Below are 144,179 nucleotides of genomic sequence, written 5' to 3'. Positions count from 1 at the left end.
AAAATCCAGTTTTACAGTGTATCTAATATATGAATCATAAAACCAGCTTTTTTTTTTTTTTTTTTTTTTAATAAAGCATGTAATTGACCAAAGGGTTTAAGTGTAGGGGTTTTTTTTTTATATATGCACCAACACAGGGACTGATTATTCAGAAAACCCCAGAGGAAAGGTCAGCATTCAGGACCACCTTGGACAAGAAGAACACAGGGATGGGATTACAGAAATGCCTTAAAATCTTTCTGGGTCTCTACAGGACAAGGCTTGATTTAGACTGGGGCAACTAAGGCTAGAGTCAGGGCCCTTAGGCTATGAAGCAGGTGCCTACTAGAGCTTTGGGGCCCAGGTCTATGCTCTGATTGTCTGGGTAAGAGATGTAACGAGAGAGTAGCAGAGGTCCTCAATGGTCCATCTTTCTGAGTCCTACCCTGTGGAAATTGCTATTTTAGCAGGCAGGTCTTGCTTTGAGATGTGCACAGGACCAGGTTTACTAATTCTTCCTTTCAAAATCTTGCCTTCAGGTAGAGAGAACAACAGAAATGCTCTGACACAAGTCATCTTTGGTTCCACTCACAAACTGGATTGGGATTGTAAATGCTGTGATGAGGCTAAATGTGTAGTAATTATAATCTGGGACTTGAGATCAAAGGCTGTGTCGCCTTTCTGACAGAAATACTGATCTGGGGAGGAAGGAAAATGGTTGGTGTTAATGTACCACGTCAGGTGTGACTTGCTGCAATGCAGGGCTTTGGTCTTCTTAGGGTTCCCTATCCAAAACAAATGCCAGGATGAAGACCAAAACAAAAAAAACTTTTTCTTCCTCAAGTGAATTTCCTGCAATAAAGGTATGGACAAAGTTTTCTCAAGACCTGGGCTGAGTTGTAGAATTAAATTCCCCGGGAATTAATAAACATCACAAAACTCACTGTCTTCTGCTGAAATGCAAGACATTTACCCCTGAGCTGTCTCCTCTAACACAGGATAATCATCAAGCACTTAAAAAAATTTCTTGGGAAAGCAAAACCCACTATTGCACACACTTGTCTCCTGGGGAAAGCATGAGAAAGAGCAGACAGCAGATGACAAATGCCAGTCATGTCTCTCAGTGGGCTACTAGAAGGCGGTCACACGTTATGGTGGGGAGCCCAACATACAAACATACCAACATACCAACATACTGTCAGCCCATCATCAGACAAACTTCATACCAAAGCCAGGAGGGGATTTTGCCTCAGTAACATAATGCCTCTTATTCACAGCCTCAGCATTTATTACTTTAAAATTGTAGCAGTTTTTTGTTCAGTTGTGGCATTCAACTTTTTCCAGTAAGTTTTAAAGGAAAAAAAAATATACAAGAAATTCCTTCCTTTTAACAATGCTGTCTCCTTTTTTAGATTTGCAGCTGAGGAAGGGTGTGTTCAAGGAAGAGAATGCCAGTTTCTTAGGAAAGCTTTTATTTAACAACAACAACCAAAAAAACCCCAAAAAACAAAAAAACCCACAGGAAAACAGTCCAACACAACAAATCAGAAACTAAACAGTAATGTCAGTCAAACCAAAAAAAGGATCATCAGATTCTTAAGTAAAAGCTACAGATAGAGCAAGCCAGACGCCAAACTGATTTTATTATGCCTCCACTTTAGCATAAATAGGCAACTGTCAAAATACAGCATCTTGTCATTCGACAAAGTGAAATTCTACTAAATTGAATCAAGTTGAACACAGAGACGACTGTAGTTTAGACAGGCTCTCCCTCCCCTTCTGACATTGTGGGCCTGTTTGGCAGAGTGCTCAGGTTTCAAATGAAAGAAATGTGTTGGAATAGAGCAAGTGATGAAAAAAATGTCCTTAACAGGAACTTCATTAATTAAAACCCAAGAGGCTGACAAGCCTTGAGCTAATATCTTGCAGTGTTGGGGTGAGTGGTATATATTACTCAGAGCTACAAGCCAGGTTTATCCCCCACCCCTATTATCAGGACTGGTGGAAGTTTCTTCTGTAATTTAAACAGTATTCACTGTTGGAAAAGAAAAGAAAAGGAACACAACATCAATAAAACAGAGCATATCACACTTCTGCTAACCTTAGGGCAGCATGCAGCTCTCATCATTTATAAGAATCTAGGCTATCAATTTTAGGGTGTTATACTAGTGCCCATCACCAGAGTATCTCTCAAAACACTTGAAGTAGATTAGCCCCAGACTGGCTTCACAGCAGTTTTCATGGACATGGTGACTTCTGGCATATGAAAACCCACCTTGGATAAGATAGTGTCTTGGTCTGTCATGAGTTTTGAGCTTTTCTTAGTTTTCTACAACTAGATTTGACTTTAGGATGGCCAAGAAGGTAGGTAGAGGGAGACTGACTGGGGGCTTTTGAGCAACTTGGTTGCAGTAGCAGAAGAGATGATAAAGAAGAAGGGGTACCACATTTCCTGAAGATCAGATGTACTTTACCTTCTGTAAGGCCTATAAAGCAGATTTTAACTTCAGGTTTTCAAAGTTGTTCTGCCTGCCTTAATGCTGCACAATATTTTTCATTGTAGGACACTGTGTTCATTTGCCTCTCTCTGAAGGTTTTTCTGAATTTTCTGAAGCTTGATTTCTCTTGAACTGTCATCAAAATGCTTCATCCCTTTGTCAGCAGAGAGCCCAGAAAAAATACTTCTGTCATACAAGACATGAATAGAATAAGTTGAGGGGAGTTAAGACCAGACAAGGAGCTAGATGTTCGGTGAAAAATAAAACCAGGAGTAGTTAAAATAGGAGCTCTGGGGTAAAATGACTTAGATCGTATCCTGATGGAGCATGAAAGCAAGGAGATAGAAGAGATATTGATGGAAAGTCACATTCCTGGGCATTATTTAGCTACATGAACCAGGCCACATGTCTCCCTTTGCAGCCTTCATCACCTTTTATCTAATTTCAGCATGTGGTGATAATGAATTTTTGTGATAATGAAGCAGGGACAGCCCTCTTTTCAATCAGGGAGTACTTATTCATTCCAATGATTGCCTGTCCTGTACACTGACAGAGGCAATGATCCAAAAGCAGAGAAATACCACATCTGATTAGGAAATATGAAATGGAGGGTTTTCCATGAGGACAACGGAAAGGAGAGGGCAGGAATTAGGATAACCACCTAGCTCGCTGTACACAAAGCAAATGAAAAGATTAATAGACCTTGCTATGAATCTCCTGTTCACCTGAGCATCTGTGGGATTAACACAAGCCAGAGAAAGAAGAAAAGAAAGATTAAAAATTGCAATATTGAAAAGGAGATTATAAAAGAAATTGGTCTGTTATCTTTCTTTTTTCACCTTGGTTTTAAATTAAGGTATTTCACACATAGGAGGGAGCATATTTTCAAACAAAACCCTCAACATCTGGTATTTTTATTTTTTCATCACGGACTAGACAGACCTTCTTTTCTTTCCTTCTACTGGTCAGTCCCAGCCAAAAGCCGGAGTCCAACATCCATGCCCAATAAAGTATACAGAATAAAACATTGCACATGCTACGCTACCAAACAACTGGTAGTAATCAGGTTATTGATATCAGGGGAGTAAAAGAAAAGGAGTTTGTCCCATTTTCCAAAGCAATAAGAAAATGTATCCAAGGCTATTGTAAAAAGAAGAAAAAAACGCAATGAAAAAAAATTATTTCGCTAAACAGAAATTGCTTACTAATATCAAACTCTCTTCAGGTCAAAGGAAACAGCCAGATGTCTCACTCAGGCTAATAGCACTTTTGCAGACATATTTATCTCATAGACTTTCACCTTCAGCTGTATGGCAGCTCAAGAAGTCTTAATGCAAGTGGACTGGCCATCAAATATCTCCAAGTAACTTCCCTATGCATTAGTTCAGGCCATAAGAAGGTTTGCATCCAAATCTAAATAACAGCTTATAGCCTATGCCTATCTCTATTTGAAACTCTCTTTGGTAGCAGAGAGCAAAACAGATTTTTTTTTTCATTATTAGAAACCAGATAAGTCTCCAATTTTGTCTGACAGGTGAAGTGAATGGCTTCTGTGTGGGATTAGGTCAACAAAACTCTCATTAAGTCAGTCCCCCTTTTTCCACAGACCTTTCACACAAGGATTAACTTCATGTCTCAAATTTAATATATGTAAATGCAAAAACATCCCCCTAGGATCAAAGGTCTGTCCTAGAATCAGACTCAGGCACTCTCTTCTTGAAAGCAATGACTCAGAAATGTTGTTACTTCACATCAACTCCCAACAAAACAGTATTGGATAAGGACAAACTTGAAATACCAATGGAAAGGTGGTAAGCAGGAAGGCAATTTTATACAAGTATTGGTGAGACAAACGCTGGCATATTTTATACATGCATTCTTAGTGACTCTGTATTTAAAGAAGTTTTGGGAAACTGGAAAGCAAATCTCAAATTACTGGAAATGGCTTTCAATGAGAAAGTCAACCACAGTCAAAATTGCTCAGTCCATGGAATTTATCAGGAAGATAATTGAGCAGTGATGCAATTAGAGTCTGTGAAAATGTTCTCAAGGAGGCAAGACCCAGCATATAATGGGTCTTTAATCAATCAGAGAATGGGATATTGGGAGTAGAAGCCCTAAAAACTGCAAATAGAAATATGACAATGGAAGTGATTAATCATTATCACAAACCACAAGGGAAGCAATGAAATATTCACCTGTGGAACTTTTCAAGAGGCTATAAAAATGTCAAAGGTATATTTTAGCCAATACAAAATTATGGCTTTATCAAAAAAAAATTATTGGAGTCTATAGCCAGGTTACTGTGGATTATCCGATAGGTGCATCACCATAATAAATGTCTTTTCATTGCCTTCTGGCCTTAAATTCACTGACTCAGTTAACATACTATGGTGTTCCCATTCCAGCCTTGAGCATCTATGAAGCCACTGATCGAATCTTTGCACAATGAGCATGTGGTTGTGGTGCTTTGGCACAGTCGAGGGATTATGGTGTCAATATTGGAAATGAGTTGCATGGATCTAGTTTAAAAGTCAGTGCAGGCTATGTATAGCTTGTGTATGTAATGCTGTAAATGAGCTGAAAGGGTTTTCAACTACTCTAGGAAGAGGCTGTTAATGCTGTCAGCCTGTGCAGATCTTCTCTCCTAACTGAAACATGCAGAGCAAACTGCTATTTATCAGCACAAAAGTGCTGCCAAGGAAGGAATGAAGATCTTCCCAGTCTCTCACACAGAGCCTTTGAATTCAGGCTGTCTTCATAGAAATAATATTAAGTGATCTGAGGAGACTGCCTTATAGTCATTCCCAGGCTTCTTGGTGGAGTAGCTGGCAGAAAAGATGGGAGGGAAACAGCAGAGAAAGGTGAAAGATAAAAGGAAAAGTTTGAAGTGAAATGTTTCACTTATTTAGCTGACTAAAGTTCACCATCTGTGTAGAGCTGTGTTGAGAGCCAAGGAATTTGCATGTTACAGTGAACCATTTATGAAACACACAAATATGTATATAAATATATTATACTAAGTTTTCTTGTAGTTGGGGTTTTTTTACCAGTAAAAGACCCTAATTACACTAGTGTTCATAACTTTACATAAATCACTTGCCATAAGGAATCAATAGATTTCTAAAAATTCTTGAGATTTCATAGACAGTTTTTCAGGATTACATGTAACATACTCTTCAGCATTTACTTGAAGTTTACATTTCACTTCCAAAATGGCGATGCTTCCCCCCCACCCCCAACCCCCCTTCAAATACTCCCATCAGCATTTTTATTGGACTGTACAATGTATAGTAGTATCAGACCAGGAAGAATATCATAGATGAAAACTTTTCACTTTATAATACAAAGTGACCTCTTTAATCCAGCCAAACCTTTCTAACACAAAAAAAAAAAACAAAATTCCTTGGAGTGCCAGGGCACATTGACAACTCTGTGCATTTTAGTGAAGAAACTTGTTTTCCAGTTTAACTTTGTATGTGTGAAAGGCTTTGGATTTGCAGCTCTGGAGACAAGAAGCTGGAGGTTCAGATGCTGTAATCTAGTAGAGATTTGCACAAGATGAAGTTCTGGACCCATCTGGTCACTTAATGGCAGTGTGTGTAGATAGAGAGAGAAACAAGAGAAGTTGCCTAGACCTATCTTGTTCATGTGCCTTTTTTTGCAGTATTTGTCAGTCCATCAGCATGTACAGTTGTAAGTTATCTTGCACCCTGAACACCCACTCCAATCCTCAGCTAAACATGTTGCATTTCTTTGAGGAGATCATGATGGTCATTCAATGTTATTGAACTCAGTTTTCCTACCTCCTCCCTGAAAATCAAGCTCAGGTTTTAAATAAAACATATGGAGGGATGTGCCCTGGTCTGGCTCTTTCAGTATTTTCACAAATGACTTTCATGATGCACAGCATAAATGTAAAAGTATCAACAGCATGGGAGAGGCTGCATGCATGCTGCAAGAATAGATTGGGATCAGGATGAGCTGAACAAAGTGGAGAAATGGCCTGTAAAAATAGGGTGTAATCTAATAACAGCCCATGCAAAAGTCCAGATTGAAGTTGGAATAATCAACTGCACAGACTGGCAGTTTTGTTGAAAAAGGTCAAGGCATTATAGTGGATCAGAAATTGAGTGAACGTACGTCGACACAGCCATGTTATCAGAAAAAAATTATGTACACAACAAAGATCAGGGTAGTCCACAAGACCATGAAGCATCCCTCCTGCTCTAGTATTAGTATGTCCTCTGCTGAGATACAGCATCCAGTTCTGGCACCTCTCTTAAGGTAGAGTATACACTGACCAGAGAGAAGCTAGAGGACAGCAGTGAAACACACGAAGTGAAAGAATGGGTAGAAAAGCTGGCCTGGGAAGAAAACCTGAAAGAGCAATTCTTAAGAAGACAATAAACCTGCAACAGCTCCTGGAGGTGTCTTCTATATATACCTGTTGGCATGCAGTGTCCATACATTACCCTCTGTCCCCTGTCAGGGATGATCCCCAGGCATCTACAAAGAATCCTGGGTCTCCTCACTTGGACTCCTCCAAATTTGGGATCAACCTTCTCATCTCAAGCCTTTAGACAGCTCCAAACCTGTCAGCCAGCAGGCTGGAGCTCTCCGCAGGCAGCTGCCTTAGAGCTTCTGGATGAGGAGTTGGCGGCTCCCTGGCCACTGTGTACAAAATAATCTGGGTTTAGGCATCAACATGTAGACGATTTCTTCCCTCTGTGTAGCAGTGTCTTCCGATCTAAATTACAAGAGCTCTTATTTGCCTTAAGATAGCAGGAAGGTATTAAGCTGTGAGCTATAAATGCTTATCCATTGCCTGTTTATCTCCAAGAAGTGGCAACTGCTCATCTTTAGGGACATAAAATTAACTATAATAAAACATATACTTTCCTAAAAGTGGTTGAGTAGATAGAAGAGCTGAAATAACATCTGTCTGAAAACACAAAAGCACAGGTACTGGGACCCAGTCTCTGCCACAGGTGTATCATTTGAATTAGATCAGACATTGATACTCACTGGCTATTATTAGTATCTGTGATTTACAGAATTTCCTCTGCACTGTGCAGGGTAAAACAGGTGAAGGTTGCAGAACTATGTGCACTTCCATTTCACCACTTTCTGTTGTACTAAGCAAAGGCAGTAATCATAAAAGCTAAAACAATAATAAAAATATGCATTTTTATAGCAGAATATTTGATTTAGCAAAAAGCTTCTGAAGCTTCAGTCAGATCTCTGACAAAGCAGGAATGTCATAGGTTGTAAAAATATTTGATTGAGGCATTATTTAGAATCATCATTAGAAACACACATGAAACCACACATGCACACTCAAAGAAATGGGCACTTCATGTAAATAAGACTTGAGCAAACAGAATTTATATTCTCACAGTATTCATGCATGTATACATTCCATCTACAGATGAAAATCTTTTTTACTTGTGTTCAGTATATTTTTTATTAATCAAAAACTTTTTAGCAAAAAAAATCCCCAGCATTGTTGGGCATTTTCTCCAGTGTCATGAATTACAAGGCTTCTAAGAGTTTTCAAAGAAAATGGTGTGCATCATCAGCTATGAGTATTCGTAGCTGCATCCATTGTGCAAATAACTTTGTAAATTGTGGACACTCCCATTTAAAAACCGATTCATGACTGACCAGTGAGTTCAGAATCATTTGAAAAAAATATTTAAAAGGTAGTCATGAATATGGAATATGGAATAAATTCAAGGGAATCATGGAATCCAAAAATTGAGATAGGACTTACTGGTTAGAATTTTTTTGTGAATTATAGCCTACAGTCTGCCCGTAAGCATGTATATCTTATAAAATAAACTAATTTTCCTAGTAAAGAAGTTTTAAGACAGACTTGATGTTCAGTGAACCTTACAGCTGTTCAAACTGATTATATCTCTATGAAAATAATACAAGCCTCTGTTTATTTATTTTTTAACTTATACTCAGTTACCTCTGAGCCGTGACTCTAGGTGTCATCTATGTGTACCCATTTAACAATAGATTATTGACATTCCAGTCCTCTTAGTCTTTAGGCAATATCTCCAATGGAAAACTTCTCTTTGAGGTGAATGAATATTAGATGAGACCCTTAGTTTGTTGTGGTCGTGATCGATCCATGCAATGAAGACAAAATCAAAGGAATTGTTTTTAAAAATATCTTGAATGAATCATCTGAGGGCAGTGCAAAAACTGAATAAAGGTGAAATTTGGAGAAGAAAATACATTGCCCTGTCTCAAATGCATGAAGCATATTCATCAATCCACTTTATGGGTAGATGTGCGCATCTACACATGCACATACATGCATACACAGAGACAGACACAGGCACACATAGATCTACATGCATAGAAATAGTTTTATGGCAGGTGCCTGCAAATGGCAGCATTCCCACAGAATCTCCATTTCTGTTTCTTGGCATGCAAGCAGATTTTTCTGCCGTGTAAAGGCATGTTGTTACACGGTTATGAGTTTTAATTTTCTGGCTAATTGTTGACAGAAGATCATGAAATCTCAGGGCACCAAGTCAACCTTGAGAACCTAGACACACTTAGGAGCTCTTAATAACTTGTTGAATCTGAACTTTTGTCAACTCTGGCCTTTATCTTTTTCCTGAATCTGTGATTGGAACGGTTTTCCATGTTGAGAGATCTTGGGAGCCAACAACCAGAATGAAAGGAAGGATTGCTCTGCCCATCCTTGTAATCCCCTCTCTACAGGAGAGGTGCAGACATCTAAATAAAGCAAACTGCACTTTGTATGTCACCAGACTCCTCATCCATCATGCTGCTTAGTCAAAATGTGTGTATATATGCCTTCAGTGAGCTACCTATGGTGGAATACATGCAAGAACAGGAGAGATTGTTTTTAAGAAAGCAATGGACTTCCAGTCTAGCAAACGAAAGGGTTCAGATTAGAACACCACAGCTCTTTCTGATTCATTGTCTTGGAGAAGTAAGAGCAGCTTTGGCATATACCCCTGTTATTGTGTGCCAGCTATGAGAGAAGCCACACTGAGAAGCCTGGGGCCTTACACCATAAGCAAAAAAAAAAAAAAAAAATCCACCGCAGTAATTGCTTCTTGTTAGTGCAGCTCAAACCCACAGAATGCAAAAGGTTAAGCTTCTGGTATAAAACCTAAATAGAGTTTGTCATGTTGGTCCCATGTAAATACAGTACTCTACTGTTTAGTTTGTTGTTTAAATCCTCCTCTTGCCAGTGCCTGGGCCTTCTGCAGATGTCTGAACATGGGAGAAGCTTTCTGGTGTCAAATTCATTTTGAGACTAAACACTTATTTTGTTGTGTTTTGTTTGTTTTGTTTTGTTATTGCTTTTTTTAAAAAAAATCTTATTCTGTTCACTGGAACCAGCCTTCTATGTTTGACATGCAGAAACACATGCACACACGTGTTCACAAAACAGCATTGTGGCCACTTGCCAAGGAAAAGGGTCAGGTCCTCAGGTCATGAGCCGATGGGTTTGCATACGTGCACTTGTCTGCAGTGTGAACACATTCACCATGGGAGCACACCTGAAAGTGCTATAACAGCTCTGGGCTCTCACCAGGGTTGCCATGGAGAAGCCATAACCCCAGCATTGCCTGGGCTTTGAAATGAAAGCAGATTTCTGAAGCATTTCTAAAACCTTCTCAAAAGCCTTTATGCACAATTAACTTGGGGAACTCATCGCCAATAGATAGAATTGAAACCAAGGTTACTCTAATATTCAAAATATGGATGCTGAAGCACACCACAAAATCATGCAGAAGTACCTTAGCTTGTATAAAAATATGTGCATAGGGAAAGCAGCACTGAATTTACATTCTTACAGGCAAATATCTGTGGTTTATACTCATTAACAAATTTCCTTAAAAGGCAGTGAAACGGTTAATCCAGACTACAGCTCCCTGCAGAAACTGTGCATAAAAATGTAAAAATGTTGTTTTCTTTCTCTGTATCAGCTTGCGTCCCAATGAACTGCTATAAATTATTCTGCAATACAGATTCTGAGTAGTACAGTTAAGCTCATCTCAGATAAGAAAGGTTTGTTGTTTGCAAAGATGTCATGGTTATATCCACAGTAATAATATATCCCTAGACACAGGAATCTCAGCCTGCTTGTGTGAATCCCTGTGACTTGCTACAGTGGGAAAATATCGGAGATAAAGATGGGTCAGAAGACGTCAAGTTAGTGAACAACAATGCAGTCTCCTGAACTAACCTCTGGAAACCATTGTACCAAACTCAGAGGTGAAACAAAAGTTCATCCTGAGACATTTCAGCACAACCTAAACTAGCACAGTTGTATGAGCTGTACACACAGCGGGAAAGTATTTCATAGCAATTTCTGTAATTAAAAGGTATTTTCATTTAACAAACTTTAAACAGATTCCATTTCCCAATGACAATTTTTGTGAAGCAGTATGACAATCAGGATATAAACCTAGCTTGGGAGTGAATGATATCTTTAAAAGTAATTATTACACTAATGGTTAAGACAAAAATTTCCCTAATCATTTTAATTAAAAATATGTTGTAAAAAGTCAAATAAAACTAATAATATTGGCAATTGTGTACCCACAAAAATGTATCAGACAATTTGCCCTTCTTTAAAGTAAGCAATTTAAAGAAATTTGTTCACCTGCTCTATTCTTTTGCTTGAAGCTATTAAACATTCAGTTACACTGATTTGAGATTGCGATCATGTATTGCGTGATGAAAGAAGAAAATGTGTTAGATTAGATTTACTCTGACTGTGGAGCCTGGATCACAACTGCTTCCTATTCACTTTAGAATGAATCTGAAATAATGTAATTAAAAATCCTTTTATGAACCTCAAACCTCATTCAAGTCTCATTTATAGTGCTTTTTACAAAGGTATATCTCCATATCTACCTGCTGTCCTGATATCCCTTGCCAGATTCATGGCTTACCACCTCTCCTGCTCTGCCAACCATCTGCCTGTTAGACTTGGTTTCATCAAGCACGGCCCATACTCTCTCTAGTATCTCTGTTGCTGGTCTCTGCTTTAGTGGTGGGTTCTGCCCCTACTTCCTCTCTCCTACCCTGCCCTTTGGTGTCTCCTCCTCCTTGTAAGGTCTGCCCTGCCTCCCACGTATGACGCTCATCCCCAGCTTCTTCTCACTCACCCCTGTTGGGTGCAGAAACTCTTGTGGCAAGCCCAAGACTTGGCTGATTTCCCTCTTACCCAGTACATCTTCCTGTAACTTTGCTGACCTTCTAGCTAAATATTTTTTAGCTATTTCCAGACAAATCTACATCGTAATACTACCAAACCCTTCAGTGGAGTTTTTTTCCCACCTCACATTTGCCTCACCATCATCCCTTTTGTCTCCCTTTCTTCTTGAACTTTCCCCAAGTCAGATCTCACCAGTGCTTTCAAAGTTGCAACATAACTTTCCTCATTTCCTTGGTGCCATTTCTCTTGCTCCCTTTCTATCTCACAGTACTCTCCTTCCTTCCTCCTGATATAAACAGGGACATTTGTGTTCCTCCTTTAACATTGGTAGCCCTACCACACATGACGTCTTTGCAGATCCTGTCCCTCATTTCTCTGAATTTTTCACTTTCTTTTCATTTTTACTGCATTTTCCTCTTTCATGCACCTCCTCAAAACATTGTTCTCCCATTGCACCTCCAAAGATACTGGTCAGGATTTGGGGTGTCAGCATACTTTGGCTACTAATTGCCACAAAGAGTAGCAGTTGTCTCCTTCCCTTGCCATTGCTGTCCACAGCAATCTGTTGTTTCTTGGTTCATGCCTACTGCTGTGGTACCAGATCTCATTACCAACACTTGGAGACTCACCAGGACCCACTGAGCCCTCGGCAAACACAATGTAAGACAGCTTAGGTGGTAACTTTATTAACACAGGATCTGTATTTATACAGCTCCTTGTTGGGGACCTGACCTTAGAGTTCAGGTCTCCCAGGGGCTAAGATACTATGACTAATAATAATACTAATCCCACGAATATCAGCAAGGGAATGTTTTTGATTACAATACAGATGCTGATGTTTGAACACAGGGTTTCAAAATCTGCTTGCATTGTAATTTAAAAGAAATGGTTGTGCTGTGGAAAGCCCTTTGACCCATCTATACTTGCTCCCACAGTGATGTGAAACTCATCCCCTGCAGAAAGGCAGTGCAATGAGCCAATTAGACCCCCAAGACCCACAAAGGGTGAGTTATGTCCAAAGAGCACCTACATGTTATGAAAGTATACTGCTGAAAAAAAGGACCCTGACTCTGTAACAGTCTCTTTGAACACAATATAAATGCTACTGTGGACTACAGGGGTTAATCCATTACAACAAGGCAATTAGATTTAGTGACTGTTTGGAAGATAAAAGCAGCAAGTCATAATCAATCCTGAGGACCTAGACATGATAAATTTCTATAATTTCCTCTTACTTCATAGATCTGAGCATGACAAAGCGAGTTAGGGTGGAGTGGTTACAGTCCCATGTCAGAAATGCAAGAGGAATTTTATTTTTATTAAACAAGTTACATGCGAAAAAGGAGTCTTTCTCTTGCTCTCTTTCTGGCAATCCTATTCCAGATGGTGATATGTTTAGCCCCCAAGCATTTTGTAGATGCCTCTTGCTAAGCTTTGAATGTCAGCTTCTGGAGGGAGATGGGAGCAAAGGGGTTTTTTCCTGATTCTGCTACAGCCAGAAGTCTTCAAATTGAAGGTCTCATTCCTCATGTTCTGGCTAACTCCTGTCCAGGATAGTTATGCTCTGTTTATAGCTTGTTTCACCCACAGTGGCTGGTGGGAAAGTACGTTTTCAGTCTTGTCGAGAGGTGGTATGTAGCGTCATGCACAGACAGATACTTCACAAGCCAAATTTCAGTAGTGGACCAAATGATTTCTGCAGCAGAGAGTAGCAAGTCCCCTGGTCATTAACCACTAGGCTGTCTACAGAGCTAAAACCCCAGGCCAGCACTAAAAAGAAAGTCACTGCAGTAGTTTGAATTGTGTATGCATTGGTCCACTCTAGCACAAGCCATCTAACCTGGCTGGAGGAAGATCCTGGCTCGCTGACAATGTCCTCCAGCAACCTGTGTGTTGGCATAAATTAGATACGTGAGGTTGGATGCTTGCTTGGCGTAACGCCACTTATCTCACTACATTGTGATATGCCTACAAAGCAAACGATCTTGTTCTCATAGGATATGAGTATCAAGGCAATGCCCTTGAAGCACTGATCTCTGTCCAGAGTCACTGCTCTGAATTTCCCTGGAGGGTTGAGTTAAGGAAACAGCAATGCAAGCGCAAGACACTGTCATCCCATGCAGCATGGCTTCTTTTGGCACATCCTAGCTGGAACCTGAGAGCTGATGGGGGGCTGAGATTCAATCACAGATAGTAGGACTTCTCTTACCTAATTTTGTCCTCCAAAAATTAGTGACCAAACCTAGGAAAGTCATTGAGATTTCTTCTTCAGTCAAGAGGAAAAGATCCAGGAGAGATGAGCATCAGGAGTAGGAAGAGGTTACCAACGGTTAAATTATCCCTAAATAGGGGAGATTAATGCCCTCTGAAGGTGCTAACCATACAGAATCATACAATTTGTTTAGACAAGAAGCTTAGCTTTTAAAGAGCTAGAGTTAAGCAAGGTAAATGCAATTATTGAAATCTGTACCAAGCTAAAGGCAAAAAAATAAGTTCAGGTACCTGAAATTGTGTAAATACCCCTATTGCTAATTAGCCCCTGCTCCCCTTTTTCCCTTTTTCCAAGAGAAAGCCCAAATTGAGCAGGTTAGCAGCATCCAGGCATTGTCCTGGCCCTTTGTAGAGATATAAATTCAGAAACACCACACAGGAATTCTCAGGAAGAAAAATTGTCCCTGGTGGGACAACCCTACCTTTTCCTAGGAGAATACTGGCGAGTTATCTTCTTCAGTGAGTCCAAGCTCAGTGTCGCAGGAGTAGAGGGCCAACCAAAAAGGTGACCCAACTCTAAGAGTAAACAATCTGCCCCCTTCTTCTTTCCCCACCCACTCATCACACCCAGCGATGAGCGTCTGCTGGTGGCGTTTGTGTCAGGAGAACTGGGCTTGAGCCACCTCGCTGGCTGTGCTGTTATTCAGTGCCTTAAGTGACACATAATCCCCCATTTGACAACTGGCCTGCACATCTATGGTGACATGACCAGCTAACTGCAGTCCAAGCATTCCTCCTCTGTGTGTAGTTTATTAGGGCTTTCAGCATTTTTTCTTATTAATATAAGAATATGTGAGAAGGAAGAACATGGTAGCAATTAAGCACAGCCATGAATTTTATGAACAATTTGCTGGAAACCACATTAATGACTTCATCAGGGCTAAGTGCACACATCAGCCAGCAATATTTACTTTTAAAAATAAATTTAGTGCTCAGGAAAGATACCCAGCTGACAGCCCTGAAGACTGAAGACCTCTCCTAGCCACAGAAAGGATACAGTGAAAGCAGTAGTGGTATACCTCACCGTATTGTCATGTACATGCAGGCCTCAAGCCTGTTTCAGAAGGGTCACCTCTAGACTGGCAGAATAATTCAATATTACATCCTTCCCTGCTTATCTGTATTTGGAAGAGGTTTCCGTTTACGCCAGCAGTAAAAGTATCTTTAGTGCTACAGTAACCAGAGCCTGGATTCTCTTCCAAATTGCAGCTGAAGAAATCAAATTACAGCTCTCCAAGAGTCAGCATCATTTCGATGCATCCCTTTGCCTGGTAGGAACTAGAGGTTCTGAGCTGCCTGTGAAGTTAATCTTTGTTGTCTATTTGTGGGGTTTTTTTTCTGATATACACCTTCACGCCTTTTTTCCAGTCTGCCCCTTGACTTTGGAAGAGGTTTCCCATAAATATTTATAAACCTACCCTATTTTCATTATGTTGGTTCCCTTCTTAAACATCTCCTTTGGCATACTGCCTAAAGATGACCAATTTATTAAAAAAAAAAAAAAAATCTTATCCCAGTCCCTAACATACTGACCAGCAAGAGCTCGGTGGCTTTTACTCCGGGGCCATCTGTTGGCTTATTCTTATCCAACTGGTGGCTCATGGTCAGCTCTATCCTGCTGCATGATTTATTCCAGCCCCAGACACCAGACATCCCCCACTGCACTGGTACACCTAAGAGGTGGACAGTTTCAGACTACTCTGATGAATGGTTGGCTTTTGAATGCAGAAAAGTTAATTTTTTAAACTGTTGGCTTTTTAATGGAAGAAGCCACTTTTAATGCAGTTTATGTAGAGAGCACAGTGAGGTCCAGGTCTCCTGCAACAACAACAAATATTTCAGACAACCCCAACCACAAAATTCATATCCAATTCAGGATCTGAACACCCATAAATTTTGTTCTTGGTTATGAAATTCAGCTCGGATTCTCATTACAAATGATTTCTAAGGCCAGTGTCATAACTGGACCCAGGCCATTCTCCGCTAGGAACTGAATCACTGCACATAGAAAACTGGAAAATTCTCAAGTGAAAAGAAAAATACTGAAAAAAAATGTTAATAGACAACCCTTTCAGCAAAAGGCTATTACCTGGGTACTCCAGTCATAGTACTTAAGGCTGATTCACTCTATTTTTTCACACTTTTATTCCATTGCTAGTGAAATTTATCACATGCTGGTTTTGCATAGGTACTATTTAATGAGAAGATATTTGAGATAAAAGGCAAAACCAAGTTTTCTTATTTCCTCCCCCTTATACTGTAAGAACTAATAGAATAAAGACAATGGAAACAAAGCTTTTTCAAACACATGAGAGGAAAGAACTTTTTAACACACTGGATAGTGATCCTGTGAAATTCATTACTTTTAGATAAGATTACCAAATACACCTGAGGACCTAAATCGAATAATTGATTTGAAAGCAACCTTATGTATGACTGGACTAGGGTTTTAACTTCTGGAACAAAGGCTATAATTTCATTTCTTTACAAATTTTTATGGGTTTTTATATGGGTTTTTATGAAGCTAAGCAAATGAGGAAATCATTCATCAGATAAGTCCAAATAATTGTGTTCTCTTGAACAGAGTTGCAAAATCACAGAATCACTGAATCTGGAAGGCACCTCTGGAGATCACCTAATCCAAGCCCCTGCTCAGAGCAGGGTCACCTACAGCGGGTTGCTCAGGGCTGTGTCCAGCTGGATTTTGAGTATGTCCAAGGATGGAGACTCCACAACCTCCCTGGGCAAGCTGTTCTAATGTCTGACAACTCACCCAGTGAAAAAATTTTTTCTTATGTTTAAGTGGAATTCGCTGTATTTCAGTTTGGGCCCACTGCCTTTTCTTCTGTTACTGGATTCCACTGAGAAGAGTGTGACTCTATCTTCTTTCTCCCTACCCTCTCCAACCAAGTATATATACACAGTGATAAGATCCCCCTGAGCCTTCTCTTCCTCAGGCTGAGCAATCCCAGGTCTCTCAGCCTCTCCTTCTGTGACAGATCCTGCAGCATGTCCATGCCCAGCACTGGGACACAACACTCCAAGTGTGGCCTCACCAGTGCAGAGAGGGAGGATCACCTCCCTTGACCAACTGGCAATGTTTTTCCCTAATGTATCCAGGGTGCTGTTGAATGCAAAGGCACATTTCTGACATGTTCTACACAGTGTCCACCAGGACCCCAGATCTGCATAGCTGCTTTCCACCCAGGCAGCCCCTGGGGCAGGACTTGGCATTTCCCTTTGCTGTACTTCATGAGGTCACTGTTGGCTCATTTTTCCAGTCTGTTGCCTCTCCGATCACCAGCACATCCGTCTGGTCTATCAGTCACCCGTCCTGGTGTTGTACCATCTGCAGACTTGCTGAGGGTCCACTTTGTTCCATCAACCAGGTCACTAGCAAAGATGTTAAACACTGTTGGCCCCAGTATAAACCCCTGGTGTAAACTGCTAGTGAGTGGCCTCCAGCTGTATTTCATGGCATTGATCACAACCATTTAAGTCTGACATATTGCATATACATTATTCTTTTCTCACCTAGATTCTATATCACATGATCCTGCAAACACACACACACACATATATATATATGCACAAGTATGTGCCTGGCTTTAAAACAGCATATATAGTCCTGATCCTTTTAGAGTTACTCTTGTATGCAAGCCTGTACAGGATCAGAACTTTTAAAATAACCTGTTTGGATCCAAATAAAAAATATGCATCTGACCTCAGAATGCTGGGCATCTCACAAACATAGCTGAGAATTATGTATGTCAGGAAACTTACGGGGAGAAAGATTAGAAATGGAAAATATGAATATTTAAGTGTCTCCTTGGGTTTTTTTAATGTAAATTTCACTGAGGCCAATCTCTTCAGTCCATGTTTTTTTTAAACATTTCCATACCTCTCAAAGTATCTGAGGTATGTTAATAGCCAGCTTTTATGCAACGCAAGCGAAACTACACCGTTTCAAGTTATCAGAGTTCCTGCTTTGCAAAAATGTCACCTTCCCAAGGTTTTGCACTTATTTTTGTTGAGAAGCAAGGTCTCTTCCTGCCCCTTTTCTGAATTAAAAAAGGGAGGGCAAAGGTGGGTGATGAAACGTGCTGTGAAACATAGTTATATATGAGGAACCATGCATGTAATGTGTATTTTCATAACATTCCCAGCAGCAGCCAAACTTCCACTTCAGAAGAGCTAGCCTTTCACATTTCTTTTTTTCTAAGGGAGGGAAGATTTCCAGCACTTCTGTGTTTAGTTTCCATATCATGCTTTTGCTGGAAATGTCCTCTTTCCATATAGTACCTCTGAGTCATGGCTCAATGGGAACACTGACTATAATCTCCTCTTGACATTAAGATGTTGCTGAGCGACTAGAGGATATTTCAAGCAGTGGAATTCATGTTCAGCCACATGTTTGGGCTGACAACCAGTTAAACCTTGCTAGAGCAATATTTTTCTATGCCGTTAGTTTTTATACCAAACAAGGTCTGTAGTAACTGGATGCCCCGATTGAGCAAAACTGTTTACAAGAAATAAATCACTCCTGGCATTAAGAAAACACAAGGCCTATGACTCGCAAGCACAGCATCATTCAGACCTTTATTTCTCATAAACCTAAGCCTCAAACGTGTGTATTCTCATACACTGTGACTTGTTCTTTGAGTTGTGGTCAGCGCATTTCCATAGCCCTTTATTATCATGCTTACCTAATCTTGTAACCATATTTAGCTGTAAATGCATAAGACACCACTTCACTGTTCAAAAAGGAAAAAAAAAAAAATGCAGCTGAAGGCCTGACACAAGGTAGGCATTTTATTTGCTTAACACCAAACCTTAATTCTAATGCAAAACTCCCAGTGATGCATGAGGACCAAAATTTGGCCCTGAAAATGGTGTGTGGCTTGTGCAAGCCACCGGTGAGCCTGAGTTTCAGGTCCTCTTTCTACCGACCCGCAGCGGATGTGAGTTATTACAACTTTTAGCTTGGCTTTCCGGTCAGGAGGTTCCCGAGTTGCACCATGACGTGTCAGGTAAGCAGGACTCGTCTACCACTTGCGAGGCTGTCAGACATCGGTGCTGCAGACAAGCTTCCTCTGAGCGGAGGAGGAGTGCAATCCCCAGGTGACTTGGAGCTTGGGTTTTCAGATAGATTTCAGATCAGAAGTTGGTTGTTCCATTTCATTTATGGAGCAGCACCCTCTGCTTCGCAAGCCCCAGAGGGCAGCTGCTGAAAGCAGAGAGCACTGAGCAAACCGTTTGGAAGAAAAAAAAGGAAATGGAGCCCAGCACCTTGCTTGCTTCCCTCTCCGTCACAGAGAGATGCCAGCAGAGTGATGGATCAGAACTGGCTGTTGACCTCAAAGCCACAAGGTGACATCCTTGCCAGTGTCTGTTTTTGCATCAAACCATGCAAGCTACAGTGATGAGATACAATCGCAAGGACCTCTACATCCCTCTACCTTGCAATACAAGATCAGACCCTGGTGGAGAGGCTACAGAGACTGACACTCTTTGGAACAGACTTTTTTCCAAGCTGCAAGTTTCTCATCTCAGATAAAATTGATTTTCAGTCCTCTATGTGATGCATGTAGTTGCTACTTCCTCTTTTATAACATAAGGAAAACAGTACTTGCATTTTAATGCCCATAATCTCATCTCTCCAGACAGTTATCTTTTAGCACCAGAGCCTGCTTCTTCCTCTCTTTCTGTACAACGTGCAGTGTAAGACCTTGATTTTTGACTCAGATCTCTCATTTCCTCACTGTAGAAAAGAAAAAAAACCCACGTTATTTTGAGACTTTAATTAAGTTCCCACACTACAGAACTTCATTTTTTTTTCTCATATAGGTATTAAAATGGTATCAAAAGCAGATAGTTACTGCTCAGACATAAAGTGTTTTACTTAAATTACATGTGTTACATGGTTCATTGTTTTATGCGCATTGCCTCTGTTTTGAAATATTTTGTCAAATGTCCTAGTGGTTCTCAGCCCATTTTACTAACCCTGTGGATAACCATTGAAATCAACAAAAATATTTTTTCTTAGCTTTTAACAAAAATAATTATGAAAATTCTTACCTCTTCAGACCAATTAACAAAAACATTTGTCAGTCCATCTGTGCAGAAATTTTGGTTACTATAGGGAAGGTTATTAACTAGATTTTAACTGTGATACTTCTCATTCTAAAAGCATGGCTTACATCCATGAGGGAGGCTGCTGGGGAGGGAGGTGGGTAACACAATTTTTTGTATAATTTTCAGTTCCTTAGTTAATTTTAAACTATTTGTAATTTTCCCATTCTGGAAATGGCTCTTTAAAGATGTATGTTACCAGAGAGGCCAAAGGATCCTGCTTGGTACAGGTACATTTATAAAAAGAAATTAAACTGGCTCAGGCCCCTTTCTGTGGTCCTGAGGGCAAATGGCACAGCACAGACCATGTCCATGTCTTCTTCTCCCTCATTCCCAAAAACCCCAATGTGTCATTGTCTGTGCTGCTTACCAGGATCACCATGCACTAGCTGGCCAGTACAGTCCAGTTGAGTGCTTATTGGCATCCATCAAAAACATGCCAGAGAGAACTTCTGATCATACGATCCTATGCCTGATGGGGTGAAGTTTAAATAAGCCTCATGATATTAATGACCTTGTTTTCTCAACTTAATAATACTTTTTATGGACAGAATTTTAAGGAAGAGTTGCTCCATTATACTTCCACTAACCTGTGTTTATCTTTTTTTAATAAATTACTAATGTGATTTAATATTTACAGTAACGTACACCTGACGAGGCTGACGTTGAGCACAGGAGCTGGACTCCTTGTGTGGGTGCAGGTTTCAGCTCGGTGGGCAGATTTCCAGGCTCAGATGTGAGTACAGCAGGTAGATCTTGTGAAATTCATGACAGGAAACACTACGGCTATCAAGTGCTTTAATATGTCTTTGAAGTCTCAGCTGTGAATAATCATAACATTTCCACAAAACTGACACAAATTCTATGGTAATTATACTCTGTTCACCTTAACTGTGGAGCCAGAGGTATAAAGGTGTGGCACCGAGTGGCAAGTGTGCTCGTGAAATTGGAGAGCCCACACTGTAATTTGTAAAACTGGAGCACGTGTTTGGCCATTGGATAAAATTGGAACAGCTTAACTTTGTGTCATCAGTCCTAATAATATTAATAACACTTTTTTTCCTAGATGGTCATTTTTGCCAATGATCCTCAAAGTGTTTTACAAAGCTGACAAGTATAATTAACTCTAGTTTATAGGATAATAATTTGAGGCATAGAGAAGTGAAATTTCTGGTATTAGGACTCAGTCTGAGTTTTGCATGCCCTACACACCAGGCTCCTTTCTTGGCGATGTTAAATCAACATTTTGGACCAGCAGATTCTGAATTCATATCTTTTTTCTACCCCAATGCCCTTTCAATACTGTATGTATGATATCTGCCTATAAAGGACTTAGGTTGGTTGCTAAAGAAACTAATTTGTTGTTATTGGAATATTGTTTTACTTCCAAAGCCTTGTGAGAAAAGAAAACAAGTGAAAAGAGAACAGGACAGCTTTTTGAATGCAGCAATATCACTTGTGAGGTCAATTTGCCTTTTCTAAATTGTCCAACTGTCCCAAGAAGTGTTTCTCTTTAGAGATAGTGAATAGGAAAACACAACACATTGGCATAAACCCCTTAGACAGATAAATTAACAAAAGCAATTAGCAGGTATGAAGCACTCAACCAGCTCTACTCTTCCTCTAAGCTCAAGTGTTGCCTTCACCATCTCACATAGCAGTAAGTAGAAACAGAGCCAAATGTACTGGGTTTAAAGGTTCAAACACTTCCTCCTCCCCTGCCCAACAAAGAAGAGAGACATCCAAAATATTTCCAAAGCAAATTATAATGGAGCCAACCACAAGAATATCCTGCCATTTCACAGTGGCTTGTACCAAGCCAGTCTCACTGTTTTCCCAGTGGAGCAGAGCAGAAGAGTCGAAATGTGCTGCACTTCGACCTCAGCCCTGTCAGCCCTTTCCAGCCTCAGGAATCTCAGGGTAATTTATGACCAGCTGCCCTCTGTCTCTGTGGCCATCTAGGTAATTAGCAGTGTACTGGAGGGGGCTTGCTAAAGGGTGAGATCCATGCCCTTTGGATCACCCTCCATCACGCGTGCACGGATTTCTTGGCGTACTTCATGCTGAGTTTGCGGGTGGACATGTCATCTGCATGGCACTGCTCCATCTTTGAAATGCACTACTAGAAATCCAGGAGGACTACAGCAGTGTTTATTCTTCTTTTTTGACAGCTTGACTTTCTCTAGAGTTTTTCAAGACCTTTCTTGGCTTTGTTAAAAGTGGTTTCCAGTTCAAATGTCCCATTTTTAACAATATCCTTCATTGCACAGCTGTTGGGGGATTACTGGAGATCAAACAGGAAGGGCAAGAGCCACAAAAGGTCTTGGGTGCTTAATTTGTCCTCACTATCCCTTTAAGCTCCTATGAAATCCAAATCCCTGCCTTACCTCCCACCTAACCTTGGAGATGCCTTCAAGGCACCACCAGCTGTATTCCCTAGGTTTGCCACAAATCCTTGCTCCTGGCACTGCTAAATAGCAAACAGCCTAACCCGTGCTGCATCTCTAAATCCTTCCAATCCTCTTCTAAGTGTATGTCTGTATCTACCCAGGAATACACTTGCCAGTGGGAAGGAGAGGAGATTAAGGAAACTCTAGCCTTCCTTTAACACCACTTGGTGTGGCACATACTCTGTGAGAGCACTGAGAGGAAGCTGGCAGGAGCACAGATCCTCACCTGCAGAAGAAATGCACGAGACCTTAGCTCTATACCACTGTTTATAGGACATTGTCCTATAGCAAATACATGGCTTTCATATCCTGGCCTGTAGTAAAGGAAACCTGTACTTCCTCTCACTGTGACACTCTTTTTATAGCTCTTCATAACTTTGTAAATTTAACCATTTGGGCTGAAATTTTACAAATGTGGCTCACCTGTTTCCAAAACAGAGGCCAAGAAAAAAAATCCGTTGTTTTACAGTATAAAACACACCAAAACCCAAATAGGTGTTTCATTAAAAAATTCTACTATCCCTCTTCGCTGGAGCAGGGATTTGGAATTCAGCAAGGGGTTTACCCTACTGTCAGAGACATGCCTTTTCCTGCGAAAACCTTCTCCGGTGAAATTACCCGGTGAAATTATCCTATGAAATGAGCCTTTGGGAACTCTGAGGTCGCACACACTCCACAGAGACTTTTTTTCAAGTTTAACAGCTTTGGAGTTTCCTCCAGCCCTGAGCCAAATATGAGTTTCCAGATAATTTGCTGCTCTTGGCTGTGGAAGGGGTGCTGGTAATGCTGGGGGAGCCGGGAGCTGGGGGACGCCTCTCGTGTGCTCCCATTGCTCCTCCTGCTGGAGTCAAGCAGCATGAGGGAGGCTGCTGGGCAGGGAGGTGGGTAACACGGCAGTCGGGTGGGAGACAGGTATAAGCAGGGCAAGGGAAAAGACAGACCCTCAGATATGGGTTTTGACCCAGTCATTGCTGCTGGGGTTGTCTATTAAGGCTTTTCCCACAATATAGCTTTTAAATGAAAAACAAACTTTCCATGCAAGCTTTATGTGCTGTCAGCTGGAAGAAAAGAAATAATTTTAATTACCAGGGGAGATATAAGTGTTCTCAGCACCAAAAGCAGGAATCACAGCAAGAAAGCAGATGGGGCCTCTTACACCACTGTTTTCTCCCCTGTAGTCCCCTACTCCATTTTTCCACATCCTCACATGAGATATGACAGTATGCCATATGGCAGATCCTGGGTCTCTATGCTTCTTGTTCACCCCTGAGACTACTGATCCTGAGCACTGGAGGAGATTGAGATTGTTTGGAAGAGATAGGAAGTGATCATTTCATTTGAGACATTATCATGGACCTTCTGTACATGGAACGAGAACTGAGGTTGCAAAGGCTACCTAAACTGTGGGTTTTCCTAATTTCTTTCTTGCCTTTGTGACCTAAAGCTATTGAAGCATAGAAGGATGTGTGCATGCATATGTATGTAATATACATTTTTTTCCCAGCTAATTTGTGTCTGGGTTAACACAGACATCAGACTGTCTAGTGTGAAAATATACAATATACTAGGTAAAAATGCAGTCAGAAACTGCTATTTTGCTATGGGTTGCAAAGCTGAGACACCACAAATAGGATAACAAGGAGAGTTTCATGAATCCAGTTGCTCAATAACCTATTGCAGCTTTTTCAAAGCCTCAGTGGTGGATTCCTGTCTCCAGGCTCTCTTGTGGTCAAGGAAGAGTGAGGAGCCACAAATGACAGCATGTTCTTGGCAGCAGTATGCCAGCTTTGCAAGTCTTGTAGGACTCTGGTACTTCAGGACCTTAGGTTTTTATTCGCTGCAGAAGTAAAACAGGCATGTACCTGATTTTTTTTTATATATTTTTCTGTCTCCTGCACTTCATGCACACCCTCTGGATTGCATGTGTGTGAGTATGAGAATGAAAGGAATCAGGAATACATGAGGAAACTGGTGTATTTATCTATTTCATATCACTTTTCAGTAATGTTATTAGATGAAAAATGAAAAAAATGAAAACCCATCAGCGATAGAAAAGCATTTTTAGAAATGCAGATGGCAGACAGAACTGAAAACAGCTGTCTGAGATGGCATCAAATTTGGTATGGACATATTTGAAATTTCTCAGCAAATATGGAAAAGAACACAATTATTGTATGTAGTTGTGACAGAAGGTGGTAGGCAGCTGGATATTCATTTTGCTTTCACTACAGTGGTTTTCTAGGTAAGTATCTCTCACCACAAGTACTCAATGTCTGAAGTCATTTCTAATTGTAAAGACAAAGGCTTTTATTTTGGTCACTATGTAAGAAAGACTTGCTTGTTGAGATCCTTGATGAAACATGGTGTTCAGAAATTACTCATGGTAAATGGGAGAGGACTAAAGCACTGTTCCCTCATCACAAGAACAACTCTTCACTTTGCTGTGGGTGGCTGCTCTTTGAGATGCTGGGGAGGATGAGATCCTCCAGAGCTAGAGAATACCAGAGCTTCCTCTGGAGCTGGCTTAAATCAAGAAACCAGGTTAAAAAACCATTAATACTTGAAGATCAGAGTGAAAATCCTATTCCTTTATCCGTGTCTTCCTAGACAGTAATACATAACTGAAGTTAAAATTTTCTTTGGGAGAGAGAAGGATTCAAAACTGCTTTGAACAGTTCAGCATTTTTATGGGCTTAGACACACAAGGTGCACACAAAGAGCAAAGGAAGATAAACAAGGAGTAATGAGCTTAAAATTCAACAAGAGCTATTTAGGTTTGACAAGAGGACAAACTTTTTAAAGCTGAGACAACATATTGCTTGGGAATTTGAGTTTGTCATTGCAGGGTGCTTTTTAGAACAGGCAAACATGTCCAGAACAACATGGATAACATTCAGCCTTGTCTTCAATGTCTTCTTGAAGTCTTTTCCAGACTTCCAGACTTATATTCCTCTAATTCTGAGGTACCACACACACACATGTAAAACTACATCAGAAAGACTACAAAGCAGGCTTCAAAATGTTCATAAAAACTAGACTTCATGATTCTCTGTGTAATTTTCCTATCTTTAGGCCCCTGCACACACACATGAAGAGATAGCCAGCAGCATTTTTATTGCCTGTCTGCCATTTTCAGTACTTGCAGTAGCATCGGGGATGGTTTGTACCCAGATCTTTCACCTCTTTTTTCCATCCTTTAATCATATTCATCAAACAGACTTACAATGAAGGACTCAGCTTGTCCTGAATGTCCATATTTTAGCCTCAGGCATCCTCCTGTGGCAAGCAGGCCTGCTCAGACACCCCAACATCACCCGTCCCAGCAGTGTGTCCAACACAGAGGAGAACTATCAGGAGGACTTCGAAGTTGGAGAGGCTGCTGCAAGATACAGCCTGAGCTTTTCTATACAGAACTAAAAAATCACACCCAGAATCTGGTGTAGGTAACAGTGGTGGAAATATCCAAGTGTTTGATAATACGTGAGTGTCTGAAATTCAGATCCACACAGGTAGAGGAGGAACTACAATAGCACAGTGTACAGACATGGGGGCTAAATACCAGCTACTTTCTACTCCAGACCTAAGTGATGATCAAAGGGTAAAGTGACCTTTGCAATGCATTGTCAATGACTAGCCTGGATCTGTTACCGAAACAGATTAATTTGTCCATCAGTCTCAGTCTTGTTCTGGTAGACATTACAGTGGGATGGATTTAAGACCAGTTTTGGAGTAGAAACAAATGTAATCATGTTTCACCTCCTTGCTGCTAATGGTGAGATTAATGGTGTTTGAATGATACAAAGAGAATGAAGAGATGCTGTAGCCCTTTTGCTGAAGGGATCTTTGATTTGGGTCTCCTTCTGCAGAGCTTGGACAAAGACCATCAGTTCTACCATGAATGTTTTTGCCTTGTGACAGGTCAAGAAGACCACAAATGTTCATAACTTTTATGTGTAAGCACATAGCTTTGCTTGATTGTCTGTAACAAAAATGCTCTCTGAAATTGAATAACTTTTAATTGCCTTTTCTACCAGCAAGAGAGGAATGAATGAGATTACAGAAACCAACAGGACTGCCCAGTTTGCTGGGCAAAATCTTTGAAAGATTTAATCATACATCAGTATTGTTTCAGTCAAAATAGCAAAGGTGCAACAGCAATTCTGGTATGTCTCTATACATTTTTTTTAAATTTGTATGGGTGTGAAGATTGTATCTATGGTTTCACAACCAGCTAGAATCTAAAATGCCTCAGAGGAACCACTTTGTCAAAGTGATGACTGCTTAGATGATTGGTTATAATCTAAGTCAACACTTCCCCAGATACAGAGATGGAGACACTACAATAATTGTCAAAAATTTATGATCTTAAAATTAGTGGTTTAACTCCCCTTTTGCAGCTATTACCTCCTTTTTTTCAGCTTCATTTTACACTGAGCTCTGCTTCATTTGATGCAAACTTAATAGGCAACTCCTCTCTTTCTTTTTCTGCTCCTCATTGTTACATGTGTATTAATAGAGACAGGAGCCTTGAGGAAAAAACTGTATGTGATGAGATAACTAAAGACTGTATCATAATTTACAATGCCAGAAGGCAGTATTTTGGAGTTGATTGACATCCTTAATTCTGGCATTTATCAGCTTTTAAGAGCTTGATTCTACAACTATAAAATATTCTTTCAGGTTTGTTGGATTATTTATTTTTAAATGTAACATACTAGGTCTCAAAAACACCCCCTTCTCCCCCCTCCGTGGTTCCTTAGGTGCCATCATGTTGACTTTCACCTGCCTTGGGGAAAGGACTGGGCTTTATTGATACAGACTATGGACCAACCACTATTAAAGCTAAAAGAGAAAGCAGCAGTGGGAGTTAACTGTCATATTCTACCAGAGCTATGTAGAGGTGAGAAAACTTCACCTGCAATTTTCACAGACATTTACTGACTTCAAAGGAATAATGAGCAATAGAAATGCTGGGAGTTATCCAGACTGTAATGGGCACAACACCAGGGCTCATCCCCTCTTCCCCTTCCTCTCTGACTCTTTCCTACTTCTGACACTTTACCTAGTCCCATCCTGCTCCCCTAGAGAGTCTCAAATGCAGCTGCTTAACACACAGCAGAAAAATATCTGGTGTCAAATTATGCATGTGGGCATTTAATCATTCCCTGCATGGACAGACTGAAGAACAGCAAGACAGACAGACAAATAGGTAAAAGCCCTTAAATAGGGGGACCAGCACAGGCAGAGGTATGATTTTCTTTGACCTGCTATATATCTGATAACAGATTTCATATTCTCACTGGGTTCAGCAACTGCATTAAAAATATTTAGGGACATGTTTTACTAAATTTACAAAATCTAGAGTCAGCACTTGTTCACACACATCAAAGCCCCATATAAACATGGGCACATTTGATTCCATAGTACAGATGCTAATGACTTTTTTTCTGTTGAGGTTTTCTTTTTGGTCACTCATGTGGTGGAGAAGATAATTTTCAAGAAGCACAGTAAGTAAATTCAGTAAGGCCCACGGAAGTGGGTATTGTCATCTGTTAACTACCATGTTGAGCTTTGAAGTTAGGAAAAGCCACAGTGCTCACCACACCGCCATGGTCAATTTTTGAGTGGTAATGTCTTCCTCCAGATGTCATTATGTCAACCACTGTAATAATGTGCTCTCTCTCTAGCTTTGAAGGTTTTTTTCCGATCAGTGTCTAGGATTTTATCGGAAGAGTCATGGACCTTAGGGGAATAACTGCCAAAAACTCATTGTGAAATTTTGCAGGATCAGATTACTGTGGTGGAGAGAGGGTGAGAGTCCAAGACAACTATAGACAAATCTGTCTAACTCAGTTTATTTGATACAGGTTGTCTGATTGCACAAAGCCTTATTTCCCTGTCAATAAGAAAAAATTGTTTCTTAATAGCAAGACAATTATATGGCTGTATTCCAACTCAACAGAATGGAACTTGTAGCAAAATCATTTTGTTCTCTTAAGATAGTAATTTTCTATTAATATGAAGGTACAGTGTAAAAAAAATCTTTGTGAGAATGATGCCTTATGAATGACTAACTGTTCATCAACTATTTACTACCCAGATATCATGTACTGAAAAGACATCATTGCTTGTGCTCTAACGGTTTTTAACCTTTATCTCTTTAACCTCTTTATCCTTTGAAATGGCTGTGAAGTGAAAATTAGCTTGCTTATATCCTCATTGTCTCAACTAAAATATGATCCAGAGCTAGTCAAAACCCCTGTGTAGCATCGATTAGTATATTACCCTTACAGTGTTACTTACCCATGGTCAAACAGGAAGACTGTGAGTTGACCAGAAACTGAGTATATGTATACTATACCCAGCTCCAGTGCCTTGACCACAACCCCATCCTTCTCAGTCGCATTTGGTTTTGGTTATCCAAAATCTCATTGATGAGGTTTTGCACAAGCAGAGAAGTGACAACACTGGGCAAAAAGTAGCTGCAGCTGGACTATGCCAATCCTAATGGCTTCTCTGGGCTTGAATTGGTATTAATGAGGGCAGGATTTGCCCTCCTATTACTTGGCCTACAAAAGGATTTCAGTATGCAATGCTTGGGATGTATGAATAATGGAAGAGAAATGGTCAAGTTATGGATTTATGCAAGTCAGCTACCTGGTCTTTTTGTTCAGGTTTTTTTCAGGTGGTAAAATCACATGGTCAGTCATTCCTAAAATATATTGATCATTCATTTACTTTTTTCAGGATAAGAAGTGCTGCATATTGTTAACAATTCATAGTATAATACTATAGTATTTGGTCTACAAAAGGATTTCAGTATGCAATGCTTGGGAGGTATGAATAACGGAAGAGAAATGGTCAAGTTATGGATTTGTGCAAGTCAGCTACCTGGTCTTTTTGTTCAGGTTTTTTTCAGGTGGTAAAATCACATGGTCAGTCATTCCTAAAATATATTGATCATTCATTTACTTTTTTCAGGATAAGAAGTGCTGCATATTGTTAACAATTCATAGTATAATACTATAGTATTTGGTCTACAAAAGGATTTCAGTATGCAATGCTTGGGAGGTATGAATAACGGAAGAGAAATGGTCAAGTTATGGATTTGTGCAAGTCAGCTACCTGGTCTTTTTGTTCAGGTTTTTTTCAGGTGGTAAAATCACATGGTCAGTCATTCCTCAAATATATTGTTATAAATTATACTATAATACTATAGTAAATTATAGTATGTTTCAGTCAAGGCTTGTATGAAGACCATATAAAGAGGTTGTCCTTGAACTCAGGTGACTGTGGTCTGTAGGTGGGGAGAGAGTTTGGCTTCCAGCCTAACTGCCTTCAGGAAACATACTGTGGCAATCTGTGAGGAATGAACAATTTTTAATTTAACAAATCTTGGTAACTTGCACCTAAGAACTACCTGAAAGAGATTTTGGTGAATTGATACCTATTTTTAATAACCTTAGAAACCATGAGAATACCAAAAGATCAAAACTGATGGGCAAGTTTTCAAGGCAGAAGAGTGAGATGATGTAGATAGCTAACCAGATAGCTAAGACTGATATGATTTCAATTCATGGCAAAATTAAGGAAAACAGAAAAGTGATCCAATAAGAAAATAATTTAGAAATAAGGTGCAATAGGGGCCACTCAGTAAGTTCAAATTGATGTGATTCTCTTTTGAAACAGCACGTTTGGTCTTTAATAATATCTTCTGAGATATATGAATTGTATAGGTTTTTGTAAGGTCAATTGACTGTGCCACCATTCTCTTTCAAACATAAGCATTGCACAATCTCAATAGCACATGTGTGAAATGGATTAAGAAATTATTAGCTAGCAGAATTCAGAAATAGGAATGTCAATAGGAAATTTATTTTGAATATGGTGCATCTACTGGTATCCTACAGGGATTGGTGTAATGTGTCATGTCATTCAGTACTTTGGTCACTGCTCTGAAAACAAGTATAAAAGTTGCTGGTCATAAAATTTTCAGATTACACAAAGTTTTTCAGTTAGCTAAATAATAAACAAAGACAGAGCCTCAATACCGAGTGGTTTGGGTCATTCAGTAACCTCATCCCAATCAAGCAAAAGATGGTTTAGCAGATACAGATGTAAGTGCAGATCTACAAATAAATAGTGCAGACTGTGAACAAGATCTTCAGACCAGCAACAGGTGCTTTTCTGGAAAATATGGGTAGTTACATGAAAGTTATGCTTTTACTAGGCAAGATGCAACCCAGGACAGGCGTAATGAAGTAAGCTGTAACAGTCTGTTATGTACAGTGGGTAAGATCACTTTATTTCAAAGTCTTCAGTTTTAGACCACAAGGACCAAGTTCACCTGACCACAGGTATACACTTAAAATATAGACCTCTGCATAGAAATAGTTACTCTGGACTCTATAGTACACAAAATCATAGAATCGTAGAACCGTGGAAAGGTTTGGTTTGGAAGGGACCTTCAGACATCATCCAGACCAATCCCCCTGACTTTGTTTGGTCAAAGCCCCATCCAGCCTGATCTTGAACGCTTCCAATGATGGAGCATCCACAACTTCTCTGAGCAACCTGTTCCAGTGCTTCACCACCCTCCTCATAAAAATTTTTTCCTTTATGTCCAATCTAAATCTACCCTCTTTCAGTTTAAACCATTGACCCTTGCCTTGTCACTGCAGGCCCTGGTAAATAGTCTTTCTCCACCTTTTTTATACGCCCTTTTTATATATTTAAAGGCCACAATAAGGTCTCCCTGGAGTCTTCTCTTTTTTTGTCTGAACAACCCCGACTCTCTCAATAGTCAATAAGGAGAAATACATTTTAAAGTCATGACATATCTCTTCCAAATACAGATAACAAAAATAAGCTAGACGAAGCAGTCCCCAAGAGATCCTATTTCTTTCCTTTGTTTATAGAAGATGCCTGGGGTAACTATCCTAGATGTAGATATCCTCACTGTAGGTTTGTAAAGTTATACAAGGTGAATCCCAGCTCAAGTGGCAACAAAGGAAATAAATTCCCTTGAAGTCAGGAGACATTAACATATCTCTTACTAAATTGTGCCTTCAGAACAGCGCATGTCAGGAATAACTCAATTCACTGTTAAAGAGTCTCAAATTCAACTATCAGCTTATTTTGGAAGACAGTCTGAGAAATATCAGCTTATTTTGGAAGACAGTCTGAGAAATGATGAAAGTGCACAGTTTTCAGAAACAGTTTGTCCCCATTTCACAGTGCACTTTTTGAATCACAGAACATGTACCCCTCAGGTGAGGTTTACTTAATCAGTAGCCACCTTCAAAGTCTCGTATTTCACTTATGCCATGATATTGCAGATTGAGTAAAAAGGTGTTTTCGTGGTATTAATGCCATTAGTTTTCTATTAAAATCCATTCTTCAGAGAGAAATTCAACAATAACGTCAATGCATTCTGATTGGTGGAGACTTCAGGGTGTCTTTATCACAAACTCACCCACATCTGTGCTTCAAGCAAGTCTACTGACATTTCCAATGACGAGGAAGGGAGAATGGCAGGCCTGTTCACCCCTACATGTCTGGCTTGCCTCCCTGACATGACATCATTTCTCATGCCCTACTCCAGCATAATCGAGCAGGTCAGTGGTTATTCCAAGCTTCACCCATTCCAGATTCCACCCTTAACCCTCCAAAATGAGTCTTTTATAGTTAAATTATTCACTTATTAGGTAAAATAAACATAAAAATAATGTCAAATTAAAATAAAGCAAAGTAGCATGAAGTTAAATTCAGACTGACACTGAGCAAACAGTCTGGCTGGAATCATTATACTCTTTTGGAAACAGGCACGGATATCGGAGCATGGATCCAATTAGTTTCAGCTGGGAGGACCCTTCCTGTTCCTGGCTCCCTGAGCTTAAATCTCACAGTTTAGATGTTAATTTAGAGTTAGGGACAACTCTCCTGCAGTTGCCATCTACAGGAACTCAAGAAACCTGCAAACTGTGTTCTGAGGCCAAGACAAAAAAAAAAGGTATTGAAAAATATGTAATTTATCATTTGCAAAGATCTTTAAGACCTTGGTCATGTAAATGCTCAACAGGCCTTGGCTCCTATGATATCTTGGAGAGAGAGCCAAATCCAAGCCAGGTTCATCAAGTCCAAGCACTGGTCTTCATATCTGGAGCCAACAGACAGGCCAATGTACACAGACAAAAAATGAGAGGAAAGGGATGTGCAAGGGCTGCTCTGCAACTGCAGAGAAGTGCTAGACTACTCTTTCAGGGTTGCTACTATTATCTGGGGTCCACAAGTGATTTAGTTAGATGCACTACCAGACCAGTGCTACAACCACTCATTGTCTTTCTTGCTATTGCCCCTTACCTCAGTCCAGCAGATACAAAACTATATGCAAAGTGGTATGAAAGAGCAAATAAGCAGCACGGACTAAGATTTGAGCGTAGGCAACTCCTTACAGACATAAGCTACCTTCTTGAAGTTGTGGTATCACGTAGGGAAAACACAAAACCACAAAATTAACCTGGTGATGCCCCTTCAGTATCCAGTTGGACACAGGAACCATCACTGGGCACAGCTACTATTGGTGCCACCCAAATACAAACCCCAAAAGAGGATGGAAGTACATTTTCCAGCTAAGATAAGCTTGGCTGAGCCCAGTGAGGAGAAGACATCTATGAGGCTCACTTGGAAAAACAATTCTCAGCAGCACTTGTAGATTTTAAACCACTATTGCAACCATTTCCAAGGTGTGTATAATACGAGATACAGCCCTACTGGTTTGCAAACATACCACCATCCTGAGAACTGGCAGTGCTCTTCAGCTGTATCACAAGGGGTGACATTTTAATATCCTGACCTGGCAGACCTCAGGAACGTCTCAGCAACTACCTGTCATGAGGCAACTATGAGCACCACAGATCAGATTTGGGCAGTTCTTGATTTTGCACACAGTGAGAATCAAGAAGAGTGTCAGGATGTTATTTGAAATACTTGCGTTTTTATTTATATTTTGAGGGGAATATATGGGCATTAAATACTTTTTTCTTTCAATTTCTTTGAAAAACCTCAAAGCAAATGGAGTCATAGTATTTTTGTTGGTACATCCATACTTCATTTGGTGGCAAGCAGTTTTCATCTCACTCTCTCTTCTACACCTTAAATCATTAACGTGCATCAGGGTATTATGCATATACTTGAACTCCCTTTCAGTCCAATGAAAACCATACATATATTTTTAATTATCAAATTGTTGACTTTAAAAATTGGGCAACAGTGATTAAAAAAAAAAAAATCAAAGCTGATATCACCATCTCTGCCAAGTGAGAGTGATCCAATCAAAACTTGGCATAATCAAGTGGTATGAATTCTTCCAAGCATTCATTACAATCTTTAAAACAATCCTTCATCCAAAAGGCTGATACAGCATCAGTCATCACTCCAAGGAAGCTTTAGCAAAATAGGTAAAAGAAAAAGCAAAACCAAAAATCTCTTATTAAAAGTAATATAAATCAGGCAAGGTATGTCTTAATTTCGTTTTTATTATACTTGCTTCTCAAATATGGCAGCCCATGTTGTCTACTTTTGCATGTCATCTGTGTAGGTTGAGTATTATTTGGATGGGGACATCAACTTTTCTGCAGAACACTTTACATCCTGGCAGTGTGTCACAGGGTTATAGCCACACAAAAAAAATGGCCATATCTACATTATTCTTGAGAAAATAAAACCAACAAGATGGCAACTCTGTAGAATTTCTCCCTTACTACCCCAGGGAGGCTGAAGATCCCTGCCAGCATCTGGTAGCTCCAGGCCAAAACCACAAGCACAAATGAAAAAAGGTGGAAGTTATCCTTGGCTGGAGAGAGCCTCTGCAGCCTCCACCACTATGAGGGAAAGGCATCTTCAGTGCCAGCCGCATCCTCCCAACACTCCTTTCTGCAAGACCAGCTACCTTCCCAGCATGCCCTTTGGTGGCAACTTCACCCTGTGGTTAATATGGCCACTGCTGCCAACAGAAAAGTGAGTCTTGACCCACCACACACCCCAAGTGGAGCCATCAGCCTGGGTCTTCTCCCAGAACACAAATGGCCACTTGCATCTTCCTTGCTTTCTCCAAGACATATTTCTTCTCCCGTACCAGTCTGTTATGATGGTTCAGCCCCGGCACAATCCACTGGGATCCCCCTGTCCTCTCTCCACAGTCTTCAAGGACCAAAACACCCATTATCAAGAAGGCATTGTACCAACATAGCCTGTTGGAGTATTTCTGCTCTGGAAAGATTGCCAATAAACCAATGGCAAATGCCCGCCTAAGTACTAAAAGAAGTGTTTTTGTGGGTTTATGGACATAATAATCTTGTTTACTTTACTAGGAAAGAGAGATGGTCAGAGTGGACTATGGGCCCCAGAAACCTTGCTGTTGATGACTAGAGCCAAAGCATTACATCCAAGACTGCCCTCTGACTCCAGTTTGATCCACTCACATCTTCAAAACCAGGAAGTGAGGCACAGAATTAGAGGCCAACTGCTGCTTTAGGACATCTCTGCCCCATTCACTATCACTGCCATCTGAATGAAACCTGCAGAGCTTGACCTCTTGGAATTTCATGGGAGTAACCACTTGTTCTTCTACATGATCCACATCTTCCAACCAAGTCCACAGATTGGAAGCACAACTGTGAAAAATTATCAATGTCCCTCACCAGTCAAGGTGAGACCACTATTTGTCCCCTGTGGAACTACAAATCTTTCTATGATTCTCTTACTTTTACCCTTAAAAATACAGAAAAGAGGCTGCAAAGAGCACCCAACTTTTACTAGTATGTAAGAGCATGTAGAATTATTTATAAATTGATGGGCTCAGGGAAGTGGTACTGTAATGCAGATAAAGTATCACAGAGTAGTAGCAGCTAGCATAGTGCTGGCTCCCAGACCCATGTCTCAGAACCTTTTGGACTCAGCAGGTGTGAAGCATAAAGTAATAAATCCTTGGAGAGATGTTGAAACACTAAGAGAAAGTATTTTCTAATCACAAGCTTAATGCCACCATTTTATTAGATTTCAGATGAGAAACTTGGGAATATTGTATGAAGCAGAAGATTCAGCATCTCAGCACAAGATTAAAATCCTACTAAAAGCAGGATGTTAAACAGAAGTTATTTAGCAAGAAAACACCTGATGATTGAAGGGATTGCATTCATGGTCCCTTAATAATGGTCTAAGGACATTCATCCTAGGAGCTGATGGTCAAGTCTGTAGTCTGGCTCCTATCAAGCCAGACGTACGTGTTTATATAAGCAAACCAATATGCCTCTGCATGATCCTTTTCCTCCATTTTTATCTCACAACAATGTTGGAGCAACTTCAGAGAGCTTCTTTTTTTCAGCACAAATATTATCAGTCACTGTTTCATACAATACAGCATTTCATCCATTTTAGTACTAAGAATGTCTTAGAATTAAACACATAAGACCTGTTTTCAGTGTTAAGATATTGCAAGTTAGTTGAAGAGACGATACAGAAGTAGATGGTAATGCTCTCATTGAGCTCACAGAAATCAGAGAAAGACTAATAAGAAATGGTTCTGGAAACACTATATTGAAGACACCCATGAAGAAAAAAGTGTTCATCTTGATCTCAGTAATGCATTTCCATAGCTTGCCCTGGTGCAAGGGAAAAGGCACAAATCATAGTACCACCTGATGTCTGCTGTAAAACACGAGATTGTGGCCACTCTGACTCCTTGAATTTTATAAACACTGCAGTCCCAGCACACTGGCTACTGTTTTGTATATTAAATTGTTGGGTAGGTGGTATCAATAAACAGCTGCGCAGTCAAATTAGTACTGTTTACTGTCAAATTAACAAGGAAAGCGATACTTTCTGCTCTTTGTTTATAACTCTGCACAGTTGGCCCTGGCACCAGAAAAACTAAATGAAAATGGACAGCTCCCAATGGTAGATGCTCTCCTAGATCAAACAGAAGGGAAATTTTGTTTGTCTTATAAAATAAACAGTATCTTTTCAGGTTCATGTGCTCAGAATAACAGCTATTCAGTTGCACCAGCTGTTTTTTATTTCACTGCTAATTGTATGTCTCATTCCTCAACCAACTTGCAGGTCATTGTTTGCTTGCTGATGTTCACTCAGGGGAAAGGAACAGGAGTCCAGTGCACATGTGTGTGCATGAAATAGAGGAGTGGGGAGATGTTTAAATTGCTGGATGAAAATTGTGTACATTTGTAGGCGTGTGTTGTAGTGAGCTTTAAAAGATACACTCTGGCCTTTCAGCACGCTCCCTGAGCTTTGTTCTTAGAGAGATGGTATGAAAGGGATGCCAAACACTTGCTTGCAATGGTTACACAATACTGCGCCCACACTGAGGGTGTTTTACCCCCCAAATTGCCTCCAAATCTACAAAGACTCTTTGAGTATAAAGAAATCTTCTGAGCTCTCCAGTCAAAATATAAATTTTGAACAGAACTGAATTACTTCTTTTATTAAAATGTCTGATTTAATAGGGAAAACTTAAATTATTCCAACTGAGCCTCATTTTTATGAGTATTCTAGGCTACTTGTACCAGGAAAATATTATCTCTGCACACTGTGCATCTTGTCATTCAGTTAATCTTCTGACTTCTTCCTTCAGCTCTCCATTCATTAAAGTTTCCCTTACAATCACTTATTTTCTAAAATCCCACACACTCAGACAGAAATATAGAAAGTCTGATACCACACAACAAAATAATAAAAAAATTGGTCATGCAAACTGTGCACAACAAACGCACAATGTTGCGTATGACAGATTTTCCCTTAATTTTACATGAGTTGCATTATTGTCACCTCAAGACAGGTTTTTACAAGACACATGATGTTGGTGTATCTTTCTCCTTGAATCTAACAAAAATTTTACTATGTATTTACAAGAGTATAGTTAGGAGAGCTGTGTGGAGAGATTTCTAGAGCTATATTTCTTATCAGAGAAAGCAAAAATTGGAGAAAGTAAATACAGACTATCATAGTTCACTGAGCATTGTTAAATGCTCAGAAACTATGTGAATAGGGGTGGCATAAATGCTTGGGTGCATCAAAACCAAAAGACTGCTCTTCTCTGTCTCCAGTTAAAAGGCTTTTGTGGTGATATGAACTTTGAAATGTTTCTTTCTTATGTTGATAAGAACTTTGAAATGTTATAAATAGGTAGATATGATCTCTAAAGAATGTGTCTGAGGTCATTCTAACTCATCTATCTCAAGAAAAAATTCACTGCAGGCAATTTTTGCAGATTACATAAAGTTTAGTAGACAGCTATAACAGTGAGAGTTGGTCATTCACCAGAGTGACTTGGTAGCTTACAGATTAGTATTACAGTTGGGAGTCCTCACCTGAATGGTTTATTTATAAGTCAGACATGAAGGGTGGGATGAATCATGCGCAAAGTGCTTTCAGGACACGTTTTCATGTGTGCTGGGCATCCAGATCACTGTTTTAGTCAGTGGAGGTTTAATCCCAACAGTCAGTGACATCTAGACTGAGGTTCATCTTGCTATAGACACCTACATCTGGTCAGATGATCTTTGCCCAAGGTTCTACTAACCTACCAATAAGTTTTTAACTATAACTTGAGTCAAGACAGCTGGTTCACAGGTAGATATCTACATCTATAAACACCTGAAGTTATGAATTAAGATGACATATAAGTTACTTGCCTATGTTCCCTGTATAAATGTTGGAGAGGAGTGGGAACCCTCACAGTATTCCTTATTCTATCCTGAGAGACAACTGTAAAATAATGGGTGGGATATCATATTCCAGTAGCTCCTAAGGAAGCCTAGATGAGAGATGCAAGCTACCAGCTTTAGAGGACTGCAATTCAATGAGAGAAGAGAAAAGAGAAAGGCGGGGGGTGAGGTGGGGTGGGGAGAAAAGAAAAAAAGAAAAGAAAAGAAAAGAAAAAAAAGAAAAGAAAAGAAAAGAAAAGAAAAGAAAAGAAAAGAAAAGAAAAGAAAAGAAAAGAAAAGAAAAGAAAAGAAAAGAAAAGAAAAGAAAAGAAAAGAAAAGAAAAGAAAAGAAAAGAAAAGAAAAGAAAAGAAAAGAAAAGAAAAGAAAAGAAAAGAAAAGAAAAGAAAAGAAAAGAAAAGAAAAAGAAAGAAGGAAAGAAGGAAAGAAGGAAAGAAGGAAAGAAGGAAAGAAGGAAAGAAAGAAAAAAAAGAAAAGAAAAGAAAAGAAAAGAAAAGAAAAGAAAAGAAAAGAAAAGAAAAGAAAAGAAAAGAAAAGAAAAGAAAAGAAAAGAAAAGAAAAGAAAAGAAAAGAAAAGAAAAGAAAAGAAAAGAAAAGAAAAGAAAAGAAAAGAAAAGAAAAAGAAAGAAGGAAAGAAGGAAAGAAGGAAAGAAGGAAAGAAGGAAAGAAGGAAAGAAGGAAAGAAAGAAAGAAAGAAAGAAAGAAAGAAAGAAAGAAAGAAAGAAAGAAAGAAAGAAAGAAAGAAAGAAAAAGAAAAGAAAAGAAAAGAAAAGAAAAGAAAAGAAAAGAAAAGAAAAGAAAAGAAAAGAAAAGAAAAGAAAAGAAAAGAAAAGAAAAGAAAAGAAAAGAAAAGAAAAGAAAAGAAAAGAAAAGAAAAGAAAAGAAAAGAAAAGAAAAGAAAAGAAAAGAAAAGAAAAGAAAAGAAAAGAAAAGAAAAGAAAAGAAAAGAAAAAGAAAAGAAAAGGAGTGATTTCTCTTTTTTGTTAGACAATAGCATCATGTATTGAGAAATTATATGGTCATCTTTCCTGGCATTTTTAAAGAACAAATCCTGACTTGATATAAAGCAAGATATCAAATCAAGATCATACTAACTGAAATTTTCCCTGTGCTTTCATCTGGATATTTAATGATATGCTTCTGATTCAAAAGCCTCTGTAATATTATTCCTTCACACTTCACAAATGACTAAACTTCGGAGATAAGTGAAGCTATTTCTGAACCCTTCTGGACATTTACAGACTGAGGAAAATTACATCAGAATAACAAAACAGCAAAAGGTGCCCAAGTAATATATGACATAGCTCTGCTAAACCCTAAACATGGTGGCTACTTTATTTAACTCTAATAGCATTTCTGTTGTGTGATGCCAACTAATGCAGGGCAATTCTAAGGCCAAAGAGGGTAAAAGAAATCACTTTTTTGCAAATTTGTGCCAGACCCTTTCAAGAGACAACTAGGAATGTAGCAAAAGTGATCAAAGGCAAAAGAGCCTGCCAGGCTTTATTTAGTCTCTACTCTCTGTCTGTTGGGGATTGACATTTTTTATATTTTTATTTCTTTTTTTAAAAACAATAGTTTAGACAAATGTGTCTAGACTGATGGTAGAGCAAATGTGACATTAATTATGGATTCCTACACAGTGGCTCAGTGTATGTGGGCAGTTGCCAGTTCCCAGCGAAACAAAAATTGCCAGGCTGCCAAACTGGAAATAGCCGCTCATCCTACCATGGTCACGTCTCCGAGGATGACTGGTATCAGATGCTTCAGAAGAGGTTGTTGGCACACTGAAGGGGACAACTCCAGGGTAGCAGCACTGGAAAGGTGCTGCTGCATTTTTAGCAAAAGGTGTTAATGGAGAGGAGCCTACAAGGAGATTTGTTTTCACAGCTCTGCAGGAGGTACTTCAGGTCCAGTCACATACCAGGTGAAAGCTAATTTGGCTTGAAGAAAGTTTTCTGCAAATGTGGTGAGGCTGTTTCTGCACCCCAACCTAGCCCATTTAGTGGTAACCCTTAGTCTGCTCTCACGGGGTTGATTTGCTCAGGCTTGACCACACGACAATGGATACCCACAAAGTAGGAAATATCGCAGATCTTTTACAACAGTGTTAAAACATTTTCCTTGCTGGGAACATCTTCCATCCTGGGAAGATTTTTGTGTTGTTTTGGTTCCATTACCTTGGTGGCCCTGAATAAATGTGTTATCAGCCAACAAACTAATGCCTTTCCCACCTTGGTTGTTTCCAGTTGATGGACAAAAATTGCCATTAGTAATTCTAAATTGAAATCACTGTATCATGTTCTGTTGAATATCATCCTATTTCTGCTTTTCTCACCCTCAGGACATCAGTTCTCCCTGCAAGATACTCCAGTCTTTCTCTTTGTGTCATCAGCAAATCTCAACAGCCTTTTGTGTTAAAGTGACGAATGACCATATTAAATATGCTCATTCTTAAGAAATGGTTAATGACATGCATAATTCTTCAAAAAAATGATCTAGTAACCTCCTTCCAGGCAAAGACATCATTTCTTTCATCACATGCATTTTTGCTTTCTATTGGGCTGATTCCTTACATATCTTCCAGCTAATTCATATTTGATCACTGATGGGCTACCACATATATTCTGATATCTTGTGGGGCTTTTGGAGACCAGAGCAAGATATAAATACACTATAATAACAGGGCAATGTCACTTAGTGTAGAACATACTGCTCACCATACCCTTCTCAGTTTATCATACCTTTCTCAGTTTATACATTAAAGTCTGTATTGTACTAGTGTTCCAGACTGGGTTGTCAGCTTCTGCACAAGTTTGTAGGTAACATCTTTAGCAAGAAAAGTACTTTTTAGTATTTGGGCCCATGGCTGAACCTAAAACAATTTTTTAAATAACTTACACAAAAAAAGAAAAGTAGGCAAAATGGTTTTGTCTTTTAATAAAGACTCTGCCGTATAATTTTTAGAACTTGCCAGTGACACAACCCGTTATTGGTTTGTCCATATTAAAAACTTCCTGGCTTTATTTTTAATTAAAAATAGCTCTGACTGGCAGAAGTGCTGAAGGCTGTAACCTTCTGGTTATCCACAAAACTAGAATAACAAGGGCAACGGGGCAACCTCTCCTCACCCTGACTCTTCACGCTGTCTCTGTTCTCCCAGAGGGTCTAACTCTTCCCACTCAGTCTAGGGCTGTTTTGCTGAGTCTGACACCAAAACTGTGGAGCTGAATTTCCTGTAGGGATGCCAGGGACAAAACCAGAGTCAATGTGTAGCCACAAAAAAATCCCTTAAAGCTTAAGACTCAGAAAAATGACTCAGACTAGTTGAGGAAGCCAATTCATACAGATAACTACTCTCTGTAGCATTCAGGCTAGGGTGAAAGAGGTGGGTGAAGACTCCTGCCCTGTTATTAAAAAAGCAATTTCCCTGAATTCTTCCTGAATTGAATACTCCATTGCCTTGAGTGATCTGCTGGTGAAAGTAAGGCAGTCATCTCCACTCGTGCCAGAACCACAGGCGCTAGGCATTGCTAGAGCATTGTGCGTTCTCTCTGGAGGCAACGCACCTCCCAAAACTTTTAGTTCCCCACTTTTTTGAGGGGTGTGAATATGAAGCCACTGAGAGTAGAGCGGGTGGGGATGGGCTGTATGTTTCTCTGTTGCGCCTGATCCATCAAGGATCTAAGCTAAATTGTTATGGCATATATGTAGATAGCTTTAATGCTCCATTTAATGGCCAAGAGTCAATCAGCATATTTGCATGTAGTGTGGCTGTCTTCCTGAGCTGAATTAATGATTTGGGCATGTTTTGACTCTTTTCACTGGTGCAAGTGGGCAAGACAGGTAGAGAGAGCTGGAAAACTAAGGCTCCAAGAGACATGCCAGTGGGAATGCCACCTCCTGTGGTCAATATCATCTCCACCTTAGCCTTCACCCAGAAGCTAGTGTCCAATGAACCTTCTGCCTCCTCAGCTCTAGCACATCCCCATGTATGATCTGATGCTGTTGGTGTTTGTGTGAAGACACCAGACTGTGAATAGAAGGACAGGGCAGTGACCCCCAAAAGAGAGGCATGATGGGCAGCTGGGAATGATCACACCTGGACCCATCATTGCCAAATCCACCAGCGCTGTTTGTCAAACTCCTGCCTCCCTGTGCTGCCCCCTTTTATATGTGGTTTGGCTTCTGAGGCAGAACATGTTTACTCAAATCAACTCTCTAATACCAGGAAGGTGAAAAAAATATACCTTTTAACTCAGACCTTCCCAATGAAATGTTTCCTTTCTACAAGAAGAAAGAAGTCCTTGAAAGAACTGCTCCCAGCAAAGAGGTACCCTGAAGAGAAACTTTGATGGATACAATATACAGAAGAAACTGGAAAGCCCTTGAAATTGTATATCAAGAAGGGGTTTCTAAAAGACTATTCAAAATGAGGATTTATTTTACCCAAACCAGTCCAAGGAACATTACTGTACCTGCCAAAGTAAGTGACCACACATGGGAACAGCAACAGGAACAGAGGAGAGGGGACAAGGTAGCTTACAGGACTGGGGCATTTGTTCCTGGTATGAACATCAATTCATGGTTCGTGTTCTCCTCAAAACAACAAAAATCAAGATGTACAACCTTCCTTTGGAGGGCCCATGGTATAAAGGCACTAAGTTTACTAAAATATTTCATTTCATAAAAAACATGTTTTTTTCATAAAAACATTCCTGGTGTGGTAGGAACTATCAACCTGGGTAGAATAAGATCTTACCAAGTGACAACGAAAGACACTGAATGACATTTTGTGCTTTTCTAAGCCACCAAGTCCCCTTAAGCTTTTTCTCCACATTTGGACTGGCTGACACCTTTGACATTGTCTACATTTCAATTGTATTTAAAATATCTAGAAGAGTATTAATTTTCTCTTAAATCTTGGGCAAAGAAAAATACCTTTATTTTCAACTGAATCCATAAGTGACAACAACACATGGATTATGGAAACAAATTAACTGCTTTGCCGTTCCCACTGTGCACATTTGTACTAGTTTACTTAAACTTGTTCAGCTTCTGCCAGTGGTCAGATCCTTAACACCAGAGCACAACAGGAAACCAGTGAATTTCAATCTACTTTCATTTACAAGACGTATCTTTAAAGAAAGTCTAAATTTCAGTAGGTGGCATTGTCCCATGGATAACTCATCAGCAAAGAAGCTGAAGATATACTCTAGATATTCTGTATTCTAGTACTTGTCTTATTAATATCTTTCTGTGCCTCAGTTACCTTACCATTAAAAGAGCACTAATATATCCTGAAGTACTAATGATACAAGGTAGTACAGTAAAACTAACCAGTCCTGTTTATTTAGGAAATTCTAAACCAGAAGTGATATACAATTTTAATAAATATGCATGTAAGTCTAATTTTCATTTTCAAGAATGCCCCAAAAAAGTAGAGCTCTGCAAAGTAGTTGACTGGGAGTTGCTTGAAAGGGAATTAAAGGAAATTATTTTATTCTTTTTCCTTTGATTTTTAACCATCTTCTTCCAGCCTTTTTTAATTTTCTAGTGATTTTCCCAGTTTTATTCATTCCTATTTTTTTGTGTTGAGTAACACCTATGTGTTGGGCTGACTTGTTTTGTTTTGTTTTTCCCTTTCTAGTATTTTTCTTGAATTGGTCACTTATGGAAAGCACTGATCTTTCTCTATCCTCATTGTGACAAGAAATGCCTACAAGACTACTGAAAATAGTCATTTTTCCTATCTTTTTTCATAATTGGACTTTTAGAACAAAAAATCCCTTAAAGCAACTTGCATGCAACCTCAGAATAGGTTTTTTTGTATTGTACTAAAACTTGATTTTTTCATGTGGGCTAGTCTGAGGCTGTTGCAATGAATTATATGTTCCCAGCATACAAAGATTTTGAACGCTCACTGTCAAGTGCCAGGAGTTACTATTAATAGTAAGCTTTTGACTACGCCCTGCCCCATAAATGACTGTTTCTGATACAAAATGGACTCCTACTTGGCATGAGCAGCACATGTGCAAGACTGCACATTCATGAACTACACGTGTTCCCTATGAAAACACAGGTCGAGATGAAATAGAGGAGAGAAAGGGAAGATGGGAATACTTTGTAGGCCATGAGAGGGAAGAAAAAAGGCAATACACAACAAAACAAACCAGCTAAATGGGGAGTCCCAGGTGAGGAAGGTGTGTAAGCCCGTGTGAGGGATCTCATCAGCATCAGTGGGATATTCATGGCCCAGGCTCAAGTCCCACTGGGACCGTTGGAGATCTCTCCCATTACCTTTTGTGGTGCCGGATCCCTGGTCCCTCTCCTTCTGCCCCAGCCTTGCAGCTCTTGCCCCACCCCTTCTTTGTTGACCCTTTGCTGAGCTAAATCAGCTCAATAAAGTAACAAAAGATGTATCAAACAAATGTGAAAGTGCATCATTTCCTGTTATTTTACAGAGGTGCCTCAGCTCACATAGGGGTTAGACATGCAGTAGAGCCAGCCCAGTGGAGGGGTATGACTGCAGGATCCTGGTGTTCAGTGGTCCAATGAATTCCCACCCTGACACCTTCCAGAAATCTACTGCTATTTGTTTATGATGGGTATAGATTTAAATATTTTACTTTATTTTTAATATAAACACACAGACTGCATCATTAAACATAGGAGCAACACTTCACTGGATGTCCATGTCCACACTACTAAATATTCTCCCAAAAGTGGACAGATGCATCCGAACCTCTACCGGGAATGGTCCCCATTCTCTGCTAGCTCCCAGCTTGCAACTGGGACCTGCTGGGATCAGGCCAGAAGCATGCTGGGGAAAATTGAGGACATTTAACAGCAGAGACAACCAACTGGCTGCACCTTCCCCCATCTCCTCTTCTCTGTCTCAAATGATGACCCTGTCATAAAAAAGTTTCCCAAACACGCCCAACATGTGGACCTCAAGTTGTCACTTCTTCAGAACAGGGCTCAGGACTAATTTTTAATGCATATTCAGGGAGTGGGGGAAGGAGAGAGGAGGGGAAACACACAGAGTGTATTTATTTCTTTTTTTGCACTAGAACAAATCCAGATTAATTCCAGTTGTGCTGATGAAAGAGAAATTTGTCTTTGTGCTGCTCAGCAGGGATATTCTAAGCTATAGAATATTCCCCTCCTTGGTTGTAGACCAACACAACCTTACGGTGCACAGGGCTCTCTCTTTACAGCCTTCATCTGGCTCAATCCTGATTTGCAGAAATGTCAATAAGAGCTTTCCTCTGGCTCCAGTGGGGAATGTCTATGGCTCTTGCCTGGTTTTCTTCATACTCATCACATTTTGTTGGCAGCTACCTCTACTGTTGGAGGGACAAATGTGTTCTCAGTTATATATCTCCTAATTGCTGACCTATGGCACTGCAATGAGAGGAGCCTTTCTGGGCCTGGAGCAGAATTTGTCACTTTCAGAGGGGTGGTTCAATGAATGTAGCTGCAGATAATGAGGGATTGGTTATAGCAGCTGCTGATTGCCAAATCTAGCAGTGTGCAAGCCCAGTGCTTCAGTTCAGGCCACCCATAGTCCCATTCATCTCCACATGAGATTATTGTCACTTGACTTCACACATCATAAAACAAAATGTGTAGTCTGAGATGGTCCTCTGGAGAAGAAGGTGGTTCCTCCCATGCTAAGAAGTGTCTACAACCAGCATGGTAAACAGCTTTGTAGAGGTGCTCTTCTCACATCACTGATGGCAGATACACCTTGGTTTGAGGTAGCCAGTGTTTGATGAGGACAAGCCCACCTGAAGGGTTTGGTGTGAGTCCCCAACTTAGCAGGGTCACACCAAGGTTCACTGGGCTCTGCAGAGACAACACACAGCCCTTACCAATACAGCAGTTCCTGAAGATAAATAAAAATCTCAGGTCCTTTCCCTGCCACATCACCATCAGTTAATTGATCCTCATGGTTCAGAGTAATATAAATAAATAAGCAGACCTGTGATTCACAGCAGCCACGTTTCTAAGAGGGTATAATGTCTTTGTGACTTAAGCTTTTTGCAGAATGGGGTACCAGTGTCCCAGTGGGAGACACTCAGTGCTACTGGTTGAATTCATTGGAAAATCTGACCCAGCCTGTAGACACCAAATGGGAAGAAATCCAGCAGCTGGCTCTTTAGAAAACCTGGCCCCTTGCATTTCAAACTGTTTCTTGTTTATCTCCTCCACAGCTGTCACCTCTTGCAGTCCTACAAGGAGTCAGAAGCAATTCAGTGCTAGAAAACAATAAAGAAAGAAATACAGAGAATTGCAAAGAGAGTGCCAGAAGGCCTGATTTACAGAGCTCATCTTCACAGGTACTGAAGACATGGCATGAATTTGCAGTTGTCTGGGACCCAACACTTGCTATTCACAAAGGTGGCGCAACCACCTGTTCCCCCCAACCACTACATGTGTGTAACCTACGTGCCCGGGAGGTTTTTATTACAAACTGCAATCACTCCTGGTTTGTGCAACTCCAGGCTGTCCTCCTGTGAGAAGTCACACAACTCCTCACAATGCTCCCAATGCAGTGATGGCAAACACCAGGAAGGGGTTGACCACCCGGGTGCCACCACCAAGCCACAGATCAGCTGGAGAGGCAGCTGAGAAAACCGGCTTCAGCTCAGGTGGGGTTGGACACGCGAGGTCAGATGTCCGGTCTGAACCAGGACTTTGGTTTCTTTCTGCCTAGAGAGCATGTGGGCATGGACCACATTTGAGTGACTGAGCAGATGCTTAAAATAAGGAGAAAACGCTTTGAAAATGTCATCTCCTCCACTGCCTCCAGTGCCCACAACTATGTTTGCACAAATATATCAGGGGTATCAAGAATTTTATAATGATACTCCCTCACCCATGGTTCCAGTTAAAACCGCTGTAATAAACAAAACATACAGAGCACATCACTGGCACCAGAGACTATAATTTTCTCTGAGCAGAAATATTACCAAAAAAAAATAGAAAAAAAAAATAAAGGAAAGAAAAAAGGCAGGATTTCATCCAATTTAGGAAGAAATTTATGCAGATCTTTCCTTTCATTAAACTTCTCAACTATTATTAAAGGAAAGTCAGTAGCCAAAAATTCTTTGATGATGACATTGAATCATTTGATGATAGAGTGTTTTGGGAAAGGCTACAGATGCAGATCACTGGTAAAAACCTTGTGTCCCAGGAAGAATAATCTTTCAAATGTCACAATACTTTCTCTTTTGTGGGGGAACACTTCTAACCCTCTTTTTCAAGTGAGCTCTACATTTTCTCTTAAATACTTTGGTTTTGCAGCTATGAGGAAAATAATATACTGTGACTTTTCTTCTGAAGCTGCAGAAGATTTTGATTGATGGCAAAAAAAAAAAAAAGCAAAATACCAAGGCAAGATATCTTGGTACTGCAGAATATGAAACATCCAGTACTCAAGAATAATGGGAGAAAAGGTGTTTATTTTCTTATTTTCCTGCTTAAGACATTTCATAAAACCACAACGAAAACACGGGTTACATAGTGAACAATTCATCACTGCATAACTCCTTGTTATTCCAAATTCTCTTGTGTACATATCATTATGTTTCAGATATCTCTAATGATCTATTTTTCACTAGTTTTTAGTGCCTGGCTGTGGGCACTTTAAAGAAGAACTGACTTTTAAAGGTGCTGATCAGTGCTGTTCAGAGGACAGAGCTATCCGAAGGTGCTTCTCTTGCGGTGTCACCCCCATCCAGTGACACTGACCTTCTCTCTTGTTTGTTTGGGGTTTTTTTAATCAATTACTTTATCTTTAAACTCTGTGGAAATGCTTCCATTCAATAAACCAAATGAACAGGTCTTCAAGCATACACTAAACTGTATCCCCGATCAACAGACCATGTAATCCCCTTGACTTCAACCCTGGATTTAAGGATAAGTATGTGACCATGCATTTTTTCGAATGGGAGTCAAAGAAACAAAAGATCACATCCCAGCTGCATCTGGCCAGCCTTGAGTACCTGCAAAAAGAAGCTGGGGGCTGCCTGCGCCCACTCCTCTGAGATCCAGGCAGAGATAATTTAATCCTCCTCTTCATTCCTATTTCATTAGTAGTAAATTGCCATGGTACACACAAATGAAAATGTTCACCCAGCCCATGTGTCAGAGGACAGCAAATGAGTAAAGCAAGCAGGGGGAGCACAAGGTGACAATGACTGTCAGTTGAAAATAGCCATTTTTGGTGCACTGGAAGGAACAATTCCTTTCAAGCTGCCATCTTACTTAAAAATGTAATTTCATTTCCAAATACTGACTTTAGATGAGTTATTTAACTTTTGTATCCTGGTTAGTAAATGAAGATTAATTGTTTTGGTAGGGGGTTGAGTGTGTGTTCAAACCAGCAATTTTATGTGGAAAATTTTGACACAATTACATTTTTTAATAAGAATTTCCTTCTGGCTGGAAAATATTTTTCATCTGGGATGGACATTGCACAGAAGGTCCTCTAACTGAGTAGTCAGACACAGAAGATCTATGAGCTGTGCATTCAAATTTTCCAAAGCTGATGATAAAAATGAGCTGTACCCCCGGGACCCCCAAGTCACAAGTGCAGCAAGAGGATCCCGGCTGGATCTCTACAGGTGTTGAGTCACTCTCACGGCTCTCACCGCAATCTCTTTCTCTGGGAGACATCAGGATTTCACTGGCCTCACTACGGAGTAGATAAAGGCAGGAGATGAGCAGATCTGTGATGTCCATTCCTTTGGCTGCTATAGTGATGCTGGCACTGAGGAGATACGGGGTTGCCTGTCAGTATTATTTATCAATTGCATTATTTAGCCCCAGTGCTAAGGATGGTGAATCTCAACACTCTACATGAGACGGGAGGTCAAGAGCTAGCACGGAGCATGGTACAGATAGGTGTGGCAAAGAAAACAGGGAGAAAGAAATTGCAGTGACATTGTCATGGTTGTTCAGTGTCTGGTGTCCTATATGGTCCCAGAAATAAGTGGAAGACAGGGACACTTGGGGACTCAGAGAGGAGCTTTTCAGAGCATGGTCTGGCTAAACATTTTTGTAGAACCAGCAGATGGCAAAAAGGCCCTAAGGGAGCACCATTCCTTCTTGGTTTCAGCTTTCTCTCCCTAACTAACTCATGGTCTCTAAGTTTCTCTTGCAATTCACCACCACCCTTTTCCTCTCCCCTTCCTTTCCATGGAGGAGAAAACCCTCCTGAAAGCCCTTCTATTTATGCCAGGAATGGGAAGGCACTGATGATCCTGTGCTTCATACATTAATGTCCAGCAGATGAGGACTGAACTATTAACCTGGTCATTTGAGTGATGAGTGAACATCTCTAGACAATCATGTCTCTGCAAATGGAGGCTCCAGTAAGACATCTTTATCCCATTTGGATTGCAAACTCATGGGAGTAGCACAGTCACTTCAAGAACTTATATTATTGACATAGAGTGTCATATTTTCATTATTAGATTGCTACACTACTATAATAGGATGTCAGGCTCTGTGGAAAACCTCTTTCAAAACTTGCTGTGCCAGATGATGCCGCTGTTACCCATTCACTATTTGTCACCATCCTTTATGCTTCCCTGTAGCTTTTCCAGAGGAAGAGTTTAACCAAGTGCTCTCCCATCACCTCCTGACAGAGCCAGGCAGCTTGTGCACAAACATCCTCATTGCTCATTCAAACTACTCCAGATAAACACTGTCATTGACTTAAGGAGTTCTCAGGCAATCCCTCATCCATGGACAGAGTTGTGGAGGTTCTAGAAAACACCTGGGACAAGGACATTTTCCAGCAGCTCAGCAGTTTGCCTAGGAAACCACTGTCCATGGAGTTAGTTACAGCACCCAGGTGCCATGTAGATAAAACAAGTCTGGTGTACTGGGCAGAGAAAGGAGGATTTGTGAAGGAGGACCTCAGCCCTCTGTTCTGCCTGAGGTGGTTGGTGCCATGGTCTCACTTGGGCACTGTGGCTTGTGGCTACTGGGAGGTGCAGTCAATTTAAATCAGGTTGTGTCTCTCCCTGAAAAGCAAATGGTAAAATCACATTAAAATGTGACTTGTTGAATGGCAACCAACAGAACAAAACTCCCCAGACAGCTGCTTTACCAAGCGTTCCCTTTTCGACAGGCAGCTGGAACTGATAAAGCCATAATTGCTCCTTCCACTTCAGAGAGCATCGTGGGGAGGGGTGCACAGAAAGCAGCCTCTGTCCTACCTGGTCGGCACAAGACTTGAGTGGAAATGGTGCAAGGATGTAGAGAAAACTTTTTTTTTTTTTTTTTTTTTTTACCATCAGCAATTATCACTGCACCTTCCCAGCCCTGGTCCTGGTGGTCATGCCTGTAGAGCCCTGGTACAGGGGAGAAAGCAGAGCCCCATGTTGATCCTCCGTGCATGGCACAGATGCTCAGCAGCCAGTGGTTTGGCTGCCACAGGAGCCCCAGAATCAGGCTAGTTTCGTAGGAAACAATGGCATTGTTGCCACTGACATAAACATCCTGGTGGCCCATTTGTATTTATCTGGTATTTCCATTCTCTGCTGATTAACCCAGCCAAGCGGGGTCTTCATGTGGTAATTACAGCACAGCTCATTTGTGTGTGTTTTACAATGGTGTTGATATAATCCCACTAGAGCACCCCAAGCATGTGCAAGGAGTTCCCACCAGAAATCTAAATAACGCCCCAGTGCTGCTGACAGCTTAATAACATGACAAAGTTCAGTCTCGCTGGATGTCAGGGACAGGAATGCAGCTCAGGCTGCTCTGACCTGGAGCTTTCAAAATACCGTACAGTTGAGGCTGAGCGTTTGACAAATAACCTTTTCTTTGCCTGTTCGAATCCATCAGACGTTACCAGGTGCCATGGAGAGGCCACATGCCACTGTTAAAATGTTAAATTGAGTGGCACGGCCATCGAAAGCTCTGGGGAGGGACATTTATCTTTATTATTATTGTTATTAATAATGCAGATATTGCTGTGCGTTGCATTCCAAGGTATTTTTGCAGCACTAAATCATCCAAACGCCCATCGACGGCCCTGATAAATCACACAATAAACCAAAATTCAATACAGCTGTCAGCCCAGACCCCAAGCAAAATCTCAGTGAGCTTAATTGTAAAGTTCAGGCAGGGACTGAGCCTGTTTGTGAGGGGACAAGCAGCAGCATGGCACTGCCATTTCAGGCTCTCGGGCAAGGCTGTATCAGCCTCTCCTCCCGCTCCTCAGTATCAGCGCTGCCACAAGCAGCGGGATGGGGACAGCTGCTCATAACAACATTTCTCATTGTTTTCCTCTTTCTGCTTTTTGACACTGTTTCTTTACTTCTTCCTATTTAAAGCTGCTTATCTCCATTTTTATTATTTCTACTTCTCCTTTTGCTCCTCTCTTTTCCTCACATTCTTTCCCTCTCCCCCCATCACTTGCCTTCTATCTCACCATCCCTTTTTTACTCTTTCCCTCTTCTTCCCCTCCCAATCCCCCCCATCAAAGCAAGGAAAGCGTAACCCAAAGGAAGAACAAGAATTGAACCTGTGCCAATGCAATGGGCCAAGAGGCTACATATGGAACCAGCAAATCACAGAGCCATGAAGGATGTTAGTGATTTAAAGTTATGTATATTGAAGTCTGGATCTTAAAATGAATCCATAATGGTAGAGGTAACTAATGGAGAGACTTAACTGACAGCAAGCAGAGTTTTTTCTTTAACATTGTTATGTTCCCACAAACTCCTCTTTTCCAGTCCCCACCCTTCCCCTGCTCCCCTTTCTGATTATTAGTTCAGCATCCACGTTGACAGTGAAAAGCTAAAGCTGCTGCTTTATGAATAAAGTTTTAAGCCCATACACCATAAATATGAGTGCTACTCCAGCTGGATGCAGAGCAAGGCATCCAACTGGCTCTGACAGCCACAGGGCTCACCCTGGGGAATCGTGCCCCACAGCAAGGGGTAGTGAATTTTCCTGGCCAAACGGGCATGGCAGCACAACTCTCACTGCAGTGTGATAAACAACCTCCCTAGGACTCAGGCTTCAAGAGAGACACAGTACTAAAGCCAGCCAGTCCCCTGTGATGGCTCAAAGACCAGCTGCACTGATTTTCTGTGATTATTACCGATACCCTGAATTAAAATGCCACTCGGAGGGAAGGATGCCACCATACATGTATACACACACACGTACAAATAGATGTACATATGTGAGTATGCATACATATGCACACACACACAAAACATTATACAAAGAAAAGCTACACTAAAACATTATGATACTTGCAAAGCCAAACACTCTGAACTGAGGAAAGACCAAATACTGCTCAACTGAGCCGAATTTGCTGCTTTTTATGGTGGCACTGGGAGCTGAGGTGGCAATAGTTGAAGTGCAGGAACTCTGAGCACTCCCAGCTGCACCTGAAAGGAGTGGGAACCTAACCCAAATATCTGTCTTTACTACTTAGTATATATACATATATATACACCATGCATATATATATATATATATATGTATGTATGTCTAGACTGTGAGAGCCCTCTTGGGTCAGGCACCTCGCACCCTCCCAAACTAATCTGTCCCCAGCATTGTTTGGAAGTTTATTTGTCCAGAGTCTGTTTCTAATACGCAGTTTGCAGGCAGCCATCCAGTTTAGGAGGGTAAAACCAGTATGGACAAGAGCCATTTTGTGCCAGTTTGTCCTAGAGACTGGGAGTTTTCCCAGCACATTGAATTTATTGGTACAGCAGTACCCAGAAATTGCTGTGCAGTGCAACGTACTGTGAAAAATCATGTCTTAAATAGGTGAAACCGAGCAGCCAAAGTGAAGAGAAAACTCGTATCTGAAATTCTCACGCTGTGAAACATCATCCTGTCCCCCTTAGGGATACACAGAGTGATCTAATGAATGTTTGTGAAGCAGTTACAAATGTCACTGTTGCAGGAAGCACATGATACCACGGCTATTTTAAAGAGCTTCCTAACAAACTGAGTAATAAGGAATAAAGAAGGCCCAGCACCACCCATTGCCAAAAAACCAAATTGCATCACCCATTCAGGGCACCGAACAGGGCAGGACCTGCACAGGATGTGGTACACGAGCTGATGAAAGCTGGTACCACAACCCACTCACATGAGGAGGTGAACGAGGAATTCATGGGTGACCTGAACTCCAGCAGGTTCTGAAAAGTCTTTCCCTTGGCACCAGTAATGCTCTTTAATGTTGTTTTAACAAAGGGTTGAGGGAAGGGAGACTTCTTGCAATACGTTCTTTCTCACACTTCTCAGTGAATATACTTCCATCCAGTTTTTCCCCAACCTGTGGCTTTCAATGCAAGGGAACTAGAAGAAATCTCCCATATTATCTCTGCCTTAGAAATCAGGAGCATAAGGGTTACTTAAGCACTAAAGAAAACACCCTTTCTTTTTGTTTTTGGCAATTTAGGCTTTCCAGACTGCTGCACCTTCTTCCCTATGGCATGAAATTCCCCTTCAAATTCCACAATGCTGATTTAAGGAGAAAACCAGATTAAAGCCCCTGGAGTGTACACACAACACACAAGAGAGAAGGGCTGTGTTTCCATCTAGCTGCTGAACAACAGGGCAGATTGGAGACTGGCCACCAGCTCCTGGCATTGCCACATTCAGCCCTGGGATGATGGTGCTGGAGGAGCCAGTTTCAGTCCTGCTGCGGAGCAACTAGACTGCGGGTTTTTCCTTTTCCTCCAGGCTTCACCAGAGAAAGGCTAGATACTGTTAGCGGTGGCTGAATATTGGCCAGATTATGGGGCATGTGGGTATAGCCTATATTTATTTTTTTAAGTATATATTTGTTTGATGTTTTGCAAGCATCTGCTTAAGATTTCTGTGCTTATCTAACGGGAGGAAAGAGCCCATTCTTCCCAAAGCCAATTCAGTGCAAGAAAATGTCATAACACTGCTGGGCCCCTTTGTTTCATCCTTCGCCAGAGGGACTCCATAGTTCCTCTGCTACTTCTTGGAAAGCCAAGAGCAGTGGCTGGCAATTAAAGGCATCTGCTGGGCTCATGAAAGGAAAGGCATGCACGAGATATGAAGGATGGATGACACCTGAAATGTCTAAACTCTTGCCTGGCGCAGACTGGACTGATTGCAGCATGTCTAGCAGGATGTGTAGAGTGTTACAGCAGGTATTGAGATAAAAAAGAAAAACCAAACTAAACCCTCCTTGACAAAGTTTCCCCCCACCCCATCCCTGAAGGAAGAGGTGCCAGCAGCTCCGTGGAGCCTGCTAAGGACTTTATTTTTTACATGGCAAGCAAGGAGAGACAGCAGTACAAATCCCCACCAGATAGAGCGATTAGCTGGGTAGAAGCGATCCTTCAGAGACCAAATGACCAAAAAAATGACCAGCAGCATAAAGACACGGCTGTGGAAAGGGGAAAGCTTTGGATTGTTCAGAGCAGATGCATAAGGAATGATAAAATAAAGACAGGAAAAATGATGAGTGATCCAAGTTGTTACTCACCCCATTTTTCACCATTCAGGTCTGCAATCACAATCACTCATGCACAGAAACCTCTTTTTTGACACAGTGCCTAATGGATCTGATGCATTTGCTACCATAAAATATCACCTAGACCAGTGTCTGGAGAGCTTGAGACCAGCGTCAGGTTTGTTTGTACAATGAGAGAAGCCGGAGCTATAGGTAACTATTTTTAATGAAATAAACACTAAAAAGGCAACACCAGTGTGGAACATCTTTTGTGTGTGGTCAGTATGTTAAACCCCAAGGGCTGGGGCTCCTGGCACTACCCTTTGAAGCATTCAGTACCGGCCACTCTCAGAGATGCTCATCAGGATGGCATGATCTCCTACGTGTGGTTCTGGCAACGCAGGGACATGATGGAGCTGTGCAAGGCGCAGGTTTCTACGAGAAAATGCACGGCAATGTTACCGGTCAGCCACAGCAGTGCTGGCCATGGCCAGCCCTCATGCAGCTGAGTGACCAAACAGCAAAGGTTTGTTTGTTTGCTCACCAAAATTTCAGGACTGGTTACAAATTAGGCAAAAAAAAAAAAAAAAAAAAAAAAAAAAGATTGTATTACCTTATTTATTCGTTCTTTGATATGTCCAATGGTGAGTTTTGCAGATGCCCTTGTTTTCCTCCATGCTGCCATGATAAAAGAGAAAGGGAGAGACCGTGTCTGCTACGAAGGTGCACCTGGGTGCTTGTGCATTGAGAGCTTAGTCCAAAAGCAATCAGCCGAGGCCCTGGACAACTGAATAGTTACTTCAGCACTGGTTAAAGCAGAAACATTAGGCTGACACTTACCAGCTTAGGTTTGAAGTATTTGATACAAATTCTCATTTTTATATCTCACCTCACATCAAGAGAGATGTGGTACTAGAGCGATGTGGCCCAAAGGGTGCAGTCTTTGGTGACATGTAAACTGGGAGAAATCCTACTTGTTCCTCTCCAGTTGCAGCTGTTGAATGATGAACTCGTGTTATTTGAGATGGACGGTGATTCCCTGTCATTTGCTGTGAGAGGGACTCTGAGACTCTGTCTCTAATGCCTCTCTGGAAGAGGTTTGTTTTGGGGAAGTTAAATTCAAAGAGTTTTTTGGAATAAGATTTACAATACTTCACATTTGTGTATCATAATATCAGAAAGGCCATTCTGGAGTGAGACCACCCAGCCCTACCTCAGCTGTGTCTAACCTCTCGCAGAAACAAGGCAAGTGGAAACCTACTTCTTACTGGACCCTCTCCCAGCCCTGGTATTTAGGGACCTCTTGACCTGGAAATTGCATCCAAACTTTCATGTTTAACATTAATGGATCTGTTCTTCATGGCGTTATCATATCCATATTTGAGCCCCATATTCATTTTGATCTGCACAGCATCCTCTCGTAAAGGGCTCCAAACTTTAATTATATACTGTGTAAAAAGGCAGTTCTTTCTGTTTGACTTAAACTTGCTGCTTGATTATTTCATTAGGAACACGTAACCTGTGATATGAGCAATACTGATTCTTTTATAGAGCTGTTTTATAACCCCAACAGCTCTCAGGTCCTGTGTGCTGTCCTTGGACGCTGCCTTGGAGAGTGCTCTCTGGTCCAGGCCAGCAGAGTACCACCAGCTGCATTAACTACACGGTACCAATCCCTGGGGGACAGCGCATGAGTTATACCCTGGCCATGTTTCTTCTTCTAGCACAGATGTAGCTTACTTGTCCTTGCTGTCTTTCCCTTTATTTCTATTAAATCGATTTTCAGATCCAGTGATGAGTATAGCTGTATTCAGCTATGAGCACACATTTTTTCTTGCAGCCAAGGGAATGTTGCCTGTTTAAAAAAAAAAACAATTAAAAAATTAAACAAAATTAAGGAATAACCCAATGAGAAAATAAACCACTTTTATTCAAATTATCAGGTGTTAATCACTCTTGGAATATAAGTTTATAAACATCTCCAATTCGGGAAGATGGATTTCTACATTTAACACATACTCATTTGAAGGATACAAAAGAAATTTTTGCTCATTTATCCAAAAGCCTGAAATGAAACAATAAGCTACATTTTAATAAGATAAGATACATTTTTGCTTTTAAAAATTAAACTGTTTCTTCAATAATAAAATATACTACCTGTTATACAAAAAGGACATTAATTTTATTCACAGTTGACAGAGTACAGCCACACAATCATAATATTACAGGTGAACTGCAATGACATTTTAATTATACTATTCCTATTATTATATATTATGAAGGTTAGAGCAGCACACAAAGGCTCTAATCAGGCTTCTGTTGTGTTAGGAGCTGCACATACAGAGAAGAAATATTTAGTTCCTACCCCGAAAGGTTACAGTCTAATCTAAAATTACCCACTAACAGAGGATGTGCCTCAACTGAAAATCACAAGTATGTGAAGGGATTTATCCTGTCTGTCTTTCTTATCTGATGGATACCCCTGGATACACAGTTACTTTTCACTGTCAACCACTATAAAATAGTTGTTTACAAATAAATGACGTTTCTTTGAAGTTTACCAGGTCCAAGTTTAAAGGTCATTCCTGCTTTCTCCTTAAGAGTTTCTGATTTTGATTTTACCCCAGCAGCTCAGGTGGTGATAATTCAAACAGCCATTAGATATTTCTGAGGTTAATGACATTTTGGAGGAGAAAATCCAGTCTTGAACTTGGGTCTGGGCCAGTACCTAAAAATTTGAGTGTCCTTTCAAATGAAGAGGTATCGTGCCTGATCATCATGTCATTGTTCACATCCCAAATTTTGCTTTTTAATGTCATTGCTATTTTTAAGCCACTGTGGGTCATCTTAGGGCCATTCAGGTCTCTGTACAGGTTGCTTTCACATTGAAGATGGGAAACTTGTCCATGTAGGACTTAGGACTTTCAGACTGGTTCCTGCTATCCTCAACCTCACACCTACCTCAAGGTAACCAGGATTGTGCCCCAAATCAGTCAGGATCTGACAATGCATGGGTTTTGAGGGAAAAAAGCATTTCCTTTCACTCCTAAGTCTCACTATGCAACTTGGTTTTGATCTTCAGGCTTTAGAACTGAGAACAGTCAGACTATAAAAATAGATCTATTGATCGTTAGTTCATAAGTTTCTAGGCAATACAGAGCAGGACTCTTCAATTTTTTTAAAAAAAGAGAAAAAAAAAGGGGGGGGGGGGTGTACCATCAGAGCTCTGAGGATTTGCACAGAAGAGGATCCATTTTCCAGAAACCGAAGTGAGTAGCTACAGGGAATGTATTCACATCCTCCGAAAATAGAGTCATGTGCATGTGCAGTCAGTTTTGCACTAGGAAAGAGTGTTGGGTTGGGGCTTGGGGTGGGTTTTTCACCCCAATTTCTTATGGTTAATAATGCCCAGTAATTTCCAGCACTAAACAATGCAATATACTCCTGGTTTATTTGAAACCCAAGGCTTGGACACAAAATGGCATTGGAAACGAGAAGTGAGGCAGCGTGGCAGCTCAGCACACTTAAGGGAACATTTTTAAGCCATTTAGCAGGAGTTTATTGCTTCAGCTCAAAGTCTTTGAGCATTCAAGCACGACAGGGTGTGCATTGTTGTGCCAGAATTGCCCGCCTTGGGTGTGTGTGGTGTGCGGCAAGGGGCCAAAGGCTGTGTTTAAACGCACCCGCACGAGAAATGCGATTTAGGCAGAACAAAGCCCACTCCTGTTGTGCCTCCCCGTGATTATAAAATAGATCTGTGTCGTTATAAATAGAAAATGACTGGTGACAAAGATGCTGCTTTGACTCACTTCTGAGGCCAAGCTCTTACGCTGCGGTTCCTGATGTCAGACCAATTTAGCGGCTGCGCTGCAGGCAAATGTGTCTGGTTCAGGGTTAGCCAGTCCACGTCTCATGATGGCTTAATCTCATTTTATAACAGCAGGGGATTCACTGTGGTCCTTCACAAGCAACGCTATCCGTTCACCCAAGGACGGTCCTGGACGCCTTCCGAAACACACTGTGCGCACTGCAAGACTCAGATTGCTAAACAGCAAATTACCCCATCCTCCAAGGAGACTGTGAAACTATCTGGACCTGTGAAGCTGAGATCCTGCTTCTACACGAGTAAATGGTGCAGCTCTTGTTTATTCCAGTGGGAACAAAATCAAAGACACAGAAATAATAGTGCTGTTTCAAGAGTCTACGTTTTCCTCTTTACGTCACCTTCTATCCCAACACAGCATTATTGAATTAAATAAAGCAGTTAAATAAGGTGAATATATATACATATAGTTTCTATGTCGTACAATCAGTAATTAAAAAAAAAAAAAAAAAAAAAAAAGGAGATTGGAACTGAATCTTAAATCCCTATTGCAATTATTGGAGTATTCTGTTTGTTTTGTCCAAAGCATGCTCCTTAAAATAAACTGTAATCTTCTTGCTTAAATTATTTAATCAGAATCACATTTCTCTATATATTTTATACCATAGTTTATTCCCAAAGCTGGGGATAACCTCTCATTTCCTGAAAGCTCTTAAAAACTTCCTTAATGAAAAAGTAGAGAAATCTGCTGTTTGCAAATTCTGTTTACTTATCGCTTACTTCCAAACTAAAGTAGTTAATTTAATGAAGGGGGGGAAAAAAAGTGAAAAAGAAAAAGATTAATGTGGTGCCCGTAGCCATTTCCCAAATTCTTCAGAGTTTATAGACCTAGGGAGACAGGGAAAGAGCAACTTCTCAGCAGTGTAGCAGAACAGGCTGGAATGACCCTGTGAAACCCAAGTGATTCTGGGAATTAAAGGATGTTCACTCCTGCTATGGTTCTACACGGCAAACTGCTTTTAGGGCTCCCAGTAGTACCCATTAGCAATAGCCAAGCTTTTCTGTTTTAATTTAATTTAATTTAATTTCCACCAACAAATTCCACCCTGTGGTGAGAATTGACAGTATCATGTTGAGAACCATTAAAGCATATTTGGATTGTTTTTACTCCATGTATATATAAGAAAAAAATTCCCCCACCCTTCTTAGTTTTCTTTAGACAAGCCACTTCATAATAAGAGTGAGGCAGACACAATGGAGGCATCGTTATACTGTGGGATACCACCATAGGGAGTGCGGTTGGAGATACAGCAGAACATGCCTTGGCATTACACTGCCAGTGTGGCCTGGACCCAGCTCCACTCTGAACCCCCCCACCATAAACCAGAATGGAGCCTGACAGCACTGGTGGTGTCCCTCCAGCTACCACCGAGACAGAGCTGGGTGCCCTGTCCTGCTTCTGTAGGAAGACTCTATATATCACTGCTGCTTCCTTTTCTCCTTGAGTGTTTTCTGTTCTCTGAGGACATCTTCACGCTTGAAACATCTTCGTGCTTATGTAGCCTTAGGCTCTACTGGGAATTCCTATTGGGAATTCCCCCACTGGGAATTCTGCCACTGGATTTCAAAGGAAAGAGAATTATAATGCTCTTCATTAATATAGGCTTTTCTGTCATGACTTTTAGGCCCCTATCCAGGCAAGCAGGCAAGCACATGTTTAACATTAAACACATGAGTAGCCTCTATTCACACGCTGCAAGCTAGAAATGCTCATTAGCGCTGGATCATGGCCCCAGCTGAGCTGCTAACACACTTCAGCTAGAGAGCCAGGCTGGAGAAAAGGTGGCACTGAATCCTTTCATCGTGGTTGCACCACGGCTGGCTGAGCAGCTGCGGCGTTTCCCATCGGAGCGCTGCTACTCCAGCGGCGATGGGTCGTCCAGTTGGCAGCAGAAGCACGACCTGCTGAGCTGCGACAATGTCATCATTCAGAGCGGGTTAGTTGATGAGCACAGCTCAAAATACACCACATTCAAGTGCATCCTCTGGAGTATTTTGAGCTTTAGCATCTCTCCAATACATGGTGAAAGGGGAATGATTTGGGGCAACAGGGGAATAACATGATTGCTGCGGTCTCTGAGATGCTGCTGAGTCCTGTAACGCTGCGTGGTGAGTGCCTGAGAAATTACACGGGGCTCTTCAGACCTTTACGTCACACGTTAAAACATGGACGGATCAAGCTTTGAAAACCATCGTCGGCCAGGGTCTCTGTGCTTTCCTAGGGCTGGAGTGTTGCTTGGGATGTGGGGCAAGGAAATAAAACAGATTAATGTTTTCTGTTTTCCCTGCACATGAGCTAGAAGGGAAGAAAAGGCAACAGGACCCCTCTTTTCCCTGCCTAGCACTGAGTTAGTGGGCTGTCATAGTTCAGTGCCAGTACAAACCAGTAGATCCCTGCTGGCCAAAGAAGAGGGAAATTTTGTGACTCAGAGGGAACATCTTCATGCATCCTGGGGAAATCCCTAGGTAAAGTCACCTTAAACATGGCGCTTGCTCAGGTCTGTGCTGAAAATCACATTCCAGACTAAATAGTCTATCACTCTTGGTTAAAGTATCCCAGATGAAAAGACACATTTTTTTAAAAATGCTTTTAATACTGTTTTCTCCAAAAAAATCATTACCTCCTTCAACTTCTCAACAAGTATAAGCTTCACAGCTTTCCTGCCTCCTCTGGAATTACTAGGTCATTGCAGACATCAAAATTAATGAAGAGATGAAAGATTCAGCAGAAAGGCAAAATCTTACTGGAAAAATATTTCTTAATATCAAAAACAATTCAAGAATAATGAATATTTCTAGCAGAATAATAAACAAAGGCAAACTGCCTGATGCTTAAAAGAATACACATGGAGGAGGACATGAGATTTTGGAGCTATTTTTTTCTCTAAAACACAAATTCATTTTAAAAAGTGAATGTTTCCGTGTGCTTCTGGGGCTTCACAGAAGTGGGATTTTCACTGCCTACATTTTTGTAATACCTTAAACTCAGCTAATTAGCCAAATTAGTCACTGCAGAAAGGGAGCTCTCTCTGCTTGTCACCTTTGTTGCTGGCACAGTGGTGGGAGCAGTGCTGCAAGCAGCGGCCTTTGGACTTCATCCCACAAGACGGATGGGTTGTGCTAAAACACGGTTCCCCATGTGCCCATCCATGAGCATCCTGCTACTTCGCACTGAGAAAATGGCAGAATTATTATGGCTGACTTGGAGATGACTTTGAGCAAGGCTGAGAGAGGAGGAAAGGTATCTGGAGGTTAAAATAAAATAAATCTGTATTCAAAATAAATGCTATGTGAAATTCAGCTGATCTTTCTTGTAGGAAACAAAGATGTCTAGCTTCTTTGTGGTGCAGGCTGTCATTCCTCCCTGGAAGTGGGTTTCAGCTGAACACAAGAGAAGAGATGGTAACCTGTAGCTCCATATTCCACACTAGTCCTGATAAAACAATATCATTATATGAATTTTCTATTGGAAAAAAATGTTTGTCAGAAGCTCTCTTTTAAAGAGTCTTGAAACAGATTCTTCCGTAGTCTTACCTGCACAGCAAGATGACCTCTTGGCAATTTAGTCTAACAGAAAATAAGAGTAACTAATATATGGGATGCTCTAGCACTCCCTTACCGCTGCTAATAGAAGAAAAATCAATATTAGTTCCAATATGAATGGAGTGTTGGATTGACTGAACAGGGAGCTTTGAAATAAATATCTAAGAAATGTTTGGATGAAATGGACATCTTTACAGACATTTGGTCTGCATTTCTGAAATGTAGATGATTAAATCCACATTGTTGGCTTCTTCCCCCTCTGCACTATGTCTTTCTTTACATCTTGCAAAAAATTTATGAACAAAGTTATTGTAAATCTGCAATGTCTGTCTTGTCACTTAGATTCTTTTCAGAAATGCTGGCTTGCCAATGTAGATATACAATCCTGTATGATTAATATTTATTACTTATAATTCTAACTACAATGGAAGGTCACCAAAAATACCCTGCCTAAAGGGGTCTGGAGCCCTTTAAAATCTCACTGGTGATGGATCCTGAGTCTTGAGAACTGAGCTCAAAAATCTTAGCAAAACACTTTTCTATGTAGGATTTCCAGAATTTCCTGCTTCTGACTATGGCTAAAGCCAAAAAGCACAAAGGTGAGTGAAAGTTACAGATCTGAAAACATGAGCTTGGATTTCAAACCCAAACTAAGGTCAGGGAATGCCTGAACCTGTCCGTAATCTTGGATCAGCCTATAATAGAGCTATGAGTAAGATGCAAAGTTAGGATGGAGAGCGAGACTTGAGTTCACACAGAACGGGCACGGAGCTGAAAACTGTTTAATTTTCCTCTTATTCTTTCTCATATCCATGAATACATTATATCTAGATTTTGGGAGGGGGGTGTTGGAAAAATGAAGATATTTAAGGACTTTTTTATTACTAATTAATAAACCTTGGGAATATATAGGTTTTATAATGAAATCCTAAAAAGATTTTAAGAACATGCAAATCATCTTACAAACACTCATTTTCTTTTTGGTATATATTTTTAAACATTTTTTAAAAACAGATGAGATTTGAAGTCACTGAGATCAACTGTGTTTTGGCCCTCTTCTAGCAAAACTAAAGTAAGACACAGAACATTTCAGAACCAGGGGATTCAGCAAATTGATGAAGATTCACAGAGATGGAAGAAATCAGGAGAGACCCCGAACTGCTTCATTTACCCTGTCATACATCTGCTGCATGTTTGGACAGCCTTCTTTAAGGAGCTAAATATAATAAGCATAGAGCAAGAATCTGCATCTGCCTCTGCATCTTCATTCAAAAATCCACTGCAACTGTGATTAAGCAAAGCCACTAATTGAAGTACAAACCTGGAAAAAGGCAACTGAGACAAATGTAGATTCTGTTGATCGGCATGCTCCTAACCAAATCATAGTGAAAGTAAAAGAAGCCCAGTGACCATTAATCAGATAGAAGACTTTTCACTAAAAATTAATTTGCAGAGCATTGCTAATAACACTTTTCTAAGCAGACAGAGCCGTCTTGACCAGCGTGCTGAGTGAAAACAAAACCAGAAAGACAGAGGAAAGGACTGAGTCAATTAAAATAAATAAATAAATAACTGTCTTAATTTAAAAAAAAAAAAAAATCACAAATAATTCCAATCTCATGAAGAAATGTTTTTAACAAGCCACATGTGCTTGTGCAGACACTTCTAATCGCATTAGATTTTTCTGGCTGCTATTAGTGTTCTCTGAGCCAGTTGATTTCTCAGCAATATTTTAAAGAGTGCAGGCCTTTGCCCTCCAGTCCAGCCATTGTTAAAATAGCCCATTCTAGGAGAAGACTTGGGAGTTCATGCATTTTCTTCCAAGGTTTTGAAAGTTCACAACAAATTGACCACTGCATGTGAAACAATAGTCAACCACAAACTATCTTCACAGTCAACGAGCAACATTCGGCTCCCAGCTGGGTGTGTGTGAAAAGTGGAATAATCCCACCAAAGCAACAGGATGGCTTCAGAGTGTCATCAGCACCACATGGCAGAGGCTGGCTTTCGATGCTGTCTCCAGTCCTCCAGCTCTCTGACTGCAAACAAGCCTGCTGCGAGGTTCCCCTCAGTCACAGCTCACCAAATTGGGGTTCCCCTCAAATCAGTGCAGCTCTAGCAGCTCTGATCAGAAGGGGAGCCACACTGGGTCACAGCTCAGCTTTATTTTATCTTTGAAAAAATGATAAATCCCCCCAAACTGAAAATCGAGAGCCATGTGCACTGCTGTACATATTGGGGCACGTGAGTTTCATGCAAAAGAGCTGTCATTCTGTATTTGCTAAAGTAACGTGCAAATAATCACTAGTATAAAGCAGATTGTGTCAAGCAGATGCTACAGATAGAACAAATTAATCAGTTTTAGCAAACAATCCTAATCCAGAATTGTGTAACCCAGATCAGTAAACCCTGGAGGAGTGGGACTAAGGCATCATGCATGGATTTCTGCTAGCATACTTGCTGAATTTCTGGCTGGGAATGTGCCTCTCTCTGTTTTAGTCTTCCCTTTTTGAGGCTCTCAGAGCAAACTTCTCCTGGGGTGAGATGATGAGTGCTTGAAAGTGACCCATCTGGAGCCCAACGCGAAGAAAGTGCTTCCGCTGCCTGGAATTCATGTGCAGCAACAGCTTTCTCCTGCCTATCCAAGTTTCCCAAGATAGCAATTATAAAGGAACTGGCAACCATACAGTCAGGATGACAATATCCTCCGTGGTTTGGTTAGCTGTGCCAATTCCCTCTATCGTTGGAGTCAATATGCTGCCCCCATTATTGCTACGTCTGCGTGTCTCTACCAACTAGCAGATCCACTGGGCATTTTGGCACTAGCCCCACTCTTCCAAGGGCTGCCTGCTCAATTGCTCATTCACTCTCTTTCACTTTAGACATTCGGATCCAACAGCATCATGCAAATTTTATGCAAAGTAGCATCTGCAAGTCTGACGTATTCACTCAGGCTTCCCCTCTTGCGCCAAGTTAAAAATAAATACCCTATAAACTCTTGAGCCTGCTAAGACAGAATATACATTCAGAAAGGTTTTTTAAATATAACTGCTAAGAGCATTTCTCCTTTGCGGTCAAAATCTTTTTTTCCCCCTCTCTCTCTCTCATATTTTGCTCCTGCCTCAAGGATCTCAGTAGCACTGGGGGAAAAAGCATCCTTGAAATAACCTGCAGAAGAACCAGTTCTATATGTCCCTAACTCTTTTACTTGAAATTTCAGCTAATATCTTATCTTTAAAACTCCAAAGAATATCGGTGGTGATATACCCCCAACATGAAACAAGAAACTAGTAAAGTGGACTCATTTCCAATACTGATTGCGAATAATACTAGTTGAGCCAGATCTTAGGTTCAGATCTCAAAGGGTCTCCACCCCCCACACTAAGGCTGCCTTCTCTTTTCTCCAGGGAGAAGCAGATTTGTCTCTAACCAATACACTTGAACAGGTGAAATCATAGGGATGCCAACCAGATAGCATAATGATAAAGTATATGTTAAGGCAACAAGGAGAAGAGTCTGTAAAAGGGGATATTGAGCCACCACTGAGGTCAGTTAGGACTTGCTGAGCCGCTTGGCTACGTCTGCGTAGGCTTGCTCAATTTCTTTGTCTGCCGCACAGGTGTTGATGAATTCATCCCTGGCATACGCATTCTTCAGGTACCGCCACAGCCCTGTCATCTCAGCCGGGAACTCAAAGTTGCGGTATTTCTTTGCAACAATCTAAACCAAAGACAAAAGAGGGAAAAAAAGCATCTTGCTAGTGATATATCTCCAGATTCCTTTTTGGAGAGCTTCTTACTCTTTCTTGGCAAAGGAAAGAAATGCTTAAAGACTTGGGCTTAGAAAAGTCTGAAAAGTGAGTGTTGGTTGTCCCCTTTCTTGCAAGGATACTACTTGGCCTAATGACACTCTAAGTCAGTGGCCTGGCTACTGTCACCAAATTATGACTTTTATGGTAACTGAATTTCACTAATTTTACCATATTGTTTTTTGGTGATTTTTACCAGTCTTCTGTACATCACTTAAAGCTGAGACATCACATAAGAGCTGATTAGCTGACTCATGAAAAGCAGGATAGATTTAAGGGAAAGGCATTGGTAGCAATTATATATAATATATATAATTATATATTTTCATATTAACTATTATATTTATATTTAACATATTATATTTTATATATACTGCATTTCTATTTTTAATATATGTAATACATTTTGCCTAGCTAATGGTGTCAGAGGATGTAACCATCTACAGCTGTTGGAAGGCTGTATCTGTGTTCATGCAGAGGAAAAAATTCAGGGTGGTATGGGTACCATGATTGAGAAACCAAGATGATTTAGCAGATATTATAAACAGGAGTATTAGGATAAACTGGTGGGGGGAAATGGTTATTTCAAGACTTGTTAGACTAGGAAATTGTCTATCAAGGGAAATTTTTGATTTCTAAGAACACTCAGGCCCTTATTCAGGAAAATAGTTAAGTGCAAACTTAATTTTAAGCACCTGTATAGTCCCATTGAAGTCAATGGGACTAATCTGTGCTTAAAGAGAGTTGGTTGGTTAAGTAGCTTGCTGGATTGGGATATTTCAGTTTTCCTGTAAGAATATACCATATAGAATAATCCTGTGGTGACAGAATGAACTAGCTGATAGGAAGGGATGGATTAGCTGATTTAATGAGTGCTTCCAATCTCTAATTTTTCTGACAGTATAAAATTGTTCTTGGGCATAAATTACATACATATGTGCCACAGAGTTCCCCTTTATTTTTAAAGCACATGGTAGAGCTGTTTTCCATCTCAGATTTCTTAGGACAGTCATGTTCTCAGAAATGACTGTGATTTGTTTTTATTACCAGGATCCACTCGGTATTTGCAAGTCCAAATCCTGTCCTAAACTGCATTTAGTTAAGCATTCTTGCCTTCAATGATGCTTCACACACACATGGGGATGATAAAACCTGCTGGGCAACTTAAGTCAGGATTTTCACAATTTCCAGCACACATCTTCCATCAGATGAAAAAGTCTTAATAATTTACCCTTTTTTTCCATCTGTAAAATGCTTTTCAGGCAATATCCTATGGCTATGCTCGTCTGAGAAATATTTTAATTCTCTTTTGACGTCTTTCATTTCATCCCAAGGAGACAGGAACCAGTAAGAGGCCACACATTCATTTTGCATTGTCTGACTCTAACGTCACCAATGAAGATGAGCCAACGAAAAGGCTAAACTTGTGAGGATATTATCACATTTCTTACTTGGTGACTTATGTGCTTATTTTTTTCAGTTTGGGGTTTTTTTTGGGTTTTTGGTTGGTTTTTTTTTTTTTTTTTTGCATGTGTGCAGTCAGCTCCCAGGCTCAGTTTATGTTTTGGCTCATGGAGCCAAATTAGATGCATGACTTGGCTTTAATTCCTAGCTTTCTTGCTTGCCAAGGTCTGCCAGGTACTTGCTTTATTCTAAAGAAACATGTAAACTGATAAATTAAGTAAATGCAACATTTAGAAGTCAAGATGATGTACACCACTTGCACTATACCAACGACCACTGTACATCTTAAATCCTGGACCTCAGCAGTGACTTTGATTTGTTAACTTCTCAGTGTGAAATACCAGATGGAACAAATATTCCCCAAAAAAGATGGACTGCTGCTCTTAAGTTACAAATGGGTGGGAACTGACTAAAGTTTTGACATCTCTCTTAAGAATAATGGGAACTAATTAAAATGAAATATGCTGTTACTTGCAGCAGAGTTAAAATAAAGAGATGGGATACCTAGATCTTAATACTGAGTTTGCCACTAATTAGTGATGGGACAATTTCCCCATGTACTAAATTACAAAGTAGGTTAAGTTAACCTATAGGAAATACTGAGGAGCAAAAGTGTGTTTCCAGCTCTGCTCCTATAGGACTTAAGATGCCTCTGCTGAAATAAATGTTGGCTTTAGCGCACAGCTGTCAGAACAGGGCACTTCATTATCAGATAAGGCTTCTTTGACCATCGAATGATAACTTTTACCTTGACAACATGGAGTTTGGGCAGAAGGTTGCAGTCAGCAAGTGTCAGGTCATCTCCATCCAGAAACTTGCGTTTAGACACTTTCTCCTCTTCAGTACTGTTTGCATCAATCTCCTCTGGTAGAGGGGTTCTCAGATAGTCATCCAGCTTCTTCAGAGCCTTCACCAAACCTCTTTCAAGGGCTTTGCCAAAAAGCAATGGATAAGTGATTAGGGCAGAGTAAGAATTATTTAGAAATGGTCATTGTCAATGGCTATGGTAGTATCTAGAAAAAAAAGCCAAGAAGCATTTCTTTGTTGTTAATTTGTGCTCCAGTGACTACACAGTCTGATGATGAAGTAGCCCAGCAAGGTCTGCCTGAGGGTAAAGCTCATTCAGCAATGAAAAAAGGGGACACAGAAAACTGTTGTGCATGTCTTCTCCCGACTAGCTCCAAAAAAACCCAGTGAGAGAGATCATGGAAGTAAAGAACAGCTTGTCAGTATGATATACCAATAAAACACATACACCCTATGATATTCTGGTCTGTTGAGGCCATCACACAGTACATCGGAGATCTGTACGCCACTACATTATTTTTCTAAGCAGACAGGTAGGACTGTAATGAAAAGGAATTTTCTAGCATTACTTTAGCTCTAAAAAGTTGTAGTTTTACTACTTTTAAACCCCCTCCAGAGTAATTAAAGGCAATAGCAATAATTCCAGAGATGCTAACCAGAGCTCTCTGGAGCTGGAAGATACATTACAACTGAAATGAAAGTAATACATCAATAATTAAATACAACACTATACAAAAGAGATTAAATATTCAGCCACTCTTAAGATTCCCCTCACTTCAGGTTCAGCTTGGGTGCAAATTCTCTTTTTGATATGTCTCAAATCAGGTATCACAAAGGAGAAGAAACTTTGGACATCTCACTTCAATTACTAAAGACCATGTCCCACACTGCTGCTGGCTCCAACAAATTCCAGGCTTAAAATGCCACTTATAGATAATATACAGCAAAGTGTAAATTTTTTACTTAAAAATATCAACCTGGGCACAGAATTTGTGTTCTTATATGTTTCCAGCAGGATAATAGAAAAACTTGATTGCAATAATGGACTTAGAGAAAGCTGAAATGACTGTACACAGGTTTGCATGCTATTTAAACTGCAAACACTCTGGGGCAAGAAGGGTCTTTTGCATCTCTCTTCGAAGGGTGACAAGCACGATGGGGTCCCGGCCCCTGACAAGTGCCCCAAAGTGCTAAAGCAATATAGCTAAGAAACAGCAAGAATTTACAATGTGAAAAAAATAACATGACTCGTGGGCTTAGAGCCAGAATTTCAGCTGGTGAAAATTACCTGCAGTGATTTATACCTGCTGCAGATCTGGCCTGGAGTCAGCATTTAAGGCCTAAGACTGTAAAATCTTGTATCTCTGAGTAACTTACTGCCATTTAACTTAGGGGAGACTTCTCAACGCGTCAAGTTGCTCAGGCAGCGTAGCACTACAAGGCCTATAGAGATAAATACATTTACGGAGCACAAAGCAAGCTTAAACAGGCTGCAGCGATTGCCCTGTGTAGAGCAGCTTGCTGGCACAGGTAGTTCCGCTGGCTCTGCTGTCAGCCACCCCTGTGTTTTTGGCACGGAGAGAAAGGCAACGCGTACGGGGCCATTGAGAGAGCAGGAGCTGAACACCACAGAACATGATTTCTCTGCTGCCCTAACATCCATTAAACCTTGTGCCAGTGGTGGAAGTCAGATTAAGCTGCCTGATGTCTTGCTCCCACTGAAGCCTCTTGGCCAAGCACCAGGGAACCATACCAGCTCTTTTGTGGCTGATTCTTAGACACAGTGGCAAATCCTGGCTTAATTGATTGACTGGAGAAATGACTGCAATCCAACTGAAAACACCCCAACAAACATAGCAGGGAGGGAAAGAATTTTATTTCTGAAAGCAGAGCATCTAAAGCGACTGAAGTGCTGCCATCCATGAAACAAAAGTGTTGCCATCCCTTATTTAATCAATTCAAATTGAATTTTGACACTGACATTCTGCTGTCAGATGCTGGCAGTGGTGTCTTTAATCATCTGCAGCTGTGCTCCACCACACAACTTCTACTGAAGGGTAATAACTGCGTAGGGTGTAATATACCCCCATGTGGCAACACTCAGAACATTTAGCAATCTCTTTTTGGTTTGACCCGTAACACCTGTTGAACAGATAGTTCTTCTCTTGGTCAGCCTCAGACTACGTCCTCTTACGATGAATTAATTTAGAGACAATGGAATGGAATTACTGGGATTTAATTCAATTTTGCTCATCCAGACTTTAGAGGACTGGCTTAACGCTGAGCATTTTCCAGTATCCCCTTCACCCAGTAGGACTGTTGATTCTCTGAGTCATCTGCGCAATACATCCAGTACAATACTATATTAGATGCTTCATGCTAGCCCATGGGCTCAGTTAGGTGTGTGTATGAAGACAGGAGCAGCAGGTGAGATGTGTTTATATAACTTTTCTGGAACTTATTAGGGTTGGGGTTTTTTTTGCTCTTCTTGATATATCAAAGTGCGTCATGGCTGTCTCAAAAACAATGCCTGGAGTGAAGCCTATTTGTGACAGTGGGAAAAACATCTATCTGAATTCATACTTGGCGCTTGCATACGGCAGCTTTAGGCCAGAAATAAGCGTATGTTCAGGGTTCAACGCATCTGTGGCCTAATTTACAGGCTCTGCAGGAATCCACAGGATCCTGACATCTCACGGTGAAATCACCACACGGTCAGGACATTCTCATATCCTGATAGTCAAGAACTGGACAACTACTTGTGACAACAATGACCCCATTTAATTAATCAAAACTCTTCTGTTCCTAGTAAATCTCTCAGAACAAACATGAAAATAGAAAAGTAGTGAAAAAGGGAGAACTGTCTTTCTTCCAACTGAATACTGACAGAATTTTGAAAAGCTAAGAGAAGTAAGATCCTAAAATTGCCATTTCAAATGGAGTTTAGATGCACAGGATCAGATTTTTAAAGCCTGTCAATGGTTGTCAAGGCATTTTTTGAAATCCATATGCAAATATCTATGTTGCAAATCCTACTTTCTAGGTGCCCTAACACATTCAGATTTATCTATAGGATTTGAAGTCTTGTGTTCCTTGAGAAGGTGCTCAGGGAAATCCCCACTCAAAGTAGAAGGATGCATAGAAGAACCTCAAAAATATTGAAGCAAGAGGCTTTTAAGTGCCACATCTCAGAAAGAGCCAAGTGTCTAATGCTGGCATGGGTGGGAGAACCCACCTTATGTTTGAATTTACCAGTGACCCCCCAGAAGAGAGAGGTATCAAAACCAGGTCAGTTTTTTCTTTCTTACAAAAAATCTGGGGAGAAGTGCTGTGATTTTACCAGTGGTATAGGGAGAGCAGTTTCCTGGAAAGTGAAAGACTGAGTTTCAAATGCCTTTTCAACATGATGTCAGCCCAGATCTGCCAGATGAGACCCCACCAGTGGAGTATCGGGTAATTTGTACAGCTCTCCTGTTGAACTGTTTCACTTTCCATAAATGACTCAACATTCAGTGGATCACAACTGAAGGCTGACACCACAGGTAAAAGTCAGAAAAACTAACTCTCTCATTTTCGTTCTTATCTGGTCGATATTTAAGCATTATGTCAAAGGTGAAAAAATGTGAACAGAGACCAAGATATTACCTCCTCAGAATATCCTACATCTCTGAAGGTTTTGGGACTCTTGCTGAAGAAATTGCTGACTGGGTTCATATCACTGAGCAAACTCAACAGAAGAAAGACTTAATTCTAAACCTTTCATACTACAACTATTTTGTGAAAATCTGGATGACGCTATACATTGTCTCCACTGAGAACATAGGGGACAGTGGGCACTCACCAGGACAGGGGTCTTGTGAATACCAGTCACAGCACTAGAGTGAATGAAGACATTTAAAAAGATGTGACTAATTAAAAAGTGACTAATTCCCCATTTGTGAACATACTAACCACAATGAGTTTCATAAGTGGCTAAGCAGCTAATTCCCTTGGCAACTTACCCTCTTGGAAACATCATTAAATAACTAAATAGGTTTGCTGATAACTGCTGAGGCTCCACTGCAAGTCAATGAGTGGAATGGGATTAATCTTCCCTGAAGAGAGTAAGTTAAATGAGTAGGTCTGAATTAAACACCCTGAGCTTCCTCTGTAGGCAGTGGAGTCTTCTTTTCTACACTTGGTTTAGGTGACCCCCTAAATCAACTGTGTGGAGAACTTTTCCTGAAGTGTCTAATCTCAGCCTTGCATTGTCTTGGTAATGTCAGGGTGGAGGATTCAACATTACAAAACCAAGTGGAACTATGCCTGAGAATGTGGCTCTGTGCTGCTTTTGAAATTTCTACCTCCAATTGCTTCCACACCCTGCAGACTTTCAGTATGCACTTAGAGATCCCAGATGTGACCAGCTCTGTAAGAGCCCTGTCATCAGGTTACCTGTGCAATGGCTGCAATGTCTGAACTCGCGGAAACCAACTTTCTGGACAGTGAAATCACCAAGCACAAAGGCACCAGCATCGTATTGCCTCCACAGTGATGTATTTAATATAAATTCAAATTCCAAGAAGCTCTACCTGTGTATACATAAAACCCACAGCGGAACCATCTCTCTCACCCTTCACTACTCTGCTCGGGGCTACTTAGGCAGCCAAAGACAGCAATCGCAGTCGTGCCATGTCATCCCACCAATAGTAAACAAAGATATTAATAAAAAAACCTCATGAGCTCTTTGAGATTTTCCTTCTCCCTTCAAAACTATGCTTTTATACAACTTTACTTAAGAATCCTGAGTTAGAAGCCAGAAAAATAGCACTTTCCAACCTCAAAGCAACCACAGAACACTTAATGAATGCATTACCATCTGTCAAATGCACAGGGTGAGGTTCAATTTAGCTGATGATACCTAATTCACAGTGACGCTCTGTTTTCAGCAAAAGGTTACTTGATGTTGAACAATGAGATTAACAAATCCTGACATGCACAGAAATACAAATAATGTAACAAAAGTTAATAATTGGCAAAATTGTTCTCTCGGTTACACTGACATAAAAGAGGAGTAACTCCGCATTGTCAACAAGCTATTCCATATTTACTCCAGTTCAACCAAGAACAGACTTTGGCTCTGTTACTCAACTCTTCGAGCAAAAACTTCCTTAAACTATTAGCCTGTGCAACTATTTCCAGGGGACAAGAAGAATCCTTGTGTCTTAAAGTACTTACACCACAACTGAACAAAACATTGGAAAATGTAATGCATGGAGCAATCCTGCAAGTCAAGGGGAGGGCCAGATGACAAAGATTCATTACTAGGTACTCAGGGTGAAATTTTGGCCATACTGAAGCACATGGAAGTTTTGCTGTTCACTTCAGTGGGGTTAGGATTTCTCCAGCAGCTTTTAAAGCCAAAAGAGACTATTATAATCAGTTAATCTGACCTCCTAAATAATACCAGACATAAAACTTCCAGCATCATCGGTCATTTCCATCTCTATTTGCTGTGGGTCAAATAAGGCTGAAGCAAAATGGAAAGTAACTAGAAAGTAGTAAAAGAAAAATGGTTTGGAAAATGTAAAACTGATTCAGGCTGCCCACACCCACAGCATTTGCAGAGGTCAGACAAGGACTCTTCTTCCCCTTCCTTGAACTCCAAATATTTCCTTCCTTGTTTAATGTTGGGACGAGGAGAAATAGCAAAGCAGACAAAGCACATAAAAGCCAATCTCTGTGGCCTGAAGGAGCCAATGGAAGGCAAATCATTCCATCCTAAAATAGCCTAGGAAAAGCTGAATTACCACCAGAGGAACCTCTCTCTCTCTCTCTCTCTCATTTGAGAATAGGCAGACTGGCTACCTAAATTTAAAATAGCTAAAATTAGGTGAGATTACTCCTATTTTATGTGTCTGAGTGGAACCGTTTGCAGGATGAGGATTTTACTTGATAGTTATTATGGTAACAGATGCAAAGCACAGAGGGCACAATAAAAGCAATATGAACAATTGATTCTTTGGACAAATTGAACATAAAAATTATTTGATTTACGTTAAAAGAGAGAAAAACTAGTTTAATTTTTTAAACAAAGCAAAATAACGTAAGACTTCCAAACAGACATGAAAAGAAAAACAGAGCTGTTTGGGGATGGTCAGTTAAGTAAGCCTTGCCTAGACATTCAATCATTTTCACATCACTTTTTAAATGTTGGTAATCTTCAAAATTAACATGTCATTTCCAAATTAAAAAGAGAATAACCTTTTGTTTCAAAAAGTTTAAGAGAAAATACTTTTTACTTTTCAAAACAAGTCATTATTCACCAAATTCAACCCACATTTGCCAATAATTCAGATTACTCACACCACCCGTGGCATTTTTTGTCAAATAAACATTTTGTCACAAAATATTTACTCCAAGATGAAGTAAAATATATGTGGTCCCCTTCGTAAGTGAATACCACTGAAAGCACAGTGACAACAAGGCTTCAAAGTCATCGAGGCCCAGCAGTATAATGGCTTTTGTAGCCATCATCTGAAACCACCTGAGACTGACCTCGGCAGAACTGCAAGTTTCTTAGTTGTCAAGCTCAGGCAAGTTCAACAAACAATGATCCATGTACAAAAATGAACAACGATTCCTGCTGCTACCCTGGATCACTGATTGATGCTTTTCCTTTTTACTGCTTTCTTCCACTGCCCTCCAGTAAGATTTATCCTGTAACACACGCAAATGAACTTGGTGAAATACGCAATGAGGGAAAAGGGGGAACAGTACATAAATATTCACAGTCTCACACAAACAATCTGAGATTTATTTTTCCTTTAAAAAAACAAACCACCTTTCCTGATCACTTCCAGATTCACAGAGTTTGATATTATATGAGACCCAATACTGTTTTCTGGTAGGAGAGGGAAACCAGCTAAGAAACAGCAATTTAAGGTAAGAAAATAATATCATTCTACTAGTCTGACAGTCTGAATAAAGACCAAAGATTCATATTTTCACTCTCTTTTTTCTCCATCCTGCTAATTTTTTTCAGGCAGGCTCAACAGAGTATTGTAACCTTAATCTGTGTAGATTAATCCTTCTCACATGGAGGAGCTGTGACTTTAATATGCGCACCACTGTACGACATATTGAACAGTTTATCTTCTCCCCTATGATTTCAATATAACCCTTGAGATTTGAGTGCTGCCTTGATTTCTTCTGTTTAGCCATTTAAGAGTCGGGTATCATGTCTAAGCTGGTTTCGTAGGTTCCCTCTCTGCTCAGAGGTACTAAGCATCTCCAGAGGGCAATTCCTTCCAGCTGCCCAAGACACCTGATTCAAACTGGTGTGACTCACTCCACACATGCCCTTCTCACTGCGTGAATTACAGATGAAGCCTAAAGGACTAGCTCAGACTAGACACCTAACTTTCAGGGAAGTGAAGTTAGGCGAGATGAATCCTACCCTTTGAATATAATTTCACAGTTCACCTAAGTGATGTAGGATAATACCTCCCTTTCTTTTAAAGTTACTTAAATATTAGGGCTTGCTCCCCAAAGGGCAACTACATTGCCAATTTGAGCATTGCAACATCTTTTCCATCTTTCTGAGCAGCGTCTATACTGAGAGGCAAATGAGTGGGCAGTTGCTAAGAGAGCCATCGGAAATGCAGAGAAGGATGGAGGTTGTATGCTCCCATGCATACAAGGCATTTAGATGCCTAACTCTGGGCCAAAGGGAGTTTCTGGGGTGAGTCACCTCTCCTATTAAAGATGTTCCATTCTAGATAAATGATTCAATATTCACTGGAACAGAGACTTGTGCATGTTCCCACAATGAAGGTAAATGGCCGTATAACCATACTGGAAAGTTGTGATCTGTCTGTTTCTACTCACTTAATGAATCAAGGAATACCTAGTTGTGTACACAGAAGAGAAATAGATTAGTGTCTCTTATTCCTCAACCTTACTTTCCTGGTTAGGGGTTTCTCTCAGTGGACAGGGGTTCATATTCACCCTCAGATCAGTTGAGGCTGGGATGTGAAAAGGGATTTTTTACTCATGCTCAGTGTTCAGGTGAGCATGCACCAGGAGTGGGATAAGTCACACGAACACAGGTGCGCACATGTAAACAGCCACATAACTTTGGTCCTAAGCTGCCTTTCAGACATGGTCTAAATCAGGAATAAATATGTATGTATTTTCCATATATGTTGGCACATGTGTTCTGTGTATGTCCAGTGGGAGAAGTGGAGGTGCTAAACCTCAGGAGCACTTCATCCAAGACTCAGAGGAACATGGAGCTGAAATACAGCTGTTAGATACCCAAAGCACCTTAGGAACCCAGACACATCAAAAATCTATTGATTTACTTATGGCTAAGACTCACTTTGCCTAACTTCAGCTATCTAAGTGTTAGGTAATTAGACCAACCTAGTCATCCAAGTTCCCTTTACCAATAGCAATGAAAGACAGGCACCTTTAAAGGAAGTTCTGCCAGCTTTAGATCCATATTTTAAGATAAATCAAACTGCCCTTTAGAAATGGGTTTATGTCCCTCTCCATTGAACATAAAAGAAGCCAGGATTATTGAATGACTAACGTATAACTTTTAGACAGACAGGTGAGATGATCCCTCCCTTATCATCCTTCCCTTACCTCCCCATCCCATCTTGATGATGTGGGTTGATCAATTAGAGCTTCATGCCAAACATTTGGGATATTTTGACAGACCTGTCTCAAAAATTCCCCAGGTACCCTTTCCTAAAACAGAGCACAATGATCCAAAGGTTAAGAGGTTACCTAGATTTAGGAGACCTGAGTCTCTTCTTCTCAAGATTTTCTACATGACCTTATATAAATGATTTAAATTCTCTGCCTTGCAACTTCCTATATATGCAGTAAGGATAATAGCACTCTTCATCCACACACTTTACATTGGTAAAAGCAGTAATGCACCAGTTGTGGACTTATGTTTCAGGTTAGAGGGGGATAAACAGTAAATATAGCAAAAAGAAGAGGCATCTTTTTATTTTTGTGATATCATCTTTCCTACTCCCAGATTAAACCTAGTGAAACAGGTGAATTGATAATGTCTTTAAAAAGAAAATTAAACACATATTTTTCAAGCATCTAGAAAGTTTGTTTTTTCTTGTTTCTAGTTTTAGACTGAAAACTCAGGTTTCTTCCTTCCCTTTTCTTGTTCAGTTTTACAGCGGAGGCAAGAAATAAATGTAATACTTGTAACATTATCATGAAGAATGCAATCAGAGCACCTTCAAATGCTGGTTTTTTTTAAGAAGAAAACCCAGGTGTTCAAATGACACCAAAAGAAGGGTTCATTTCCAAGTCTCTTAGGAGTCCAAGCGACCCTGAGGGCAGGAAGCAAGTGAATGTAAAACTACTGGCCTACAAGTGCCGCAGGAAGAACAGTACCTAACTTGCATTTCACAAACCTTCGTAAGTCTGTAGCAGCACATAAGTGACAAGCATCATTTCTAGAGCATGTCCCCAAGGGCCTAATCCTGACCTCTGTGATGCTACTCTTGTGCAGGTGCCCCTAAACCAACTTCAGACAAGCAGCAGCTGATTTGCATCAGAAACCTGAAAAAAAAAACAAACCATCAAACCCTGCAGATTATAAACCCACATATTTATAATACGAGAATGTCACTCTGGTATCTTGATTTTTAGAATGTTGTGTGTTTACTCACAAGGTAAAGTGTTGTTTTACTACCAAAGAGCAAACAAGATGATTCTGGAACTAACAAAGAAAAATAACTATATGTTTCTGCATTAAAATACGAGTAAAGTTAACTTCTGGTAGAGTGCAACTGGGCTTTAGTGACAGTGCTGTGGGGACCCCTTGTGTTCTAGTATTTAAGCAAAGAAAATTTTTCGTCTACAGGCTGTTGGTGCTCGCATCTTTAACATCAATTTCTCTCAATCTCAGGCATAGAGAGGAATCGATTTGCTTTTGTTTACACCAGGATAATCCAAATTGCACTCCACTGATTTCAACTACGTTATTTAACTACAGCAGTGGTGAAGACACACGAGAGGGAAACATAGTGATGCCCAGCTAGCAGCACATGAAGACAAAGTTTTAAAGCTTACTGAGTTTCCAAGTCCCTCAGTTCACTTAGCAAATCTCAGTCTCAAATAGTTTTATTTTAATGTTTCCAGTATTTTCTGCCCTTTGTGTTCAAAATTGTTACTCAGATACAAAAAAACCATGAGACGATGAGATTTACAAATGACTCACATCTTAATTCTTTTCCATTGTTTCTCTGCTTTTGAGATTTTTTTGTCTCAAGCTCCATGAAGGAGTTTAGGATCATCATGATTATGCCTCAACTTAACCTCTCTGAAAGGAGCAGAGGCAATAAGAGTTATACTTATGTCTGGATGTATGAAAAATTTTCAAGTACTAGTAGGGAGGTCATATTCCCTCTGTTGCAATGGTACTGTTGCGACAAGTATTAAGAAAATTTTTCCCCAGTTAAAAAAGGTTTTGGAAATTCCATCAAGAGGTCAAAGGAGAATAATATGGTATTCAAGGACTGCAAAAAAAGCCTCAAAATGTCAGGTTTGAAGAGTCTATTTGTTCAGCTTATCGGAGAGAAGGCTGACAGGCCAACGTGCACAGATCCTCACACATGGACAAAACATTTGGGAAGTGTGAGAGAGCTCTTCGGCCTTGCTGATGAAGGTGTAAAAATGTCTAATGATTGGAAGTTGGACAAATTTGGTTTCCATGTTGCCAAAGCAATGAACTGTTTAAGAAACAAACAAGGAGAGAAGAGAGGTGGACTTACTTCCTGGGGCGTTTAATGAGACTAAGAAAAGGCAGGCTTTAATCCAGTTCTGGCAGAAACAGGAGAAACAGGGATGGAGGGGGATAGAGTCACATGGGCAGGTCATGGCACTTTAAAATCCCTAATATCATCTTCTAGGTCTTGGAACAAGGAATGAGGTAAGTTGACTGTGCCGCCATCAATGTCACTTAGAATTTGCTCCTCAACATTAAGACAATGACTGTAATTAAATCTCATGCTTCAAGATTTGAGATGTTTGTAAAGATCACAGTATCTTTTCTCCCAACACGGAATTAATCAGGTGTTACAAGGTTTATCTATGGCCATCAGGTCATTCTCTGCTAGAGATGACAACGGTTGGGCCAATGCATTAAAGTGGTACAGAAAGTTGTAGGAGTCTGGGCTGCGCTGGGAGAAAGTTAGTGCAGACAGAAGAATGCAAGGACGAAGACAAGGCCAGCAAAATAAGGCTGGCAAAAACACACAAGACAGCAGATAAGTGAGAAACACCTGTGGTCAGCAAAAGCACACAAGTCTGAGCAAAACAGGGTATGAGATAAGGGAGTTTTGGCAAGTTTGGGGCTTTACGTGCTAATTGCAATTAACCAATGCAAATGCTTGTAGAGGCGCGTGAACAGCGCGTGTAGATGACCTGTAGCCTATTAGAAGATAGATGAGTGCGTGTACGGAACTTAGTAGAATATAAATGTAACCAGAAAAGGAATAAAAAAAAAAATAAAAAAAGATGGATGACCTGATCATCACATTGGTGTTGCGTCGTTTCTGTTCCCGCATGGAGAAATAAGGACCCCGGCTAATGGTGACCCCGACAGAAAGTCTTGCTGAGTAGATGCCTTCCTCACATGTTCAGTCTCATCCTGATTCCAGGTGAAAGACCAGGAAATATTTGTTTTGCAGCTTTGACTGGCTGAATCACTGGGGATTTGCCTTTCCCTGCAGTGCAGATTATGGACCAGCTATTGTCATCAGCTGGGCACCTCTCATACAGTAAATTCCTCTCTTAGAGGGGCATTGTGCACCAAAGACACTTCAGTTTCTCCTGTTCTCTGCTCTGATGGAAAAATTCTATGCTAAAAATAAAATACTAACATGTTTGCTCAATGGGCAAAACTGACTGGGATGTGATTTGCAGGAGAGCATAATAAATAATCCAAAGGTCCTTCTAGCCTCAAGCTCTGAAATTCTGATATTTTTTTTTTTTTCTGCAATCAGAAGAATCAGGATATTTAGACAAGAACTATGTCTCCAATTCCCATTTAGTCACCTTATTCCCAGCACTGTTTTCAAGCTAAAGGTCATCTATTTAGGATCTGATCTAATAAAGAAAATTAGCAACATTGATTTTCATTTATGTCTCATTCTTCTCTTCCCTGTTGTTTTATGAAGAACATTTGCATGCATAAAAACAAAAAGTCTGTTTTGGGAAAAACAGATTCTGGGCCAATTCTTCTCCCTTTGAAGTCATCAACAGTTTTGCAAACTGACTTCCAGGAGCCAGTCACTGGGCTCTCTATCATGTGATAGCTTGCTCTACAATTGCTAAATATAAGCCTGTGAACAATACTCTTGGGACAATAAGACCAGCTAAGTGCTGAACATTTGCTTATTTAATATTTGGACACTTTACTGACTAAGGCCATAACTTCATCTAAGTCCTTGCTGTGGGGAACATACTTAAGATGCACCAAGTACATCGCAACGAGGGGAGTTACCCACCAGTGCGAAACCATAGAGCAATGAAGTTAAAACTCAATTCTAAATAATAATGTAATTTAGGCCTCCCATTCCAGCAGCAAGGCGCTTAATTCCTCCCAGGACTGCTGCCGCCAGATTGCTCTAATCCACTTCCAGCTGTGCTACTGCTCCTGTGTGTGAGCATGGGAGCTCGGCTGGGAAACAGAACAAAGCATCCCAGTAAAGCCAGCAGCACTTGGAGGAATATTCAAACACACAGGGGAAATAATTCCCTCTTAAAGACGAGTGTCTGCCAACTACTGTTCCCATTGCAAGTATTTTAGCCTAGGCCTGGCCTGTGCATATAGACCCTGATTCAGCAAAGACTTGAGAACATGCCTTAATTTGAGCATATCATTAACCTCGTTGACTTTAGTATATATTGTCAACTGGCTTTTAGGGTTTTGCATATCCTGTGTCTTGAATTTACATAAATATATGTATTCTTTCATTTTTTCTCTCCCTCTCTATGGTATACTATGGCTTCAAAGCTACTTCTGCACAGATGTGTCAGAAAATTATGTCTGCTAGTACATTAATTGTAAATATTTACTGTTCCCAGAATGGCTGCATAATCAGGCATACCAAATCCTGCCTTGGAGGGCTTGCACTCTGATCACATCTGGATTTACACAGAGTTTTAGTTTTAGTTTTGCATTGTTTTCAAGTATTATTTTTCACATTTCCACGAGGAAATCTTCACACCTTAATTAGCAAGGTCTTAGAAGAAGGAAAAAACCTAAATGATAGGAAAGTTCAGAAACATTCCCTAGTAAGGTACATATTTCTGAGATTAAGATGATGGTTTGTTATCATTTTAGAAAACTGGAAACCTCTTTCTTCCAATGGCATAAAATTTCAGTTCTTAGTTTTGGCAGGTCAAAAGACAGTGGTCCTTAAAGCTGTCACTGGCACCAGACAGAATATTGATGGCTCTGGGCCTCTGGCCAGCATGATTTTGAGGAGAACTTTCAGAAAGTTATTTCTCAGGCAAACTTATTTGGTAAACTGCTGTTTCTGAGCATTTTAGAATCAGTCTTTGATTACTGGGCAGAAAGCAGATACAGCAATTTAGGACAGATGATAAATGCAACTTGCGCCACTACTTAACAAGTTAGCACACAGCTATCACCACCGTTTTAGTGGTCTTTATATGTGTGTTTTTATAAAGAGACAGAGTGGAGAACAGTTTTATTAACATATCATGAGTGAGTTATATGGGTCATCCCAAATGAATGGCAATAAAAGCTTTATATCACACTCACCAACATGTATTTGGTACTTTATGTGCCACAAATGTTGCAGAAAAGCTATTTTACATATGTTTTAAAGACTGGGTATTTTTTATATTAAGGCTGGTTTTGTAAAGCTGCCAGGCACTTTAGCTACTGCGAGCCCAACAGTATTCAGCTCAGAGGGACCCATAAAAACTTGTTTAAAATGTTCTGAAATAGCTTTTTTGTGCTTCAAAATGCCAAAGTTAAAGATCTGTCACCCTGATATGTTCCATCACAAAGCAAGTCCTTTTCTCTAAAACAATTTTAAAAGGTATTTCTAGTCCTTCCTGGTTGCATGACAGAGAAAACTTAATATCATCACAGCACAGGACAGACTGTGGCTCGTACGGGGCCTTGGACAGGTGTGGGGCTTTGTAGTGGAAAATGGAAATTCTGCAACTAAAGAGGAAGAAGGAAAAATTTTAATGGCAAGTTGATACACAGACATCATGCACACATAGATATTTATATGGCACCTTGAAAATCTATGCAAAAAGCATAAAGCATTAATGTTTGTCACAAATTAGAGCCTGATCCAAGATCCTTGTCACAGGAAACTCTCCATCAATACAAGGGCATTCAAACAGCTTTTTAAACTTGCTCTGTTAAAGTCAAGAGGAGCTTTGCCAGGAACTTTGTTGAGCACAGGGTGAAGCCTTTAGGCACAGAATAGGCCAGAAGGATCAAAGACTCAGGACAAGTTGTACCATGTTTACAGTTATAATCTGACCCCTTTGGATGTGAGAAGCCAGGCTGGAAGGAAGAGAGGTGACCCCCAACCCTTTCCACCAATGGAGATGCTGTGGGGACAAATGTTTGCTCTCCTACTTGCTGCTGGAGACCAGACCAGACCACCTTGTCAGGATGACACAGGCTGACCCACAACATCAAGAAGCTCCTACCCCAGCTACACACATCAGCTCAGGCGCCATGAAGGGTCTGCACCACAGAGCTGTTATTACTGTAAATATTCTATGTAGGGTTTTGAAGTGTAACTTTCTGCTTATTTAAGGAGGCATGCAATGACTTCTAGAAAGGATCAGAGAACACCATTCAGCATGTGCACGTACCTATACTATGGGTCTGACTCTCTTCTTAACAGGAGTAACTCCACAGTGTAAAACTGATGTAGGCCAGTTCCTATATCCAGCCCTAGAAGTGTGTGTGCATATCTACTGTATACATACATACACGGCACATGAAGAGACACTTCCCACCTCACGCACTGAACCACAAAGTGTGATGTAGCTACTGAAGGAGGTGAATGGCATTTAATCACATGTGAGTTAATGATTTAAATGCGTTTTTATTTTTGGCCTCTTGATGTAAATCCAAACCAGACAAGCAAAGTCCTCTGGTCAGACGGCTGGAAATTCCTCTGCGTGAAATCATGTTGGTGGTCTCCCGGCTCAGCGCCTTCTGAAGAGCCGTACAGTGAAATATCCTTCCGTACCACTAATGAATGCGCCCACCCACACTGGAGCTGGTGCCCCCTAAGAACTCAATTCAAGAACAACTTTTTAAACTCATAAATGAAATCAAAGGGCTCTTTCTATGAGCCAAAGAACTTACAATTTTAGGTGGGACAGTTAATGGGTGGTTACTATAGGTTGTCCCCTTGGTTTGCAGTACACACAGTCTTGCAAGAAAAAAAAATAAGCAGGATACTGAATATGTACACAGCATTCCAATTAATTAAATTTCATCCCCCTCCAATGAATACATAAATTGTTACTACCCTTGTTACTGTACAGAGCCTGAATGACTTGCTTAGCATCATCCAAAGGGACTAAAGTAAACTCACATGATCTTGGTTTACTTTCCTATGCTCAGACAAGATCACCTTCTAGATATTAAACAATCTCTAAGGAACCAAAGACTGTGAAATTGGCCATGAAAACTTGAGCAAGAGCATCCAGGAAACAATTTTTAAGACTACTGCCACTAAACTCTCCCAAGGACTCCTGTTCTTGTGTGAACGAGCACTTGTCATTTCAAGTATGAGTGGTGAAGCCTGGAGAACTGAATACCCGGCTGTGCTACCGAAGCAAAGCACGGATCTAATCCCGCCATGAGGAGATGACTCCTTCAGAGAGGCCTGTTATAAAATTATCGAGTGACACAGGGGGTGGAAGGAATCAAGCCCGTTGTAATTGAACTGACTTGAAATAATAAATGCACACACTTTCTTTAAACACAGCTTGCCACATCCTGAGAATCTGGAATCAATTCCTTCCCTTTCAAGAAGCTTAAAAGTGGTGGGACTTTGATATGGCATGAGCATGTTTGCTTCTGGGCTTACAGCCCTCGCCAGCCTGTTCCAAACCTTTCAACATTTTTATATTATAAGACAGAAAAGTTAGGAAAACAAAGATGGAAAAAAAGAATCAGAAATTCAGGGAACTATTAAATCAGGGCAGCCTAGCTGCCAAATACCTTTGGTAAGTAAATGAATCATGATCAATAACATATTGCCATACAGACTTACAGAAGAAGGTTATCACCTGCTTCTGTGCCAGGCATAAAACATAACAGTGTGTGGCTGATGAAGTACTGCATGAATCCAGAAAAAAAGTACGTGTTTGCTCTGTAATGTTAAAGCATTTTACTTCAAAGTCATTTCAATGCATCCAGAAAAAACATGATTTTTTCCATGAAAACTTTGTCAACATCGATAGGTTACTATGAAACTCTTCTCTTCTAACGATGTTGCATTTGTAAGAGGAAACTGTCTTGATAGAAGGAAACCTATTTTGTTAAGGGGATGTTTCAGCCCTGATTGTAAAGCTGCTTGCTTTTTATATTCACATATTTGCCAGCAGAGGGTATCACAATCTTAGAAACAGACATATGTAGCATTGTGTCTATTCATTTACATGCAAGAATTCAGACACACACTAAACCAAGAAATTACAAATCTTGGTTTTTTTCAGTAACATTTACCAGAAAAAATACCCAAAACATTTAGCTACTTAAAGGCTACAGACTCTGATATCAGTGCCATTTCACCGCCTCTCTCAGGATAGGAAATACTGCAATGACATAGCCAAGTGATGGCATCACTTAAAGTCTAAAATTGTTGCATGACCCTGGCTTATTTTTGGCATGTATTAGGTTCTCATTAATTCTCACATCCAGTACCCTCTTACTGCATATACTGCATAAATCTCATTAATTATCCCAACCACTTCACGCCACTTTTCAGCAAAGTTGTAATAGCCACAGGCTGTAGTGAGAGATCATGCTACATAGACCGCATGATCTCTGCTAAACCAGTATGCTACAAAGAATGATCATATATAATTACACCTAACCCACACTTCTCACAGCTAGAGATAGGCTGATGCTACAAAATCCTAGCCTGATATCCCATTCATTAATGAATTCACCTCCCTGACTCCCAAGTTAAGAGAACACAATTTAAACAACCTGGTGTTTGGTGTTTTAGCTTACTTGGTACTCATCACTCCTCTATTCCCAACTAAAATAAATTAAAATCATTTTTATATAACAGTCTGGGTTCTCCATTCTATTTTGGATTTATTAACAAGTCTTTTTCTATTTGTGTATTTTGATCACGTGCAACTGATGTCCCAGTCACAGGTGTGTTTTTCCAGCTTAACCCAAGCACTTGAGTCAGCTGGAGCTAGGAGCTGATATAGAGGATGACTATGAGACATGTATTGCCTTGTTCTGAGAACTGGGTTATATAGGAACCTTTTAAGATGATCACAAACAAGGTCAACAAGAAAAGCTTCTATAAGTACGTCAGTGATAAAAGGAACACTAGGGAAAATGTGGGCCCTCTCCAGAAGGAAATGAGAGACCTGATTACCCAGCATATGGAGAAGGCTGGGGTATGCAATGACTTTTTTGCTTCACCAGCAAGTGCTCCAGCCACACTGCCCAAGACACAGAAGGCAAAGGCAGGAACTGAGAGAATGAAGAACTGCCCACTGTAGGAGAAGATCAGGTTCGAGACCATCTAAGGAACCTGAAGGTGCACAGGTCCATAGGACCTGATGAGATGCATCTGCAGGCCCTGAGGGAACCGGTGGATAAAGTGCCTAAGCCACTATCCATCACATTTGAGAAGGCGTGGCAGTCTGGTGAAGTTCCCACTGACTGGAAAAGGGGAAACATAACCCTCATTTTTAAAAAAGGAAAAAAAAAAGAAGACCCGGGGAACTACAGGCCAGTCAGTCTCACCTCCGTGCCTGGCAAGATCAGGGAGTGGACCTTCCTGGAAACTATGCTAAAGCACATGGAAAATAAGGAGGTGATTGGCTTCACTAAGGGCAAATTGTGCCTGACAAATTTGGTGGCCTTCCACAATGGCATTACAGCATGGGTGGATAAGGGAAGAGCAACTGACATCATCTGCATGGACTTGTGCAAAGCATTTGACGCTGTCCTACATGACAACCTTGTCTCTGAATTGGAGAGACATGGATTTGATGGATGGACCACTTGGAGGATAAGGAATTGGCTGGATGGTCACTCTCAAAAAGTTGAGGTCAACTGCTTGATGTCCAAGAGGACAGTGGTGACGAGTGGTGTTCCTCAGGGGTTGATGTTAGGACCAGCACTGTTTAACATCTTTGTCAGTGACATGGACAGTGGGATCAAATGCACCCTCAGCAAGTTTGCCAATGACACCAAGCTGTGTGGCACGGTTGACAAACTGGAGGGAAGGGATTTCATCCAGAGGGACCTGAAACGGCTGGAGGTAGGCCTGACAAACTTCACAAAGTTCAACAAGGCCAAGTGCAAGGTCCTGCACATGGGTCACGGCAATCCCAAGCACAGCAGCTCTGTGGAGAAGGACTTGGGGGTATTAGTAGTGGATGGAAAACTGACTATGAGCCAGCAATGTGCACTCACAGCCCAGAAAGCCAACCATGTCCTGGGCTGCATCAAGAGAAGTGTGGCCAGCAGGTCGAGGGGGGGGATTCTCCCCCACTACTCCACTCTTTTGAAACTCCACTTGCAGTGCTGTGTCCAGCTCTGGGCCCCCCAACATCAGAAGGACACGGACCTGCTCGAACAAGTCCAGAGAAGGGCCACAAAGATAATCAGAGAGCTGGAGCACCTTCCCTTATGAAGAGAGGTTCAGAGAGTTGGGGTTGCTCAGCATGGAGAAGAGAAGGCTCTGGGGAGACCTTACAGTGGCCTTCCAGTACTGAAAGGGCACTACAGGAAAGCTGGGGAGGAACTCTTTATCAGGGGGTGTAGTGATAGGATGAGGGATAATGGTTTTAAACTGAAAGAGGGTAGATTTAGGAAGCAATTCTTCACTGTGAGAGTGGTGAGTCACTGGCACAGGTTGCCCAGAGAAGCTGCGGCTGCCCCCTCCCTGGAAGGGTTCAAGGCCAGGTTAGACGGGGCTTTGGGCAACCTGGTCTAGTGGAAGGTGTCCCTGCCCATGGCAGGGGGGTTGGAACTAGATGATCTTTAAGGTCCCTTCCAACCCAAACCATTCTGTGACTCTATGATTCTATGAAACAGCAACCTCTGTCCTTTTTTGATCTCACCTGTGCATATGGAGAGAGGGGAAGGGACATTCTCCTAATTAATTACATTTTATGTTTATAAAATGCTTTTTACAGAACTATATATAACTATACAGAACTATATACAAATTCTGCTGTTATATAGGAAAGATAATGCAACAGAACTTGCTGCAAAATGACATGTATCAGATCAAGTCTAGAGCCCCAGATCCCTTTTTGTTTGGTGTTGCAATTTTAAAAAATAACAATCAAAACTAAATATGTTCATTGGGAAATACATACACAGTGGTGCTGTCCTTTCCTTTTCGCACATAGTCTTCACTGCTCAAGAAATCTAACACAGCTACCTTTTAATTAATTCATTATCCGCCATCAAGATTAGCCTTCAGAATAACTGCTGTAGGTTCAGATGAACTGGATAGGAAAGTGGGTAAAATGTCCCTGGGATAAGGGAAAAGCTATTTTTGCTTAGCCCTTGAAGAGTGGAAGTCATTTACTCTGCTGAAATTGAGATCTATTTCCCACATGACGTAAGTCTGCACTGATCATCCTAGAGACTCCAAGGTCCTCAGGTACTTTACTTCATTGATAGAAAGAATATGCAGGTACTACTTATACTCTGATTGTCTGTGCTTTATTCTCCTTGCACTGAAGCACTCCAGCTGTAAAAAATTAAGCTAAAAACTCTTCTCTACTTCAAAGAGGAAAGTTGAGTATCGGTATGTTCAGGGACTGAAGTGTGTCTGGATATAACAAAAGCACAAACCAGCTAACAAAATGGAGTGAGGACATTTGCAGGGAACAAACACTGTTGCTCTCCTGAAGCTTAACATCTTTTTTTCTCTATAATCTTGGTGTGCTTAATTGCCATTGGAAAGCATTTTCCTTTTATTTTTAAGAGTACCTAAACCAGGAGTTCGTTTGTTAGGTAGAGCTAGGGAAATATCCCATTAATCACACTACAGCTAGTAAAAATGTGGAGCCCTGATCACGAGCACTTTGCAAGGTTAGATTCCTTATCTCACAGTAGCGGATATCCGATCCTGAATTCCAGCTCCGTTTATGGCCAGATGCAGACACCTCTAGGACAGCCATTTATTACTGGATGGAGCTGCCAGCCCTTATGAATCCAGGGATTTACATATTGCAGAGTCACTGAGAAGTGACGCGTTGGGATTATGCATGTGGACAGATACCCATGGCTGTTTTAGAATGCAAGGGGCAGCACAGCTGAATTTAACATTTACAGTTGCAGAGCAGACCATAAAAATTCCTTGTAAACAGCCAAGATATTTTATTTTCACTGTAACATCTATTTTGTCTAACTCTTAATTTATCTTCCTTTAACAACTTCCTACAGAGGTTAGCTGAGTATCCCATTAGCATTAGACAAAAAAATAACTTTTTAGCATCCCTGAGAAGTGAAGCACTATAATTATTTCCTTCTGTTAACAACACAAAAATATTAAGGAGCAGATTGCTATGTGACATAAATCATCATTTACCCATTTTCTTCTCATGGATCAGCCCCAGGCAATGAAATATAATCACAAAGATGAAATCTGTGGCAGAGCTGGAACCTGAAAAAATCTAGTCTTCTCTGAATGATATGATATGATATGATATGATATGATATGATATGATATGATGATACGATACGATATGAGCACATGGTGTTTAACATGCTTTAGATCTCTGTGAAACTAGTAATACAAGGTAAGATGTACAACAGCGAGCGACTGCAAATATTCTACTAGATCATCTCAAGGGATGCAGCAGTGTAATTCCATTAGCTTTCACGGAGCAACAAGAGCTTAGACTAGCTGAAGTCTTGCCTCTCTGAGGGGAAAGGAATGTGGAGAAGAAAAGCAATTTCATTAAGAAGACAGTGTAGGATGCGTATAAATATGCATGGCATCCAGCTTCTGGGGTGGTTATTTCTTTTGACACACAAACATGTGAGGGAAAATCTGGAGCTTACAGAGTGCAATTACATTTCTTAAAGTCGTTTCTTTCATTTAACTATTTTATATTTAACGTCTGGATATAACTCAGTTTATATGAGCAAATGAGCTATAACAGCATAACATAAGTGGGACAAGAGTCTGATTGCCACATTTAACAAATTATGAAGGGTCAGGGCACAAGTTGCTCTCACCCAGTCATTCACTGCTAAATTGTAAGTATTAGCACAGTTTTAGGTGCAGTCAACACACACTCCTCTAAGCAGTGCCTGAGTAAAGTAGAGGAGGTAACATGGGCCACCAGCCAGTTCCAGTAAGCAGTATAGGATCCTGTTCTGGTGAGGAACCTGGACTGTATGGACAGAAGCCATGTCATGGCAGTTGGTAAAGGGGCTACTAAGCACTCAGTGGCTTGTTTTATTTACTAGTATAGATGTAGTTAATTCAACTGTGGACATGTGAAATGAGTCCACTGAACCAACCATCTCAAGCTGATCAAGAGCAGTACCTGATGTCATGAACAGAGTTTACAATAAAATGATGGGAGAATGGCAAAATTATTCCACATTTGGTAATGATCCGACTCACCAGCATTATCCTGTTGCTTGGTATTTTTGATGTATGCAGAAAATTTGGAAAATATATCAATTCCTGCAGTGTTTGATTCCCGGTGCTTAGCAGCTAGCTTGGGGTACCTGAAAAGGGAGAAGCAGTGTGGAGAGTATCATCTTGTTACCAGCAACATAGTGATGATTACAAATATAATTTACAAGAAGAAAGGAAAAAGCCCTGTAGGAGGAACTGCAATTAACGCTGTCATTTATCTCAGAACAACAGCTTGGCAAGTCCCTCTTAATAATATCTGTGTCTGTCAAGGCAGGCGTTTGGATAGTTACACAGGGATGGCTTCATGACAAAGGTGCTTATTACCACGATCCGAGATACAGTGGCCTTAAATCAGAAAGAAGCATAAATTTCCAGCAAGGTACAGGCGAGTTTGGCAGACAGCTCTCTCCATTATGAATGGCAGTCGTGTCTAATTCCCTACGCTGAAAATGTACTCCAGGATGTAATAGCAAGGCGTGTTAGTATTACCCAGGTGAAGGAACATAAAGTTTTCAGTGTCTGAATTGTTTTTTATAGACATCTGGTGCAAAGGAATACGTCGATCTGAAAGACCAACACAAATTAATGACTCCTACTGACTTCAGTGGTCTTGGACCAGAGTATAGAAAATTTAAATATCTGATCTCTTGCCTCAGGACTGGCCTGTAGCTGCTGATTCGCTTAGAGGTAAAACACTCCATAAGGAATGAAGCCACTTTTCATCGATTCATAGATTTTAAGGTCCAAATCACAAACCAACAATTTCTTTTTCCCAGTATCCTTATATTAAATCCAAAATGTTTGACTAACTAAGGCATATCTGGTAAATCTAAACCTTTCCTTGGTAGCTTGTTCCAATGGTTAATCATTCATACTGAAAAAATCTGTGCCTTATTTCTAACCTGAATTAGTTTGGTTGTAACTTCCAGTCATGGGCTCTTGTCATGTCTTGACTAGAATAATGAGCACTTTTCTGCCTCCAGAGCCTCTAGTACTCTGTAATCAGTTCCCCTTCCAACCTTTCTAATACACCATACAGCTCAGAAACCTCCAGTTTTTTGCTGTAAAATGCTTTTCCTGGCACAGATATGTTCTGTGGCAATTCTCAGCATCTATTCCAAGTTATTTTTAGCTTTGTAAAATGTGGACACCAGACCCCTACAAAATTTTTCTAGCATTGGTCTCCTTAATTCTGCATACAAGGCCATCCTGAAATGTGTACAGAGAAAACATTCTGCAGTTATTAGTCATACAAGTAACCTTCACACATGGAAGTCATCTCACTGAAGCCAGCAAGTTTCATAAATAAATATTACTCCTGTAAGTAAAGATTGTAGGAGGGAGTGCTTTTTAGGAACTCCTCTTAGGACATCTTTCATTCCTAGGAAATGGAATATTGACTGAAAAAATCCCAAATTCTTACTTTGGAGGTGCAAGAGTCTCTTCCAAGAATTCCTCAATCTTGTTAACATCTGTCTTGACTTCTCCATTAAAAGTCAAGAAAGGTGGGTGAGTCCCAGGAGCCAAATTGTGTAGGTCAGCTGGCTTTCTGCAGAGAGAGAAAAAGTCATGAAATCACTAATCTTTATGGTCAGGTAGTCACACAGATATTTATAGTTTCTAAAAAAATCAGTTTGCCCTTCTTTTTTCTGTAGTTTGTGGTTAGAAGACTTTGAAACTACCCCAAGCACCCTGTTTAATATAAAAACATTCCACAAGTGAAAAAAAAAACCCCAAACCTGAATCCCAACTATTTTGTTGTGCACCACAGACTCTCTAGGCTAGATACAAATCTGATTGAACTTGGTGGGGCCTTTCTATAGGGCCAACACTGGATCATATAACTATTTTCAATTAAACTGAACAATTTTTACCTTTTCAGGTCAACAGTGGTGACGTTGAACACAACTCCTTTGAGCCACAGGATCATGAAAAGACGCTGGGAGAATGGGCAGTTCCCAATGCTTTCTCCATCTATACCGGCCTAAGGGATGGAAAGAGAGGAAAAATAGATTTGAGACTTATTAGTCACTTACCTCCCTCAAGACGGAAAATTGGAGGTTGAGAGAAAAATTGCCAGTTTAAAAATAACTGAAGGTGCCTGTTATTTAATATAGTTTATCATCAACACAAGAATGGAGTTACTCCAGGATTCAGCCTTCATCAAGAGCTTGAGAAAGCAACCTGGTGCCTCTCCTGAGGGCAGCTGTGGGTAAAGGAGATTGTCCCTTGCTGATAGCAAGCAACATCCAGGAGACTGTATATTCTTCCAATTATTCTAGTCTCTACAGGACTGCCTGTTTCATGGACATGCTAGAAAACTCAGAACAGGTTTTCTGCTGTATTTAAGTCTGTGGAGTGCAGCTTATATCAGGTCAAGATCTGCTTCACTGTTTTACTATCCAAAATGTGGACTTTCTAGATTTAAACCCAAGTGGTCTGGACATTCACTCATTTTTGTTCACATCCAGTAAAACAACAGCCTCAGAGACAAACAACTAGATCCAGACAGAAATCTCCATCTGAATCCTTCCAAGGTTCAAGGCAGATTTCAGCCACCGCATTCAGTCTGTTCCTATCTCTAGTACCTAATGAGTTGCCTACAAACCACTACAAAACAATACAAAACTGCTAGTGTTAGCATTGAGGAAACAGCTTATTTTTTCCTCTAAAAATTTATGGTCCTTAGCCACGCAAATTCTGACTTTGAGCCATGGAGGGATACAAATAACACTAGCTGAACTGAGCCAAAGCTGCGTCCAAGGACAACATCCTTCTACAATAATTATGCTTGTGGCCAAAGCTTTCAGGACGATAATGGTTTTGATAGATTTCCATTTTAATTTGTGGTACCATTGTGTTTAAAAGATTCTTATAATCCTGGTGAAGCAACCAACCTTCCGCTGTTGACCCACATGGGTTGCATAACTGTATTTTATGCACACAGTGTGTGTCCGAAAACGGCTGATGAAAGAGCTAAGTAAATACATGTCCTTTTCCTTTGGAGAAAATATTATATTATTCTGTTTGCTCTCATGAATTTTATCTTGTTAATATTCAAGCTGTGAGGTAGCATTTCTCTGTCTTAAAGAAGGAATCACTTCTAATTATTGCAATTCTGTGAAACGTTCACAGCACAACTAGAAACGTTTTGAGATGTGTCCAGTTGCTACAAATTCAGGCGTTGCATGGGAAATGTTTAGCTGAAAGACTTTCTGGTAGGCGTCGTCAATCTTTCTCATGTCTTGATCACAGCTTTTGATGATTCTGGGTTTAAAAACAAATTCCACATTTCCTATCCACCAAAATATGGAGAGAGCATGGATTCAAGGGTTGGAGACAACCATTGTAAAGTTTAGGGCTATGTAAAGCTTTTTTGTGGGTTCAGATTCGGTTTCAAACACCTAGAGGTATTTGGATATGGGGGTACAGTTTGGCTACACTTTTACTTGAAATTATGGATCTGCAATATGTTTGGCACATGGCATATGCAAGAATCAGCAAACAATGTGGGTGAAAGAGTGGTATGGCAACGAGGATGAGCAAGTGAAGATGCATCTTCCCATCTGCCAGAGATGTGAGTAGCCTAGTTGTGCAAAATTCTATTAATTAAATAGTTAGCTCTGTTCTGCAAATTTCATGGCAAAACGACGACAATGTTACCATGGGAATACCAGGCACCACTGTATTGCATGCAATAATTACTGCAAAGTCACATTTATTGATTTGGCTTTGGCCTGTTAAACCACTCCAAGCACTTTTAACTTCTTATCTTCCTGAAAAGAGGCAAATGCTATAGGAGAAAACAGCGATACGACAAAAAATTTCCCCTTGGCTTTTTCACCATCTCAATCATAATCATATCCTTCATAATGGAGTTGGTTAACTGAGTCTACAAACAATATATTCCAAACCTAAAATTTGAAGAAAAACATATCGACAACTGAATTAGAGGGCAAAAGAGTGCAGACAGAAGGGCTGATCCTCATCTTACCTTCTCTGGATTTACTTTGGCTTATAAATTCATTGACTCTGACTCACTCTTCACCTGACTCCCTTCAAAGTGAGTCTAAACCCCTGGTTTGCTAAGTCCTGCAAATACCTTGTGAGCAAAGGGGTCTTGCCTCACAATAACATGCAGAGCTCCAGCACTCCTGCAAGTCTCCATCCTGCCTGGAGGCAATCTCCTGCCTGTCCTCATCACCCACTGCTTGTGCTGCAAGTAGCACTTTCATCTTTTTCAGGAGAGACTTGGGGACACCATTTCCCTGCTCTCTCTCCAACTACGTATTGTCATACAAAGGTTAAGGGTTACCAAGATCTGCATCTTTTTACACTTCTCCGTCCTGCAAGGCAATGCTGAAAAATCCTCTCAAGACCAGAGAGGACTAAAGGGGGGTCAAAGCAGCTGAACAACAAGGAAGAAATAGAAGTGATGGGTCGTGTGAGGCTAAGGGATGCAGTCCTTGGGGACAGGAGAAGGATGTGAAGTCTGGAAGAAATAAGATTCACTTGGAGATCAAACATAAAAAAATTAATTGTGTAGATCAAACGAGGCCTCCAGCAGCCCCAAATGGTCAAAATATCTTCCCAACACTTCCAAAATAGTGGGAAACATTAATTGCTAGAGACACATTGGGAATAGACAGAGGAAATTCCAGAAACAAAAGATAAACTAAAGAAAAAGTATGGTATGATCTCTGTTCAAAGCTCCTGGATCTGGAAGCCAGGCTCATGATTTGGGTGGAGTCTGACTCATGGGTTTTGAACTCATGTGACTGGCATAACTGAAAACGCTACCACAAATCACAAGGCAAACTGGTGACAGAGGAGGGAACAGAATCAAAATCTCCCCAGCAACACAATTTATCCATTAAATTCAGCTCTTTTTCTGCAGAAATTATAGGCAAGGCTCTGTCGGTTTTGTGAATCCTTTCTCACTGCTTCTAACAGCACTCAGTAACTTGGTGTTCAGCACTCAGAAAGAGCAAAACCTTAGTAGGTAATAACTTCAAAGGCTTATCAGAGTGTCTCAATATCCCTTGTGAAGTCCATTAACTACCAGAGGGAGATGAGGAAGAATAGAGAACTTCCCAGGCTTAGTCACTCTTAGCTTCAAAGAAAAACAGCTTGCTTAAAGCACCCCAGTAGTGCCTAAATACAAGCCTGTTATGTATCTGTCCAAGGTTAAGGCTCAGAAATGAAGGGATTAAATAATACCTTCATCAAGATCAAGAACTCAAACAGTGGATGGAAAGAAAAGAACAAATAATTTACAAGCTAGAGTAACACTGTTTATCCATGCTGTTATTCACAAATGAGCACAAAAGCTTTCTCACATAGCTTCCCTGAAGCACAGCAAAAGTGATCAACCACTTATAAAAAGGAGCAAGTTGATGATATATGCACTCTTCCTGCCAGTAACAATAGATATTTCTGATTTAACGATTGCAACTAGGGATAGACTTGAGGCTTTGTGGGCACTAGGATCAAGGAAATAGAGTTTTTAAAGTGCACTATAAGTCCCAAAGCTGTGAAAGGGTTTCAGAGACTCCTTCTCCCTATGGAGAAGGACCTCACCTGAAAAGGGAAATTCCCAGAGTGACTGTGGAAGAGTGAAATAGACTCGAGGATTTCCTGCATGAGACTCTTTGGCCAACGCTCATCCCACTGCAGTTTAACTGAGATGCCTGAGGGAAGGTCTCCTGTGCAGGCAAGGCCAAGACACACATCCAAAAGATAGGCCTGGCCACCTTTCACTTTGACTGAATCCAATGAGTGTCTGAATTTAGGCAGGATGAATGTGGACCCCAACAACAGAAAATACTGGAATTTGTGGAGGCAGAATTTCTAGAAAATTATTTTGCTCCATCTTGGAAACATCACTTTCTGCTCCTGTTGCTTTACACAACCTTACTTTATGAGTTTACCTACTAAAAAAAATATGTTTTTCTACTTAATTCTCCAGCCATTTAAGTACTTCACACCAACTGATGAAAGGTCCTGCCCTGGAACTCAGTATAATCACATTGGGAAAACCCCACCATCACACCAGCTGTTCTGAGTAATGGCAAGAATGAACAAGATGTTCTCCTTCATTATTTATAAGGTGCTCCTCCTTAAATACTTCAACTATTTTTAAAGAATTAAACGTCAAAGATATTTGTGTGCACATGTGGGGGATGTACGGACACATTGCCAAGGAATAAAATTAAGATGGTTTCAGGGTAGGGGGAAGAAAAAAAAGTCTTGGTGATTTTATGAGCTTGTGCCAAGTATTTTTGTAAGGTAGCGGTAGTATCGAGAGCCTCCAACCACTGCACAGCACAGGTGAATGATGTAAACAGGGAGCTCTTCTCAAGTTCAAGCTAATACTTTGCTATAAATAAAATAACTGGAATAAACTTCCTCACCTATTCCAAAAATACTTCAACTGGTACATGCACAGTGACTGCAATGCACACAGACAACTGTATATTATTTTAACTAACCTTAAGAGGGGAAAAAAAAGCAAGTTTCATTTCCAGTTATTCCCAAAATATAGCAGCTTTAAAGAAATATACTATCATTAATAATGACTAAGCATCTAGCTTAAAAATGGCAGCGCTGGAAAGAGTTGCATATCGGAAAGCACTGTGTTTTTTCCAGGAAAAGAATATATTTGGTTTTATCTATTCTCCTTTCATTTTTCATTGCATTGAGGCCACTCTGCACAATGGTCCAGTTCTCTCTTAGACTCTGGGGTAAAGTAGGGAGATATTTTGATGACACTAAAACACATTTCTTTTTCAAAAGGATTTTAACAAGTTAGCAAAAAAACAGTCAGGCTAATTCACCTCAATGTTTCCCAGTAAGGATTAAGGAGGGATTTGATTTCATGATCCCTACAATCAAAATCTAGGCTCACATTACACATGGTTACACCCTCTCTGTTTTAAAATTGGGAAAGAGCCTGCCTTTTGACACTTACTCTTCTTACGCTGAGAGCCCAAAGGGGAAGTGAAAATCCTATTCGAAACACAGAGCAGGCCAGGAAATATCCTATTTATTGTGCCATTAAAAAAAAAAAAAATCTGTCTTAGTAATTATACCACACACACAATAGCACAAATCTCCATTGTAGGGAAAAATCATTGGCTGCAACATGAGATCAGACATGCCAAGGTATTGCTTTAGCAAGGATCATTTTTTTCCAGTTTCTTGTCTCTTTTCTTTCACAACTTCTTGTCTAAATGTAAAAGCCAGTAAGCTATTTGGAGTGCCACCAACGGAGAGGCAAGCTAAGAAGTGTATATTCATAGAGCAGCGCTCGTGGGTCTCAAGTAAGAAGTAAATCTTGTAGCACAAGTCCTGTGTATCACAGGACACTTATTGATTGTGGCTCCGGTTCAGGAAAGCATTTAAGCATGTGCTGAAATACATCCCAATTTAGAGGAAGTCTATGCTTGACTTTAAGCATGTTCTTAAGTTCTGATGATTTCAATGGGACTTAAGCACACACTTAAGTACTTTCCTGAATGGGGGCCTGTAACAACAATAATAAATTTGCTGTGCAGCATTTTACCTTCATTGGACTTTTTCCGAGATTTCATTTTGCTAGGAGCAACTCTGAGCAGCAGCCTTCCAAGGGAGGGCAAGACAGAGCAGAAATATATTCCTAAGCACACACACATGGAAACGGACCATGTGCATATATGTCAAATAAAAATAGAGCATTTGCTAGAAAGACTGTCAGGGTAGTAACAAAACAAAAAGGAAGTGGTGAAATTCTTTAGCCAGCTCCCCAAAAGCCAGCCAAAATGTTGTCCAAGTTTGGCATACATACAGACATATATTCTAGATGCACATAAGCTTAACTTGGTCTGCACTGCTGGCCAATTTGAAGGGAGTTGGCTTGTTACACTCAGTTCAAACTGGTGAGCAGCACGTCAGTAGAGCTGAGGATCTCCAAGGAGCTGCACTTCTCAGACCTCTGCAGTTTTGGGAGAGATGCATTTGTACTCTTGAGACATTCAGGATTTCCAGAAGATGGAATTGCAGGTTGGAGACCCCGTGGGCATCAGTAGTTAAGACATGACAAGTATTTTCTTTAGGTTTGGTAAATCATTATTTTCCAGCTTTTTATATTCACAGTAATGGCAGCATGGGCAGGAAGGGATCAGTCATACAGGTCAGCTTCTTCCTAGGGGTCCTTTCATGATGGTTTAGGATGTTCACAGTTGAAGATCAGTTAACTCAAGCTGGTCCATGCGCCTGATGCAGAGCAAGTTCATCTGCCACAGAAGCTGAGGTCCTGGTAGCAGAATAACTGTGTGCACAGCAATCAACCTGTACAAATAAGTTTCAGTTTCCTCAAGGGCTTTGTTAGAGTCACTGGCCACTGCGTATGTTCTGCATGAAGTATGTTTTGCTTTGAAATAAATTCTGTGATTCCAGAAAACTCAATCAGTCATGTGCAGTTTGGATTTAGAAAACTACAGACTAGACACAGGTAAATAGTCTCATCATGTGAAAATGATTCATGCTATTCCATCACCTCTTATTCTTTCTTTAAAGAACTAAAGGCGCATGACTTGAAAGAGTAGAAAAGCACAGACTGGCCTGACACTATAGACCAAGAAATTATTTTGTTCGCGTTTGTATTTGTAGATCCCTTACTTATCATTGCATGTGTTCAACTTAATGAGAAATTGATAGTAGATAATCAAAGGGGGTAGGAACTATAACAAAACTTCCTACACCAAAATATATACATATATATATATATATATGAATTAAGGCTGGGACCAAAACATTTTTTTCTAGGAGACCATGTTCCACCATGCCCTGCTGTGAGGAATTTCTACTACCAAATCTGACTTTTACATGGTGATGTATAAAGGAAGAGCCCCCAGAAGAGTGAGAGTCATTAAGTAACATCAGCAGTATTGTAGAGACAAACCACATATAGCACATCTTTAATCTATATTCTTTTAATGTCAGCCAAATATCGACTAAAGGATGGGTGGTAAATGCAGGCTGACATTTTCAGAGTGGCTAGCAGTTTTAGATCCTATGTGACAATTTGAAGTCAGCTGACTTCTCATAAGTATCAACTCTCTACACTTGGAAAATCAGGCCATAAGCCACCCAGAAGGAATAGCTCTTTTTTTAAAAGTCTTAGTAAGAATTTTCTAGATCTGCTTTGGGATTATCCCTGTTTGTGAGTGTCTTGAGCAACTAGGCAAAAAATTAATATGACAGTTGAAAAAAAAAAATCTCCATCAGAAGAATATTCTTTTGAGGAGCACACTTGGAATTTGACAAATACCAGATAGAGATGTGCAATGGCTTTGGCCATACCACCTGGGATATATGCCTGGAGTCCCAGCCTTTGGCTACCTGCCTCAGTCCAGCTGGAGGATGGGCAGGGTGCTGGGACCATGCAAAGCTGTAAGAGCATGGGGTTCCAACGTGCAGCTCAGTCAGGACCCGCAGGGCTCCTGGCTGCCCGGCAGCCCACCCACCAGCCAAAATTTCCTTTCAAAATTACTGAGACTATTTCATTTTCCCTCCTCACAGAAAACCCACAGCTTCTGTTCAATAACACTGTGAATGTTTTAAAACGTGTTTTTTAGACTTAGAGCAATTTAGAGTAAGATCTTGAAATTCTTCAAAACCCAAAATTGCCATTCTCATCACAGCTCTCATTAGCAGATTATGCACAAAGTTTGTGTGCTTCTGGACATAGTGGACTGGATATATATGTTTCTTTCATGGCTTGATGGACAAACAACAATCATCCTTTACACTTCTTCCTGAGCCTTTTACAAACTAATAAAGCAGTTGTGCTCCCATCACTTACCAGTATCATGGCACGGGATCCTGTGTACCCACATTAGCCACTGGATGTAACCACAGAGAACAGCTTTTAAAAGCTTTGATTTTTGGGGACCCATCAATAATTCATTGAGAGTGAGACGCCATAGGAACAAGAAAAGAACTCAAGAAATTACAGATGTATAAGCTTAACATATAGAAAGATACTGGAACAAATGATTAAACAGTAAGCTCACAAGCACATGTGGAGAAGTAAAGTTGATAAGAAAAGAGAATAAGGACTTCTCAGGAGCAAATGACATTAAATCAATCACATTTTGTTCTGTCAGGGTATGCAGCACAGTGGGTAAGAAGGAAGCACCAAGTATCTAGAAGCTGACTTCTGTAAGACTTCTGACATAAGTTCCATATCATATTTTCATAAACAAAGTATGGAAATAGGACCTGTATGAAATCTCTGCAAAGTGCTTGTATGAGTAGTTGCAAAAATACTTACGGAGTAGTAACGATCAAGTTTTCTGTTAGTCTAGAAACACATAACAAATAGAGGCATCATAAAGGTCTACAACAAGATGAGTCATATTTAATGTTTCCATTAGCAAAATGGATGAAGGAATAGACAGAATCCTACAAAATTTCCTGACAGCAATAAGCACAGAGGAGTTAATGATAATTCCCAGCAGAGGAGTAGACTCCAAAATGATGCTAAGAAGTTGGAACAAAGTGTCTGAAATCACTGAAATGGAATTTAGGAAAGTAAACCTCAAGGTATAAGATGTAAGAAGAACAAAATCTAACATACAAATACAGAATGGGGAATAAGCTGGTAAGGCTGCAAGGATGAAGCAAAGGAGATTTTACATCAATCACAAACAATATGAACCATCAGCATATGCATCTAGAAGCAACAGCAACAAGATAATGTGATGTACATGCGATGTTCTACCACTACATAACAGTCCTCAAGCGTGTAGAAGACTTTTACAAAGAGGATGATGATCCATTGTTGTTCCTGCCCACAGAGGATAAGATTAAGTATTTTGCTTAATTTGCAACAATAAAGCTTCAGGGGAAAAGAAATCCAGTGTAATTACAGGACTAATGAAACACAAAGCAGGCTTTCTAAGGAGGTTGTGTAATCTGCATTAGTGAAGGCTTTGAAGAAATCAAAAGAAAAAAGTTTGTAAAACTGGTCTCGATTTATTTCATCCTGCTGCAGAGCAGAGAGGGTGCATAGGATGTTTTAAAAATCCTTTCTAACAGTATGTATTAGTGACTCTGACAATAAAGTTGTTCTTGCTGTCAGTGCTAGACGCTTGGTGGCACAGACTTTTGCTTTCCTCTGACCTGCACAGGATGAAGTTTGGCCCTGGTGAAGTCAATGGGAATTTTGCCTGTGACTTTGATTGGACCAGAATTTCACTCAAAGGTTTAATGGCCAGAAGGGACAATTATAATAATCTTTCCTGACCTTTTGCGTAATACAAACCATAGATTTCACTCCGCCTGTAGCCAACATCTTGTGGTTGAACTAGAACATATGTTTTGAATGGTTTTTCAGGACAGACAGATGCTAGACATAGAGTGGTAGTAAAATCCCCTCTAGTGGTGTATGTTTGCATTGCAGGGTGAAGTTCTCCCATGGAAGTCGATCACAAACATCCCATTTGTAAGATTTTGCTAAAGGTACCTAACTTGCCTTGTCACTTATATATGCAATTTTTTTTTCCTATCTATCAGTTGCGTTTATGTACGTGGGTTTAAGTGGTGGGAGGAGTTGGGGAGTCAGGCCACAGCAATACTCAGAAAATTGTCACAATTTTAGTAAAAGTCAGTAGAGATGCTCGAGCATCTCTACTGCTACGACATCTTGGATGCAACAGTGTATCTCACAGGAAGAGGTAAGGACTTTGAACAAGAAATCCACAAATCCTTTTTTAAGACAAATAAACTTGTCCTGTAACATATTCATACCGGATGGCTGTTCATGCTCTGCATATATAGAATGCAGCTCCCACATTATGGAAGCTTATGCCTATAGGGTCATATTCTGGTTTTAGCCTTTTGGTGCTACCTCTATTAATGGATTATACTCTAATACACTTGATCTAATTCCATAACAGTCAATATTAATACAAAATATTCCCACTAACGACAAATATTCCACTGAATTCAGTGAGAGCAGAGTCGTACTTTGGATTCACTAATTTCTTTCTAATAAGTGATTAAAACCACGAGTGGTTTCATGGGCTCTAGAGAAGGAATCTGGGCATGAATCTGGTTTAGCTATTCAAAAAGCACCAATTATATTAGTTTCAAATATTGATGATTCTATATCCTAAGAGCTGATTAGACACGTAAAAAAAATCATTCCCCCAGGAAAGCTGCAGAAAATAAAAGGAGAGATAGATCATTGTCAAAAGGTGTCACAGACAATGCAAATTATAGTCAAATTATTCCTGTTTCTAGTAGATATCAGGTGTAAATAAGGGAGTCGTTTCTCCAGAGCAAGCTCTATGCAGAGCTCCGGTTCCCATTACAATACAAGAATCCTGCATGCAGTTTTTCTTGTAAGAATTAAATCTGGGCACATCTGGAACTTGAATGTCTGTTAAAAATCTCTGAGCCAAGGACAGTAATCTGTTCATACAGTATATTCTACAAATGTTGATGAATTGCAGCCAAATTTCCATGCCTCTAAGCAGTGTATCAGACTAACAAATAATAACAGCAGCCAGGTGCTGAAAGTTAATGCTGAACCTGAAATCAGATCCAGGGCTGAATTATTTATTGAAATTCCATGACTTTATTTGCACTATTAGAAGAGAGAGTCACTTGCAGGCACGGCAAATAAAGGTCTGAATGGTGGGGTGTCGCTGATAAGGGCATTTACCACCATATCAGCTGACCCCAGTGCAGGCCATAATCTGCCTTCGATGGTCTCATTTTGTATCTTATTTAACATCATAAAAATATCGCTCTTCAGTGACTTTAAATGGGATGAAAGAGCAATCAGTAACTCTCAGGAGCTATCCTGCAGTGGGCAGGACTTGGGTCTTTCTATTTCCTTTTGCATCTCCAAAGTTAATGGCGCTGCTGAGGGTATGAGAGAAGTTGCACCCTGAGATGCAATGAATGTTTACGACTTCCACTGAAAGCAGATCAAGTTGCATTGCAAAGGAGCAGCACGTCACAGGCTCAAACTAGTCTTTTGTTTGATGTTTGCGTCTCAGTATGACTTCACAATGCAACCCAATGCAAGCTTCAGTAAAAATTTGGACCAAGCCTTACTGCCATGAGAATACAAATGCAATATAAACAAATTTTCTGGTTCTCAGCTACTCACAGAGAAATCATTACAGAGTTTAGTGCTTAGGGGATATTTTTTCACCTTTAGTATTTTTTTACCTGCCAAAACTGCTGTATTTGCTCACCCCATCACTTACACAGACAAATTTAGCCATTAAAGGGCTGTTGCAGTACAAGGTAGGCTTTGCTGATAGCCATCTAAAAAGGAGGGAAATGAAGCTCTCTCTGAATATTTTATTAAACAAGAAACAGAGAGCAAGTTCTGAGTTTGTAAATGTAAATACCTGTAACAAAAACAAGAGTCTAAGACGTACACACAAAGAGCAAGCAAACATTCCTTGTGACTCATCTAAAAGCAAAACAATCTGCATTTTCAATATCAAAAGCTCAAGAAAAAAAAAAAAAGTGATGCTTTCCAAAAGCTACTGAGAAATTTTGAATAGGTGTGTATACTAGTAGAAGTACAATTTACAGGTATTTCACAGCACAGACTTCTTAAACTAATGTATGATAAATGTTGTGAATAGAAAAAACAGTTGGATCAGTGAGTGGAGTTTGGATCACATTTCTTGTCTATTCGCCATCTCAGTGCAGGATGATTTCTTAAATCTCTGTGTCTCTACTGTTTGGGTCAGTTTGAAATGTTCCAGTGATGTTGCTTTACAAACTTCCCCTAGGAAACGGTTTTGACAATTTTCTCAAAACACATTTTGACTTGATGGTCAAACTGAATTTCCTCTAATTTCATTTTATCCTGTTATCCAGCATAAAAAAAACCCTTAATTAAGTTTAATTCAATGCTATTTATTAAAATAATTATTACTTTTCTTTCATTTATACAAAATCTGACTTAATTATGCCATTGTAATTTTCCTAGCCCCTCTTTACCTCTTACTGTCCTCTTCCTTCTGGGATCCTTGACCATGCTGTCTATTCTCAGTACAATTTTTATTTTTTTTATTCTCATCACTCCTGAGTCCCTCTCTCACCCAGGCCCTAAACCCTCCAAGTGGACCGCTCTCCAAGAAGACTAGCAATGACCCCACCATGGTTGTACAGCATAACTCTTCTCCAGCCTATTCTTTCCCATCATACTTGTCTCAGAAGCAATCAGTAACCATCTCCCCAGATCTCTCTTGCTCACTCTCTTTCTCCCACAAAAATAATACATACCCTGTTCACTGGCCTCACCAACCAAGTCGGTGACAGCAACACCGAAACGACCCCCCCCTCCAGTGCTGTGTCCAGCTCTGGGGCCCCCAACATCAGAAGGACACGGACCTGCTTGAGTGGTTCCAGAGGAGGCCACGAAGATGCTCAGGGGGCTGAAGCACCTCCCTTATGAAGATAGGTTCAGAGAGTTGGGGTTGCTCAGCATGGAGAAGAGAAGGTTCTGGGGAGACCTTATAGCAGCCTTCCAGTACTTAAAGGGGATACAGGAAAGCTGGGGAGGGACTCTTGATCATGGGGTGTAGGGATAGGATGAGGGATAATGGTTTTAAACTGAAAGAGGGTAGATTTAGATTAGATTTAAGGAAGAAATTCTTTACTGTGAGGGTGGTGAGGCACTGGCACAGGTTGCCCAGAGAAGCTGTGGCTGCCCCCTCCCTGGAAGTGTTCAAGGCCAGGTTGGACGGGGCTTTGAGCTACCTGGGCTAGTGGAAGGTGTCCCTGCCCATGGCAGGGGGGTTGGAACTAGATGGTCTTTACGGTCCCTTCCAACCCAAACCATTCTGTGATTCTATTAAATCTTCCCCCACCTTCTGTCCCTTCCCCTGACTGTCCACTCTATTTCTCTGACATTATCACCCAGCTGCCTTATTCAAATTAAACAAATCCCATTTGATGTGGTGGAAATGGAGCATGACACAGGGATCATGCCCTGTAAGTCCTTTCACCCGTTTATCATTAAGTTCATAAAAAGGTGTCATCTCCTTTTCCTCTGAAGACAGTCTCCAACTAAACTCTGTAAGTCAAACCTTTATCCTGCTTTCCTCTGATTTCATGATTAGCAATGCTGCAGACCTAATCACCACTTGGCACTCTTACAAACAAGTTCTTTCTCACAGTTTTTCCTCTCTCAGGCTTAACAAAATAGACATAAAATATCATCAGAACCTTCTTGGTCCTATTGTCTGTTCTACAGGAAAATGTTCACTTAATGGTTGCTAAAATTTGTTTAATCTGAACACTCAGGTTTGGGCTGATAGAGCTGTATTTTGTGCTGTGATAGGGGCACATTGTACTTCCTATGCCATGCTCATGCTTCAGACCTAGATTTTATTCTAGATGGATTAGACAGAGATTTCATGCGATTAATCTACAATCTTTCTAGTCTACTCCAATTCTATATATTTTATATTTACAGTTTTATATTTCATAGTTACAGTTTTACTTTTTATATAAACTATTTTATCTTTAGAGATTTATTTTATATTTACAGTTTGTTGTGCAATCTGTTAACAGGCATGGTTAATCTGTTTCCCAGCATGGTTAATCAACTATAATTCACACCTTACCATCTTCTGGTGATACACTCTTAGACAGGCAATTGGGCCTAACCACCATATCTAGAGAAGGGCTGAATCTCACCCTGCTTTGTTTAGGAAGTTTCTCTGGCAGCATTTTGTTTTATCCTGTGTGACTGCTCAGAGAAGGCAGCAGTATCCATTTGCAGGCTGTCGGAGAGCTGTTAGCCTAACAACTGCAATCTGGAGAACACTATTTGAACTCCATATGCCGAGCATCCGCTGAGAAAAGCTTATTGGAACATCCAGGTTAATGAAGTAATTGAGAAACTAGCATTTGGCAAGAGAATTTCTGACCATTTTATATATATTTGTGTATAGCTAGGCCCAATTCACTCAAGTACCTGAATAACCTCTGAAGAATTAGCTATTTTTTCATGTTTACTTATAATTTTCTCTGAACTTGAGATTTTTTTCTATTATTGTGAAATGCCAAGCACACAGGTGGTTCTTGCAGAATAACACATACAGAGAAGCCCTGTAAATTCATACTTCCAATGAAGAGCTAAACACCAGCCAGTACAAAAACCCTCTTTCTGACAGCGTGGCACAATGTGATTACTACTAACTGCACTCACTCTCAAAGGTCCTGGATATGGCTTTAAATAAATGTTAAATAAGTACTTAAATAAATAAAATATTTAAATAACTTTTAAAAATAAATTTTAAAAAATAACCCTTTGTGCCCAGAGTGGAAGAGATATACAGGGGCTAATTATGAAAAGCCCTTCTTGACCATGGGAGCTGCAGCAAGGTGCTGCCACATGCTCAGATGGGGCTGGGAGCGGTGGCCAAGGTCAGGGGAGAGAAGCATTTGCTTCCCCTGAAAAACAAAATCGACATTTCAAGGTTTGTCTCTTTGTCAGAAGAGTGGGACTGCACTTTCTCTAAGTTCCCCTCCTGGTCACATCCTTCCCAGGCTCTCCAAGGTTGGACCTGAGCAGCTGTCTACAATCAGCACTTTTAAAAATTATTATTGTTCTAGTAGAATCATCTCTTTTGAGATAAACATTGAAGCATCAGGCAGAGATTATGCTCAGCCCAGTAAGAGGATGAGGTGTCACAGTAGACACATATCATAGGGCTGCTGGTTTCAGCATAGCAGGATGGCAGGTACATACTTCCCAGTCTGCAACAAGTCTTCCATGTATGTTCATCTGCCTTTATTACAGATTGAATAGTGAGAAGTAAGACTTACAGAGTGTTTAGAGAAATATGTACTTGGAGATTAACTGAACCCCAAAAGATTGCATTCATGCACTCTGAGGAGATCCTCATGGCTCCGTCTTGGAGCAGGGTGAGTGCTTAATGCAGAGGAAGCAACAGATCATTTTTGAACCTCAGACAAGACCCATCTCTAGAACTGGATCTGGGGGTCAGATATATTGACTTTAGAAAGAAAACAAAACCAAAAATTCAAAGTTAGAGCACCTCAATACAAGAAAAGACAACTCAGTTAATCAAGGCAAAAATACTATTCCCTGCCAAACTGCATGGGCAAGTCAACAGTCAGAGAAGAAAAGTAAATTAAATTGATCCAAATGCTAATGGAAGTCTGAATAAAGGCTTAATAATGAAGGGGTTTGGAGCACTGGATCTTTCTGGCATGTCCTGAACATTTGAAAGAACTGGGCACAGAAAAAAACAATTAAAATTGCCATTCTGAGAGATCCTATAACCTGCAGGAATATTCCATGATTCAACCCCTCTTCATCCAGGAACAGCTTTTTAAAAAATACTATAAATAAAATAAACAAACCAAACAGATCTCCAGTTGCACACTGAATCAGCAGCAATGGCTCATCACAAAACACAGGGCAGTGAAAGAAAATAATTTCCTCCCATGATATGCATTCGTATCTGTTTGAAGCTGCCCATTCAGCAGCTAAAAGCAAAAGGAAAGCAGTAACACAACGTGCCTGTTGACCCACACAAATTGAATCACAATCTAGAAAAACACTGACAACAATAGTGATGATGCATCGAGGCTGGTTTCTCTGATTTCCACTTGTTTCGGACAATACACAGGTACAGACACACACCAGCACCTAAACCAACAATAGCTATATGCAATGGGTGGCAAGGTTCAGGATGATTATTTGGGTGTTAAAATGTCATGGGGAGGAAAAACCTGGCAATTGATATAGAGAAGCACCTGCCTGACCTGAGAATTAATTCTGTATTTTGTGAGGAGTTAAACCACAATGCTTGAGTAGCTGTTACAGTCATTCATCTATGTAAAGAGAAAAGAAGGAATGCAATTTTAGCTGGACAAGCTACTGGGATACACAGATATGAAAATGAACGTTGGTGCAAATGTTTCATAGGAAATGAAGCCAGGGCATGGGGATGAGGCATGACTTAGGCAGTGACAGACAGAAAGGGAATTCAGCTCTCATATCTCCCAGTTTAGCTCTTTCTTCACCTCATTCTCAGGGTCTGACCCATACTGACAGCATTCAGAGCCCCGGCCAAGCCAGCATCTGCTCAGCCTTTGGAGGCCCTTCTGAAGTCTGGCCTTGCATATCCAGACAAAGATAAGCAATCACGTATTTAACCACCACCTGAACTAATCACATCCCATTATCACACCCAGAACACCAAGACATATTTTAAGACACTCAAACAGCCTCCAAACATCATTCCCATCAGGCTGGCTTCAACCAATTTGTGCTGTCTTTCAGAGACACGGAAATCAAAGGTTTCTTCTGTGCTTGAACCAAGCCTTGTTCTGGTTTGTCAAGATATCCTCCATTGCAATGCCTTCCTGGTTTGTAGATTTTATGGCTTGTTTATTCCTTTATTGACTCTAACTATATCTGTTTCATTACAGCATATCTAGTCTTGACATAAACCAGAAGAAAGGGCATGACTTCTTTTGTGGTTCATTCCAATGGTTTCCAACCTTTACACTTACTATTAAGTTTCTTTCTAACTTGACTACATCTGACCTTAACTAACTTTTGATATGTCTTGTTATATGTCTATATTAAAAAGCCTCCTCAGATACATTTAATAGTGCAGTCAAGCGACATTTGGTCTTTTACTTAAATGATAAAGACTGCCTTAAGGATGGCAGTCGTAAGTATTTTTTAAGCCTTAGAATTATTCTTCTTTACATCTTTTCCAATATCATAACACACATTAGCTCTGTATGCAGCTAAAATAGCCAGCCAAAAGATAATCTAAACCTCGACCCCTCCCTACTAATAGCAAAGGAACAAAAAAAAAAAAAAAGCATAGCTGTGACTAGCATAATTTGTGTATTTATTATTGGAATATTTACTGTGAATTACTAAGGAGGTGTGGCATATGAACACTGAATCAGTTGTGCTAAGTGCTGTATAAAAACCAAAAGACAGAGCTATGCCTAAAGGATGGAGCACAGGACCAGAGTGGTGTTCGTGCTGGACCTCCTTGCACAAGGTCACCACTTCTCGGCTTCTGCACCTGCAAAGTGCTGACCAGGACTGTAAAGCACTTCAGAATTGCTCTTAAAAGTCCTCTGGTTTTTATCTCAGAGACTGGGTTTTGCAAAGAGAATCATGTTCAGAGATGGCTGCCAAAGTGTGGAGCAGCCTGCACAGCCTCCTTTGCAGAACTGGGGTCTAAGTATGCTTAATAGCTACCAGCATCTAGGAAGGCTATAGATCTTCTATTATCACTCTGTGTTTTACTACTAAATGTTTAAAACAAACAAACAAACAAACTGCTGAACATTTAAAACCTATGCTAAACTGTATTTTCTGAATTGCAGACAGTTGAGCTTAGCTGTCAAATGTTTTCTGAGATAGAGCATACATCTCCATGGATTAGCTCATCATACTTCAAACTCCACCGCTAGCCTGCAGCAGCACACACTCTTTGGAGGTGATTAGCCCTTTTCCAAACAGCAGAGCATTATACGTATATGTCTTTATTAGCAGCAGAAGTTAGAAAACTTTATATCTGTTTTGGCATCTTTGTGGTTAACAGAAAGGGAAACTAAAGCCATACCTAAATCAAGCAAACCTCCTCTGTGTGTCAACTCCATTCCCAGTATCATGAACAGGTATTAACACCTGAAATATGGGTGAATGGTGAACTGAGTCATGATAATATTTTCTTAGTCCAGAGGAAACCAACAAATGCAAGAGAAGCAACAAAAATAGTCAAGAGATGGCTTTTTTTACAGACTGACTTACATGAGGAGGAAAAAAAATTACTATTCTTATATATAATCTTTGCAAGTTTTAAATATGTGAAATTCAAGTTTTATAGAATTTAAAGTAAATTAAAATCAGCTTCGGCCTTGAATATTAGGCTTTGAACATTCTTATTACATTTTGCATCAAGCACATACAGGTGAATGCCATGGGCTTCTGTCATTTGCTCTGCACACAAAATTAGTGACTATCAAGAATGAGGATTTAGAAGAGCAAACTATCACTATCTGAGCAACTTCATCCTTAACATAATGTCATTTACATCAAAGTAGCTGTAGCAGGGGTAGGTTCAACTCCTACTGTCCTATAGAGGCATTAATAAGTTATTACAACACAACCCTCGTGAAATACATTTCAGTTAGTGCTTTATCTCAGTTTTATGCAGTTGCCAGAAATACATATAAAGGAGCTATTTCAACATCTTCTGGCAATCAGGTGCATAGGAAAAAAATTGGAGAAGCACCCAAGCTCCGGATATACAATACCTCTTAGGCAGAAGTTGAGCCAGAGTACCCTGGGGACCAACACAGAAATCATGGGAATTAGGACACTGGTATTAAATTTTTAAGTCTGAACGCATGTGAGAACAAGCAGAAAAAACAGAGAAGTTGAAAAAGAAGGTACTACAGAAGATAGAAGACCCTGAGAATGAAAAAGAAGGGCAGGAAAGAGTGGACAGGGTGCCAGGAGAAAGGAGCTTTGGCTCATCTGCTGTGGAAGGCAGCTCAAACTGAGCTCCCCACCACACCACTACCTGGCTGGGCACAGCACGGCACGAACACAGCTGCATGAACTCTGGGCTAGAGCCAGCTCATGTCCAGGCACTTCATAAAGCACCCAACAGCCTGTACCTGAGAGCAGACCAATGTCCAATTTCCTCTGGTTTTTGTGTCCAGGAAATCAAGATTTTCAGTATATTATGAGACAGTTCTACATCAGTGACCTGATCCCATCACATGTTTCTGTTTTAAGTGGTGTTCAGGACGCCATGCTGGGGATGAGGGTGAAGAATGTTCCCTGCTGCCACAGCGTGTCCACATCTGGTGGAGAAGGACTAGTATCACCATTTTATCAAGGTGAGTAGAGCCTGAATAACTTGCCTCAGGCCACTGAAGGAGACAGAAGAGCAAAAAAGTAAATAAAGCCTCCCAAGAACTTGGGTGGTAACCCCGCAATATTACTAAGCTTCACACGCTGCAGAATTGGCATGGCAGGACCTTTTCATATTTTGATTAGAGTTGACAAAAAAGACACAAATCAGAGTTTCCACCTGGTTGGAGCTGTGGCTGTTGCTCTGTATTAAGATAAAGTGCTGAAACACGGAATGGAAAGCCAAAAATATGTCGATTTAGATTTTGACAACACTTGGGGCCATTTTAACATGGCAAAACTTTGTTACGGTGCATTACAGGATGGTATCTCAGGTGCTTCATGCCCCAGTCTCTTTTCTGAGCACATCCTCTCTTATACTGCCGCCATGCAGTTTCTGTGGTGCAACAGAGTCACTGAATCAAAGAGGAATCTGTGTTATATCATGGAAGATCCACTTCAGCCAGTGAACACGACCATTAAAAAATTATACATATAGAAGGGTAAAAACATAAACACTCTAAAAGATAAGTTATGGAATTATATTTGAGAGGGACCGAATAATACTCATTTACAAAGAGTCATTTAAATTAACAGAGTCAGAGGAAACATCCTGTTCTACATTTAAGTGTGAGCTTGCAATCAAAAGTTGCATAGCAAAGAGCAATGACATGCTGTAAATGTAATCAGTTACAGAAAGTTCTACCCTTAGGTATTATTAGATAAAATTACTGGCTTTGGAACTTCAAAACACAGCTGAATAAATTTTGAATTACTTTTGTTCCACTGTAATAATTTCCAACTCTTAACTCTAATATAAAAAATCCTGCCAGGAATACATGATGCTGATTAAACTCAGACCTACAACAATCAAATATCTTTTTAACTCATAGCTCCAGATGTACACATATATCACTGTTATCACATCTAGATGAGTTTTACTGCATGTCAGCAATACAGAAGTGCAAACAAATAGGGAGAGCAAGGGGCAAAGAAGGAAAGGGAATAAGCATCTATTTTGGACTTTGTCAGCGTTAAACTTTACTGTGCCAAACAAACCACTTGAAGCTATTTTCAGAGTACCAACTATAGCATTTTAGGTACCTGCTCTGATTTCCTGGTTCTCATAAGATTTATAGATTTTAACACAGTATGAATCCAGCACAAAACCAAACCCTTCCTTATTCCAACTGATTCTCCCTACGACTTTGAGTCAGCCTTTGCTGAAAAAAAGAAAAGTATCATTCAAACCTTTTATTCATGTATAAAACTAACACACAAACTCACAGCCCTTTAATATCTGACTCTGTTAAAAAAAAAAAAAAAAAAAAAAAGAGTAATTTGGAAAATCTTATACCAGAGCTCTTAGCTGCAAAATGGAAATATTAGTTTTTATATCATCTCTTTGCAGCACTGCTGACATTATTTTGCTGATACCTGCCAGATTTTTAAGAATTAGGTGTCATCCAGGCACTAAGTAATATTGTTGCTGTAACGATCAATATGTTACCCTAAACAATTCTTACACAGCCTTCCATCAAAATATATTTGACATAGCCAGGTGAACTAATACTAACATTTAACTTTGGAGCACAGGCAGACGTACTTCCTACTGGCTCTCTTGGAAAGGATCCCTGTATATTTTTGGGATGCTATGTCAAACGATCTCTGTGACATTTGCTGTTCTGGAATAGCTGCAGCAGAGCCATATATTGCCAGTAAAAGTTTCCTGGGGACACTTACTGGAGCTTCACTGTCATCGTTGAACCATGACACAACAACCTGTGAGCCTGATGAGACATGTGCTGCCAGAGATGGAAAAAGAGCAATCTGCAGCTAAACTTAGAGCACCCAAAGCATACTGATGGCTGTTTCTAAGTACAAGCAATAATAATTATGAATATCACCAATTCTTCATGGTGGACTTAAAATATTGTACCTGATTTGACTATGTGGCTCAGAAAAACTGGAATAAAGGAAGAAGTTAGTAGATGGAGTTTATACATATTCAACAAAGTATTTGAATATGTTTCATTTTTACCAGATGTTTGGGTCACAATTAACATATATATTGATGCCATCGAGTTTAATAAAAAGCAAGTAGTCACAGCCATTTATATGAGGAAAAAAACCCAAACCATGGCAGATAAGGGTGTCAGTCATCTTTAGCTATAAACTAATGATTAGATCATGAACTTAAGCAGAAAGAGACATAGTTGAAAATCGCTTCTGAACTTGAGATCCAGTTTCCCAAGCAATCCTAAAAGCATTCCAGACTAGGTTCAAGGTGGCAAGGATAGTGATTATATCCCTGCCAAGTCCTTTTATAAGTTTGGCCTGCTTAAACTATTCACTGCCTGTCTCTAATATTCCCACCAATGAGGCACTTGTCTTGATGCAAAACAAAACCTGCAAATGCTCAGAGAGAAAACAGTCACACAGACATACAGACTCTGGGTTGTATAACTCAGGCTGAAGCTTCTTTAAAGTATTGTTTTTCTTCATCACAAGGGAAAACAAGAAACTTGTAATTTTAAAACATTTGCTAGGCAGCTATTTGTTAATTCATTGAATTTTTTTAAACAAGATTAAAGCAAAATTAGATCTTGCCAAGATAGATGGTTTTCTCTTGACTATTATTTTTATTATTTTATTGAAAATGGTTAATAAAAAGACCAGAGAAGTAACTACTGGTCCAGACAGCATTTCCCTGATTTAACTGGGTCTGTAGTGGAGTTACTATTTGTGATTCAAATTCAGGAGGCCTGACTCTCTTCTTGTACCCATTTCATAAATACATAAAAACTATGGGCTTCAACCCAGTCAGTCCTGATTTGAAAAGGTCTAAGCAAAACAGGAACTGAGTCAGAATTACGCTGAAACACCTGAGTCCCCCTGCATGGAGCTTCTCAAACACATTTATAGATGTTTAAACAAACCTAGTAAAACTGTTTTATTCCCAGTATATATGTTGATGTCTGGACTACTAGTAAACCTTGTAAATTTGGTAACCTTAATACCAATGCACAAGGCCAGCACACTAGAAGAGGAGACTTAGGCTGCTGATCATACACTGCCTCACCAAAATAAGTTTGGAAGAGGCATGAACTGCAGCGCCCATCATCTGCTTGACATCTCCAAATAGATGAAAAATGCAAGATCCATAACCCCACATGCTCACACCACTTCCAGGGTGACAGCTGAAACCTGGCAGAGACTGCACACAGTACCCGTGTCTGCTTTTTAGGGTGGCCATGTCCCTCTTGAAACCTGAAAGGCTTGGCCAACCACATGACCAAGGATCCAAAAAAATGTTATTGCGAGTCTTGGACCACCAGACAGGTTGAACCAGATATTTCAGTATCATTATTCTTCCGTGTGCTTGCCTCTCTGTTATTTCCTCTTTACCTAGAAAGTTTTGCTGAACTTAAGAATGATTTTGTATGGAAGCCAAAAGCTGAGTTCATAATACCTAACAAAATACTCACACTTCTCAAGAAACAGAAATTAACTTTGTGCCTTCCAAATCTGATTGTGATTTCTACTCATCATCAAAATATTTCTTGAGGGTAGTCTATGACTCAAAAAATACAGAGCCTGTATTGTTATAATGGGTTAAAACTTTCCTGTCAAGTTCTCTCTCCCACTTTATAAAGCCATTATTGGTTTTGATAACCTCAAAATTCTGAAACTGAAATCAGTTTTCTTATAACAGTGACTCTCTTACTTTAGAACTACAAAAGCCTTAATAGTGGGGAATGATTGTTTGTACCAGGAGTAACATTTTTATTTATATCTTCCTTTAAGGCTACATTGGAGCAGTTCTCCAAAATCCAGGGTTAGTTTGAAATCACCTTTCATCAGAGATAACTTTTAAAAAAAAAAATCCAGAAAATGCACAAAAATAAATCCCAGAGTGCATAAAATCTTGCATCTCTGTGGGATTTCAGGGATAATTGTGTCTAAATGAGAGGAGAAGGGCATCTACACCCTCCCGAGAGCAGCGACTCCTGGACTTTAGATGGAGCACACTAAATCATCAGGCTGACTGCTTCGTCCTGGCTCTTTCAGCAGAGCGCCAGGCTCTCTGACTGACCGATTCATTCAGGGATCATAAGTTTGGTGCCAAATCTTGCCATCACTTTTAAACATACTCCTAACAGACACAGAAAACTCCATGAAATGAAACCATTGGAGGTGACAAAGAGCTCATAGGTTCCTTGCGTGTCTGTTTGCTACTCCAGGAGACTGTGAGCATACCAGGACTAACCTCTTCTCTTTGTGATAATCCTCCAACAAGAAATGACCGTAAGGGGCCCTACAAATACTTCGATGCTGTTAGTCTTTAAACCATACCTTGGATGGTACTGTATTCCTGAGACATTGCAAATACACCATCACTGTGCCTGGTCATGCACAACGCTCAGCTCCTAATCGGAGGAACAGGCTGAGAGTGGTCAGTGCGTTTTATGCCTTTATGCCTTCAGCTGGCAGATGGGAATATGTTCAATGTCTGAATCAGCGAGTGTGGAAGATGAAGGCCTTTGAGAGATCTCTCTTATTTCTTACACTTGCAAGCACCTTCATGAAGCACCTTCATGAGTTCAAGCACCATCTTCTAGATGGGTATTCAGTGTGACTCCGGTTAAACACCTTGTGAAGTAAAGCCTTACACCTTCTAATTAAAAGCTCTTGCACACCTGAGCTGATGAACATATCCAGGATGTTAATTACTCAATACCACAACAATGACTCCTTGCAGAAATGACTGCCAGCTCACCACTCATTCTTCTACTACCGTGATGATGCTACCATCTTTTGATTGTCAGAAACATGGATTAACAGGAAGTTTTTTAAAATCAAATGTACTTTGGACCATTCCTGTGGTTTGTTTGCTTTCTAGACTGCACTCATCCTGACCAATGCAAATAGACAGGTGTACTCTCAAGTCTTATTTGTATCATGCTTTGTTTTCCATGTTTACAATGTATCTCCCTTCAAATTAACTTTCTAGATATGAGGCACTACTCTAATTCTGAAATGCAAGGAATGTACATCCAGACACCTGTTTCCACTGCAAGCAAAAAACCCGTAACAGTTCTGTGATCCTCCCATACGTATTTTAATAGTCTGTATGTAAAAAGAGCACCATTTCAGTTTAGTCATTATGTTCAAGTATGCAGGTGCAAGACTGCCAGAAAAAGCTAAATATACCTTCCATCAGGGTGTCATTTATACAGAAGCTCTTTGCTTCTCCAGCAGACAAAGAATTAAAATTAACCTGAGTTACAACAAGCTGGGTTAAGCACAGAGCAGGCGCTACCTCCTGATGCTCACTTCCCCAAAGCTGCTGCCAGCGTCTCGCACTACCGCATATCAAGCCTTTTTCTCTGGCAGCCTCTTCCAATTCCTTGTCAAACAAGTTTAGAGAGAGAATTGCTGCCGGAGAGTTTCAGTGTTCACAAAAGGCTTGCTTACACAAACTGCAAATCTGATTAAGGCGGCACCATCTCCTCAGCAGACCTCACCACTCCTCCGCTCTGCCCATGCTCACCATCCCTCTGCTTGTGTCCTGCCCCAGATTTGGGTGGGTTTACTCTCAATCAAACATCTTGCAAGAACAAACACTCGTTCACAAAAAAAAAAAAAAAAATATCTCACAGATCCAGGTTAGGGCACCGTTAGAAAAAGAGTAAAATCAATGGGGATGATAACAAATAGGTGTGATAACCACTTAACCTGTCTCTGCCGTGGCGGCTGAGCTGGCGGTGCCCTGGTGGTGCCCAGCCTATCTGCATGGCTCAGGAGATAGCTAACCTGCATTGGGTTACAGCACGGCTCTCTTGTTTACAATCATCTCTCTACTTGTCTTTCGAAGGCTCCTGCTCTCCTGGATGTTAAATAGAAAAGGGAAATAGAGCAATTGTGTAACACCTTTCTTTTTTTAACCTGAGACAGAAACTGCTTTTATTAGAGACTCTAAGGCTGGTGAAAAACCACCCTTTCTGGTTTATTTGTGCTTGTGGAAGACAAGTTTTCTCCAGGCCACAACTACTGCCCTACATTTTTCTCAATGATCTGTGGATTTTCTAGCTGTGTGCTCATTCAAGGATGCAGGACAGAACTCTTTTCCTCGAGTGAAGTATGAGCTCCACAAAAATCAAGTGATGAAACACTCATTGACCCCAACACCTCCTGCTATTAGAACTTGCCTCAAGTATGGTCCAGCATATTTAGATTTGTCACTTGTCCCAGTATCTCATGCTCATCCAGAAGTTGCCACCTTTCTGTTCCTCTTTCCAGCCTTAAAACAGAGTAAGCACCGTCTCCTTAGCAGATTCTCTCCTGGATCATCCTCCTGTTTATCTCCCCTTACTAATATTCCATTCTTTTAAATTTCATGCTCCAGAAAAGTTTTCATCTGTTCATATTTCTCTTATATGCTCCTATTTTTCAACTTTTAGCTCATCTCTTCTGAGCTGTATAATTTAATACTCTGATTATATACTTTACAATACAACTTTCTAGACTTTTAATTAAATTAATGGCACGTTTCCAAAACATCAAGAATTGCAATTTTTCAACCTAAATGGAAAGTCTCCAGGAAGATACCAATTAATTCTTTTGCTCCAGCTCTGCAAATTATAAGTTTTATGTGAGTCTCTATGCAATTCTGTAACATGCATTATGCAGGAAGTCACATTACTAAAAATGTTCTTTCTGGAGTTATAAATCTTGAGCTGATGGCATGCCTCAGTTGAATGCAGTGCAAATTTTTTCCAGTAACTTATGGATCCATAACTTTACACAATGAATCTGAGCAACGACCTTCACTTTAACAGCTGATGCAGTCAAAGAACCATATATCATAAATACCCATATCAGCCTCAATAAAATAGTGTGGGAGCTAAAACAAATCAGTAGCTAAAGGTTTGCATTCCAGAATACATTTGTGATGACAGAGTGCCAAACAATACCACTAACCTACGTTTTAGCTCACAAACATCTCCATTAAACTCACTTTTGTAGCAACAACTTGTAAGAGGCAAGGTATCTGGATGTATGGACCCATGCAGGTCCATTTTAATACATTAAGCTCTGCACAGATGATCTACTGGGCATTTATGAACCAGAAATTCTTGTAAAATCTGTTTGCTAGGGAAAAACACCTCAATGCTGGCTTGGTCAGAAAGGCTGCACCTGAACTGACTGGTTTTGGAAGATGTGTGAAGAGGCCATGTATACACATCAGGGATGTGGCTGACATTTCAACTTACAGCCCAAAATATCCATCAGGGAGTACAAAGCAATTATATACCCTCAACCGGACAGAAGGGAGGGGCTGGAATTTGCTTTCCCAATCATTCAGTGCTCTGTTTGCAAAGGGTCTGATGTAACTCCTGCATATTAATAATAATCCTATTGATTTACAGGGATGGTTTAGTCTCAGAGAGACCAAACACCTGCATTTTATACCAGCAGAGTGGATTTCAGCCTCAACGTACGTAGAGGCTTTGAAACATGCTCTGAACATCAAAAAATCTGAGCTTTTCACTAGGACAGAGTTTGCATGAAGTTTGCTATTAACTACGTGAAATGGGTTTGAACCGTGCCACTGACTTTAATGGTAAGATTTTCATAATCCAAGACCAATAGATGTACCCAGTTTGAGACAGTCTGAAATCCTACCATATAACAGGTGTACTTACTTTTCTATCTTTTCATTAAACCAGTTTCTATTCTCAGTTACCCTTGTATAAAATCAGAATGAGCTTCGGGCTGAGGAAACTGAGAGTAAAAACTGATTTAGTTTTCATTTTATTAAGAGAAAAAAAAAAGAAAAAAGTATTGCAGGAAATAATCAGAAGACTGCCAGCTTACCTCAATCCTTTTTGGTTTATGGTCCGTAGTGTTTCAGACCTGACAGCCTCAGCCGAGGGACCAAATGATGGTACCCCTCTGCTCTTCATGCTCTCTTCCCAAAAATGGAGAAGTCAGGATTCTTAGTGAAAAACCTAAAGCCTAAAGTTAGGACACAGTACACTGCAAGCAGCAGGCTAAGAATAACAGGACAAACTCACGAGAAGAGAAATAACAATAAAATACAGGAACTCTGACTCTCCCTCCACATTACCTAATTCTAATGTCATGAAGAAGAAAGCAATGTGAACGTGTGTGCAAGAGATAACAGGCTGTCAAAGCGCCACTTCTGCTCAGTGCCAGAAAATTAAAGTTTGATTATTCAGTAGAAGCTGAGCTGATCCGAGAGTCACACCAGTGTCCAGTTCACAGTGCAACTTACCTTCACAAAAAGCTCAATTTCAGGGTCCTTTCCTTCCCCATTAGCAGGAACAGAGTCTGTCATTTTTCACCCCCAAGGCTACCAGCTGATCTCCCGCTATTAAGTGGCAAAAGGAGGTTTCAACTGCACAGCGGGTAGGTTTCCCTTCCAAACAGCTCTCACAAAGCTTTTAAAACATCATTTGTAATGATAAAGCTCGAAACCAGTGGAGAAAACAAGTTTGCAGGTTAATAAATAAAAAATAATCATTAAAAAAAGGCAGGCAGCAAAGAAGCAGTCCCTGTTACGGCCGTGTAGTTCTTCAGAGCAACAAGTGCTGCTGTGCTCTGGTACAGTATCCTCATCTGTCAGAGCTGCAGTTCTCACTGCCTGCCCAAAATAGCCCAGAGCATAAAACAAGAGGGTGGGGTTAACTCACAGGGGAGGAGACAAGCTCCTGGTACCTACGGCAGGATCAGTCTCTGAGCAAATAATTCTGCTCTTGCCTGTTTTCAGCGTTTCTGTTGTTCCCTCCCTTATTCTATGGCTGGGAGCATCAGTGACAGGGGAAGAGGGAAGTCCACAGCAGGCTGGTTTCATTGCTTTAAGCCACAGTGATGTTTTTTCCTTCTTTTCTGAAGGTTGTTTCTCCTGCCTCTAGCTGTTCAAAATCCTAATATTGTTACTGCTAGAAATAGCAAGGAAAAAAGAGCCTAACTTTTTCACCCTGTGCAGTAGCTGTTGCATCGGTGCAAGGAGCATGCAGAAAGGCAGAGCTCTGCCTTGGCAAAAACACCTGTATGAAGTTCAAAGCAGTGCAGAAGCCAAAATTGAATACTCAGGTGAGAGAAACACCCCGTGGTCCCACCACTCCTGATGGAGTTCAGGAGCAGAGGAACGGGAATGGGGTTACACAGGGGAACGAAGAGCTTCAGGGCCCTGGGAAACTAAAATATTTGGGTCCCTTAACTATTTCTCAGTGTGTCCCTCAGGGTGTTGATTGTAGAGGTGGGACAGGAGACTGATGATATGCTGGAGTGGAGTATGGAAGAGAACTTTGAAGGGCCTCAGCCTGCCATTGACATACTGTCATCATCTATACTCCCTTCCTTCGCCCTGCATTCCTTGCGTGACTCAGAGGTCGCCACACAGCAACCCTAAGCGAGATGTGGTACAGGACAGAAAGGCCTGACACAGCTAAAAGGCGTGGAGGAAGGGAGTGCTGGCACAGGAGGGGAGAGCAGACAAAGGCAAAGGGGCTGGGTGGGACCTCCTCTTCACTGTCATCATTGCCTGGAGGGACTTGGTGCCCTCCTGCCCTCGGGAAGCCCCTTCCTGCACCTCTGCCCTCCCTGCTTGCTGCCCCTGTTTCGGGACCGCCACAGCTCTGGCTCGCAGGCTGTTGGCAGCTTGCACCATCAGACACGAGCAGTTTTACCTTCTCCTTCTGACACAGAGAGGCCTTTCGGGTATGGTTTTGACACGATCAAACACTCGCCTTTCCAGAAAGTGCTCTTAGGTGTGGGCTTTCGTGATGATCTTTAATTCCCTCCCGTGACCTCTAGGCATTTGACACAGGTCCAGAGCAGTAGCAGCCAACATCTCTGTGGCTCTTTGAGTAAGCTCTACGGGAATTTCCCACAACAGCTGTCTCATGTGCACTCCATGAAGCACTGAAACAGTTAACAAGTAAATCTCATTATGCTCTTGCAACTGTAATTACAACATAATCAACATTATAATTAGTGTAAAAGTGTGCTTATGGTTTTTAGATCTAATTAGCACTCATTCAAATAACTGGAAGGTTAACTATAAGAGAATTAAGTGTTATTACTCCTTTGATTTCAAATTTTTACATGTAATTTTTGGACTAGGCACATTAATTACCAAACATTTATAGTATAATTATTCTTAGGCCTACCGGCAAACTTTCAAGGACATGGGCTAAGTGTACTTACATGTGGCAAAAAGAATCATTGCATTGTAATTATATATTACAGTTATAAAAGACTGCCAAAAACATAAGTGTAGTTGCCATATCTCTAAAATGCATGCCTAAATATGTTATCAACTCCACGACTGTAAGCTTTTGTTTTTGCTGAAAAATTGTTTTGCTTTAGCACCTCACGTAACAACATAATTTCCCTTTAATGAGGACTCCTGGAAACAATGGGAAGTGGGTCATCTTGACTGAGGTTACCTGTAGCTCCAGCCTCATTGAAAACACTGTTTTGATACAGGTTTGAACTGCTTTGAACAATCTATATCACATGAGTGTATATATCACCTCTGGAAGAGAAAATACTGCCATCTATGAGAACAGTAAGGAGGTTAATACCACTAATGCTAAACCAAAATGTTTAATTAAAATCAGCATTCAAGATATCGGCACTTATAAGATGTGATGCATGTGACCTATTTAGATATCTATTTTAGAATGAAAAAATGTGCCCTAGAAGTGCCTACTTTTTTCCACTGGTAATAAAGAGAGCCCAGAGTAACAAGCTCAGATAAAAACATTATAATAGTCAGTCAAATCCCACTGTAATTATTAAGTAAAAGAAATCTGTGGCTTTAGTGCCTGATTTCTATGCACGTGTCATCTCCCACTTCAGAAGTTGTGCGTGCCTTGCGCTTCTGAAAGTTAAACTCTAGATGTAGCAATTCTGGTAGAGACTCAACGTGTCAAAACATTTAAATCCTTCCTTCCCAATTACTGTCTGGGTTTAGTGGTGTATTATAATTAGTTTGCAAGACGAAGATTATTGTGCTGAGGCTCAGTAAAGCAGAAGGGAAACTGTGCAATACAGAGAAAGGGAGCTAAGATGCCCTGAAGCCGTTTCCATCCTGACCCAGATATAAGCTACTGCAGGAATGGGCCAGATCCCATCTGGTTCAAGATGCTTCTGGGCAGCAGTGCCTCTGGAAGGTCCCTTCCCCATCCATCCGCTTTCGCCCATGAGGCACCACCCTGCACTCATCCCCTGCCCCTGGACTTGATACGGGGGTGCCCAGAGGCTACAGAAGCTGTAGTGTGAACACCACACATCTGATATTCCAGCTGTGCTTGCAGGTATCCACAGAGAGAATAACCCAGCCCACCTTAAAAAAACCCTCTGATTTTCAAAAATCTTCCTATATAATCCCTAGAAGAGACCACGCAAAACAGAGTCCTTGTTCGTATAAATGTTGTGGTTTTTAAAATAGCTTCTGAAAGCTGAATTTAAGATAAACACTGTAGGAGGTAGTGAGTAGGAGGAAATATATATATATATATATATATGTACTACTTCAGGAATCTATTCATGCATTTACTGCTTTGCTGTCATATAAAACTGACTTATCACTTACATCTGGGTGGAACCTTTTTGACTATAATGGTTATTATTGTCTACACGGCTCTGTTTTGTGTTATGAAATCAGCTCTTTCTTCAGCCAAATTAAGGGTAAGGTACTGATAAATAATTAGTACACTCTCATTTTACTGCAAAGAATGAGTCGCTTAGTTTGGCCTATTATTTTCTCACAAGTCAGAAGTAGCAGAGGCTTTGAGTTACGTACAAGAACTTTAGACACTGAATTATGAACTCTTCACAAGCCCAGTCATTATAGTTTGAGGTTTATGAGATATATAAATGAATATGAGCACATCATCCCATTAATAAAAGAAGAGGACAGCTTCAGAAAAGGAACCGCCACGTCTCCACCACATAAGACCTCTATTGTAGGTGAACTCTGACACACTATCAGCTTTCACAAGCCTGATGTAAGCTTCACTTCCAGCAAAGATTTGTCCCGAGGGGGTGAAGCAGAGGCCAAGCATCCAGAATGTAATTCTATCGTGGAGTTCTCCAGCAGACCGCTAAGTTACCAAGAAGGATCAGGGCAATGAGCACATCCATCCCCCCGTGCTCACTTGGTGCTGCCACCCAGCTCATCCTCTGAGAGCAGGGCAGCATAAGTTTTATACGACACAGGTGACATTCTTCCTGTTGTGAATAAACCTCCATTATGGATGAAAAGACAAAGTGAAATCTTGGTGCAGCTACAGTAAATGGTATTTGGGGCTATGATTTTACCTGGGAATTATTTAACTGCTTAGTTGCCTAAAAAACCACAACTAAGCAGCAAACAGGTACTAAACCAACATCCTTGAATGGATTATGAAAATACACCTTCCGGGGATAGTTCTGAATTACTGGTAATTAACAACTGCATTTATTGCATGCTAGTAGCTTCGACATGCTATTTATTTAACAAGTTAACAAATGCAAGGAATCAATCCAATAATTTTAATTTCCTTTTGAATTACAATCCGTCACTATCAAGTCTTGTTAAATATTCAGAAAAATCAAAAGGGATTTGTCTCAGATATTTGGGGTCAGACTGCACGTTCCCCTCCCTAGACATACAAGACATGCAAGGTTGTACAAAGCTCTTCTTGTTAGTCTTGTGCCAAGGTTGGCTGAGCAGATATTTTCCCTCAACTCCAGAAACATACATTGCCTCAAAATATGTTGGTTTGATGGAATGAGGAGGAACGGCGATTTTGTTCTTATAATCTTATAAATTGTCCCACGCCCAGGGGCATGGAACAAAAGACATCAAGTGATACAACAGGCACACAACCTGAATGTCCCAAGAAATGGGATGGGATGGCAAAAACTAGGCCAGAAAACTTTGCACTCCATTAACTGTCAGATTTGAGATAGCCCGCTCTATATCCATCCCTCTGACATTATAAGTCCATCATAGCCATGAGATACAGCAGCTCTCCTTTACCTTATTATTAAAATGCATTATTTTAGCTCTAAAGGTCTCTGGATGAAACTCAGCTGTTTAACAGAATGGTAGATCACTAGAATCAGTTCAGACAGGAGTTTTGCAAAGTAAGTTCTAGTCCAAAAGCATGAAATTATTTTTATATATGTTTTCACATGGATGCAGTATCAAACTTTGCTGTAACGTTAATAAGCATTAACAACTTCAAGAGAAAAACCCACTGCTGTTCAGTGTGAAGATGGATTTCATTATGGATAATTATCTCAGTGCTCGTGTTGAGACAGTCACAGCTAACCATTCATAAGGAAGGGGCACTTAAAAGGTACAAAATCATCTCCTAATGTTGCATTCAGTAGAGAGGCTTCTAGAGGGCAGTGGTTTATTCCTTTATTTCATTATTTTACTATCATTCCAAAACTGTCATTTCAATTAAAAACAAAAGATACTTCCAAACAGGACTGAGACCGCTCTGGAAAGGGGCATTGTAGAGGATACAATGGAGAGCATTACGGATTGTCCAGAACTGTGGGCTATATGGATAATGTAGCTGATGAAAGGAGGAATGTAGATATCCTCAGGCCTTGCTTTTCAAAACAAATCCTCCATACTGTTAAGCATGATGAAGAAAAACACCACCAGGTAGGTGTGATATACCCATTATTTTGACCCACTGCTGTCACAGAACTAAAATTATATGATTTTACTTACAAGTCTGCAACAGAGTAAGTAATGCATGTCCCGGTCTTAATTTACAAGTGTTTTTAGTGCAAGTCCCTATTTAGATTATTTCTGTTCATTTCTCAGAATGCTTCTTGTCATAAATTAAGTCTAAATTAATTAGGATTTGAAGTATGTGCATGCAAACTAGGATTAAATCGCCCCAGGCAAAAGAGCAGCACACAACACACTACTCCAATCCCAATTTATGAATTATTATTTACAGAAAGTGTTCAAAATGGCATGTACAACTCCTGCAGACCTCAGGCTAGGCTTCAATTCCCCCAGTAAATAAAGGCCCAAAGAATGCACAATTGCTGCTGATTTCATTGGATACATTTCTATTCACTCTGTTGTTTGGCAAACAATTTGGCCGAAAGCAGAGATTACTTTCTAAATTCTGATGCACATTATTTCTAAAATATGAAGCCTTCAGCAACTCAGTCTGAAATTACTCATGACTCAGACTAGTTCCCATGAGTTCAGATGCTGGCATCAGTGACATTTAGCTGTGCCAGATGAAGCCATAATGTACCTGCACAGCAGGTTATGTGCATGGATCTGCAAGCGGATTACAGGATCCTCTGTGGCGTATATACTATTTGGCTTTAAGAAAAGGGCTTCTGCCTTTTGGCTCCCTGATAAACCCGCGCTTGTTCAGTATGAAATAGCAGGGATCAACATCTTTACATCTCTCTTCATGGCAGCAAAGTTTAGCCTCTGCATACATTACGGTCCACCTCATCAATGGCAGTGCTGTACGCCTGGGTTAATGCAGCTGGCTGACCTTCAGTCTTACAGTGAACTGTATAACTCTTCCATTCTCCTTAGAAAATTGCCCTCATTCATTTTTCATTTCACCTTTTGGTACTTCTGTGATAAAGTTTCCACAAAGTTTGCCAGTGAACAAGCTCACTTTCCTTGGTGCATCACCTCAAGCTGTTATTAAATGAATGGTGGGTCGTTTGGGGTTTTTTTCCCCTTCTTTCTTCAAAGTAAGAGTTCAACATCTTGAAGCACCTGACACTGACTTGGTGATATCTCATTTTAGTTTTTTTTTGCTTGAGGACCCTTTTCACCTCAGAGTTAATGCAGACCACCAGGATGAATTGGAGCAATGTGTTTAGTTAAGCACAGATGTGAACCCCTCTGCAGCAACTACACTTTCAAGTTAGTTGACTTCCACTGGTGACCACCACATGCAGGTTATGAAGACTTCAGAGACCACATCCCACATCCTTAAGTGAAAGACAGTAGTGGCAATTCTTAAAGAAGAGCTGAGCTTAAGACTGAAAGTAAATCTTAGTGTGAAATTCAGCTCTGAGCACAGTCTGAATAGCTATGGGGTCTTGTTTGAGTCTGTCAGAATTGGGAATACTGGGTAGTCTAACCAGAAAGATGTAAGATTTTTTTTCACTTAAAATTTTTCATTTTTTCCTGAAATCACAAAATTTTCACAGAGCACGTAGCAGGTATCACTTTTATGAGGAAGGTGTGGGCCCTTGGTCACTGGCTGTAATGCCTGGAAGCAACCTCAGAGATCATTGAAATGTCAAAACCCAGAGTCGACTTTGCAGTCTTGCTGCTCTAACCTTGGTGACAACTAGGATACAACTCTGGAAAATGGACTAGGTTTTCCCAGGAGACCTAAATCAGTTAGAAAAGTGCTAATGAGATATGGAGCCCTTTACTACCCATTCCTAGGAATGGGTAGTAAACTCTCCTGGCAGCAAGGAGAGTTGATGCCAGAATAATTCATAAATATATATAAAGGTATATATCATAATGTTGAGAGAAAGCGTAATTCCTCCTGCAGAGGATGGCACCAGTAAGAGACTCTCAGGTTACCTCTTAGCTACACTTTAACACAGAAAATTGACTTCCAGACAGGAAAGCCAGAGTTCCAAAGGGTGAAGTCAAGTGTACTGTAAGGATTGACTCCTCTCAGCTCTGTGTCTCAACTAGGTGGAAGCCCCTGTGTGGGACTTTCTACTACCTCTGCTCATGCTGGGTCTCCTGACCAGAAAAAGAAGACTTTAGTCTACAGAACTACTAAACCAACATCCTCTGCAATTATCTCATTTGCTATGAGAGATGTATCAATTAAGAAAATAAAAGGTAATTGTATATTCTTATGAAAGGGAAAATGGCTAAGCAATTACAAGTGACCTTTTCAGAACATCAAGTATCACGAATCGAAACTGAAGGCAAGTTAGCCAGGTCATCTATCAATCTTGTAGGAAATCATAAACCTTGTAGTATATTATTATAAACAAACAAAAAAAAAAATACTATAACTAAACTGAAAGGAAATCCAGCCATACAAATTCCATAGTGAAATGCTTCACAAAATCAAAGAGGAGGACTCAGAGCAACTGGAATTAATACATGAGGGAATAGTTTACTATTGATAGGGCTGACACTGCCACCTATTTTTAAGACTTCCTAATGCTTTCCCTGATTACACCCTATTTCAATTCAATGTAACTTTTGCCAGACTTTAAAAGGGGAGCTCTTCAACACAGGTGTCTGCTGTCTTTATTCATCCAAAGCACTTCAGACATCCAAAGGTTTATCTTCTGATGCAATCAACTGAAGTCACTTCCCCCAAAGTCTACAGTTTAAAACAGAAGACAGGCAGAGCTTGAAAGGGAACAGAATGCAAGGAAGTGACCTGGTTTCCCCAGAATCAACAGCAAGCCTAAGAATAGACTCCTGAAGTCTTCAATGCCAGCCCAGTCAAACCATTGTCAAATAAAAACACATTTGTTTTTCAAAGTGTTCAGAATTCCATTGTCGCAGAGTATGCTCCCTATATGGGAGATTATGTGATTATATTTACACAAGTACAATGTTCTTGTACATAAAACCACAGATATTCTGCAGGCACACTTCCAAAGACATTCCACCGGCCCACCTGCCACGCTCTGCTCAGAAAGTCTGCTTGGAAAATCTCATCTTCAGTTTGTGTCTTTTTCTTTTTAAAGTAGAACTTGGTTACTTCCCCATGAGTCACACAGTCCCTTGTGTCTTTATTTGACAAGTTAATTGTTAAGTGGAATTAAGTAGCAGAATGTTCTTTGGTCACATATTTGCAGGGACTTGGAGAACACCGTCTCCTCCCTCGCTGGCAGTCGAGGAGGGAATGCCAGGGCAGCTGTGCTGCTCGCTGGGCTTTTATACCAGTGCTATTTTTAGCTGTTATCAGACGCGGTGTGTGGGGCCAATCAGCGCCCGATGCCTGCAAGAAACTCTGCTCCCGTCCAAACTTCATTCTCTGCAATCTCACAGGGAGGAGCCACATGACTGTGAATTTGCTGCTTCAAACTTCTGCTGTTTGTCATATGGGCTCGTTAACATGGCAAAGTGCTAGTACACCAAAGTACAGGAATAGTTAGGACCATGGTGAAGTTACTGATTCAACAGACACGCATCCTACCTACAGTTGGTGAAAATAAGTAAATTTAAAGTGCCTCATAAAGGTCAACGAAGTACACAATCCTGCGGTATGATAGATATGTAAAACAATCTGTGTGGTTTTTACAAAGGTGTTCTTTTTATGCCACCATGTAACTATGCACTATGTAACTAGAAACTATTTATCACTGATTATATCACATGTGCTCACCAAAGTGAAGACTGGTGCCTCTTCAAAACAGGTCACATGGTATCTAACAGATTTTTGATACTGGACCTTTGTCCAGTATATTTGTTCAGTATCTTTCCACAGAAATATGACCCTGTAGTAACTTTAGGTTTTGAGAAATTGATGGTGGGGTTAGACTGCTCAGTCATAGACCTCCAGGGCCGTGTGAGATGCCCTGATCCCACCCAGCCTCCAGCAGTTGTTTTTCACAGGAACATGTTAAAGTACTTGAATCACTTCCCCAGATGAGAAAGCGGCTCTTTCTCAGATGGTGACTGGTCAGATTTAACAGGGCATCAGAGTTTCCTGTTAGATGATCTGCAATTTAACGACTGACCTCCTAGAAATTTAGACTGGATTAATTCCTTAGCACAGTCTATGCTGAGTGCTGGGATGTTTAATTCAAATAGATAGTCTTGGAGGTTTGTGAATGGCCATTTCTAGCCAAAGTAAGAATTAATCCTTCTCCATATTCAATATCTATCCCCACATGGAAAGAGAAAAGCAAGCAGTTCCGACCAGTTTTCAAGAAATCTTCTGTCTGACAGTCAATCATTAAAACAGATTTCATAAATTTTACACAGATGAATGCCCAAATCCAAACAATCTTCAAACTGCATGTACAGAGTAGGCATCAAAGTATCTTGAGTAATATCCTGTCTGCACTGAATCAGTGCAAAACTCTCATTAATTTCAGCACAGCTTACATTTTCAGTCCAAGCATGCTACTATTTAGAAATAACCCTGAAATCTCACCAAGACTGAGCAAACAGCATATTAACCATGATCCACACTGAATCACTTGATTAAAAATACTTGCCCTATAGCCCTTTATGATATTTGTCTGAACTGACAAGTTTAATTTTCTTTAGTCCCCAAAATGACAGAGACTGAAACATTAGATGTTGAAATAAAAATATAGCTATTGGTTTCTCATAGTTTCATACCTTACATCTAAATTTGTCTGTAGTTTCTCTACATGACAACTTTTTAAATTAGGTAAGCTCTCTATCTTCATAAGGCAAAAGATGGCATTTCAGTGTTGTCCATTGAACTCCCTCTTACTTAAACACTATGATTCTTCTCTAAACGTTCATCAGCTTTAAAAAAAAAAGCCCTGCTTCCTATTCTTCCTGTTCCCAAACCCCTGAAGTATTTAAACAGAAACATAATTTCATTATTTTAAAATGATTGAGAAAATGTGAATTAAAGTTCTTAGATGCTATAACATTAGGCATGTAGTTTATACTCTTTATGGATAAGCATCAGAGCATTCAGCATGCTGCAGCACTGACCTCTTGGATAACCTTTTTTTTAAACAACTGGGATAAACTGGGTTTAGCCCAAAAACATATGAGGATGTCTAAGCACAAACTGATATAAAAGAGTGCAGTCTTCATTCTTAATGGGCCTTCTTGATGGACTGTGAATAAAAGCCCATGATATGTGCAGGAAAGGTTACCTTCCATGCCTGAATCACAGTGTGATAGTAAAATAAAATAAAAAATAAAACCCAAAAAACTGGACTCTCAGGTCAGCAAGGCTACTTCATGAAATTCAGGATTCCTGAATTATTTTCTCCGGTACTTATCTGGAAATTCCTAGCTAATAAACATTAAAATTAAGAAGAACCTCTAATGACATTAAAAAAACCCAATTTTATAAGTTTAAATTATTTCTCCTGGTATTCCTATTTAATGAGGACTTGCCAGTATCATTTAGACACTTCACTAACCAGTCACATGCCTTTCCTGGCTAACAGAGACCCTCTTGCAATGAGGGGCCACCGAAGTATCACCGTTGCAGATAAGGATGCACATATTTACAGAGGAAGTATAAATCTGGGGCAAGTATAAAACACTTCTGTTGGGCAGATTTTTAATTAAATAAATTTTAAAATAAATCAAAAAATGGTACAAATACATGTGAGCAGAGGTTGTCAGAAGAGAGATTATATACATATATATTCAGATGCAAAGTTTCCACTCTTTCCATTTGCTTCCAACCAGTCCTCAAGCTACGGGTATATAGTGACGAGCTTCAGATGCCGATTTCCCAAAAAGCAGTAGCATAGACAAGTGAACAACCCCATCTAAATGTCAGTTAAGGATCCAGAGAGAAGCCCTCTGAAACTGTTGAACTTAAGATTCACGAGCAGTACCTGTGAGCACTCTTAACACCAATGTCCTGCTGGCGCTCTGCAGGTAGACTAGGGGAACTTACAATGTTGATAGAAAAACATTATTGTTGCTGAAAGGAAAACAGGGGTCAGGATAAGTGAAAAATTGTGAAAGGCACCAAGAAATTAATGAAGCTTTTTCTGAGTGACTCTAAGATGTTTACATCAGGACATTTCACCTCAAATAGAATGATGTGTTTACTTAAACAATCATAGGTAACTTAAACCAGGAGGTTATTAAAAGAATCTTTTTGCTGCTTGTTTAGTCTAGCTATAAAAGTAGAAGCAATCTGAGACAGGATGCAGCTGTGAAAGAAAAAAAAAAAAAAAAAGGCACCTTTGTGGAAAGAAGATATGTGCAGAAGGGGATTACTATGATGACTGGCAGAAATGGAGACAAAAAGATTGGCTGGTTTAGCCCTAAAACATCTGTGGATGTCTAAGGCTAAACTGATTTTAAAAAGCACTAAATGAAAAAATGAATGCTAATGGACGATTCTGGCACAAGTACGAGGATGCATTAGCTGCACGTGAATAAATGTCATTTGGAAATGAGAGTAAGGTGTCAAACCATCAGAGCAGTGATGTTCTGAAGCAGATTTCCAAAATGAGTAACAACGGCCACTTAGTTTTTAAATCGACCTTTATGAATTATGTATTATATGATGAGGCTGTTTGTGACAGAAACGGGCTCTACTTCATGTCCCAATAGGTCACCTCCATAAATTTTTTTTCAGATTACCAGGAACCCAAAACAAACAAACAAACAAATCATCTTGGTGAGTGTGCAAAGATATTTACCTTTCTGTGCCCCATTTTTTATGAACATATAAGCAGGAACATATTGGGTTTTCTCTCAAAGATGTGTTTTCGAGATTTATTTCATTAACACTTGTAGACTGCTTTGAGGTGACTGCATGGAACTTGCAACAGAAAAATCAATTAACTTGTGAATCAAAACCCTTTTTTCAAACGCTGCTTGCCTATACTGAAACCAGACCTGTGCGCTAATAAATTCGCTTCTCATCTATTCCCAAATGTATCGTTACAACTTCATGAAGGTCACTGACGTCTTACAACATTATCAGAGACGTACCAACAGTAAAAAGTCAACCATAATTGTATGATTAATTTATATTGAAAGAATCATCTAGATGTCTAAATATAAAAATCACACCTGCAGAAAACAAATCAATGACTCATTTTAGTGCTGTCTCCTTTTTTTTTTTCCCCCCGTGGAAGGTAGTTTCATACAGGTTCCTAACATTTGCCATTAAGCAGTTTTAAATATTTAAAAAATTACCACTGATACAGAAAAATATTCAGATGTTCCCTTTCAGCCACCATCAGAGTGTATGAGAGAACACTGAAAATATTTCTCACGTACCAGTTGCAGAACAGCGGAAAATTTCCCTTCAATACTGGGTTTTATGACCCAAAGAAACAAAGCAGATTTTCTTTTCACAATTAAGATCTTAAGCTGTGTTTGAACTGGTACCTAGGAATTCAAACCTTTTAAATTCAGTTGTCTTTTCTCTTCCACTATGGTGTCTAAAATAAAAAGTAACTACAAATGTAGTTGAAAGAAACATCTACAGAGGTTGCTGTTAAGAAAAGGATAAAGGTTGACTGAAGTTAAAGAAAGTGCTGGTTCTCAGTCTTGGAAAGATGCTAAAATGTATCAGATGATTTTATCTGATTAAATTAGATTGTCCAGTGAACAGCCAAACTGTCCAACATTGCTGTTTGTTCACTGTTACACTGTTTCTGAGTGTGGACATGGGGAAAAAAAAAAAAAAAAAAAAAAGAAAATCAAATAGCCGGGGTGGGGGGGGAGTCAGTCTGGAGTTTGTTTCCAGATACCCATTATCAGAATTACCTTCTAGTCTAATCTAGTAATCCAGGCTTTGTATTTAAACTGTCACTGGTGGCATTCAGTTTGTTTAACTTCAGGTGACCATGCCATTGCCTGCAGTGAAAGTTTATGGCTTGATTCAGTTGCCTAAACCTACATATCTGGAAGCATTTGAGAGGCCCTAGGATAGCTGAGGAAATATGTAAACATATATGAGAAAGGATCTATGGGACAACCATGGACTTCTGCAGAGGCAGCTGGAAGCCAGGAGGGAAACCTTAAGGCATCTAAAAAGATCATTGCCTGGAAACAGCACTGGTTGGAAAACTGAATCAGGCCCCTACTTGACTCAACGAATGGAGTCTACAGAACAACTAACCTCACCCTGCAGCTGATGCCTACACTTGGCCACATGAATTAACATCCCACTGCACTATTTCAAATAGTTTTTGCTGCAAAGAGAGCCTAGATATCCTACAGAGATGTAGTTAATGGCTTACAGACACACCTTAGGTCAGGTGAGCCAAATCCAACCCTTGGTAGCTAAAGAAAACAAAGAGCAGAGCCAAAAAGCATCTTTCTTCTTGCAGATTCCAAAATAATTTACATATTACCAGTTGCTTTGCAGGGACTGTCTATTACTTAGTGTTTGTAAAACATCAGCCTCAGCAGAGCTGCTCTTTAGGTACTTCTGCAATAAACAAAAGTACAAATCCCTCTATATTGGACAGAAACCATTTTGACAGTACTGCTACATAGATAAGTTGTCAGGGACAGCAAAAAAGTAATCAATCCACAAATCCAAACATTTTCCTTCCCTAAAATGTAACAAAAGGAACTGAGATGTTTCAAAAGAAAACAAACCAGACTGGGATAACAGTCTTATTTTCAGAACATCAAAGAGGGAGTCACAAAAAGAAAACTATAAGAAAAAGCAATGAGTAAATAAATCCTGGTTTAGTTTTCTCTCACTACGACCTACATATTTACATTGTATTTGCTATTGCTGCAATCGCTGTGCAGTAACAATTTCCTAGACAATACAGGTCTGTATTTTGAAGCTGTTGCTACGCTACTGTGCTATACCCAGCCACAGTCGCTGCTGGAGCCAAAAGCTGAAGGTGGCCCGAGAGTGTCAACTAAAGATTGATTCACAGACCTTCCTGGGGACAGAAGAGGTGCATGAGCAAGGCACAGACTCAGCAGAGGTCAGAAGCAAGACCTTTTACCCTTTGTATCCAAAAGATTAAGCAAACTGCTATGACCTGCTGCCAAAGCACACGTTCTGTTCATGACTGATAGTTGGGGAACTGCCTGTTATCTGTAACAGAACTGCCATTCGCTAATCTTTTCACACAGAGAGTAATTCAGATAAGCATAAATCAAGCTATGAAGAGACCCACAACACAGTTTCCCTCCTCAGAAATACGGGTTACAGAGCTACTAGGCTTATATGTTAAGACTTAAGAGATTACCAGTCTCCTATCCACGACAGGGTGTAGGAGGTAACCATAAAGCCGTGTTGTGTCTGCAGAGTACGGTGTGGAGATACTACAGCTCTGTCTCTATTTTCTGAGTTAGTAGAGCAAAAGCACTGGTGACAGTACGCACCACATCGGATTTATATCAGAGCAATTCTCTGACTTCAAACCCATACTGTTTTCAGTGACGGGTGATCAGAGTCTTATCACATCACTTGGAGAAACTTAATGCTCCTGAAGTCAAATGGCAGGTGCAAACTGTGCGACAGTACTGCATTACAGCTGCTTGCAAACAGGAGAGTAATAACTGGTTGAGACCACTACAGAACCATTTATTAGGAAAATACCAGGGCTAGAAGACGAACTTTTCAATCCTACACAAAAATGTTAAAGGATAGGATACACAAATATGCTAAAATACAGCAGATAAAGTGGACAGAAGATGAATTAAAGAGCCACTCGTTGTAGTAATTTTTATTGGCACTGCTAAATAAACTACCTGTACCTGAAAACCAGACCTTTAAGAAATATATAAATTAACTGGAGAGAGACTGGAAAAGGTGAAGAAAAAAACCCAAACAAACCCCTAAACAAATAAAAAAAACCCAAAACCCTCACAGCACACCAAACCACTCAAAGTTTAGAAAAGATTACTCAAGCTTGAGGGGAGGCTGAAGGATCTGAATTTGCTTAGTCTAGGAAAGCAAAGACTGAAGGAAATTTGATATCTGTCTTCTAATACATAAATGACCTATCTATTAAAAAGAAAAATAGCATAATTCAGAGTGACAGAATTTTAATAAAGGAAGATATTTGTCTCAGGAAAATAGTTAAGCATTGACAGAGACTAATTAATATAAATGCTGAATCTGCATCACTGAATGTTTTCAAAGAAGCATCTGTTAGGGACAGTCTAGATAAAACTGAGAGCAGGAAGACGCATCTTACCACTTGATATTCACGTCTTGTATTTCTATGCTTAATCGTACTTGTAAACCATCTTAAGTAAGACTATTTGCAGCAAAAAAAAAATCCATTAATTTCATTAAAATTGTCAAAAAAGGTATCATGTTTGGATATTGGCTCCCCATTTCTTGCCATGCACATGTTAACTTCAGCATGTTGCATCTTGGTCTGCAAATCTGCCATGACTGGAGAACTCTGAAAATAGTTCTCAGATCTTTTCCTTGCTGAAGTTTCTCAGTGAATACTATTTAAAAGGTGAATTATGAATCATTTAACCTTTTTCTAAGCTTATTCACAAGACCAAAATAATACTTGCTTACTTCCATTATACTCATTATAAAAAATATTTTTAAAAGCTAAAATGTCATAAGAAGCCAAATTACTATAATTTTATGTACATATAGAGAGTTACACCTGCCACCTGGCTTCAGCCAGAACTGATTTTACTACCTGCAAACCTCAGTGGAGAAGATATGGTTTAACATCAGCTTTATGTGCTGTATTGGAGTCAATTAAAAGACTCCCTGGCTTGCATTGCTAAACAGTATTTAGACACCCAGTTATGCTTGCAAATATCTACCACCCCAAAACTGTAAAGTATAGTTGTTTTACTCTATAGACTATGAGTGTAGTAAGAAATAAGTGGTTGAAAATTTGAAAAACAGATATCCTGATTAATGGCAATACCCATCCCTTTATCTGAAACCCCCTGCAGGACTTCCTACCGAAAGCTACAAATGTTTATCTATGCTGGGTACTATTTTACTTTTCATCTGCTTCTACAAAATGCTCAGTTCTGCTCAGCAAAGCACCAGCATAACCACTAATTTAAGACTGGGCATCCACATGGTTACATGACAATTTGGTTCTGCTCTTTTCAAATAATAAATGCTAAAAATTAGCTATGTCCTGTAACTTCATGTTCTAAACCATTAATACACATTTTTAAACAAAACTTTCTCAACAGATACCAATATGCTCCAGAAAAGCTAACTCAGTGGGAAGGAGCATGATTTTTGCAGTGATATAAGCAATTAACCTCCCTGTCCCTGTTAACAACATGGTCCTAAGAGTTCAGCTCAACTTCGTGAGTCAGCAGGGAGCTAGCACAGGGTTGTGCCATCAAGTTAGAGCCCTCAGGCCTTCCTGACTTGGAAACAAGGGAGTAGGAAGCATCTTGCAGGAAAACCAGAAATGTCCTTTCTTTCCCAGCTACTGATTTAAAGGAATTTTACCAAAGGATGCAATAATCCCAATGGAAACAGCTGAAAGTTTAAGTTCTGAGGTACAGAGAAGGTAAAAGCAGTATCTTTCTTTAAACAGCATTCTTAAATATAAGCACTGATATCCAGTGAAAGGACAGGAGGCAACAGGCACAAATTGAGATACACAGAATTCCATTTAAACATAAGAAAACACGGTTTTACCATGAGGGTAGAATACTGGACTGGTTGCACAGAGAAGTTGTGGATTCTTCAGCTTTGGAAATATTCAAAACCTGACCAGACAAGGCCCTGAGCAACCTGCTGTAGGTGATCCTGCTCTGAGTAAGGGCTTGGACTAGATAATCTCCAGAGGAGCCTTCCAGCCTCCATAACTGTTACCTCAGTGCAGTGATCCAACGTGCATGTTCACAATGCTAAAACACTGTATTCAATTTATATTGTTTGCATAACATGAGGCATTTATTGCTTGGGGTAAAGAATCACCTTCTTTCTTTTGGGAACTGTGCTCCTGTGGCACAAATGTGTACAGAGAGGGTATAATCTGCATCCAGTCTCAGGCTGTCAATAAACCAGAAGAAAAGAAAATAACAGGGACTATTCTTTAAATAACAACTCAAGCTTCAGAAAAACAAAAAGTTAAAATTTTCAAAGAAACTCAACCTTTGGGACAAGCACACTTCTAAACAGGGAAATACAGCATGCAAGTGAAAGGTTGAACCTCTGAGCAACAGCTACAATTAAATCAAGCTGTCCTACACACTCAGTAACATTGCCTGTATGTCAGTCATATTTCTGTTCAAATTGCAAAGGCTTTTGTTTGAAGAAATTGCAATATTATTGAAAGGGCATTAAGGTGGCTCTGACAAGCCTGGACATGCCGGATTTACACAAACGTCTCCATGGTGGTACATGCTATATTTTGCTATTAAATGTACACGGAATACCTTGACAAAAGCCAAAATTTTTTACTTTATAGCACATCCCGAAATAGTCCACTGGTGATGACATACTTATCAAATACTGATAATCAGTGAAAGGTGAGTTAATGTGATTTTAATATTTTCTTTGTGTCTAATAACACAGAATAGACTACAGAAAAGATTATCCAATCTGAGTGAAACTACAGTCCTAATGCAACGGTACTTACAATATTCTGGTGAAGTTAAATTTCTATTCTAGACAGTGCACTTCAACTAAGCCAGCTGGACTGTAAATTAGATACCATTTAATCTTCCCACTTTCTCTGGTTTTCAGTCTGCAGCAACCTCTGTCTGACACTCACATTTCCAGCCACTCACAGAGATTTATTAGTGCTACAAACAAAGGAAGGAATAAATAGTGGCAGAATTGTCATTACCACTATTGTCCCACAGCAAAAGGTCCTCCTGTCACTGTTAATGTCTGCAGAAAAGAGAAAATCCAGAAGATGAACCCAGTTTCAGAGTAACACTGGCCTCAGGTGGTCTAGAGACCATACAAGAAGGGAACGGTCTGTGAATAACAGCATTGACACAACTGAGAGATTTGGTTCCTACGTGCAAGAAGCGATAGCCCTCAAATATTTCACAATTCTTGTTATATATTACTCTATGACCTTCCATTTTATAGGCTGACTTTTGCTATCTGGATAATTAAAGATAACAAAGCTGGATCTGCACTGCATGGAGTTAGTGCTTTATTACCTCGATATCAGAAAGAAAGCACAACAAAAATCCAGAAATGCAATGTCATCAATTTCTCAAGGAATAAAACGCTGTTCATAGGAGTTCAGGTCAGCCACCCACACAGATGCATCCAGTGCCCGGCCCCTCGGGCCTCCAGCTCCTGCTGGAGCAGGATCACAGCATGGATCACCTCAAAGCCTCACGTCTCATCTTCCAGCCAGGTAGGGATGTCCTGAGGCTCAAGGACATCTCAAAGTCACCAGGCACTTATGTTTCGGCAAGTGAATAGAGTCCAAAGTTTGTGCTTCTCTCTAGACTAGCTGATAAGCCCCTTCATGGGATAGTCAGCTACTCTGCACAACAAAAGCAAGGAAAAGGACTTCCTCGATCCTTCTCCATGACAGTTCTTTTCAAAATGCCCCTCTTCTCACTTTGCAGAAACTCAAATTAACCCCATCATCTCTGCTTGAATGGGAACAACTGCACGCATTTTCTTTTTTCATGCATAGAAAGAGAGAACACCATTATTTCAAAACAAGAAGAACATGGAAGAATAAGGAATAGAGAGAGGTTATTTTACAGCCAAACCACACCACTCATGTTGCTAACACCATGAAGCTGCTAACAAACAAAATAACTCAATTTCTGCAATTTTTAAAACATGTATGCAGGACTACAAGCAGAGATGTGAACTAGAACCAACAGCAGAGAGCTTACTTTGTCCATATAATTAACATATTTTTAGCAATGATCATGATCAAGTCACAGATACAGGACAGCTGCTGCTTCAAAAAGTCACAGAGTGTAAGTGCTCTGAAGATAAGAAAAAGTGCCCTCACACACGACGCAGAAATCAGTACAAAACCCCTTGTGGCAGTACATGTGGACCCAGAACAATTCACGGCCCAGCAATTAGTAGATAGTCCCTCTCCTGAAGGATACACACCTTTTTGCAAGAGTAGTTGCAGTTATACTGAAATTCAAGAGAAATGGCTGAAGTTTTGTAGATTGTCTTATGCGTAATAAGACTAAGTAACCTAATCGCCATTTCTGGATGGTGTGTTTGTTTGGTTTTAATTTATCAATAACTTAAATGATCTGCCTTTATGCAAAAATTAGAAAAGCAGTCACAAAGAACTGTCACATAGAGAAGGGAGACATGAAGTGGGGATAACATCAACTTTTCATCTACAGACAGACATGACTCAAAGGAAAAATATTTAAATCATAACTTTCTTAAGTTTCTCAAGATTCTGTTGACACTTTATGGAAGCGCTCTCCTTTACCCTACAAGTAAATGTAGGATAACTTTTTAACTAACTCTGTTTTCAAAGAAATTTAAGTTTTACAACAGTAAACAAATGAAGTATTAGGGGAGTCCACCAAGCCATCTGATCTCCCCTAGCTCATACAAGATAATCAGCATCTCACACTAATGCAAGGGTTATAGTGTGTTCTTGCTTAAATAAACTAAAATTAACCAAATACAGACATTACTGAAAACAGTTCTCACTACGTGTGGTAACAAAATCTCTTATTCTGCTTTCAAAGCACCTGTGGAACTGAGGAACAGATTGTGATAATCTTATTTATGTTGAAAAGTGACAAACTTCACAAGACTTCTGTTGAAATAACAGAGTATTACACTCATGGTGTATGGTCCTATTCAAGGCAAATAAGAACTTGAAAATTTATCTCTTATGTAGTTAAAAAGGAGGAACTGTCAGGTCTGTGTTACGGCCTAATAAATATTGAAAATGCTTGAATACAAGAGTTTTTATGAAGGGAAGTAGAGCGTTTATTTAAGAACACAGGTGTTTATGGTTTAGAAATTTAAGTAATACTTTACAAGGTTGAAGAAAGTGTGAAAGTCCCCTCAGTAATTTATACCTAACTTGAAATTAATGAAAAATAGTCGTAGAAATACATTAATCTAAATATTGAAAGAAATAAAAGAAAGACCTCTTTCAGGGATGGGCATTTGTGGAAATTGTATTGCCCTTATTTAAACTATAAATTCAGTTTTCTTCGTAGCATTAATAACTATCACTTTTGAGCTATTAGGTACTAGATAGATAGGAAACACAGGGATAGCTGTACTAGCTTAACTAAACCAGTTCAGGTATCGCTAGTCTAGCTGTAACAGCAGGGAGATTTCATAGAATAAATTCATCACAGCAACAATCAGAATACTTTCACCATGCTCATACTTCCACTTGAAGAAATCCCAGGCATCTCCACACAAAACAAATCTTATCTTTCTGTGCCTTAAGATGCAAGAGGTAAGTGAACGGGTTGGCTCCCTGCAGCACACCGGCAGTAGAGTTGGGAACAAAGCAGTGGGTAGCTGTATTTTACTGATTTGGAGGACACATACATTGATTTAGGGTTTAAAACTAGTGTATTTTTAGGAGCACCCGAGCTCTTACCTTTACATACATGAAAATCTCACAATCTCCCTGAAAGTTGTCAGTTTCTCCGAAGTTATTGTTAAGGGGGAACTTGAGGGAAGTTGGAGAGTTGGAAGAATTGCTCTGGCTCCGACGCAGCTGGAAATATGGAGGAAAATGCATGTTGCTCTCAAATGTCATGCCCTCTACATGTTTATCTTCCAGACTTGGGCTCATCAGATCCACGTCCTGGTATGGGTGGTCTTCTTCAGCACCATGGTGAGATGAAGAAGAGCCATCCTCCCCATCAGCTCCATGCTGAGAGGCCACAGAATTACTACAGCTCTCTTCTGAGCTCTCTTGACTGCTATCCATGGTCTCTGGGATAGTAGTGATGGAAGAAAGGGATGGTGGGTCTTCATGGACACAATCATAAAGATTATCCCCTTTGTCTTCCTCAGAGTCTGGAATCTCATAGATATTGGTGCTGTCAACATTTTGATAAACATTGGTAAAGACCTGATCTTCCATGACTGCTGGCTGGTGAGTTTTGCTGCCTTCTGGTACCTTAAAAGACTATAATTAAAGTGAGATGTTGACAGACAAACGCTCTTTAGGAGGAAGCAGAGTCTGTGGTATGCTTTCTGAATGCTCTGCTACACATGGCAGATCTCCAACAATCATTTACTGAGAGCTTTAAATCAACAACTACACATCCACTGAAGTAGAAGATAGGGCTGTATCACTTTTAACCCCTTTGTCGATCTGACTGCTGGTAACTATATCTTAGCAGCTGTAATCACTTGTTCTTCCAGATAGAGCCTGGCCAAGTATAGTGAAAAACACCTGAAGCACCTGTCAGTACTAGAAAGCTATGGTAAAAAATATGTATTCTTTCACAGGAAGTCAAAAACAGTTTTACTGAAAATCTTCGGTACATTTTGTGTAAAGAAGTAGAAATACAGACTTCACCCATTTACTCATATTTTCAACGCACAAAAGCCTAACTTCAAGGAAAAGCAAGGCAAAACTGCCTCAGCAATACAACCAATCATCTGCAATGTTTCAGTTGTTACCTACAACATCATCAACAAATGATGATCATTTATAAAAAATTACAAATAAAAAAAAATATGAAGTGTTATATCCACAAGAAGAACGTATCAAACTTGAACTCTTTCCAGTTTTGCCACTGGTTCACTTGAGAACCTTGAACCACTCACTTCACGTTTAGCGACTTCATCCTCTCTTACATAAACTAGAACCAAAACTGTAAAAAGTCTTGTGAGCTACCCTGGAAACTAGGAAAAGAAAGCACTGAATAAGCATTAACTATTATTATGTATACTTAATATACTAGTTCCTTAGAACCACATTTAAGTTATATATCACCACATCATAAGACATAGACCCAAGTTGCCAAAGTTGGGTTAATGCCACTGGCCTTTAGCAATCTAGTTAGCCACCTTGCCTACATAGTTCCTCTTCTCTAAAGAATGGAGACACACACAAAACTCCACAGAATCTAAAGCGGATGAATACTTCCAGCTTTAGCATAAAATGAACCGCTCTCTTAAAGACAGATACACATTCCAGAGCATCTGAAATCAACTGAGCTGAAACTCATTAAAAATCCAAATCTGAATTTATTGAAGTTATGAGAACTTCAGAACTTACTAATTACTTTTTATCTGTTTACTGCATCTGGATTATGTAGATTATTACGAGAATTCTTATAATCTAATTATGTTTAACCTTTTGAGTTTGAGCCAAAGGAAAAATAAAGGTGTTTTCCTCGTGACCCACCCTTTTAACTTCCTAAAGGTAACTGCCACAGCCAGGTTGGATTTCTAAAAGAAACACAGTAGAGAGGTTAGAGAGAGAGATTGTAATTCTAGCCATCTCCAAACAGAATGACCAGGGGAACACATGCTGTTCCATATGGTAGAGTAGCAGGTGCTGCCTGCCTGAGATTTATGATTGCAGTTTAATGTCATTATTCTTATACTGAACTTTTTAGATTACTAATAAAGTTAAATATCAAAAGCAAACAAATACTTCAGCTTATTAAACTTGGATTCACCTTCTAAGGCTCCTGGATAACCCCGAAAGTGCCAAAATCATAGTCACAACCAAGTTTAATCACTGTAACAGTGAGGAAAAACACTACAGCAGAATTTCAATTCCCTACATGGAACCAGCAATACAGTACAGAGACACAGGTAAATATCAGAGATCAGTGAGAGCTCGTCGCTCATGAGTACATTTCTGGCCTGACACAACTCAAGGACTTCAAGGACATATAACCCATATCGAGGCCTAATTTCAACTATTATTACCCCCAAATTCCTGCCTGGCACAAGTGGTCCACCAGCAAACAGAATGAAGCACATTGCCTCTTTACATTTTCTGCATGTAACTCAGCTACAGTTCTGCACGTGGAAATCCTAAGAGATTCTGAAATGTGTGGCTGTGTAATCTGTACTGCAAACTTCTACCATTCAAGACCAGCTATTAGGCTAATGATTTAAAATTATGAGATTAAACTACTAAAGCTCAAGAAACTTGAAAAAAACAATGAGCCAACTAGAAATGTTTATAACTTTAGAATTTTTCATGAATATTTCTTACTTCTAAGAGAGTACTCACACTTCACGTTTTGTAGAAATACAAATGTATTTCTACCTGTATCTGTTCAACTTGCTCTGACCATGGCCTTGATAAGCAACTCCCACTGATCTTCAACCCCTTCTTACAAAAAGTGCTTGCAGGATTAAATATGCTGGGATCATAAAAATTCCCTCCTCAGTCACTCTGCTGGCAAATAACTTGAGGAAGAAAGAGAACACAGACACATTCACGATGCAAAACAAAGAGCAAAGTCCAGTTGCGCAGTATTAAATCAAATGACTGATTTTTTTTTTTTTTCCCTCCACGAAGACATTAGCAGGATACAGCAGCACCTGCTGGAGGGTATAAAATATCACAGGTTAAATAAGGAATAAGAGCATAAGGTAGGAGTAATATTTAAATAAATATTGTTGATGTGGATTTTATTGGTCAGAAGTGTGAGTTACCCGAGTTCTCCTTTCCTCTGCACCTCTCCAAAAGCAAAGAAAAGTTCTATTCAGCTCCAATATCCAGACTTCACTCTTGTGACAGTGATAAAGCCCAAGAGTAAACTTGACCACACTTCAGAATTTATTCAGGTGAAAATCCGGCACATTTCAAATCACATTATATGGACCCACTGCTGGTTTACAACCCTTACATTTCATCTTCAGGGAAGACAGAAATAATTTTTGTGCCGCAATTCAAAAGTTATGTGACAACAAATGAGATCAAAACTGAGGCACCACACTGTGACCTGTGACACTAGTGTCCTGACCTGCTCCCCTGTGTCCTGTGCTGCTCCCTCCCTATTCCCCAGCCAAAACCGTTCCGCTCCAGCAAAGGAACAGGGCAGAGCAGCTGGGTGCACATACCTCTAGTGAAATGGGGCTTCTCTCCTACAGAGAGGTGAGAGGAAAGAGGTTGTATCAGTCAGGAGAGCAGGAAAAGGTCTCAGCACCACTTTGCACTCCATTCTCCATTGGAAAATTGTTAGGTGTTGGAAGCCTGAGAAAAGCAAAACAGTGAGAAATCTGTAAAACACATATTTCCTTGACACAGGGTGCCCAGAATAAACACCGGACAGGATGGAGGTCCAGTGATTTGTGTTTGTCGTGGCGCCAAGGAGGAATGCGAAGCGGGGTGTAGGCCACGTGGTCCCATTCTTTCACCTATCTCAAGGACAGATTTATCTCCTGCTCTACCCTTTTCTCTCAAGGGATGATTTCTTGCAGTAGCTTGCTGACTTTG

General features: G+C 40.2%; 1 protein-coding gene across 4 annotated transcripts; it reads right to left on the bottom strand.

Moving 5' to 3' along the window:
* Positions 1-56,680: 56,680 nt before the first annotated feature.
* CLIC5 (chloride intracellular channel 5) lies at positions 56,681-143,107 on the bottom strand. 4 transcript variants are annotated; one of them, XM_074820210.1, is made up of 7 exons: positions 143,004-143,107; positions 140,358-140,894; positions 92,056-92,165; positions 91,605-91,730; positions 90,164-90,270; positions 68,218-68,399; positions 56,681-65,917 (listed from the first exon to the last, which is right to left on the bottom strand). In XM_074820210.1, the coding sequence occupies exons 2-7, from the start codon at positions 140,847-140,849 to the stop codon at positions 65,750-65,752; spliced, it is 1,185 nt and encodes a 394-aa protein (XP_074676311.1). In that variant the 5' UTR covers positions 140,850-140,894; positions 143,004-143,107; the 3' UTR covers positions 56,681-65,749. The 4 variants fall into 4 exon arrangements, with proteins under 4 accessions (XP_074676311.1, XP_074676313.1, XP_074676312.1 ...); XM_074820212.1 differs by lacking the exon at positions 140,358-140,894 and having other exon boundaries at positions 142,968-143,077; XM_074820211.1 differs by lacking the exons at positions 140,358-140,894; positions 143,004-143,107 and adding an exon at positions 119,434-119,765.
* Positions 143,108-144,179: the final 1,072 nt, after the last annotated feature.

This window comes from Strix aluco, chromosome 3 (genome assembly GCF_031877795.1).
Source record: "Strix aluco isolate bStrAlu1 chromosome 3, bStrAlu1.hap1, whole genome shotgun sequence".
Lineage (NCBI taxonomy): Eukaryota > Metazoa > Chordata > Aves > Strigiformes > Strigidae > Strix > Strix aluco.
This window is presented reverse-complemented; position numbering and strand designations above follow the sequence as displayed.

What these genes read in the sequence shown, in the direction of transcription:
- CLIC5 (XM_074820210.1), bottom strand. Translation starts at nt 140,849, where the DNA reads ATGGAAGATCAGGTCTTTACCAATGTTTATCAAAATGTTGACAGCACC. An exon ending in GAGACTCTTGCACCTCCAAA is followed by an intron (nt 90,271 to 91,604) that starts GTAAGAATTTGG and finishes CTCCCTTTTCAG; the next exon opens with GTACCCCAAGCTAGCTGCTA. An exon ending in CCAAACTCCATGTTGTCAAG is followed by an intron (nt 65,918 to 68,217) that starts GTAAAAGTTATC and finishes TCTTTGGTTTAG; the next exon opens with ATTGTTGCAAAGAAATACCG.